Source organism: Nomascus leucogenys, chromosome 16 (assembly GCF_006542625.1).
Source record: "Nomascus leucogenys isolate Asia chromosome 16, Asia_NLE_v1, whole genome shotgun sequence".
NCBI lineage: Eukaryota > Metazoa > Chordata > Mammalia > Primates > Hylobatidae > Nomascus > Nomascus leucogenys.
The window spans coordinates 20376036-20520214 of NC_044396.1; positions in this window are offsets into that span (position 1 = coordinate 20376036).

Sequence of the window (144179 nt, forward strand, 5' to 3'; positions counted from 1 at the left end):
TTTTTTATATAAAATACAGCAACCATTTATAATTCTTAGCAAGTTAGAAAAGGAGGGAGATATTCTTAATAAAGAGTGTCTATTAAATTCCTGTAAAACATAATTTTTGGCAAACAATTTTATATGCATTCCCTTAATATTAGGAAATAACACAAAGTTCTCACTATCATCACTTCTACTGTACATTGAAATGAAACCCCAAGTCACTATGTAACACCAAATAATAACAAACAGTAAAATTAAAATTGAAATATTAACTTGTAAAGAAGAAAAATATAATTATTTACAGCTTGTACATAGAAAACCTGAAGAATCTTCTAATTAATAGTATCAATATAAATATATAGCAATGTAGCTAGACATCAAATTAATGTACAAAAATCAGTCTTATAGCTCTGCATCAGCTACATTTACAAAGTGTAATGGGAAATATATTTTGTGTCAATTAACAGTGTGTAGAGTTTAATTTGTTATGAAAACATATCAAACAAATATATGTAGTCAGAAGGAGGTAAGCTGACTTTGCACTGATGTGCAGGCTCAAAATTCTCATTATAGGAACATTTAGAAATCGACTTATTTATACAAAAGGCTATTATGGCTGGGCTGAGGCAGGGGGATTGCTTGAGCCCAGAAGTTGGGGGCTACAGTGAGTTCAGCCTAGGTGACAGAGAGAGACTCTGTTTCTATATATATATATATATTTTTTTTTTTTTTTTTTTAAAAAAAGCTCTTAAGCCTCCAAAGTTGTGCTTTATATATCATATGGAGAATTTTGCTGGAAATAAAATGTGAATCAACTCACATAGGTCAAAATAAAAATCAATTAAAAAATAAAGCATCAGTAGAGTGCCTATGTTTGTGCAATACTATTTGTATTAGTTTCCAAAGTAAACTAATTAGGGTAGGTGAATGGGGAGAGTGATTTTCTTAATTACCAGAAGCGACGCTCCATTGACAAGAGTCCTTGGGCGGATGGTCATAACCTAGCTGTCATGGCAGTATTGACACTCAGTCACAGGCCTCTGGCTTGATCAGTGATACCCTCTGCTGCTGTTCTCCATGTGTGATTTGGAACAAAATCATCTCAGGATATTACACTTTTGACAACATAGATGAAGAAGAGTCAGGAGACGATCAGTTGCTCATTTGGGTTGAGAGAGATGAGGAATCCACATTAAACTGACTGGTTACTCCATGATTCTTTATTATTTGGCCTATTTGTTTTTAATGGTTATCCAACACATACTGCCTTTTTAAAAATATGTGTTCACTGGAATTTTGGGATGTTACTTATTTCTTCTCATACACTGTCTTTACGAAGGACTTTTTACTATAATCTTATTTGCCCAGAACAAGACCAGACTTTAGGCATATTTACCTGTCAAGTAACATTCTGTTATTATTGTAATCTGGTTATTATTTGATTTAAATTTTCCATTGCAAATTCCTATTTCAATAATAATGTAACTGATATTGATGGTGGACAGTAATGCAGGGCATATATGGTATAAATAGTAAGGAGTATTTGGAGGATGAGAGCTTCCTAGAATCCTTTTTATAGCTGGTTACGGACAGAAGGACTACGTGTCCATTAGACCTGCTCCTAGGTTGAATAAATGTCTATACTTGCGTCCATTTTATTTTGTCTATTTTTTTAAAGAATTATCCTCAGGGAATGGCCGTGCCATAGACCTAAGAATTCCTTATGAGAAACACTGACTTAAAAAGTGAACATACTACATTGGCATTAATATTGAACTAGAAACTAGGTCTACAATTTTTAAAAAGTAAAGTTATATTGTTTAAAATGTAGCGGCCAGGTGTGACGGCTCACGCCTGTAATCCCAGCACTTTGGGAGGCTGAGACGGGCGGATCACCTGAGGTCAGGAGTTTGAGACTAGCCTGACCAACATGGTGAAACCCCATCTCTACTAAAGATACAAAAATTAGCCCGGTGTGGTGGCACATGCCTGTAATCCCAGCTACTCGGGAAGCTGGGGCAGGAGAATTGCTTGAGCCCGGGAGGCAGAGGTTGCCGTGAGCCAAGACCATGCCATTGCACTCCAGCCTGGGCAACAAGGGTGAAATTCTGTCTCAAAAAAAAAAAAAAATGTAGCTAATGAGACATGTCTATTTCCCGGAAGTTCATATAAATATACAGGTATGTAAAGATCAACACCCATTATTTATAGAGTGGTCTTTGTGGTAGGCAGAGTTTTAAAGTGATCCGTGTTTTCAGCTGCTATAACAAATGACCATAAAGCAGATGGCCTAAACAACAGATTTTTTTTTTTTTTTCTTGTTCTGAAGGCTGGGAAGTCTGAAATCAAGTTGCCAGCAGGGTCAGATTCTGGTGAGGCCTGTCTTCCTAGCTTATAGATTTTTGTCTTCTTGCTGTGTCCTCTGGTGGTGAAGGGTAAAGAGAGAGGAAACTCTTTTTTTGTCTCTTCTTATAAGAGCACAAATCCCATCATGAGGGCTCCGCCTTCATGACATAATTACTTCCCAAAGGGTCCATCTCCTAATATCATGTCACTGGGGGTTAGGGTTTCAACATATGAATTTTGGGGGCTACAAATATACACTCCACAACAATGTCCAAGATCACCAGCCCCTGGGGATATGCACACTCTGTGCAACCCTGAGGACTGTGAATATAATGGATTTTACTCCATGATTGGTTTATCTTATAAGGCACAGGTGATGATCCTCCTTCTTAAAGGACTTGACCTAATCAGGTGAGCTTTAGAAAAGAACTGGGCTCTTCCTGAAGTCAGATATATTTGAATCTTGAGAGCAATTCGATGTGAGAGATACTCTCCATTGCTAGCATTGAAGATGGAAGAAGCCTCGTGGCAAGGACTTGATAGTAGCCACTTAGAACTGAGATTAACTCTGACCAACAACCAGCAAAGAAACATGGACTTCACTATCTAACAAGCATTGATAACACTGATTGCTCCTTTTTACTCTCTCCCACATAGAATAATGATACCTAGAATGTTCTCTTTAATTATTAAAGCCAATATTCTTAATGTTGTTCATATATAAGTTCTACCTGACCATGTTTACTTGCTGTATATATCCCTGCATTTTTGCCCATTGGACTCTATCTCATTAACTCTTTATATATGTATTTTCACTACCTGATTGTGCATTTTTTGTAATATAAGCAATTTCTGTAAGCTCCTGTGCCTAAAACCGTGCTTTACATTTCATATATGTCTAATATTGAACTACAAATATAAAAATTCCACCTTAATATTCTTTGCATCTAAGACCATTTTTGTATATAAAACGTATTTAATGGTGACTATGGATAAATTTTTCAGCCTTTTTTAAACTTTTTTTTTGTGTGTGTTGTTTTTTGAGACAGGAAGGATCTTACAGAATGAGACCAGGTTAGAGTGCAGTGGCATGATCACCGCTCACTGAAGCTTTGACCTCTCTGGCTCCAGCAATCCTCCTGCCTCAGCCTCTTGAGTAGCTGGGATTACAGTCGTATGCCACCATGCCTGGCCAATTTTTTAAATTTTTTGTAGAGATGGGGGTCCCACTATGTTGGCCAAGCTGGTCTCAAACTGCTGAGCTCAAGTGATCCCCCTGCCTCAGCCTCCCAAAGTGTTGGGATTACAGGCATGAGCCACTGCACCTGGACTCATTTAGCCTTTCGATGCCCCAGTTTTCTGAAGGAAATTGTTCTCATAATTTGCTTGGGAAAATTAAATACAGCATTCATAAATTGCCTAGTATATAATACATTTTAATTAAATGTTAGCTACTGTCAGTATATCTATTGTTATCATTGCTTCTATTGGTAGATTTTTACCAAAAGCCCCACCTTTAGAGTTTTTACCTTCTCTTTTTCATATGAATAATTAATCAATGGTCTTCTGGTTTTGCTTGAGTTAAAATGTTTAAAAAACACAAGTTGACAAATTCTCAAATAAATGAAAATTGAGCACCAGGAATTAAGGCAGAAATTCCAAAAGGAATTCGTGACAAATGAAACAGCAAAGCAGTAGGTGAAACAAAACCTAACAAATCATGCAGAGTGCAGCAAACTGCACCTAACACTTGGTGGCCTTTAAGAAATAGTCACTACGAATCTCCAAACCCTTTTTCTACTTCCCCAAGGAAAGTGAAAAATGCTTCTTTACCCAATATAAAAGAGAAGTAAGCACCTATGCAGCTATGATAAACACTAAGTAAATAAGTGCCGGAAAACTCTGGTAGACTAAAATCCCTTCCACTCTGTTTTATATTTAATCCTCATTATAAGAAAGAATGATATGACAGATTATATTTTCCCCACTGGGAGATTTTATTGGTAATCTTTTTCTTAAAATTACTATTGTGACATTAATCTTAACGTAAGTATTTTAAAATGTGTGAAGCCCCAAATTTAATGCCATACATACTGAGTTGTAAAAAAGTGAGCTTCAAAAACATATTCAAACCTATAGTGACTGAATAATCCTCATTTTAAGCTAGAGTACTTATTGCTCTTTGCCTACTGAACCTGTGATTTTTTTTAAGTTTCCTACTGCTAAGTAATATAAATTAGAAACACAGAACAATTTTCCTGGATTAAAGATGAAAGCACATAAAAAACAAACATAATTTAAGACCTGTTTGAAAATATTATGCTTGTCTATTAGAATGCCACTTTTCAGTTTCTGATGACCTTTCAATCTGCGTATGAAGCAATCTTTTAAAAATAGTTGTAATATATTTGAGCTAGAAACTTTTCACTGCCATTTACTCATTTTTAGGAGTATAAGACAATATGTATATTATCCTATGACAAATATATTTTTTATTTGAGGGAAGCCTAGATTTTTCAAATTAATAACATGATTTGTTTTATTTTTTTAAGTTAAGTGAACTGAAATATATCGGATCTAGTCAATGAAGAGAATACTCAGAGTGAAGCACAACCCATAATGCAAGAAACCTAAAAAGATTATAAGCATCAAGAACAAAAGAAATAGTGGCAGTTTTATTTCCTTTTAACTAGTGTGTTATATACCACATCTAAAACAAACAAAAAATTAACCTTTTTTTCCTTCCTGATGTCATTGATTTGTCTTAACAAAGCAGTCATTACTGCATTATAGTGCTGACCTGTACCTGTTCTACTAATTTTTACAACATATAATTACCACAAAACACATACGGAGAAAGCATGTTGACCTCATAAGTTTCCCTAACTTGCTTATTTGATTGACTGTTTTGAATGGTAACTATTCAATTTTGTCCAAAGGCCAAATTAGGACTTTCACTGGGAGTTAAAAAAAAAAAGAGAGAGAGAGAGAGAAATAGAGTCATTAGACAGAATTTGGAATACTGACATGCCTAACAAAGGTATCCGTACCTTTTGTTACTAGACCAGTGAATTTTCTTGTTCATTCCAAGTGAATAAGGATGCTGTTATTCTTAATTCTTTTGGTGATTCTCTCTAAACTGAGAATTAAAAAAGAAAATAAGACCAGGGCAGAATGAGGAAGTTTTTTTCATGTTATTGTTTGTGTTTCAAGTAGTTCAAGTAGACTTACATCTCCAGGAGTGACTTTCTGGCAGTTTCACAGGAGCTAAATTTATTCATGAAAAACAAAAGGCGACCACTAAGGGCAATATACAACTATCTGGTAAAAGATAAATATAAGATACTTCTAATATGATATAAACGTTAAAAATGATTCTGAGTCTAGTTCAAAAGACTTTCATAAATTTCACTTAACTCAGTGCAAGTTATTTTTCCAAATGGTTCACACATCTGTAGTTCCCATTTGAATGTCTTTTTATTCCTTGTTGGATGCATTTTGGTTTTGCTGCCAAGGAAAACAGAAACCCTCTTTCAGTTCTATCCATTTGAAAGAGGAGTGACATCTAATGACCAGTTAAGTTGAGGGTATTTATTCCGTAGGAGTCATAGTTACAGCTCTTCCCTAGAGAAAGCTATATTTGAAAGTGATATTAATTTTTTGTGTACTATAAAGTGAATTTTTGAAAAACACATCTTGAAAAATCAGCAGGGACCCTGAATTTCATTTCAGGGTAATATTTGAGCGTTTGGACCAAATATAGCAAGTCTATTTGAATATGCAACAAAATGTGATAATTCTCTCCTCAGTACAATACAACTGCTCTTTTCACCCCTCCTGTGAATAGTGATATAGAGAAGGACTATGAGAGTTAATGCTGAGTTTTCTTCTTGGCATTGCTGGAAACATATTAGTTTTCAATGGAGTGAGAGACGATCTCTAAATGAAACACATTAGTATTTTCAGTGCAGATGAAAAGTCTGCAAATAGAAAGAAAAGACTCAAGGAAATTTCTTTGAACAATTTCTATTATTTTTCCCTTTTAAGTGATGAGGTTAAAGAGAAATTAGGAAATAGAATCAAAATGTGCTATCACTTGGGGAATTTGAGCCATGATTTCCTACCTTACAAAATGAACCTATGAGTGTTAGATATTACAAGTTCTGTTTTAGTGTTATTTTATCCCATGTATGCAATGCTGGTCATCTACAATTTCACTTTCCTCTACCTCCCTAACTAAAATTTTTATCTATTTTGTGCTCTGAGTCTAGTACTTACCTTGGTGCCACTCACTTGAAAGGCACTCAGTGAGAATTTGTTATATAGTGTTATTCGTATAGTTAATACAAAGGCAATATATATACTCTATAGAATATAATTTTGGAAAGAAATGCAATACAATGTGGTATAATCTTATAACTATATACAAATGTCTTAGGGGAACTACTTAATTTCTATTTCCATTACTCTGAAATTTAATTTGTAAAAAATATCATTTTTATGAAAACTGTATTGTTAACTGTTATTGTATTGCAAGAAAATATTGAGGAAAATGTGATACTTACTGTGCAATTTTTGGTAAGGTAAAATTATCTTGATGTTTTTCTAGAATTTTGAAAAGAGGCAATGAGGATTGGCAGTTAATTCATTTACTTTCATCATGCAGTTGGATGAAATTAGTAACATCTTTCAATGCAGAAAGTTCTTCAATTTTAGTCATTATATGCATGCCAATGTCATCAAGGTATAATTCCTAAGCTGTAAAATTTCAAAGGCTTCTGAAATTCATGAAATGTTGGAAATATTTTCTTGCCAAACAAAATTTTAGCTAGAACAAAAATCTACTAATTTCTACTCTGTACATAAAGGTAGAATTTGAGATGCTTAATATTGCATTTGGTAAAAACATTCATTCCAGTATGTCATAGTGACTCATTCATTTTTCTATATGCATTTATACAAAGACTTTACTTATTACTGAAAGAGACTTCATGATTATGAGGGCCTTGAATTACCATTTTTACCTCAGATGTACAGTTACAAAAAAGAAAACAGAACTTGATGTCCTCTCTTTACACAGAAATCACTGATTTCCCCAAGGGTAATTCTTTTAAGTATTTTGAGTGAACAATGAAAATCCCCTGCTTTCCCATAACCTTATCTTGTTTCTTGTTGTTTTTATTAAGAAAAAAAAAGAGTAATAGGGAAGTTGTCACTCATTATTTGATTTACTCATCATTTTCAGCTGAAAAAGTGAGGTATAGCTACAAACAAATGTCTATACTCACCATAGAGACAAACGAAATCTGTTATTTCTTTTGTCCATGCTGCAATCTTAAAGAATGAAGATGAGACATATTAGAATTTTCAGTGCTGAAGACAATATCTCTTCATGAAAATGGTGAGAATTGTAAAGTCTGGTTAATTTTCCTGCAGGGAGAACACTGAAAAATACCTTTAAGTTCGTTAAGGGTTATTGGTCAGGAAAATTTAAAATTGTTTTCTTGATGGCATCAATGATACACAACTTGCCAAAGGTAACTGCATTGATTTGACGGCAAAGGTAATAAATTATTCTCTCTTCAACCTAATCTTGGAATATCCTAATATTCCAAGAATGGAATAGACAAAGTAAACTATGAAATCCCCAATTTGTTTTGCATTTATTACAAACAAAATCAGAATTTAATATTGATTGAAATTTAGAGATGATTTGCTGATTGACACATACAAGATAATTCCTCAAAGTTATTTTCTTATTCATGCCAAATAGTACATCTTTCCATTGTAATTGATTTTAAAATATTTTACTTACTTTTTTATTTGCTCAGAAACTTCCTGGCTAGTTTTTTTATTCTGGTCTTCATTATAATATCATACTCTTGAGAAGAAACTGTTGAAAACTCTGTCTAAAGTAGACCCACTTTTTCTCTCTTGTTATCTATTATTATATCAGTGATATAATTTTGATGTCTGTTCCCTCCAAATCTCATGCTGAAATGTAAACCCCAGTGTTAAAGATGGCACTTGGTGGGAGGTGCTTGGGTCCTTGGGGTGGGTTCCTTATGAATGGCTTTGTGCTATCCTCCTGATAATCAGTGAATTCTTGCTCAGAGTTCACAGGAGATCTGGTTGTTTAAAAGAGTGTGACACCTCCCCCCTCTATCTCTCACTCCTGCTCTTGCCATGTGATGTACCTGCTCCACCTTCACCTTCTGCCATGAGTAAAAGCTCCCTGAGGCCTCGCTAGAAGCCAAGCAGATACTAGTGCCGTGCTTCTGTACAGGCTTCAGAACGGTAGGCCAATTAAACCTCTTTTCTTTATAAACTACCCAGCCCCAGGTATTCCTTTACAGTGGTGCAAAAATGGGTTTATAATCAGCTAGCCTCCTTTGTGACCCTAGAGGAGAGAGTCTGTTTCCCAACAGTTGTAGAAAAAGTTTAGGGATTATATGTTTTAAACTAATGTGTGCCATATATCCAGTTTTTAACCATCTATGTTGCAACAAGAATGGTTAAAGCTAATTGGCCAGGCTAGGGTTACACGTCTAACCCTGCAATACAGGGGCCTCACCTAAAGGAAAATTAAGGTACCAGTGGGTGAAATGGATAGTATGCAGGGTTTTAATAACAGTTCATTCCTATTTCTAACAATCTTTGTATGTATGTACACTTGCTATCCCTAAAGCCAAACTGCAGAAATATTAGATTTTTAAAATTTCTGAAAAAGAAATCTTTAAGAAGACTTTGTGATTATAAGCTTTTTATGCAAGTATATAGACTAATAAAAGGCATAAGGCCAGGGATGGTGGCTCTTGCCTATAATCCCAGAACTTTTGGAGGCTGAGTCAGGAGGATCACTTGAGGCCAGGAGTTCAAAACCAGCCTGGGCAACATAGTGAGACCCTATCTCTGCAAAAATAAACAAATAAAATGTATAAAAACATTATATTTATTTTCTGTGAAATCTGTAGAATATTTGTAGAAATAACATTTAAATGTACCAATAGTTTGAATATTCTATTTTATTTCAGAAATTCAGGGTCTAAATTTAAAATCTAATAGCAATAACTTAACTCTATTCTGAAAAAAAATTATAATTTCCTTATTACCTGACAAATTCAGGGTGAAATGATACATTGAAGTGCCACTGAACACAGGACCAGATGGTGTTTTCATACTCACTTTGTTGCTCACATGTTGAAAATATGTTTTAACACTTGTACATATGATAGCTTTTATTTCTTTTCAGAATTTTGGAAGCTAATAGTTTAACATCTTGACAACAAAAAAGAAACTTTTATGTAAATACGTGTCAGGTTTTGGCAACTTAGCAACTGAATAAGAATGACTGTAAATCTTTACTTACACCTTTTATAGACTATAGAAGATATACACACAATTTACCTCAGCTAAGTTTTATAAGTTTTATGTTACTCTCAAAGATAGTTGTTTGTTAGTTCAAGTTGTTTACTGAAAGAGAATTGTACTGAAAGAGAAATAAATCTACTCTGTGCCGTTGCGATTATTTGTAATAGCTTGCCGTTTTAGCGTGGTTGACTTTGGGGTTGGCAAATACTGTTGAAATGAGGACATTTTGTTAAAATCCAAATGCCCTTGCTTCTGAGAATAAATCAAGAAAATGTCATTTGTTTTCCCCAAAGTACAACATCCTAGGTGCATTGTTCAGAGCAATCAATATCATTTAGCAAAAATTAAGAGCAGTGAAACATAAACCAACTTCATTCAAGATTAGAGTAGGTTAAGGATTTTGGGTGACTCTTAAATGAGTCTACATCTACGTTTGGGAAACCTTTGATTTTGGGTTTTTTGTTTGTTTTTTTTTTTTGTAATTACCTGTTCTCTGACAGACACCTAGGATCTTTCCCCAGTGCAACCCAAATTTCAGTTGTATTCAAACAATATAAGCTTTGATGTACTATTTATACCTATTTGATGGGCAAGACATGTAATTAATTACTGTTCTACTTTGACTGCCTGCAATGTTTTTGATATTAAGTTTTTAGTAGTTCATTCTTTTATGAATCTTGATGTGTTGACTGCTGTGCTGGATGTAACCAGAGCAGAAATTTAGTAAAGTTCAATACAGATCAGGACATTTTTAAACCAGCTTGCACAGTAAGCTAAGGAAGTGTAAGTTCCCTTTGTTTGCAATTTAAGCTGCATGCTTTGAAGTGGAATCTTATCAAGGAAAGCCCCTGGGGCCTCCTGAACAGAAGAGATCAATTGTAAACTGGTAGCTTATTTAAAGGTCATTTTGTCAGAGGGATTTTTGAAGTGGATTCAACACTACATTTCTCCCCCTCTTTCTTTTAGGTGATACAGACATTTTCTTATGATTTTTGTTTTTTTATTATTATTTTCTACAAGAACTTGTTCCTTTATTCATCTTGAGCACTTAATTAGAATTCCAAACTGTTAACTAATCAAAAAGAAGAGACTTGCTTTCACAGTAAGTACAGTATGTGGCTGATTTTAACAAAGAAAAATGAAAAAAAAAAAAAAACCAACAACACTCGTTTCTAAAAAGGGATTTCTTGCCAGGAAATGATAGTTTAGAAATTATAGTTTTGAGGTGTGGGTAGTATAATTGTCATTATCTTTAGACCAATCTAAACAAAGGCATTTCCTACAATACCATGGCCCTGCAAAGGAACATGAATTAGATGTGGTAGAAAGAAGATAAAGTAGCATAGTAATTAGGCCTTCATTTTTTAGAAATTGTACGATTATATGTTTTGAGTATGTAAAACAATAACTTTGTGTCACAGTCATATGTCTCTGTCGTTTTACCGAAGTTAACTGTTCAATAAAACGGTTTGTTACATATATTATCTCGTCATATATATTTTTTAACTTATACCACCACTTTTATCCTATCAGAATAGAATAAAAGAAGAAAATAAAAATAAACTGTCATTCATGGACATTTGCAATGACACAGATTTGACTAGTATGAAAGGTAGATTAAGTAAAATTAGTGCAATTATTAAATACAACTATTTTCTGTTCTTGAGCTTTTATTATAGCTGATTGAATTCTAGCACTCTTACTACTTTGATATTTCTCTGCTGTCATGCAGAATAACTGTCCTAGATATGTATATTTAAAATTTTTATCATGTGTTCTTATTTACTAGGTATACACCATTAAACCCTGCATGGATATATGCACTTTAAATTGCCAAAAAATTAAAATAAAACATTTAAATGCACTGATATAGATTAACGTGTTTACTGCCTTTACTTGCAATTGAAGACTTTCGTAATTTCAAAGGAAAGGATAAATAGACGACTACATGACTTTGTGAATATTAGAAATACTGGAAGCCATTTTCCAACATTAAGAAATATAGGAAGCTTTTAAACATTTCCAAAATATCACAAAATAATCAAGGGAACATTCCACAATCATATTTATCATAAAAAATGTTCTTTATGACATATTTTTAAATATTTTGGCAGCTAAATCCAAGTAAAAACATAACTATTCATAATATGATTCTTCCAGGTATATTATTTGATTGATTCCCAGATGAGTTTTTTTTTTCCAAAGTAAAATTCCATGATACTATTGTCCCCTGAGATACTGTCCCTTACCTAATCACCCAGACTCTTGTCCAAACAAAAAAATGAGTTCTTGATCATATTCTTTTAGGAAATAGCGCATGCTCTATCAACCTCCTGGAGGCTTGCAAAGCATCTAAATGCTATAAAAAGTCTTTCAGTGAAGAAGCATCATTCATTTTGTATAGCTTAATGTTTTATAAACTTAACCATAGAAATGAAAGAAAAAAAAAACAGGAAACAACTATTTATTGGCATTTCAGGGAACTATTTTTCTCAGGAAACAAATTTGGAAAATGCCATACAATGTCAATGGAAGTCATGGGGGTTGGTTGCCAACTATAAAAGAGAGGAATAGCGAAGGTGGTTTATAGTTGGATTTTCCTTCAAAATTCTCTCCAATTGGCCATGAAAGACAAAGGAGGGATAAAGACACACACTCTATTGTTATCGGAGAGCTCTGCTCCAGTTAATTGGTTTAAATTTTTTCAGATTATTTTTTGAAATCAATAAAAATTTTAAATGTGGATAAAATGGGGTTAAAAATCTATGATGTGGCTTTTTAAATAACCACATTATTCCATAGCTACAAAGAGGAACTAAGACTATTCTTTGTGTTTCCATTCTCTTCTTCCTGTCTGCGACAGAGGTAAATAAAGGCATACCGTTTTTTACTGCTTTGGGATGGAAAATGTTATAGTAAAAGAAAAATAAGACTAAAGTCAAATACTACGGCCTATGATTCTTATAACAGCTATACTGAGAAACTCACAAATCAAATCCACAACAATTAAAAATGAGAAAATAATCATTCAATTAGGCAAGTTTTGTAGTATTGCTCTTATTTTTTATATGTTTCACTAAATAACATTATTGGGTTTTGTTGTTGTTTTAAGAATGTATGCCCCCCACCCCCTGCCACCCCATCCCCCCCCCCACCAACCCCCACCCCCGGGGATTTACTCCCCACTCCTGCTTTAGGCTGTTTATGCTCAGCAGGTGTCATCCCAGCAGCCCAGGGGATGTCAGTGGAAATACAATATTGTATACTTACAACTCACAAGACTGATGATGTGGGCAATTCTTTGTTAGCTGATAAAACCTCCTCTCACCTTACCAAAACTGTACATATTTTGCTGATATTCTTTAAAGTTGAAGTATCATACCACAATTCATTTTCATGTAGAGTGAAAAGGAAATTCATAAAAGTGAACTCATGCTGTCATCTTTCCTGAAGCCCCACAAATCACTGCTGAACTCCAGGCACATAGGATCATGCCAACTTTCACTGTGTCATTATTAGCTACTGTAAATGCTATTTATAAGGACTTAGTTCAACTTAATTTATTGACTGCTGTGTGCCAAAAGAGCCATTGAAAAGGCTTGAAACTTTTTCTGTTTATAAGGATGTGCTCTCAGGCCGGTGCGGTGGCTCAGGCCTGTAATCCCAGCACTTTGGGAAGCCGAGGCGGGTGGATCACAACGTCAGGAGATCGAGACCATCCTGGCCAACATGGTGAAACCCTGTCTCTACTAAAAATGCAAAAATTAGCTGGGCTTTGTGGCGTGTGCCTGTAGTCCCAGCTACTTGGGAGGCTGAGGCAGGAGAATCACTTGAACCCGGGAGGCAGAGGTTATAGTGAGCCAAGATCGCACCACTGCACCCCAGCCTGGTGACAGAACGGGACTCCATTTCAAAAAATAAATAAATAAATAAATAATAAAGATGTGCTCTCATCAGTATATAATGGGAATTTAACTACAGACATGGCTACATCATTGTCAGGGTACCACCCTATAGAAAGGTTGGTGTGGAGGCACTCAATATGAAAGCCTGCTTTTGCCAGTTTCACTAGTATGTTATGAGCTACACATAAGATTATTGCTGGTATCATTATTAATAATTGATGTGCAGGACACAGGTGAGGTTAATATTAATTCATTATAACTTTATAAACAGTATCACTGTGCTGATTTTCATGTATAATGAAAGAAAACTTTCTGTTGCAAGAGTATTAGCTTAATGATATCCACTTCAAGCTCATTCAAGAACATGTTCAATCATATGATGAACTCATTGCTAGCCTCTCTTAATAATCTCTCTTAAAATGTCCTACAGATAGAAAAAAAGGAGAAAATATACCAAAATGTCTACCATTATTATGTCTCTGAGACATATAAGAGATTCCTACAACCTATATATACTGCATTTCTAATTACAAGAGATCAATAAATTTTATTTTAAAAATGTTTTCTTTTTTATTTTTAAGATAGTTTAGAGATAGTTTTAAAATCAATGTTTCTCCTGTTTCTAATCTTGATTTTACTGAGTATATGTATGTACATGCCTGTGTATGCGTGTACGTGTGTGTGTGTGTGTGTGTATGTATGTGTGTGTGTGTTGAGAGGGATTTAGGGAACAGTTGAATAATTTAGGAATAAAAGAGAGAACCCCCAAAAATATATATCACCGTAATTACAAATTTAGTTTGCTTCATTTTTGTATTCTATAATATTTGGGAAACATTTATGGCTTCCTTTCTTTACTCATTTAGTTATCATTTATTCAAGAATATTGAATGTCAGCTGTGTTCCTGGGCCTGTTACAGCCACTATAAATACAAAGATTAATATGACAGTCTTTGTAGTGGGCAAAGAAGGCATATAAACAAGCATAATATAATGTGATAAATCCAGTGACAGAGATATACACAAAGTTGTAGTTGTATCAATAATATGTAAGTTTGAAAATTTAGTATGCAGGAAATGAGGGAAAATAATACTAATTGTTCCACAGTATTCGGAACATGAAAATATTTAATATTTAGAAGCGATGTTTCATTACTTATACTCGAGTCTAATCGCAGAAAACTGTGCTTTGTAGATATAACTAAAATACAATTTGGCATAAAATTATTTAGCTAAGCTAGTAAATTATTAACTTGCATGTCCTTATATAGTTACATAAGGCTATCCAATCTTTTGTTATTCTGTGCTCAAGAACTATACTTTACAAGATTGACTTGGTTTTTAATATTGATACTAATTATGGTAAGTATGGTTTCTGGACCGCAGTAAAGCTTATGGTAAGTAAGGCTTACTGTGAGTTTACTAACTGGAAGAGTACTTCACAGTCATCTGACTGCCATTGTAATCCACAATTTGTTTTCTCTGAGTTTGATTATAGTATAGGATTCCATCAGATAGCTCAAAAGAGAAGGAATTATTCACTAGCTATCTGGACTAGAGTTAAGAAATTAATTCTTGCTGATTTGACATGTATGTCTTTATTACATATATTTTGTATCATCCAGTACAGTGTCTTACACATAGTAGGGCCATAATATTTATTAAGTAAAGGTTCCTTTAATATTATCATTTGTGGCCAGGCACGGTGGCTCACGCCTGTAATCCCAGCACTTTGGGAGGCCGAGGCGGGTGGATCACGAGGTCAGGAGATCGAGACCATCCTGGCTAACACGGTGAAACCCCGTTTAGCTGGGCGTGGTGGTGGGTGCCTGTAGTCCCAGCTACTTGGGAGGCTGAGGCAGGAGAATGGCGTGAACCTGGGAGGCGGAGCTTGCAGTGAGCCGGGATCGTGTCACTGCACTCCAGCCTGGGCAACAGAGCGAGACTCCGTTTCAAAAAAAAAAAAAAGATTATTTTGTGTATGATCTATTTTATTTTAATCTCTCATTAATACTATCAAAGATTAAAATATTCATGAGTAGTCTTAGAATTGAAACTAGGTGATACCTGATGTATAAGGGATAGGTAAGTTTTCTAACATGAAATATCAAATTATCATACATGGAACTTGAGGTTAGAAAACGTTAATTTAAGTCCTAAGTCCTAAGTGTTTCTCAGAATGTGACCATGAATAAGTCATTTTACTTCTCTTAAACTGAGTTTTATCATTTTCAATACTGAATTAATAATTCCCATTTTACTAAGTTGTAATGAGATTTTTTTAAAGATAATGTATGTGAATGCATATTTAAAATTGCAAAGCACTGTACATTAGTTATGGGTGAAAATCATACTATAACATTGTTTGGGATAATAGTCTACTAAGAGCTACATTGTAGATATGGTAATGTTATGTAAGTGGTGAGGAAAAGGTGGATGAGGGGAGAAAGAAAGAGAAAATACCAAAGATAATCTATTTTTAAATGGTACCGTGTCTGCATTTGACCAAATTAACTCTCAAAAGAAGATTTTTAAAACTTTCTTCTACCTCTGAGAAATAATATTCCTTATCCTAATATTAAACAAGCAAATTAGTTATGTAATATTTAAACATGAGTTTTAATTAATAAGTTACTAAACCTATTTTGGAAATATCAGGTTGACTTAGAGTAATGTACTGAATGACTTTAGCTAAGTTCATCTTACCATTTTTGGTACTGAGTTCATTCATTAAAAAAAAGCATAGGAGAAACAAGCCAATGTGAGCACAATAGCAGAAACAAAAAGAGTAAAACTAATAAGTAGAGTTATTTAGTTATTTACATTGTATAAAATAATCATTTTTAAAAGGCATAAAACATAACAGGAAACAATAATAGGAAAGACACATTTTTAAAAGAAAGAAATAGAATTTAATGGTATGAAAAGTGTAATTGTTGAAACTAAAATTTCAATGCATAAGGCATGCACTTTCATTTCCATCTATATTGAAGCAACCAGTAATTGATGGAAACATCACAATAAAAGAGATGATGTAATGAGCAAAGATTTAAAATGCCTACTAGAAGTATATATAAAACTCTAGAAAAAAATTAATAAAATAGTTATTAAAAAGAAAGCTATAAACATAATCTATAGGATATTTCAGTGAGGAAAAATAAAATATCTGAAATGGAAAATTCACTGTAAGTTCCTTCTGTCCCTCGTGTGAGTGCGTGCACTCTAAGCAGGGCTTATAGAGATCCTCTGGGGTCCCAGCTCCCCAGGGACAGGGCAGGAGCTGAGGACCAAGTGTTTGAGTTGAGATTGAGGGCACCCAGCCATGCCTTGGAGCTGTCCCATCAATGACCAGCTGCTGCCTGCAATCTGTGAGAGCCGCCTCACCTTCCCTGTCACCCAGGATGGCAAGGGATGATGGTGAGGCTTCTGCTGAATTCAGTCACCAGGGCTAGGAACCAACTACTGAACCTGAATAGTGACAAATATGGGGACATGGAGCCTCAGACTAGCTTCTTCAAGAAGTTGCTGGGCCACCAGCAGCTCCACATGGAGATAAAGATCCAGTGGGGTTTATTGGCTGAAAATATAATTGAAGCAACCTCTAAAAATGTGGCTTTTCAGAACCTTAGTAATGACAAAGAGAAAGGAAAGACAGAGTTTAATCTTCATGATAGATATCCTTCTGCAAGCGATAGGCCTCCTGTTAGATAAGCCTAACATAATATTTTGAAAGACATAACCAACCAATACCAGATGATGAAAAGTTCTCAAATACATTTTGTGCCAGGCTGGGGTCATTATGGGGTTACTCATTGAAAAAAAAAAGTATTATCAGAACTTTATGAAAAAGCTCAGAATCTTTCAGCTGTGGAAGTTAGGGAGAAAAGTCAGTTCATTTGCTGAAGCAGCCATTGAGAAGCAGAAATCAACCTTTATTCATTGAAGAACAATGGAGGAATGGAATAATTGCTGCTATACTATGATGGAAAATGTGAAGCCAAATATTGATAATCTCCCATCAAATATTATAATGACTTGGCTTATTGATCATACAAACCTGTGTTTATTTATTTATTTATTTATTTATTTTATTATTATACTTCAGGTTATAGGGTACATGTGCACAATGTGCAGGTTTGTTACATATGTATCCATGTGCCATGTTGGTTTGCTGCACCCATTAACTCGTCATTTAGCATTAGGTATATCTCCTAATGCTGTCCCTCCCCCCACCAACCCCACAACAGTCCCCAGAGTGTGATGTTCCCCTTCCTGTGTCCATGAGTTCTCATTGTTCAGTTCCCACCTATGAGTGAGAACACGTGGTGTTTGGTTTTTTGTCCTTGCCATAGTTTACTGAGAATGATATTTTCCAGTTTCATCCATGTCCCTACAAAGGACATGAACTCATCATTTTTTATGGCTGCATAGTATTCCATGGTGTATATGTGCCACATTTTCTTAATCCAGTCTCTCGTTGTTGGAAATTTGGGTTGGTTCCAAGTCTTTGGAACGTATGCCGCAATAAACATACGTGTGCATGTGTCTTTATAGCAGCATGATTTATAGTCCTTTGGGTATATACCCACTAATGGGATGGCTGGGTCAAATGGTATTTCTAGTTCTAGATCCCTGAGGAATCGCCACACTGATACCACACCACACCTATTTCACAATTGACCACATAGTTGGAAGTAAAGCTCTCCTCAGCAAATGTAAAATAACAGAAATTATAACAAACTGTCTCTCAGACCACAGTGCAATCAAACTAGAACTCAGGATTAAGAAACTCACTCAAAACCACTCAACTACATGGAAACTGAACAACCTGCTCCTGAATGACTACTGGGTACATAATGAAATGAAGGCAGAAATAAAGATGTTCTTTGAAACCAATGAGAACAAAGACACAACATACCAGAATCTCTGGAACACATTCAAAACAGTGTGTAGAGGGAAATTTATACCACTAAATGCCCACAAGAGAAAGCAGGAAAGATCCAAAATTGACACCCTAACATCACAATTAAAAGAACTGGAAAAGCAAGAGCAAACACATTCAAAAGCTAGCAGAAGGCTAGAAATAACTAAAATCAGAGCAGAACTGAAGGAAATAGAGACACAAAATACCCTTCAAAAAATTAATGAATCCAGGAGCTCGTTTTTTGAAAAGATCAACAAAATTGATAGACCGCTAGCAAGACTAATAAAGAAGAAAAGAGAGAAGAATCAAATAGATGCAATAAAAAATGAAAAAGGCGATATCACCACTGATCCCACAGATATACAGTCTACCATCAGAGAATACTACAAACACCTCTACGCAAATAAACTAGAAAATCTAGAAGAAATGGATAAAAACCTGTGTTTTGATCTCCTCATCAAGGACTGCATTGGCTAAGGCAGGATTTGAATAAAAAATCAATCATTCTATATATGTAAATTTATCTCTCTTGAAGCTTTCTTCTGAGTTGATACCTCTTAAAGATGATTCTTCTTCTGTTAGTTTTTTAGTCTGGACCACACAGCCCTGGACAATTCCATTTATCATGCTGTTTACTGTATTCCAGAATCAAAGTATGCTGTTGTGAGGTATTTCAATTTTGGAGACATCTACATACAGTACTTGCTGCAGATAAAGTAAAATCTGTCACCTCTAATTTGGAAACATCCGAAGTTATTTCAACATTTTTAGGTGTATTTTTGAAAATGGTACTTGTACTCATCTATAATTCCCGATAAAATCTCTCCTCTTTTTACCTGCAAATTGTATAACCATGACAAAAGGGGAAGAATTGATTTACACAGTACCAGTTCATGTAGTGGAAGATAACAGTGTGACTTCTCAAACAACCTGTCAATTGATTGTTTAGTGGATGAAGATAGAATTTTCACGAATGTTTCAGGTTATGAACTTTAAGACCAAACTTGAAGCGGGAACTGTTGTGGTTATAAAGATGCTTTCAGTTGCAGAGAATTTGTTGAAGCAGAAAAAATCGGTACATAACTATCCCTATGATGGGAGGGCTAAGAAAACAGATTACTTGTGCCAGCCAGTAGTGGCTTATAAACACAATGGATACTAAAACCACAGCCAAAAAATTGACTAAAAAGGTAAAATTTACTCCCATATCAGCACTGAATGTCAAGGTCAAAATTATGGACAAATATATTGGTGTACAAAAATGCAAATAGTTTGGAGTGCTTCAATTCTTTTATTTCACTATAATACAAAAGAATCCTTGACCAAGAGCCAAACCATTGAGCATATTGTTAAATTAGTGGAACAACAAGGCAATGATACCTGGTATATTCTTCCCCCAGAGCAATATCTTCCAAAATAAGTCTTATCTCAGATTAATGGACCCTGACGCCTTGAAATATGAGATATTTTGGACTGGGCGCAGTGGCTCACACCTGTAATCCCAGCACTTTGGGAGGCCGAGACGGGCAGATCACTTGAGTCTAGGAGTTTGAGACCAGGCTGGGAAACATGGTGAAATCCCATCTTTACAAGAAATGCAAAAAATCAGTCGGGCATGGTGGCACACACCTGTGGTCCCAGCCACTTGGGAGGCTGAGGTGGGAGGATTGCTTGAGCCCCAGAGGCAGAAGTTGCAGTGAGCCGAGATCGCACCACTGCACTCCAACCTGGGTGACAGAGGCGAGACCCCATCTTAAAAAAACAAGCAAATAAACAAAACTGAAAAAATAATATTTTGGGCATCTGGTTTGATGGTAGATTTTTATGTCTTCATTTTCTTCTGAATACTGCCCAAACAGTAGATTTGTACTTGGAAGAAAAAGACCTGCTTAAGGGGTGGTTTTAGTCTTCTCTGGCTAGCAAATATAGCAACAAGAAAAACCTCACTTTATAAGACAGTGGGTTGTTCATGGACTTACCCTTGGAGCAAAGGGAGAACAGATATTCTAGACACGCAGGAATGTTGCTAAGCCTGATGTCTTCAGCGGAGGACAAGCTCAAAGCAAAGAGCATCTCCATAGTGTTGATGTCCTTTGCAGGTAGCTGAGTCCAATGTCTTCACTGACGTGAAAATTGGTTCAATTATATGCTGCCACAGATGAGATTGGCAAGACCAAATTTAGGAATGCACCCTGCTTTTTTTTGTTGTTTTTGGGGCAGGGTTCTAATCCAGAAAGAGATTTCCTCTCTGCTAAGGATAGAGGCTAGGTATATCATAGATCAGTATATACTAAATATAACTGTAGGATTTTGCAAACACTGAGTCAGGTAAACAATATGATCTTAGAAGAGTTGTTAGCTATTATGAACATTTTATAGCACAGAATACTCTTTTATTTCAGCATAATCAAAGATAGATTTCACTGTGAAATGAAAATGATCTCAAATGACTCTTGTCAGACTTCATTAGCCAAAATTTTGGAGGCAATACTTCATTCTTTTGCTTTTGTTCTTCCTCACATGGCTAAATATGTATTCCAGCACATACTTTGTTTTAAAAACAAAAGAATGGTTAAAGAACCAAAGAAATGCTACAAAGTGAAGAGACATCCAGTACCCCTCAGTTGAATGAATTAATGATGGCTTCCTGAACAACTTTACTCCTCCAAGAACCGTAAGAGGTACCTGCAGATGTAACTGAGCTTAAAGGGACATTCCTAATTAATTTAGTAGTATTTTTGAATAGTGCTAATATAAAGTAATTGTCATTCCAGCTACCAAAGAAAAATGCCCTTGTTGTTATAAATGTACAGCTTAGTCTTCCAAAACACCTTATCCAGACGTTGCTGGTCAAAAGTAGTACTTCACTCTGGTGTTAATGCCTCTCTGAGAAAGAATTCCCTTGACAATACTGACTGGCCTTTTAAATAGATTATTTATAATATTGGAAAGAAATCCAAGATTTAGGTGGAAGAGTAAATGGTGGAAGATAAAGATCAAATCTTATTTACAAAAGAAGTAAGAAAAGAAGAACAAAAGTATTCCCTGAACTGGAAAAACAATGTACACCTACATATACACACATGCATTTAGATGTATATACAACAAAAACCTGTAAGCAGTTGTGTAGCATGTGTGCAAGGATGAATAAGTAAGTAAATGGAACACAATAGAGATTCCTATATAACCAAGCATATAGGAGCACTTGATTTATGACAAAAGTAGCTCTCCAGAACAACAAGGAAAGAAAAATCTTTTTAGGGATGATGCAGTGGCTCACGCCTGTAATCCAGGACTTTGGGAGGCCAAGGTAGATGGATCACTTGAGCTCAGGAGTTTTAGACCAGCCTGGACAACATGGTGAAACCTTGTCTCTACAAAACAATACAAAAATTAGCCATGTGTGGTGGTGTGGGCCTGTAATCCCAGCTATTCTGGAGGCTGAGGTGGGCAGATTGCTTGAACCTGAGAGGTCAGGGCTGTGGTGAGCCAAAATTTTGCCACTGCACTCCAGCCTGGGTGACAGAGTGAGACCCTGTCTCAAAACAAAAATCCTTTTAATAAATGGTGTTACCATATTGAATATACAATTTGAATACCTATATGGTATAAAACATGAAAAAGAAGAAAATGATTTTGACTCTTATCTCACAACATGCACAAAAAATCATTACAAGTACATTTCAGAATCCAAGTGTGAAAAGTAAAATTATAACATAATTAAAAGAAAATATTAAATAATATCTTCCCGACCTTTGGGAATATTATTAAGCAATGCACGTATATAAATTATAGCTACATGCAGCATGGGGGTGAAACTCACAAATGTAATTTTGAGTGAAAAATCCAGATATAAACTATGAGCACATTTACAGCAAACCTAACCAAAATGTTTGCTATGCATGTTTAAGTGGTTATATGTTACAGAAAAGCAAGGAGGTGACTATCATAAAAGCTAGAATAGTGATTAATTTTGTATGTTAGTGTAATTGGAAGTATAATTGCTAAGAAACAGAGACGGTTTATAAGATGGAGACATTATTCTATTGATTGATCTGGGTGATGATTACATGGATTTTCACTGTAAATAATAAGCTATATATAGATATATATTTTTTTTCTACACAACTGAAAAATAAAAGGTTAAAAATGAAGTTAAATGGGAAGATAGTAGAGCCCACAAATAGTGTATCAGGAAAGATCATTTAGTCGAATGCTAGTCTAAGAAAAGTAGAGTATATGTTTCCACACTGCCCAGTCCCTCTCAACTAGGGCAGTGTTCAGTTAGTGGTACAGAGAAAATTTTACCCAGAAATATAGTATGTCTGCTATTTGTGATATCCTTTGTGTCATATTCCTGGGACAGTTACTATATATTATAAAATAATTTATAATATAATTTTTATATATTATATATCACATATTTCTATATTACACATATATACTTGTTTATATTATAATTACCCAATAGGATATTAAACTAGTGAAAATGATTAACTTCCCTTGTAAATAACATGGATGAATCTTAGAACAATAATAAGGAATGGAAAAAGCAAGTTGCATAAGATTACAAACAGCCTAACATTATTTCATACAACTAATAAGCAAAACTACACAATGTCCTGGACACAATAAGGCACATACTGATACGTATACACATTTATATGTCATGAAACTAAAGGACAAACCTAGCTGGGCACGGTGGCTGGTGCCTGTAATCCCAGCACTTTGGGAGGCCAAGGCATACAGATCACCTGAGATCAGGAGTTTGAGAGCGGCCTGGCCAACATGTGAAACCCTGTCTCTACTAAAAATACAAAAATTAGCTCGGCGTGGTGGCACAAGCCTGTAATCTCAGCTACTCGGGAGGCTGAGGCACCAGAAACGCTTGAACCCGGGAGGTGGAGTTTCCAGTGAGCGAAGATTGCACCACTGCATTCCAACTTGGGCAACAGAGTGAGAATGTCTCAAAAACAAACAAACAAACAAACAAACAAAAAACTAAAGAACAAACCTAATAAGTGCAAAATTTAGGCTAGTTGTTACCTTGATAAAGGAAAATTAGGAGGGTGGCATAAAAAGCATACAGGTAGAAAGGCAAGGGTTTTGAAGATATTCTAGTTCTGGTGTTAAGTGGTGGGTTCACTGGTGTTTTTCCACTGGAATGGAAAATGCATGTATAATGTGTAAAGAAATAAATATAGTTTTTCCTGGATCAAATATTTCATGTTGAAAGTTTAAAAACAGCAAGCAAAACTAACAATATATTGCTTTGTAATAGAAACACATATGCTAAAACTTTTAAGAAAAACACAAGTATGATAAATGTAAAATACAGAATTTTGATGTGGGATATAGCTCAGCGGTAGAGCATTTGACGCAGAATTTTGCTTACTTTGAAAAAGGCAGGGAGAGGAAGAGTGAGAATAGGAAAACGTCAAATGAGAACTTCAAAAATAATGGTATAAACAACAAATGAGATACCACTATACACCTATTAGAAGGGCCAAAATCCAGAACACTGACAACACCAAATGTTGGTGAGTCTGTGGAGCAACAGGAACTTTCATTTATCGGTGGTGAGAATGCAGAATGGTACAGACACTTTGGAAGACACTTTGGCCAATTCTTTCTTACAAAACTAAATATATTCTCATCAAGATCCAGCAATCATACTCCTTCAGCCCAAAGGAATTGAAAACTTACGTGTACACGTACACCTGCACATAGGTGCTTATAGCAGCTTTATTCTTAATTCCCAAAACTTAGAAGCAACCAAGATGCCCTGCCGTAAGTGAATTAATAAATAAATTCTGGCACATCTGGAGAATTCAAAAAGTTTATGGAAAATGCATGTTATGAAAAACTCTGAATGGATTTTTAATTTTTTACATATTAGTGATTTGTTATAATATGTCTGAATAGGATTTAGTTTGAGGCACTAAGAATGTTAATACATTAGTTTGAAAAGAGCTCATATAGCAACATGAATTCTGCTAAAATTGAAGCAAGAACGAACATCAAGTTTATGGTGAAGCTCGGGTGGAAGAATGTTGAAATCATTGATGGTTTACAAAAAGTTGAGAAAAGAACCCAGAGAAATCAATGGTTTACAAATGGATAACTTGCTTTAAGAAGGGACAAGACAATGTTGAGAATGGAGCCTGCAGCAGCAGACCATCCACATCCATTTGCAAGGAAAAAAATTCATCCTGTTTATGCCATAATTAAAAAGGACCAATGACTAATAGCAGAAACAATAGCCAGCAGCATAGATATCTCAATTGGTCCAGCTTACCCAATTGTGACTGACAAAGTTGAGCAAATTTTCACTTGATAGGTGCCAAAACCATTGCATGTAGATCGGCTGCAAACAAAAGCAGAGCTTTCAATGGAAATATTAAACCAGTGGGATCAAGATCCTGAAGTATTTCTTCAAAGAGTTGTAACAGGAGATGAAACACGGCTTGACTTGTGCAATCTTGAACACACGATGTAATCAGAGCAATGGCTACCAAGAGGTGGAAGTGGTCCAGTCAAAGCAAAAGCTGACCAGTAAAGAGCAAAGGTCATGGCAACAGTATTTGGGGATGTTCAAGGCATTTTGCTTGATGACTTTCTAGGATGCCAAAGAATGGTAACATCTTGTTATTATGAGAGCGTTTTGAGAAAGCCAAAGCTTTAGCAGAAAAAAACCTGAAAAGCTTCACCAGAAACAACTTCTTTACTGCAAACTTCTGCTCATTCTTCCCATTAAGCAAGGACAATTTTTCAAGAGTTTCTATGGGAAATCATTAGGCATTTACCTTACAGTCCTTATTTGGCTACTTCTGACTTCTTTTTGTTTCCTAATCTTAAAAAAATCTTTAAAGGGCCCTCATATTTCTTCATTTAATAATGTAAAAAGGACTCCATTAACATGGTTAACTGCTAGGACTCCAAGTTCTTTAGAGATGAACATGATGGAGCTTATGGTGAGAATTAAAGTTTATACTTTTTAAAGAACTTATAATTTAATTTTTCCACAAACTTTTAGAAGTTCCCTTATATTATTCAGTGCTAAAAAGAAATGAGCTATGAAGCCATGAAAAGAGGAGGAAACTTAAATGCTATTATAAAATGAAAGAAGTCAGTCTGAAAAGGCTGTATGATTACAACTATATGACATTCTGGAAAAGATAAAACTATAGTGGTAGAAAAAAGATCCTTGGTTGCTGGGGGTCAGCGGGGAAGGGAGGGATAAATAGGCAAAGCACAGAAGATTTTTAGAGCAGTGAAAACAGTCCATATGATACTTAAATGGTAGAGACATGTCGTTATACATTCATTCAAGCCTACAGAATACACAATACCAAGAATGAAAAGTAATATAAAATATGGGCTTTGTGTGATTTTTTGTGTAAATGTAGGCACATCAGTTGTAACAAATGTGTCACACTGGTGGGGGATGTTTATAATGGGAGAGGTACTCATATGTGGGGGCAGAGTATAAATGAGAAATTTGTGTACCTTCCTTTCAATTCTGATGTGAACCTAAAACCGCTATAAAAAATAGTTTTTAAAAAATAATAATGACATTATTCAGTGTTTCAAACAGGATGGTTGGCACACAGGTGATAAGTGATGCTGTTTTTTACAAATTAAATAAATAGATTTCTTAAATATTATTTTATATCTGTTCTAAAATAGAAACAAAGTAAGTAATTTAACCTTCTGTATGGCCATGAGGAAACTCTCGCACTCACCATCTGAGAACTATGTGACTTCACTTCCTGTCAGTCACCCTGAGCATTATATGGCAAGACAAACTCACCAGCACCACTGTAGAACTTAACAAAGTCATTTATCACTTTGGTAACAATGCTTACTCCACTACTAGACTGCTCGTTTAATGGGTGAGAAAACTGATAGCGTGTTACTTAAGGTAGCTGCTGTTAATTATCTGAATTTACATGATTGTAGGCCAGATAGGCAAAGACAGGTCAAAATGGCACACGTTAGCTTTATAATACAAAGTCATGGTTTTGTAATATTTAAAATCAAAACACTAGTGCAGCCTGTTATGCAGAAATTTCGTAGGCCTTTTTTATTTCTCTCCCACTAATGGTACTCATTTTCCTACCACAGGAGAGGTTTTAGCAGTGTGTCCCATAGACTTTTATTACCACTTTAACCAAATGAGAATTTTTCCAAGTTCTCTATTGGAAGAGGCCTCCTGGTCATCGACCTTTTCAGTAAGACCCACCTATATGAAATAACATCTTTTTAGTTAACTTCTTTAAAAGGCCCAATAAACAGTTAAATGCAAAATTAATTATTTAAAAATAAACTTTCTCACAAATCGTATTATCTTACTACTCAAAATTAATTATTTAAAAATCAACTTTCTCACAAATGGTATTATCTTACTACTGGGAAGTGGAAAAAAATCAACTTACTCTTACAAAAAAATCTTCAGGGAAATATTGAATGTTTTCACACTATTAGTGAAGAATATACGTATACTTTCACATTGTAATAAATTAATACTAATTTTAAAAATGTTTTATATTCCCTGATCAACCTTAGTGATATCTCCCTGTCCAATAAATGAAAAAGATAGTAGGGAAATTATACTTGACTTATTTTAAATCAAGAACATTTATTAAGGAATCTCAAAAGAGAAAATTCAAAGGACCAAAAGTATGGGGAAATATTTCATTTCAGAAAACACTAAAGGAAGATAAAGTAATATAGTGCCATTTTCCACAAGATATTAGAAAAATTATAAAATAATATGTCTATTATTTGAGTTATTGAAACTGGTGTTCTATGCATTGCTTACCACTATGAAACTTAGTGTCATCATTTTGGGAAAAAAGTTTAGAATTCAAAAGGTTAATAACAACTTATTCTATCATAAGGAACTCATCCAAAATGTTAATACAAAATAGTGACTGAGAAGTTCACCATATTGATGTTTATAACATGAAAGCAAGATAGAAATGATTTAGGTGACCTAAAAGAGAGAAATAACTATATAAAATATAAAATAAAGCATATCCACTTTCTGGAATATAATGAAAGCACTGTGGTAATAAAGTAGTATGTAGAAATATAAATGTCTGTTATGATATAAGGAAAGATTTTTTTAAAATTACAGAATAAATGCTTTATAAAATTATAACTGTAATTAGGTAAAATATATATGTAAAAACACGTTGAGTGGAAGTAAGGCAAAAAATTCTAATACTGTTTGGGCACATAATATAACTTTTTTCCTGCAACTGTAACACCACATTACTTTTATATAAATTCCTTAAAAATTATTGAAAATGAATTATAAGCATTCCACATAGGATGAGTTTTAGTAAGATGCCCATTTCTCGCATCAAGTTTAAATAAGAGAAAATACATCTTATTATACTTTCTAATTCCCTGTGCCTCAAGGAATATTCATATGTGATTTCATTTTACCTAATGCATCACAAAATATAATTGAATGTGTTTTCTTAATTTTAGTCTGTGTCTAAAATGAAATTTATTTTTAACACCTACTGTGTGAGAGTATTTGTAAAATAAACTGTAGACATAGGCTAATAATTTAGTAAGGCCAGAGAAGGAGGAAAGCAGCTAGACAGAGTGGAAATGTGATGGTGCTTCCTGAGGGAGTTGCATCAAGAAAGTGAGTGGGCCATTGCATTAACGCAGCAAGTTCACAAGTACTTGTCCTTGCCTCTCAAAGGCAGGGATTGAAAAGGATTCATCTTTGTCGTCTCACCTCCTAGCGGAATGGTTCAAAGAGAGTAAGTAGTCACAAATTCACGTTGAGCATATGTATATACAATTAGTTGAAAACTAAGTAAGAAGAAGCTTCTGCTTTTCATATATATTTTTTTTATTTAATGGACTAGTAAACTTTCAACAAACATTTCCAGTTTATGCCTGTTGTCCCAGTACGGGGTTAACTATTTCCTCTTTCTCTCTCAAAAGTGTCCTCATTGGGTAATATATTGTCCATGATTTCAAGCCTATCCAGTCACAGGAAGTGAGGCACAAAAAGCTTTTCCGATAAACCCTGAGGTTTGCCATAAAGTTGTCTTACCACAATGTAAAATCTGAGGATACACTGAGGCCATAAAACAGAGGGATGACATATTATATTCATCTTTTAAAAATTAGTTCTGCAGGCAGCGCGGAAAATCAATTGCAGTAAGGAGAAAGTCATGGTTGGATGCTCGCTTTTTAAAATTACTATCTCACAAAAGTTTTACATGTGTTGAAAACTTTTTTTGCATATAGCATTGTGATTTTGGATACTTTTATTAGACAAAAGAACATTGATTCTAATTATTTCTCATTTTTGGTTCATCACATAGAATTAATTTTATAGAAGCTAACTAAGGAGAGAAAAACACGAAAAAATTTTTTGCAAGAAAGCAGTCATCATTTCAGTTCTCTTAATAGAAGTAAATTTTTCAGTGATGATTTTACAAGCTGAGGAACTGACAAAGTCAGATTTTAATCATTTTTATAGAAAAGTTTAATTAGTTAAATTCTAAAATTATTTCAGATCATTTTTGTCTAGGACAATAGAACATTTATTTGCAAATAAGAAGCTACATGCGGCCGGGCGCGGTGGCTCACGCCTGTAATCCCAGCACTTTGGGATCACGAGGTCAGGAGATCGAGACCACGGTGAAACCCAGTCTCTACTAAAAATACAAAAAATTAGCCGGGCGTAGTGGCGGGCGCCTGTAGTTCCAGCTACTCGGGAGGCTGAGGCAGGAGAATGGCGTGAACCCGGGAGGCGGAGCTTGCAGTGAGTCGAGATTGCACCACTGCACTCCAGCCTGGGTGACAGAGCGAGACTCCGTCTCAAAAAAAAAAAAAAAAAAAAGTTACATGCAAATAGACTGTCTACTTCCTGTGAAATGAAGTCACATTAAATTGTGCAGCCAAAATTATTTATTCCATGTACATATGTAGACAAAAGACAAATGAAGAAGAAATGCTAGATAACTATAGGTAAGGACTGAATCTTCCAAAACATGTGGAATATTAATTATTCATACTATTTATGCAGGTAATATATATATATGGCAGGTCTATGTACATTGCAGCCACCATTTCAAATCTCATTATAAAATATGGCTCAAAAGAAACTAAGCATACAGTCTTCCAGTTTGAATCACACAGAAAGAAAATCTGGAACATATGTTTAGAAACTTTAAATAATCCACATACTTCCATAAAACTTTTTAAAGTTTACAGCAACGTAGCCATCTTTGTAATTAGGCATCATGGGAGAAAACATTTTTCAAATATCACATTATAATTTTTCCTTTATAGGAAGGACTGAACAGCAGATTATAAATACTTCTGTTGCCTCTTACAGCCTAAACAGTTGGGTCAGGAGACCCAGGGGGTACCTTCACAAAATGTTTCTATCTCAAGGCTATTAACCTGTACAAAATAGAGGAAAATGGGAATGTTGTGATTTGTTTTTTTCCCCTCAGAAGATTTCAGCATGAAACCAAGGGCATGTTTAACTCAATGAAGAAAGGAAGCCAGCCTATAGTAGCGTAATGTACATTAGTGCAAAATTTCACTCTGAGGTGTAATTTTAAGTTTAATGGCCCCACAATGTATTCTTCTGTCCCTGCTGTGCATAATGGTATTGGAAAAGAACATCTACATTGTACTGTCTGATTTGGAAATATCTTAGATTAGGAGAATTATGTGGCCGCCTGATCTGCAGCAAAATTAAATGCAAAACTTAGAGTGTTAGTATTCTTCCTGGATAGGGTCATATATAACAAGCTAGTATTTATTCTCCCCTTTCCTCTTAAGTGTCTGAATGTTGATAATTTTTCCTCTCAGGGATTCAATGGATCACAAAAAGGCTCTTTTTTTGTCTTTGTAATACAAACAGATAAACAATTTAAGCAAACAAGATGGAACAAAACAAAAAAAAAATACCAATTATTTCAAGAGATGTTTCAAAATGTTACTCATTAAACAAACATCCTTTGAACATAAACTGCATCCAGCTCCATACTAGCTGCAAAAATCATGTCTAGTAATTGCCCACAAATAATTTGTTTATATGAGTTCTCAGTTGGATGACTGGGTAGGCTTACATTTCAAAAGATTTCCCATTTCTTTGATACTGGTACCTTCTCAGTCTTTGCAACTAAGACTCTGCTCAACTTTCATCTAAATCTTTGCTACTTTAGTTGCAAATGCAATTTTAGTCTAATTCAAGTCAACCGAAATTTTGTCACTGTACGTATAATTTAGTTTCTGGTTTCTAGGAGGGTAATAAAATATGTTAGTTTTCTTATCTAATGATTTTGCCACTGTGGTCTATAAGAAGAAGGAAAAGAAATACCAGGAGTCTCAGAATGAAATCTAGGAGTCACTCAAAAGTTTCTCATATTCCCTGAGCTCATGGAACTTGAGTATGAGACTAGGTTCTAAAAGACAAGCCTTTGTGTTTCACAGCATATGTATGTGTATAGCAGGAATCACAACCTCAGATGCCCATGAAGACCAAGTGGGTAACCTGTAAATGAGTGGAAAGGAGTGGGAAGGGTTGTGGATCACATGTGATGTGCCTGGAAAGTGGCTACTACTCCTTGTCTCCGTGACATTGTGGCTTTGATAGATAGAATAATGGCCCCTAAAGATGACATATCCTAATTCCCAGAACCTGTGAATATATTATATGACACGGCAAAGGAGAATTATAGTAGTAGATGGAAATAAGGTTAGCAATCAACTAACTTTAAAATAAAGATGTTATCCTGTATTATCTAGGTGAGCCCAACATAAATATAAGGGCCCTTAAATGTGGAAAAGGAAGGCAGAAGTGTCAGTGTCGCAATGATGCAATGCGAGCGAGACTCCAGAGCCTATGGCTGGCTTTGAAGGTGGAAAGAGAAAGGAATGCAAGCAGTCTCTAGAAACTGGAAGAAAACAAGGAATGGGCTTCTTCCCTGGTGCCTACAGAACGGAATGCAGCCTGCAATACCTTGTGGGTCTCCACTGAGAACCATTCAGACTTCCAACCTGCAGAAATGTAGGATAATACATTGTATTCTGCTAAGGCACTGAATTTGTGGTAATGTTATGACAGTAACATAAATTTAATACAGTAGTCATGTGCACCCTGGTGTTGATCTTAATAGATCTTCCAGTTTTTCAAAAGAAGGCTGAGATACAGATCCTCTTATGAAAGCTTGCATTTTAAAAAACTTGACAGTTAATTCAAATGTTATCATTAGTTTTTAAGCTGCGTAGGGTAAATGAGAGAAGCTGTGTGTTGTTCCTTTGTAATTCCTGATGCATATAATTGTGTATCTCTTGGCGGTAGTAGTAGTAGTAGTAGCAGCAGCAGCAGCAGCAGTGTGTGTACCCCAAAATCACTAAGCCACAGGAAAAGTCGAGCTGGGAGCCTGCCTCCCATCTTAATTCCTAAATAAGACAGCTAAAAAGGTAAAAGAGTTACATACCTCCCTCACAATTTGACCGCAAGGAATTCCCATGTGGACCTCAAGATCTTTACCTTAAAACACGTCTGTTGAATTTCACCCTGGCAATGTAAACTAATAGCTTGTCATCACAGGTGTGGGACAGAAAGTCATCCCTCTGCTCACTTGAGACAAATGCATATCTGATAGCTTCCTCTGCCCTATTGTTTATGTAAAAATACTGGTTCATTGAGCCAGACTCAATTGTGTATTCAGGGAAAAGCTGATCAAGGACTCAAAATAATGCAACCTTTTGTCTCTTATCTACCTATGACTTGGAAGCCCTGCTTCAAGTTGTCCCACCTTATTGGACTGAACCAATGTACATTTTACACATATTGATTGATGTCTCACATCTCCCCAAAATGTATAGAAGCAAGTTGTGCCCCAACTACCTTGGACACATGTCATCAGGACCTCCTGAGGCATGTCACGAGTGCATCCTTAACCTCGGCAAAAATAAACTTTCTAAATTGGTTGAGACCTGTCTCAGATATTTTGGGTTCACACAAACAATCTTTCATATTGAGAATTTACTACACATCCTATAGGAACTGTAGTTAGGGTATGCATGGTCAATTGATGAAAATAATTCATTAATTTTCAGTTTAATTCTAGATACTATATTATTGAGCAACTACTATTCATTGAGTACCATGTTAGATGCCTAATATACAAGCTGTAATGATGTATGGAGCAATGAGATTCAGGCAAAGGAGATACAAAAGTCTATAAAAATTACGATCTTCAGGTAAGAAGCTATGAGAACAAGTTAGGGCCTCTTGCCTTTGTCAGCACTGATTTAATACTTGTGATGATTCATGTGTCAACTTGGCTGAAACATGGTACCAGATATTGGATCAAAACTTATTCAGGATGAAGGTGTTTTTTGGAAGAGATTAACACTTAAATAGGTGGACTTTGAGTATGGGAGATTGCCCTCCAAAATATGGGTGGACCACACCAAATCAGTCGAAATCCTTAATAGAATGAGGTCTGACTTCTCTTCACCCCCAGGCAAGAAAAAACTGCCAGCAGATGGCCTTCAGACTTGAACCCCAACTTTGGTTCTTCCCTGAGTCTTCAGCCTGTTGGCCTATTCTAAGGATTTTGGACTTGCCAGTCATCATAATCTCATGGGCCGATCCTTAAAATCTCTTTCTCTCTCTCTCCCCACGTGTGTGTGTGTGTGTGTGCGTGTGTGTGTGTATAAATATAAATGTAAGTACACACACATACACACACACCTCCTATTGGTTTTGTCTCTGGGGAACCCTGAGTAGCACTCTGCTCAATAAAACTATCTCTTTACTTTAAGTGTGCATAAAAAGTTGCTTGTCCATCTGCAGATTTTTCCCATGGTCAAATTTTATCAGTGCCCTCCCTTTGGTACTTTTTGCACATACTTCCCCACCTGTAAACTTGCACCCTGGTCATCACTATCTCGCTTGTAAAAGCAACCATTCAAGGTGAGCCCCCTCCTTCTGTAATAAACAGTAAGTGTAGAAATCTGGGGTCCACCTTCATTTGCTCCCTACTAACGATTTGTACTCACTACAGCCTTGCTATGAAGCTACTGTTTTTTTTGCTTAAAGTCCTCTCTCATTTGTGAAGTTTCAATTATAAAATATACACTCTAAAATTTAGTTTTTCATGTGCATATGACAATTCTTCTACTAAAATACTATAATGTGTGTGTCTATTTTGTCCTTTGTGGTGGGAACTCAGATTTTTTTTCTTCTGGAAATTCAAGCCCTCTCTATCTAGGAAATTATTTGGTATGTTTTGTCAACCTAAATAACAGGAAGAGGTTGTCTGAAAGAAAAAGATACTTATTTGGGATACAGCATTGCAATTGGAGTATGTATGCCGTCGTAAACTATGCAAGTACTCAGCCAGAGAAAGGAAGACAAAAATGTTTAAAGAAAAAAATGAAGATGATTACATAATTGCTTTGAAGTAATTATCCTTGGTTACAAAAATCAATAACAAATGTGCTTGTTTGTACCTATCCTTCGTGGGAAGGCTTTCCAGTATTCTAAAGGACATGGGTGTTGTGGGATAAGCTGTATCTGCCTTAGGGGGAACTGCAAGCCTAGTATCACTGTGGTTCTTGCAGACTCATAGAGGTACTGCCTTGATGGTCATGAACAAGCCCTGGAAAAATTATCTGGATTACCAGGCAGAGACTGTTGTTGTTCTCTTTCCTTACTTTCTCCCAAAGTCTCTCTCTCTCTCTTTGCTCTGAGCCACCTGGAGCTTCATTGGAAGATCCTTTTTAGTGTGTAGATAGTTGTTAAATCGATGGTGTCCCTGTCGGGTGATAATTGGTGGAGTCTTCTATTCCTCCATCTTGCTCCAGGTCTCAGTAATTTAATTTTCAAAAATCAATAATAAAGGTGATGGCAGTCTGAGGTTGGACAGGCAGTTGCTGGGTAGATAAACGTCCTTGCAGAAGTATATTTGTGTAAGATTGTGATGGCCTTTGTGCAAGGCTGTAGTATTTGCCTTGCATTTTGTGATAGTTTTTGTTATCAGGCAAGCAAGCATAACAATCTTCTCTTCATAGCTTTCCCTGGCTCTGTCAAGATTTTGTTGTTGTTTTAACACTAGTGACTCCATTTTGATTCTGATGACTCTCATAGTTTTCACTGATGACTTCCTTCCCTCCTTGCTTTCGAAATTTTCTACTTCAGCATGTCTTTTATTTTTTCTCTAAATTTCTTCCATTTCTTTCTGTTTCCTTCCTATCTTACTAATAAAACAGTAACAATATTAATTGTTGATGTTGACCTAAGGCTTACCAAGAACTTCTTTTCTATTTGCTCAATAACTTCACACAACTTTATGAGTTAGGAAGATTTATTGTCTTTATTTTAGAGATGAGAACAATTAGGTGTACATAGATTAACTAACTTGCCTAAGGTACCCATATAGTAAGTTGTAAAGCTGTAATTTCTTTTTTTTTTTTTTTTTTTTTTTGAGACAGAGTCTCGCTCCGTTGCTCAGGCTCGTGTGCAGTGGCGCTATCTCAGCTCACTGCAAGCTCCTCCTCCCAGGTTCATGCCATTCTCCCACCTCAGCCTCCCGAGCAGCTGGGACTACAGGCCCCCACCACCATGACTGGTTAATTTTTCATTTTTATTTTTATTTTATTATTTTATTTTTTTTAGTAGAGACGGGGTTTCACCATGTTAACCAGGATGGTCTCGATCTCCTGACCTCGTGATCCGCCCGCCTCGGCCTCCCAAAGTGCTGGGATTACAGGCATGAGCCACGGCGCCCAGCCTAAAGCTGTGATTTCAATCCAAGCAGTCTAGATCTAAAATCTACCGTCTTAACCATTATAGTATTGTTTCTTAGATGACAGATAGTACTTGGCTGTGTACTCATAAAGGTGGAGAACTAAATCCTGTTTGGAAGCTGTGGATGTGTAGTATGACTTGTCAATTTACCCTTCACTGGAAGATCATCTGAGAGGGCCATTTGCTGGAAACCCCAAATGCCAATATCTTTATTGGGCTAGAAGACTCTTATATCCTACCTCAACTATGCAGCTCTGGCTCTCAGTGTTCTGGGAGCTGAGAGAGCAAAGAGGGCTGGGTGTGGGTTTAGCATTCAGCATTCTTTTGACAAAACCAAGAGTCTCTGAAATGGAAGTCACCAGGCAAAATTTGAGGCCTAGACAGTAAAGCAAAACTAGGTGATCTTATACACCATTTGTTTGTTCTCCTCTTACCAAAATTCTGTCTCAAATTATTCACCACCACTCCTGAGCCCATTGTGTCATCAACTCATTTTGATATGCTTCAGTCTCGCAACTCCTTTAAAATTTGTCTCAAAGGTCATTGGGACATTTGTGTTGTCAATGTCAATGGCCCCTCTCCTCCTCTCAACTTTCTCTACTCAAAGCCATTTTTGACATGGGGAACAATTTCTTCTTTTTTATAACTTTCTTATCTTGTTTGCTATAAAATCACAGTTATTTTCTTCTAACTTTACAGCCGATATGTATTAATCATGTTTTCTATTTTCCGTTTTTTTTTTTCTGATACTTTGACATTGTTGACCTATTGTGATCTGGGAGATACTGCCCCTACCAGGAATTCTAAGCAAATTCTTAGAATCCAAAGCCCATAAACCAAAACCACCTCCTTTATTAGGTCCCCACGGGGCTCTAACATTTCAGATTTATATTCCCCTGCCGTAATCACTTAGGGTCAAATACTAGACAACTAGGGACAACCCCTGTGCTCACAAAAAATTTTCAAACTCACCAATTTTATGAATATTTACCCTGCCTTGACCATTTCTTCCTGTTAAAACCATACAAAGATGTTTGCCTGTGTTTTCCTCTACTCCTTTTGCCTTCTGACCAACCCTAGTGCGTGGCCCAGCATGGCAGGCTATACCTCCTGTTTCTAGGGATCTGTGAGTACAAAAACTTCCTTCTCTATGACAGTCATTTCTGTGTCTATGTGTCTTATCTGATTAAAACAAATCCCATGTACATTTCAATTCAATATATATTCACAAATTCCTTTTACGGAGTTCTTATCATCTGTCTAAGCAGCAAATGTTGGCATGATCACAAGATTGCTCCTAAAGTTTTATCATTTTTTCTTTCAACAGGTAATTTCCCTTCACAAATCTCCATTTTAAACTTTTCCAAATCTCTACTCTCAATTTTTCCCTACAGCTTCACACCCAACTATTTAATTGACAACTCCATTTGGAGGTCTAATAGGGATTTGAAATGTAACATGATCAAAATTGGAGTCTTGATTTTCCCCCAAGTGTACTTTTCTTCCAGAATTTCCTTAATAAATTTTACCCTGGTACACTTCACCAAGGCCTTTGCACTGGATGGTTTTTTTCTGCTGGGTGACTATTCCCTGCAAAACTTCATATGATCTTTTCCTCTTGGACTTGCATACCTTAACCTAAAATAAGCCCTTCAAAGTCTCTCCTGTGACCATTTTTTGTTTGTTTGTTTTTCTTATATCACTTATTATTTTCAAAAATTATTTGAAGTCTTTACTTGACAAATGTCCATAGAACCCAATATAAGCTAAGTTACCTGTATTCTGTGACCTTATTTTAACCTTTGTATCTCCAGTGTACAGAACAGGGATTACCACAGAGTAAGTTCTTAATGAAGTTTGAGGACAATAAATAAACTACAAATACAGGTATCTCATTTCAAATGCACCTTGATTTCAATAAGTTTAAACCTCGAATCTTGTATGCATTATGGTTTGGTATAGAGGATTTATTGAGATTGAAGCATCCATTTTAATGCTTATGCCTTGGTTAAAATTTTTAATATACTGGCATTTTCTGACATTTGAAAATTCCTTTTCAATTTCTTCAAATTCATTCAATCTTTAAACAGAAAGTCCAATGTATTTGCTTTATGATTCCACAATCTCTTTCTTATTCACAGATCCATATTTCTTTTATATCAGGCTTGGTTTTTGAATAAGACAGTTTTAGAGAGGTAACATATATTTTAGAAAATTATAGTAAGCATTATTAGATGTTTAAAACACTTCCATTAATGTTACAAATCCATGTATGCGGAAAACAGGACACGAATGCAGAAAGTTTTAAAAATGCCTTTTCAATGCATAATCTTTCTAATTGACATTTTCCTACAGTTTCAGTACTGAAGTACTGATATTAAGGCTTATATCTTTGAAATATCTTGAAGGGGCTTTCTTAACTTAAAGCATTTTGGTTACAGAATAAAAATGAAATAATTCTGTAGTATTTGTGTTGCAATAGAATCCATATGTACATATTATTGAACCTGTAATTAAAATGGAGAGCATTAATTCGATTGTACAGTGAAGATTCAACTTTATCTTGTGGAACCTCCACACATTTAGACAGCTAAAGGGGAAGAAAGAGCTATTCTGCAGTATAGCAAAGTTTTGGGGACAATAAACTTTTGTGGAAATGAGATACCTTATCTAATTTGCATTGCAATTTGAAATCTGAGTGCCACCTAGTGGCCATCCTGACCCCCTGAGGGGTGATGAGGCAGATATGGCCTCCTAAGAGGACCCAATCTTCATATATATATATATAAAATATAATTTTATATCTAATATATAATATATATAAGTATGTATGTTTAAAAAAGTAATGGCATCCGTATTCTTGCTCACTGTTTTCTCATCATCTGTAAATTACAAATATAGACATAGAGAACTTGGAATGTAGAAATAGATGGTGTGCCAAGAAATATTTTAATTATAAGAACTGTCTTAGTTTTGCTGTTCATCCTAAAAATTTGTAATGTTTACCACAAAAAATTCAGATGCTTAAAACTCAACAGGATCTATGTGAAAAAAAAAACCTGCTTTTTGAAGTATTTCCTAAATGTTGAACCACAACTTTCAATTCTTTCTAAGATTGTCAAGTTCTAAAGGGTTTTTGTTCTGAAAAGAGCAACAACAGCATGACTGTGGGCCTGAAGTATACCAAGTTTACAAAGAGGGTGGAAAATTAAGGGTTAACTCTTGCATAGTGCATACACAATGTGACTGACACTCTTCTAAGCCTTCTAAGCATACTCTAAATTGCCTAATGTGCAAGCACATTAACATGCCCACTTTAGAGATGGGGAAAGTGAAGCCCCAATGAGATTAAATAAGTGGCATAAGACATACAGCTGTTCATTGCAGAGAGGTTTATGAATCCAGACAATCTGATGCTAGAACTCAAGCTCTATCTCCCACTGTTATAGCTCTAAATTCTCTTCCTTCCTCTGTCTCTACCTCCGTGCCTCATTTACTCACTGTTTTTATTTACTAGGCCCTAAGGACTAATCTGATAAAGAGGATTTAGGAAACTTTTCCCACTCATTGACAGATCCAGAAATGGACCGAATCTAGCAAACTCAGTTGCAGGATTAATTACTTAATGTAGTATCTTTGCTTGTGGAGTATTGCATTTTACCAGAAAATTCCTAAGCAAAGATTTAGTTTCTAATATTTTGAATTAGCTGAATTTAGGCAAGCTGATTGTGGATATATTTTTATTAACATGATTATTTTGACTCTGCTCCCTAAATTAAAACAAATTAAACCTATATGTTTTGCCCTCTATAAATCTATCCAGCTATTATATTATTATTTCCCATTTATTGACTCATTCATTCAATAAAAATAGTTTTCTATATCCATCACGTACTACTGTAGACAATGCTTTTGAACACAAAGGTGGACAAAACTAGACATTATGCCCATGCTTATATCACTGATGTTATTTTGTGGAACACTGATATTCACCAAATAACCATTCAAATACTAGTAAGATCCTGACATAATAAATACTACAGAATGGAGAAAGACCTTAAACTATGATAAGTTTTAAGTGGGAGATTCACATTTGTTTGAAAGGTGAGAAAAGGCTCCTCTACTTAAGTGACCACTGAGCTGACATCCGTCTCTCAGCAAACAACCATCTCTCTGAGTGCTTATTGCTGTTGTGTGGTCCGTGCATAGAAATTACTTAATTTGAAATAGTCACCTCAGTGTCTTGGCTTCTACAAATGAACAGTTCTTCAATGTACGTTTCTTATTTATGATATCAAAACTACATTAATTATCTGCATTAACTCATCAATGATTTTCCCCTATGAGTGACGCACTAATATTCTATTTAGAAAATAATTGCCCTGATATATTAGGGTCCAGTCTACAGGATCTGAAAGGTGGAAATTCCTCCAGGAGACTGTCTTCCAAGAGGACAGATATCAAATCTGGTATCTCAGGACCACTGGTCCTCTGTGACCCTCACAGCCATAAAGATGTGGGATTAAAGAGATGACAATTGTTATGAATATATCTGCTCTTTTATGTTACACCGTTTGCTGAAGTTGCAGGCATAGCTCTTGAATGAAAATATCAGATGGGATCATAAAGCAAGTCTCAGGGTAGTATCAATTCTCTTGACCCAAGTCTTGTAAACCTGTGGTGTATCACCCACAGTGTACAGAGTATTAAATATTGTAACATCACGAAACAAGTACAATTTTTATCAGGGACTCTCTGGTTTTGCGACCAAAGCTTTACCCATTGCACTATGAATAAGTCTTATAAAAATTGACTGTATATTTTACTGCGGTCAAGCTGTTACAGTTCAGAGAGTCTATTAGTCTTTTTTTTTTCTTACAGATATGACATTTACTCACAAAATAATTCTCCAAATGCCTTTTGGGTGGCATTTTCAGTTTAAACCTCTTTAGAAATAAACTTGAAGATATTTTTCTGCTGGTAGTCACTTGTCAGGATCTCTCTACACCAAGACCAGTTCTTTTCTTATTTCTTCCTTGCTTTCTTCCTCCCACCCTCCCTCCTTTCTGTCTCTCTCTCTGTCTCTTGTCAAGTGGGTGTTCATCCTTAAACATAAAATTTATCCTGGCTAAAGTTTTTTCATGGTCTTTGACTTAATATCAGTGAAATAATTATATTTGATAAATAGATGAAGGTCAAACATGAAGCTAGGTTAAATTTTGGCCAAGAGCGCAGGATAACTCATCCAAGGGGGTTGGATAAATCCTTATTTCTGTGCTAAGGCATCTGAGATGCTCACCCAGCAGCCATAGTAGGAAAATACTTATTCTGTTTTACTAAGTGAAATAAGGTTGTCCTCAGTATCATAATTAAATACAAATGTGAAAGGTATGACCTTAGAGTATGGACAGCAAATCCAAGACAGAAGCCCTGAAAACTCTTACCCCTCTCAACCTCAGTCCTCCACTTCTGGCCAACTCTGACTTAATATTATGGTTTAAGCATTACTCACTCAGAGATATTTTCTCAGCACCTCCACCCCACCCTATATTCCTGCCTTCTACATAAGATTTTCTATCAACTGCTTTCACAGTATTTCTACTTATCTTCGGCAACATTAATTACCCTTTTAATTAGTTACCTGGTGCCTGTATTTCCTACTAGATTGAAAACTCCATTAAGGCCTGGATCTTGGCTGACATGTATTTAATACCCTATCCTTAGCACCTAGTATAAAGCGTCCCTTGACATAATAAGTGGCCAATAATGTTTTGTTGAATAGTAAGTGACTTAATGAATGAGTTGACATGGATGCCAGAAAAATTCTTACTTCAGTGAGGTTTGCCTTCTGTTCCTGGTCAATATTTTAAAAAAATACATTTTCCTAATAATTGATGCTAAATATTGGCATTGGCTTCATTTAGCCTAGGTCTCTCAGTGCTTTTTACTTTTGTTCTTTTTGAAATCCGTTTTGTATTTGAAAGATAATTTCTACAAAATTATACATGGTAGTTGGTAGTATATAGGGTGACCCTTATAAGAAGGATCACTCTCTTAAAATAAGGGAAGGATAGAATTTCAGGATTGACCTAGCAAAGGCATTGGGCAACTATGGACCACTGCCCCAAATTAGCCAGACACCTGTCTTTGTGAATAAAGAAACATGGTAATGCCCATTTGTTTGCTTATGACTACTATGGCTGCTTTTACATGAATACAGCATGGTTGAATGGCTGCTACAAAGATTATACGTCCTGCAAAGCCTAAAATATTTACTATCTGGCTGTTTACAGAAAACAGTTTGCTGACACCTGATAGAAGTTTAAAGATTTGTTTTAGGTAGCCTTCTAATAATCCCTACATTCATATCATTTAAATGGTTTTCCACCTGCCTTCAGAAAAGACTGGCTCTAAGTGATGTAAAAAAAATACTAGCACTTGCTACTCAGCTTTAAAATAGTTGAATAAAGGTGTTATTAACAGGGAGGGAGAAACTGGGATTTTGCACAATCTTCCACACAGCTCAGAATTAGTAGGCAGTGCAAATGGTGTGATAAAACTAAATGGGGATGCTGAAAATCAAATTTAAGATTTTCAGGTAGGCTGTAAACAGTTCCATTAAATACCCCAAATGGGCTCTGTTGTGTGGAGTGAAATGAAATATGTATTCTTTCAAGTGATTTGCCAAAATTATTCCCAGTTTCTTCGCTAGGAATATATAGCCTATAATAAAGAACACCCAAGATAGTATAACTCAGGCATATCATTGAACAAATTTTTTATCACTGATAATAGTGATTAGGAGCCCTTTTCATCCTTCCTGAACTTATACGCTTTGAGGATAATGGAAGGGAAGGGGATATGAGGGGTCCATTCTTCTTCATTCACATTTAAAAGTTATTCTAAACGCTATCAGTTTTCAGGCAGATCAGACTCAAAGTTGTTTGAAAAATAATCTAGTGTCTTTTTTGTCTGAAAATGATGCCTACTATTGCTTTAGAGAAACTCATAGCTCCTTCTCAGTGTTTCCTTTTTTAACAACTCTTTGTTTATCCCAAGGTTATAAATACATTCTGATCTCATTAATTCAGGTATTTATTATATAAATTTGACCTTTTACATTTGTATCTGAGCTAATCTTGGAACTAGTTTTTGAATGTGATGTGAAGAGTGAGTCAAGAGTTACATTTTCTCTAAGCATTTCTGTACGACCTGGTACAATTTATTGAAAAGATCTTGCTTTCCTCACTGGCAGTGTTTGTCATAGGCCAAGTGGTAGCATGCACTCAAGTATGTTTTTAAATTCTCTAGCCCATGGCAGGCAAACTTTCTGAAAGAACAGATATTAAATATTTCAAGCATTGTGCATCATATGGTCTCTGCATAACTACTCGACTTATCCATTGTAATGCAAAAGCAACCATAGACATTATGTCAGTGAATGGTTATAGTTCCATTCCAATAAAACTTTATTTACAAAAGCAGAATCCAGCTCACAGGTTATGGTTTGCCAACTATTGCTCTAGTCATCTCCATTACTGTATTTGTCTATCTTTGCATAATATCAGCTTGTATCAGTCACTGGCACTTCTTGATGTTTAGATGTACAATGTTTCTAATCTGATTCTTTGTCTTCAAATCATCTTGGCTACTCTTAGAGCATTCAATTCCATATACATTGTAGGATCAACCTATCAAAGTGCCCCTATGATTTCCATCGATCAATAGAACAATTTCAGGAAAAGTAATGTCTTTAATATATTATTTCCCATCCATGTTGATAATATAGTTTAAGGTTTTACATTTGTTTCTAATGTTTCCAAAACGTTTTGCAATTTTTTGACTACATATCTTAAATTTCATGTATCGTGCCATAGTAAAGGTATCTTTTCTTAAATTAGATTTTCTAACTGTCAGTATATACAAGTAAAATGGATCTTTATATTGACTGAATTCAGAATCTTTGCTATATCACTTATTGATCCCAATAACTTATTTTTATTTTTATTCATAAAAATGTGATCTGCAGAGGAAATGGTGATTTCTGGAATAGAGATGTTCATAATTGCTCTACTGTCTCCACTTCCTCCCCAGTTTAAGAGCATACAGCATCATATGAGAACAGCTCAGGAGCATGACAAGCAGGACCCCGCGGTGCTCTATTACTGTTGTTTCTATGCAATGCAAACCATAATGAAAACTGATAGTAAAACTCCTGAGAGTTGTACATTTTTATCAAAGCTAATGGGTCAGTTAGAAATGCTTATGAAACAGTTTGGTGATAATGAAGCTATTAGGCAAGAAAATACTTAGTCCTGCTCATTTGGAGAATTATGCTTAGAAAATGTTTGTATATTCAGACAATGGTCATGCTGGGTGATTTCACAAGATGATCAAGCTCTTTTTAAACTCCACAGTTTTAAATAGATGTCATAATAATATTAGGACAACTCATTGATGAAAATGTGAAACACAGAAAGTATGTAAGATGAAAGGCAAAATATATTCATATTTGTTTAAAGAATGGGGAGCTGCCTCAACTAGTATCTGCTGGAATTGAAGAAGATAACAATATTGCAGAAAATGAAAATGCTGAAGCAACCTATCTGTCCACTATGCCATGTCAGCCACCATTTTCAATTTACGACCCAAGCCACATGCATAAAGGAAATATACTAGAATACAGATTCCTCCCAATGCACACACTCCAGCTAATACATCAGTAGAAATGCATCACAATGCAGATGTAACAAATCTAATCTACTCCAAAGACAATTCAGCAACTGAGCCCACATTTTTAGTAGTTTCTCAAAGTGATATCCATCTAACACTAGAGGACTTTGTTAGTGATCAGAAATACAGCAAATAGGCTGGCAGTGCCTTGTCATATGAAGATGTCATTTATTCTGTGAATTAAAACTTCTGAAGATAGATAATTAAATGTAAAAATAGAGATTTTAAAAATTGTTCTTACTTTCTAACATATGCATTTAAGGTATAAAATTTCCTCCAGACATTATTTTACCCCAATCTCACAAGTTTCACATGGCATATTGTAGATAATAAATTAGCTCAGTTTTTATTGGCTTGAAAATGTATTTAGCTCTTCTTATGACAAGTATTTTTTCTGGGTTATTTTATTTGTCTTTACCTCTTTAGAAATGTCATTCCATTTTCTTCTGGCCACAATCATTTTTGTTTAAAAGTCAACTGTCAGTGTTGTTTCTCCTTTGAAGGTAAAATCACCTTAATCCCGTCAGAGATTGAGTTGATTAAAGACTGTGCATCAGTTCTGTTGTTGTTTATTATTTAAGGCTTCTATATTTTTGTTTGTTCTTACTTATAGAATGTGGCCCTTTCCTTTCTTATCTTTATTTTCTTTCTTCCTTCCAATTGTTTATCTTTTAGAAGCTTTTTATTCTTATGTGTGATTTTAATTTTATTTATCTTTTTACACAGGACATAGAGCTTCTTTTATCTGTGGCTGAATGTTTTTTAGCTTGGAAAAGTTGTGGTCACTATATTTTCAAATACTGTTTCCATTTTTCTGAATATGAATTACACATATGGTAAAAATAATTGTTTTACTTGGTTCTGATGCACAGTTCTGTATTTGTACCCTTTTAACTCCCCTGATTTAGTTTGTATTTTTCCAACTGCTCTATCTTATTAGGATGCTGTTAAACATTTTATTGATTTCTTAACTTCATCCATGATGTTTTTCAGTTCTAGTATTCCTATTTAATTCTTCTTTGTGGATTATAGTTTTCGGGTATAACTGTCCACCTTGTCTTCTATTTTTAAAATACTTGAATCACAGTTTTCACTGTACCTTTATCATTTTAGCCATTAATACATTGATATCAGATTTGCACAGTGTCTAATATCCCAGTATCTGAATAGCCTGTGGATCAATTTTGATTTTATCATGTTTTTTTTTTTTTTTTTTACATCTTGATTTTCAGCTATTTGGTTTTATCTCTTAGCACAGCTTGTGTGTTTTAAAATAAAATTTTGGACATCGTGCATAAAAAAAGCAATTTAGCCTTTGAACGATGTCAATCTTATTTAGAGGAGATTTAGGTTTCTTTGGAAAACAGTTACATTGATTAAAAAAATCACCTTAATTCAGTCAGAGATTGAGTTGATTAAAGACTGTGTTTCAGTTTGGTTGTTGTTTATTTTTTAAGGCTTCTCCATTTTTGTTTTTTCTTACTTATAGAGTGTGGTCCTTAGCATACCAGTCAATTGAAAGTCTAGGTTTGATTACCAGTGCCTATTTTCTTTGAAAGGCAATAAGCTCCAATTTTGTCTCTTCATCCATTTGGGACTACTGAAGTCCCTGATTTATTTTTTAGACATTTATACGTCAATTTCTGCTTAAATTCTCAGCATCTTATGCACACTTTAGTGATCAGTAGAATGCCTTGAGGGAAAACAAAATGCACAAAATATCAGACTTGTACTTCTACACATTACTTTGTTTTGGATCTTGACTTTTAATGTGATGGCTGCCGTGGTAACCCTAAACTCCAATTTTTGCCTACTCAGCCTTATGAGACTACAGAAGTCACTGAGCTGCAGTTTTCTGCTTGGTTGAAAATGCTTGGATGGGAATGTCAGACAATTTGGGACTTGTCATGATGTATTTCCCTTCTTCCTGGGGTCCTGGCCACTTAAATATCATTATTTCTTTTCACTGCCTTAAAACAGCTTATTTATTGTTTGTTGTTGTTGGTTGTGGTGTTGTGAGTGTTGTATGCATGTTTTCTAGCTTTCAATTTTTTTCTTGGTGGAAACATTGACCTAATATAAGCTAGTTTTTTTATAGCTGTACCTATGCAAACAAAATAGATATAAACCCCCATCCTACCTATCACAAAATGTATGCCTAATTTTTAGGGCTTTTTTCCATAATTTTTGGGGGTCTTATGAGTTAGCCAAATTGTCAGTCTTAGTTACTCTCATTTCAGATAAAGAAATGAGATAACGTTACTATCATTTCAAATAAAGTTACTATCATTTCAGATAAAGAAATCCTTCAGAGAGCTGTGAAGATAATTCTTGTTATCACGCTTACGGAACTGTATTTGAAGTCCTGAGTTCAATGCTATATGTTCTTTACCATATGCCCTACCACCAGTAATAAACAAAATATACTTGTTTTTATTGGCTAAAATACAGTGTGCAGAATTCTATTTCTAGCATACTAGTTAAAAGAATGTAACAAAGCCTAAGAAATAGAATTTAAAAAAAGAAAGAATAAGGATGCCATATGTAAGTGTGGCATACATGCTTTACTCAGTACTAACATAGGAGGGATTGGTCAAGGAAGCTTAGAGGACATCTGAGGATTAGCCCTAAGTCTTCTCTGAAAGTGTTTCTGGAAATAAATTCTTAGTTTGTGCAGGTACAATCTTGTGATGGATCATCCACTTCCCATTGATGTAGTCTATTCTACTTCCCAAAATCTCTAGTTATTAGAAAAATATTGACTTTAAATTGAAATAAAAATTTTCTCTTTGGTCTAAGAACTGTCCCTTGAGACTACATGGATCAGGTCTAGATGTTCTTTATCTGATATTCTGTAGATATTTTAAGACGGCTATCACATTCCCTATATGTTTATCTCCACAAGACACACAGTTCTGATTTCAGAACTGGCACAGTGTCAGACTTTTCATTCTCAGGTTTATTCTCTTCTGGAAATGTTTCAGCTTAAATGTGCCCTTCTTGTTACTGTGTCCAGAATTGTACTTTATATTCAGGTATGGAAGGAACAGCCCAGAGCGCCACACTCCACACACTCCACATATTTTTAAGGAATATTCTCTATATGATGCTATTCATTCAAATTAGGTTGTAATTAGCATCTGGCAATTACACTACTACCAAATCCTCCTACCAACTTAAGAAAATTAAATAGATGTTTCTATTAAAATACTATGTCCTTATACTGTCTCTTCATATTTTTAAAATCACATTATCCCTATTAAATGTCATCTTCCAATAATTAGCTTATTATTCCTGTCCACTAAGGTATTTTCAGGGCTTCGGTTTCTCATAAGCATTTTAAATAGCCAAGAAATCTCATTACCTTTTTAAAACTTCCTAATAAACACGTTTTTGTCATTGGTATCATTACAAGTTGCTATGTGATGTTAATGCAAATGATTGAAAAGTGATCTTTGCTTTTGCTCTTCCTGTCTCCATTTTAGAACTCAGTTTTTTGTTGTTACTGGATTTTTTTTTTACAAACTTAATAAAAATGACTGGTTGTAATAACTTCATATACACATAGAATAAACCTACTTTAGAAATTTGCACTGGTGTTAAAATGAAAACAAAGTCATCTTTTAATAATATCCATAGTTCATATGATTCATTGAAGTTATTAGTATTAGTTTCAACATCATCTATAATATAAAAATGCTAATCATTGTATTAGGACATTTATGTGATAGAAAAATAAACTTGTTTTATTTAAATCATTATTACTTTTAGTCTCTATTATTCACAGCTAAACCTAATCAGCAGGCAGATATAGGAGTTGGTAGGCAGAATAATGACCCTCCAAAGGTTTCCACACTCTAATCCCCAGAACCTGTTATGTTACCTTACATGGCAAAAGAAAGAAAATTAGGACTGCACATGCAATAAATGCTTCTAATGGGCTAAACTTGAGATTGGCAGATTATGCTGAATTACCAAGTGGTTCCAATCTGATCACATAAATTTAAAAGTGGAAAAAGAGGAGGGCAGAAGAGTAGTTCAGAGAGATATGACATAAGGACTTAGCCAAATGTTGCTGGCTTTGCAGATGAAAGAAAGGCCATGAGCCAAGAAATAAGGGCAGCCTGTAGAAGCTGGAAAAGGCAAGAAAAAACTCTCCCGTAGAGCCTCCTGAAAGGAACCCTGCCCTGCAAATAACTTGATATTAGCCTGGCAAGATCTCTGCTGAACTTCTGACCTCCACTACTGTAAGACAATAAATTCATTTGTGGGTTGTGGGGGATGGTAAGGTTAAGCCACTAAATGTATGGTACTCTGTATTGCCAAATAGGAAATATGTATATATTCTTTTCTTTTTTTAAAATATTTATTTATTTATTTATTTTTTATTTTTATTTTTATTATACTTTAGGTTTTAGGGTACATGTGCACAATGTGCAGGTTTGTTACATATGTATCCATGTGCCATGTTGTTTTGCTGCACCCATTAACTCGTCATTTAGCATTAGGTATATCTCCTAATGCTGTCCCTCCCCCCTCCCCCCACCCCACAACAGTCCCCGGAGTGTGATGTTCCCCTTCCTGTGTCCATGAGTTCTCATTGTTCAATTCCCACCTATGAGTGAGAACATGCGGTGTTTGGTTTTTTGTCCCTGTGATAGTTTACTGAGAATGATGTTTTCCAATTTCATCCACGTCCCTACAAAGGACACGAACTCATCATTTTTTATGGCTGCATAGTATTCCATGGTGTATATGTGCCACATTTTCTTAATCCAGTCTATTGTTGTTGGACATTTGGGTTGGTTCCAAGTCTTTGCTATTGTGAATAGTGCCGCAATAAACATACGTGTGCATTTCTGCAGCCAAAAAACACATGAAGAAATGCTCATCATCACTGGCCATCAGAGAAATGCAAATCAAAACCACAGTGAGATACCATCTCACACCAGTTAGAATGGCCATCATTAAAAAATCAGGAAACAACAGGTTCTGGAGAGGATGTGGAGAAATAGGAACACTTTTACACTGTTGGTGGGAATGTAAACTAGTTCAACCATTGTGGAAGTCAGTGTGGCGATTCCTCAGGGATCTAGAACTAGAAATACCATTTGACCCAGCCATCCCATTACTGGGTATATACCCAAAGGACTATAAATCATGCTTCTATAAAGAAATACGTATATATTCTTAAGCAAAATAGCACAAAATCCAGTGTGAGTGTGTGATGAGAAATAACTGTAAACATGAACCCCAGATATGAAGAAGCCAAGCAGGCAAGCAAGTTTCTTTGAATGGCACCTTTACAAATGTCAACAAAGTGTTAATTATATGTAAGACAAAAATGGGCTTGGCTCTTTCTGATAGTTCTCTAAGCTGTATACTAGAAAATAAGAGCAGAAACTTTAATTCTGTTAGAATTTAATATGTATCCTGCACATGGTTTGACTGTCACTAATGCCTGACACATCCAAATAAAATGTCAATTATATTACAAAAATCTTCACCAGGCATGGTAGGTCATGCCTGTAATCACAGCACTTTGGGAGGCTGAGACAGAAGGATTGCTTGAGTCCAGGAGTTTGAGACCAGTCTAGGCAACATAGTGAGACCCTGCCTCATAAAATTTTTTTAAAAAACTACAAGAACCTTAAGAAATTAATATAAGCCTTACTGAAGGTTTTTTTTTTTTTTTACTTTATTTTTTAAAAGGACAGTGAAGTAGATGCCTAACATCATATGCTACGCTTCATACTCCTCCTCCTTCTCTTGCCATGCTGCTCAGGCCCAGGCTACCAAAGGCTAAATTGATCCTCTTTTTACAGTCCCTGAAGAGAAATCTTGTTGATTTTCCATTTTAACTTACTGATTGTATTAGTCTGTTCTCATGCTGCTAATAAAGACATATCCGAAACTGAGTAACATATAAAGAAAAGAGGTTTCATTGACTCACAGTTCAGCATGGGTAGGGAGGCCTCAGGAAGCTTACAATCATGGCAGAAGGCAAAGGGGACGCAAGGCACCTTCTTCACAAGGAGGCAAGAAGGAGAAATGCTGAGCGAAGGGGGAAAGGCCCCTTATAAAACCATCAGATCTTGTGAGAATTCACTATCACAAGAACAGCACGAGGATAACTGCTCCATGATTCAATTACCTCTCACCACCCCCCACCCCGACACATAAGGATTATGTGAACTACGATTCAAGATGAGATTTGGGTGGGGACACAGCAAACCATATCATTCTTCCCCTAGCCCCTCCCAGATCTCATGTCCTCACATTTCAAAACACAATCATGCCCTTCTAACAGTCCCCCAAAGCCTTAACTCATTCCAGCATTAACCCAAAGTCCAAGTCCAAAGATACATCTGAGACAAGGCAAGTCCCTTCCACCTATGAGCCTGTAAAATCAAAAGCAAGTTAGTTACTTCCTACATACAATGGGGGTACAGGCACTGGGTAAAGATACCATTCCAAATGGGAGTAACTGGCCAAAACAAAGTGGCTACAGGCCCCATACAAGTCTAAAATCCAATAGTGTAGTCATTAAACCTTAAAGTTCCAGAATGATCCCCTTTGACTCCATGTCTCACATCTAGGTGAGGCTGATGCAAGAGGTAGATTCCTATGGTTTTGGGCAGCTCCACCCCTGTGCTTTTATAGGGTACACACCATATCCTGGCTGGTGTCATAGGCTGGCATTGAGTCTGTGGCTTTTACAGGTGCAGGGTGCAAACTGTTGGTGGATCTACCATTCTGAGGCCTGGAGCATGGTGGCCCTCTTCTCATAGCTTCATTACACAGTGCCTCAGTGGGGACCCAGTGTGGGGGCTCTGACCCCACATTTCCTGTCTGTATTGATCTAGCAGAGATTCTCCATGAGGGCTCTACCTCAGCGCATACTTCTGCCTGGACATCCAGGCATTTTCATACATCCTCTGAAATCTAGGCAGAAGTTCCCAAATCTCAATTCTTGACCTCTGTGCCTCCTCAGGCCCAACACCACATGTAAGCCACCAAGGTTTGGGACTTGCACCCTCCGAAGCAACAGTCTGAGCTGTATGTTGGCCTCTTTTAGCCACAGCTGAGATACAGGGCACAAAACAGCAAGGCCTTGTGCTTGGCTCACAAAACAATTTTTTCCTCCTAGGTCTCTAGGCCTATAAGGGGAGGGGCTTCCGCGAAGATCTCAGACATGTCCAGAGACATTTTCTTCATTGTCTTGGTGATTAACATTTGGCTCCTCATTACTTATGCAAGTTTCTGCAGTGGGCTTGAATTTCTCCCTAGAAAATGGGTTTTTCTTTTCTATTGCATCATCAGGCTGCAAGTTTTCCAAACTTTTATGCTCTGCTTCCTCTTGAATGATTTGCCACTTAGAAATTTCTTCTGCCAGATACCCTAAATTATCTCTCTCAAGTTCAAAATTCCATAGATTTCTAGGGCAGGGCAAAATGCCACCAGTCTCTTTGCTAAAGCATAACAAAAGCCATCTTTGCTCCAGTTTCCAAGAAGTTCCTCATGTCCATCTTAGACCACCTCAGCCTGGACTTCATTGTCCACAACGCTATCAGAATTTTGGTCAAAGCCATTCAACAAGTCTAGGAAGTTCCAAATGTCTCCACATCTTCCTGTCTTCCTCTAAGCCCTCCAAACTGTTCCAATGTCTCTGCCTGTTACCCAGTTCTAAAGTTGCTTCCACGTTTTTAGGTATCTTTAAAGCAGCACTGTACTATCCAGTGTCAATTTACTGTATTAGTCTGTTCTCACCCTCCTAATAAGTACCTGAGAATGAGTAAATTATAAAGGAAAGATATTTAATTGACTCACAGTTCCCCAGGCCTGGGGTGGCCTCAGGAAACTTACAATCATGGCAGAAGGCAAAGGGGAAGCAAGACACCTTCTTCACATGTGACAAGAAGGAGAAGTGCTGAGCAAAGTGGCAAAACCCCCTTATAAAACCATCAGATGTTGTGAGAACTCCCTAACTATCATGAGAACATCATGGGGGTAACTGCCCCCATGATTCAATTACTTCCCACTGGGTCCCTCCCACAACATGTGGGGACTATGGGAACTACAATTCAAGATGAAATTTGGATGGGTATACAGCCAAACCATACCACTGATTTTTCATTTTCTCTTCTTGCTCATTATGTCTTGGCCTGAGAATGCTAGAACACCTTAAATGTGAGACAATAATGATGTAAGCTGTTTCACTTATTTTTGTAAGGATTTTGCTAGAAACAAAATAATGTTGCTGATATCATGCAAAGTTGATAATGTAGTTAAGAGCAATCAGAAGTGTTTGTGTGCCTCATGTGCTACCCAGATGGCCAGATAATTTCTAATTGCAGATCCTTACTGCTGATGATAGAAGTGAGAAAGAACACAGTGTGCCTCTTAGAATTCAGGTTCAGTATACCACCTGACTTTGAGAAAAGGCAACTTTCTATTTGTAAACACAGAAAAGCCACTGACAGAGAATACATATAATTTTATTTTCAAGCAAATTCATTTAACCATTTTTATTGACTAAAATAATATATAAATATGAATTTTTAAAGGACTATTTAAGATCTACAATTGAAAGGCCAATTTTAGCCTTTGCTATAGAAAAATGCCATAAATTCCCATATTACTGCAAACGACTCTTTAAAATTAATTGATGATTTTTTAACATCTCAAGGAATTATAAATTTAAAGAGAAATGGGAAAAATTACACTACCAAGTGACATATCTAATTCTATAAATCTCTGAAGCCCGTGTTTATTTGTCGGAAAGCAATATCCCACATGGGCAAATAATCATTTTGACTTTCAGTAAGATGAATGTCCTAAATAGCCTTCTGATTCAAGAAGGGCTCTGTTTCACAACTTAAGATGAGAGAAAAAGAGACAATGCATGTGTCCTTATTTATGAGTTTCTATAAAAATCATTATTTTTAATATCAGCACATAAACACCATACCTCTGGATTCACTGTCTTTACAACCACAACTTGGATCAATCTTTCAGCTTTAAACAAAATGCGAACATTTTTGAAGATATATTATTGATATGAGAAACCACAAAGTGAACTAGCAGTGAGCTAGCCCACAGTTTTTACCCAGTTATTAGAGCAATTATTAAAGAGCTGCCAAATCAATTAACAGGTGTTACTAATCTGCCTAATGCAAAATTAGCTCTGAGAATATTAGCCCGTTGAAGATTTCTTAAAACACAGCTGCCATATTCTGATCTAGCTAATTTTATATCTAAAAATAAATTGCGTATGCCTTTAATATTTATTCATAATTAAAAAATGGAAAATATATAAAAGTAGTGGAAGACTTAAAATAATATTTAGTGATGAATTTATAAATCTAATGTGAGTAATGTGAGTTTCAGAATATGACATGAATATCTCTTTTGGTCATTTTAGGGCTCACAATATATTTTATAATAAGACATTTCTAACCGTTCTTTAAAATATCAGCAAATGGCCAGGCATTTCCTTAGACATACTTTACCAGTATATTCTTATAGGTTGGTCGCAATGCTTAAAAAATAATAATTTCATGGAAAATACATGTAAACTGAGTTCCTAACTTGTGTCACTGATAAAAAGCTATCAGATGATGTATTTAAAAAGACAATTCTAACAATAATGTATGGTCAGTCAAGATATAGCCCAAAGTTTGGAATACAGTAAAACCTAATAAATAAAAGTTTTTTTTTTTTTTTTTTAATTTAGAATGTGAATTCGAATTGTTGCAGAATGTCAAAGGAGAGCTCTTCCTGCTGTCTCAGAATTTCAGCTGGAGCTACAGAGGTCAAAGAGAGGATGTTAAATACCCACTAATTTGAAAGCGAGTTGCCAGGCCAGCTGTGCAGAAGATGCTAAGGGGCAACCCCGAAAGACAGATAAGCATTTGTTTATGACGTGCCTCAAGCCAATACAAGGAGAAAAAAGAAGAGCAATAAAGGAAAGACCATGAGGATGGGTTTCTGTGAGAAGAGGTGTAGTTTTCTTTTCTTCTCCATACCTTGACCCAAGTTGAGAGGCTGTAAAAATGCCCTGACAGAGTTTGGGTGTGCTTCCTGCCAGGAGGAAGACTAACCTGGAGCAAGCAGGTGCGGAGAGAACTTCAGAGAATTTGGACTCCCTACAGTCGGGGGCACAGGGTTTTGTGTTGACTTGCACTTGTAGAAGTCCGATGCCAGCCAGGCGCGGTGGCTCACGCCTGTAATCCTAGCACTTTGGGAGGCCGAGGCGGGTGGATCACGAGGTCAGGAGATCGAGACCATCCTGGCTAACACTGTGAAACCCCGTCTCTACTAAAAAGAATACAATTAGCCAGGAGTGGTGGCGGCGCCTGTACTCCCAGCTACTGGGGAGGCTGAGGCAGGAGAATGGCGTGAACCCGGGAGGTGGAGCTTGCAGTGAGCCGAGATTGTGCCATTGCACTCCAGCCTGGGTGACAGAGTGAGACTCTGTCAAAAAAAAAAAAGAAAAAATAAAAAAAAATAAAAAAAAAGGTCCGATGCCAATAGGCTGGGCTGCCTTTAGTGGGCCTTATAGAAGGAAGAGCCAAGAGGCTTTTGATGGAAGTGAATTCTATTTTTGCTTATCCCAAACCAAGGGTACTATTTCCAGAGGTCTCTTGGAACTCTAGAAGCTATCTGGCCTTCGATTGTTTGGAAAATGATCCCACCCCAAAGGGCTTCCTGCTGAGGAAAGATGAACCTGGTTGAAAGAGGCTGGTCTGTACTGTCGGATGCAGAAGGAAAGGCAAAGGATGGAAGAAGCAAAGCTTTTAAGCTGCCACTGAGAGACTGTATTATCACCATAGGCAAGAGTGCTGAGTAAGGTCTGCAGCAAGAGGTGCGGTTGGATTTCTGAGGAGCCCACCGTACTCCAAGGAGCGGGAAGAACTGGCCCTGTGGCATCAGCTGCACCATTTCAGATTATAACATTCCAGTCTAACATTCCATTTGATTCTTTCTTCTCTCTCCCAGCTTCAACCTTGGAGAGCTGGAGACAGCAGAGAGAGTGGAAGAGTGGGAGGAATAGGAGATCAGTAAAGTAGATAAATAGGAAAGAAAGAAACCCTACCTCTTTCTCCAGTGCAGATTTCTGAGTCTGATCAGCCTCTGTGTGGGGCTACAAAAATTGTAGGCTTTAATAGTTGAATATGAAACTATTTATTAAACTTCAAGGTGAAGATAAAAGATATAGGAACCTCATAAGCTTTCATGCAGAGAGAGTGATGAATTGACGAAGTGGTTTTAATAGGATAGCAGGGAGGGGGGATGGAAACAACTGCTTTCTATTTGTACTGGCTCCCTCATTAAAGTCACTGCATTACATTCCTCAGAATTAGGGATATTTGGAGTGAAAGTAATAACTCCAATTCAATTTTATTTCTTCAAATGTGAATTTGTATGTTAGCTTGGGTTCCTCCAAAACAGGCTGAGATAAAGATTAAGATGCAATTTATTTTGGGTGTGATTCTCAAAAACAGCAGCAGAGGAATGTGGAATGAAGGCAGCTAACAAAGCATTCATTTTAAAGCAAGTTATATGGTTGGTTAGTAGACCTCAACACCACTGGAAGAACTCTGGAAGTCAGGATAGGGCACATGCTTCAGAGTTATCCCAATGAAGACATAAGGGAACTGTGATGTTCCTAAATCAACTGCTGTTAGTCTTTGTTAGAGATCTACACTTGGAGAGGCATTCATTCTCTGGCACTTCTAGACTGCAATATAGATGGCAAGAAGACACTGCCAGCAAGAATAGCTCTCAGGCAAAATATATGCATGCTGGCAAGAGCTGCACTGCAATAGGGCAAGAAAATGTAAACAGGGAACTGACAAAATCAAGTATGTACCATGGATCATATATTAAGATGGGAGAGTAAAACATAGATAGCTCCATCTTTTCTATTGGGGAATTTTAAGACTAGATTTAAGTTCTCTCTTGGGAAGCTTTATGTGTAATGTGTCTGAAGCAAAGAATATTGAACAAGTCCTGTGCGTTTCTATTAGAGCTATTACATATAGTTATAAAAAGGAGACATTTTTATTTGTACTAGAGGTCAGACTTTCCAAGTTTTAAAATTTAGAAATGTTTTAAAGGAAAAAAAAGCCCCATTTTGAATAAGAATAGAATTTTATCCGATACTTAAAAACCAGCAGGAGTTAACTCAAGTCTTTCTAATTGTTGTATATCTGATAAAAATGAATTAAGCTAATACACTATTCAAAGTTTAAACATTATATAATGCTCACTGACACCGTTTTTAAGCAATTATTTACATAACGACTACTTAAGATAATCTATGGAATAATTTTATATTCAAGAAATGAACATATTTAGGAAACATGTTAACATTCAGTAATTGTTTATTAATTTCTATCAGGTGTTCTTATATACTAGACACAAGCCATGCAGCAGGGCACAAGGCAGGAGGCAGGATTCTTGCTCTCTAGTTGGGAAGTTCAATATAAACGGGAAGAAAATAAATGACCTAATTTCACACAGTCACATAATAAATATATAATTACAAACTGAAAATGCTACAGAGGAAAAATGGAGTACACTTGGGAAGTTTAAGTTTTAAGATGGATTTTAATTTTTCATATAACTTTCTCTTTTTTTTGAATTCTTCCACATATCATGTTAATATGACAAAACTGACACATACTCAAGCTCATGGCTGAAAGTATATTTAAAAAGTTAAAAATACATAAAAACAGAGAGTAGAATTTTGGTTACTAGGCACAGGGAGATGGAGGAAATGGGAAGATAAATGTCAAAGGGTACAAACATGCAATTTGTGGACTATGAGGACTGTAATTAATAACACTGTTTACTGAAAATTTGCTAAGAGAGTAGATTTTAGGGGCTTTTACCATAAAATAGGTAACTATGGTAATATATATGTTAATTTGCTTGACCGTAGCAATTATTTCACTATGTATATCAAAACATCATGTTATCTACCCCAAGTATAGACAATAAAATTAAAAACAGCACATGTCAACAGAATTGGGCAGTGTGAAAAATCAGATTACCTTTTAGAAAGAACACTTGTACAGCATTCAGAATGACTAAAATTTAAAAAAAAAATAGTAGCAACACAAATGCTGGTGAGGATGTAGAGAAACTGGATCACTCATGCATTGCTGGTGGGAATGCGAAATGGTCCAGCCATTCTGGAAAAGTAGTTTGCTTGTTTGTTAAAGAAAACTCAACATGCAACTACTATATGGTTCAACAATTATACTCTAGGGTATGTAACCCAGGGAAATAAAACTTATGTTCTCACAAAACTTGCATATAAATGTTTGTAGTAGATTTAGTAGATTTGCTAGTCATGTCTAAAACTGGAAACAACCCAGATGTTTTTCAGAGCGAATGGTTAAACACATATGGTCCTACCATATCACGGAATACTACTCAGCAATAAGAAAGAACAAACAATACAACCAGGAATCTTCAGAGAATTATGTTAATTGAAAAAGCCAATCCTAAAAGGTGGCTTATTATATGATTTCATTTATATGACACTCTTTAAAATGCAAAGTTATAAAAATGGAAAATAGATTACTGGTTGTTTGGGGTTTAGGAGGGAGTGGCAGTGGGAGAGAGGTGAGGGCAATTATAAAAGAACAACATAAGGAAGCCTTGTGATGATGGAAACGTTCTGTATCTTGACTGTGCCATTATCAGTGTCCCAATTGTGATATTTTACTATAGTATTGCAAAATGTTATCATTGAGGAAAATGGGGTAAAGGGTACAGGGGGTCACACTGTGTTATTTCTTACAAGAGCATGTGAATTGTCAATTATCTCAAAGTAAAAGTTTCAATTAAATAGATAGCATCTTTTAAATGCAAGAATAGGAGGTTATTTTGTGTACTGGTGGCAGGCAAAAGTTTCTTTTTTCTTAATATAGTTTATAAAGAAAAAAGATACATTAAATATCAAAATTAATACCTTTCGTTGATCAAAATATACCATTAAGAAAATGAATAGGCAAGGCACAATTTGTAGAAAACAAATCAAACAAAACATATATCCATGATCCATGTGTATACCTATACTTCATTTTTCATTTTTCATAAATAAAAATAAAACAATAAAAGGTGGGCAGAATAACTGGGCAGAAACTTTATTAACATTTATGAATGCCCCCCAAAAGACATAAAAGTCTTTATCCTCATTTATTGAATAAATACAAATGGAAATCAAAGTCAAATACCACTAGATACTTATTAGAATAGATAAAATCTAAAAACTGAAAACATTGAATGTTGACCAGCTTTGGCACAACTGGAGCTCTCATGTGTTGGTGGGAATGTCAAAGTCTACCGCTTGTCAAAATCTTTGAAAGGTCGGAGAGCTTACCTTACTTACAAATAACAAATTAGTCTGCCAAGGTTTCATGGATGCTGGTAGGAGACAGTAGACATTAAAAAAAAGTAGTACGTACTGATATGAGCAATGACATTAATGAATCTTGACAATATTACCTTTAGCCATGCATCCAAAAATTTATATCTGTGATTCAGTTTTAATGATAAGCTAAAACAGGCAATATTAATATATACTGGAAAAAAATCAGAACCGTGCATTTTCTCTGGGTATTAGTGCAGGAATTTATTGGGAAGGGAAGAGAAAATTTTTGGAGGTGACGTTGATGTTCTCTATCTTCAGAAAGTTTGGTTAAACTCAGAAAATATGTACCCGTTCATTTCAATCTATTTTGCTTTGCATAAAAATACTATGAACAAATGAAGTGTCTATTTAATGACATAAATGTTAAGTATTTATGGGAAACTGCAGTGTTGTTTTCAATTTACTTTGAAATGCATTTTTAAAAGCTGATGAGTAAATGTATAGAAAAATGAATACTTTGATAGGTATAAGGTAAAGTAAGTCAAATAGAATCTAGGTGGTGGGTATAAGGCATTTATAAAGTTCTTTCAATTTTTCTTTTTGCTTTAAATATTTTACAATGTTGGAAAAATTCTAACACAATAAACAAAAAATGGAGCTAAAAGCCTTCATATCGATTAGTGAAAGTGTACATAATTATAAAGTAAATCATTTTTTAAAAATTATTAATTTTTATACCAGTATCGGGGGAGGCGAGCAACCTTATCTCTTTCTCACATCCTGTAACCTCAAAACCATAATTCTTGGAGAGCTTAAGTATCCTCTTTCCAGAGCGACTTAGTTTGCTCATTGTTTTACTGCCATTGATTTTTATTTCATGACAGCTTGGATCCTCAGTGTCTAATATGATTCTCAGTTTATAGTATTTTCTTAATAAATTTTGTATTTAAAATGGAATTTAAACAGCCATTCACTTTCATTAATTGATCACATACTATCTACCTTCACTTTCTGTATACACTCATAGAGTATGCAGCATGTTCTCCACATAGAAGTATTGGTCAGAAAAGTTTTGTACATTTCAGCAAAATGTGCTTAGAAGGGTTACAAAATAACCTCGATGAAAAAAACGAAACTGGTTAAAAGGTGGTGTCATCTTTCTCTTAATAAGATAATTAACTTTTGTTTTACGACCACTAGGGGGCAGTCAATAAGACATTTATAAAGTTATGTAAATTGGATCATTTTTAATTTTAAAATTTTGTGCGGTAGATTAACTTTCTAAGTAGAATGCTAAGCAAAAATAAGTAATCAAAATTGTATTAATTTAAACACGTATTCAATCCGTGTTTACTGAATACTTACTACTACTCATCTGAGGCAGTTTGTCAATTCTTAACTAAGGTAAGTCTTATTTCATAATGATCTAATATGTGCTGTTGTTAAGATTAACATAACATTCATAGTAGATTTTTTTTAATTTAAAACAAAGAACTCAATAGGAATAATGTGAGCCATTTTCCACTTGGACAATGAATGTGCTAAGCTACGAACATTTAGGTCCTTTCTCTAACAGTGTGCACTGCTCTTATTTTGTAACTCCTCTAAGCAAAAGGTTCATCTAATTCTGCCAGTTGGCAGTGTGAAACATATTTTCTGTGCCCAATAAATCTTAAATTACAAGTTATTATAATGTTCTTCACAGCATTCTGTCTATAATCTCATGGAATCCGTAAGGCATTAACTAGCATTGTTTTCTATAAAAATGAAAATATGATTACATTTTTTGAAACAAAAATTCTACAGAGGATTTACTCATAATGTGAGTTAATTTATCTTGCTTTACTAAAAGCTGAATGTTATCAGAACCATGGCATGTGTGGGGGCAAAATAACTCTCACTCCTCAACCTAATTCTCAGCAGGCCCCTCACTATTCAAAAAGCAATTTATGTTCACACATGGTTACGATAATAGAGTCATGAAACCTTTAGTATCTTTATCTCTTTCTTTCTTTCTCTCTGTGTCTCTGTGACTGTCTCTGTCTCCCTCTCTATCTTCAGAAATAGTTATTCTAGTTTGACTGGACACATCATACTCAAACCTAGCCCAGTAATCTTTAGTTACTACTTCAGGCTTCAGAATATCAGTATATAGCACTCAAAATCCATGAATTTGGAAGATAAAATGAAATGATTTTTTTTTTTTTTTGCCAATCTAGTCTTCAGGCCTTCCAGTCTTGCATAAAAATAGGGTCTTCTACCCAGGCAGTACCATTCTGGACATAGGAATTGGCAAAAATTTTATGACAAAGACACCAAAAGCAATTGCAATGAAGCAAAAATTGATAAATGGGATCTAATTAAGCTAAAGAACTTTTGCACGGTATAGGAAATATCAAATGAGTGAACAGAAAACCTACAGAATGGGAGAAAATTTTTTCAAATTATGCATTTGACAAAGGTCTAATATTCAGCATCTATAAGGAATTTAAACAAATTTACAAGAAAAAAACACCATTAAACAGTGGGCAAAGGACATGAACAGACACTTCTCAAAAGAAGACATGCAGGCAACCAACAATCATACGAAAAAAAGCTCAACATCACTGATCATTAGAGAAATGCAAATCAAACCACAATGAGATACCATCTCACACCAGACTGCCTATTATAAAAAGTTACAAAATAACAGATGCTGGCCAGATGGAGGAGAAAAAGCAACACTTATACACTGTTCCTGGGAGTGTAAATTAGTTCGGCCATTGTGAAAGACTGTATGGTGATTCCTCAGAGACCTAAAGATAGAAATACGATTTGACCCAGCAATCCCATTACTGGGTATATACCCAAAGGAATATAAATCATTCTATTGTAAAGACACATGCTTGTGTACATTCATTACAGCACTATTCAAAATAGCAAAGACATGGAATCAACCTAAATGCTCATCAATGACAGACTGTATAAAGGAAATGTAGTATATTTATACCATAGAATACTATGCAGCCATAAAAAGGAACAAGATCATGTCCTTTGCAGGGACATGGATGAAGCTGGAGGCCATTATCCTTAGCAAATTCATACAGGCACAGAAAATCAAATACTTCATATTCTCACTTAAAAGTGGGAGCCAAATGATGAGAACACATGGATACACACACTGAGGCCTACTTGAGGGTAGAATGTCAGAGGAGAAGGAGAATCAGGAAAAATAACTAATGGGTATTAGACTTAATACCTGGGTGATGAAATAATCAGTACAACAAACCCCCATGACACAAGTTTACCTATGTAACAAAACTGCACATGTATCCCTGAAATTAAAAGTTAAAAAACAAAGGGAAGATTTCTTTCCCCTTCCTCCCCATGTAATGAAAATTCATATTTTTAATTTTTTTCATAACATAAAAAAAATCAGAGTATTAACAAGCTTACAGAGTCATCAAAATTATGAAATCTCCTGATTTTAGCTTTCAATTTCTCAGGAAAACTTCTTCCTGATTTTGGAATCAGTATTTGCCATTAAGTAAATACAACGTTTTGGTTCTGGTATACCAGTTGTCCTGTGCCTAATTCTGTGTCAGGATCTTTTATAGTCAAAGGCTCAGGAAATTGGGTTACGGATGAATAATTTTTGAGAATATTAAGGACCATGGCAATTATCAAACAAATGATTGCAAGAGATAAAAACATGCAGTTTAACTCAATGACCTGGATATTTTGGGAGATAAATGGAGCGTTTGGAGTTCTTGAAGTACTATTTTCCTTCATAATCTTCTTCAATTTGCAATTGTTAAGAAGGTATTGTCAGCATTCTGTGTTGCCATGCTTACAGGTAGGTGTTCACAGAAAACCGAGCTGCATCATGATCAAATTGTTGAATACACTTAATCAGAGGTAATCTGTATTATCATTGTAAATCCTTGCAGTTCCACCATGCTTTAGTCCTGCGTACCCTTGAATTTAAAATAAAAGTTCAATAAAAATTAAGATAAATGGGATCTCCTTAGCACTTGTGTTGGTTAAACTAGTTAAGCTCCTCCTTGTTAACATTTTACCTTTATTCTCCTTGCAAACTCCTTCTGTGACCCCTTAAAAAGATACTCAAGCAGTTTCATATGTTCAAAGATCTTGTAGTGATTGTCCTTTTAAAACATTAGAAATATTTTATGTTGAAATTTTATTTAGAATAACATATAAAAAATTTCAAAAAATTATGAATTCCTTGGAAAGTTTAAATCTTCATTCAGAATAACTGTATATGAAACCCCTTAAAAACTTTCCCAGGAGCCCCAGGCTTCTTCAAAGCAACCTAAAAACCACTCCACGTCTCATAATAGAAAGTTCATAGTTCAAGAATTAGTGTTGATGGAGCTACACATGGCACAGTTGCTAAAAGTTCACAGAGAATTTCAAGGCAGGACTCATACTCTTTCTCTATTTGTAGGATTTATTCAATTCACGCATTCACTTACTTGTTTGGTTAACAGTTTTTGAGCTTGCATTACACTCCATCCTCAGTACTAGCATTTCTGTTTTTATTATGACCAGTGACAACTTAATGTCTCTTTCTCTAATGTTAGCCCAGAGCAAACTGAAGAACAAACAAAAATTGTCTTATTCTTTACTCACAAAATATAACTTCCAGATTTGTTTGAAAGAATGAAATAATGACATTCATTTGAATTATTGCAGTTGATCCAAAACACTGAGTGTTGGAACATGTCTTTCAAACTTGATATTAGAAAAATAATAACAATTTCTAAAATTTTTCCAATCATCTAAATTCTAAACTCAAAACATGTGTCTCATCATAGAATTTCTGACTCACGAACTATATCATTTATTCTGATTGATTTGAAGATAGATTTTCTTAGAGCACCATGAGTCCATTACATATGTACCCAGGCAGGGGATTTATTTTTGTAAGAAAAACCTTTGTTGATTTGATTTTAGTTAGTTCCACATGTATCAATAAATCCCTAGCACCAGAATGTTATTATTTTTCCTTACTTGTACCTGTAGGACACAATTCCTGGGGCTGCTGTATAAACATAATCTGGTTTTACTTCTATATTTCCTTTTAAAATTTTCTGTCTAGAATATATGATATAGGTGGAGATGTGTCTAAGGTGGAGAGGCAGTGTCCAGGAATGTCTTGAAATTCCTAAACCTCCAATGAAAACATTTAAAAAACCCCTTTCTAAGGATAACATATTGCATTATTTTACCTCCCACTACTTCAAAGAGTAAAGGGGTACTTATTTTCCTTGTTCTGGACTCATCTCTTCAAGGCATCAAGACTTTCCCCTTTGTTCTACTTATCTACAGTTGTGTGAATAGTTACCTATTTACCAAATCTTTTCATTTAAAAGCTCAAGCTATTTATGAGTTCTTCTTATTTTTTCACATTGAATGATGAATATAATTGTAAATACTGAGATTTTAGTTTCTCCTCAACAATAAAGTTTCCTCAGTCATCATATTATCCTATTATCATCTGGACCATTTTTGGTCCATCATTTTTTTTTTAAGATTTGCTAGAAGTTCCAGTGTTAACCAGGTGTAATTTTTCTTTCCTTGCTGAGTGTATAACATTCCTTTGTAAACAGTAATGAAATCTTCAGACAGAACCTAGAGGAGCTGAACACCTTGGTGCTAGAGTCTAAAGGATACAAGTTGGCATCTTAGCTCCATCCCTTCATAACTGTATAAATTTGGGCAAATTATACGACTTTTCCAGGCCTCAATTTCCTCTCTCCTTTGCTTGAAGAAGAGATTAAATAAACTCAAGGCAGGATTTAACCCTCAGTCAGAGACAGACTCAGCTGAAGCTTTAGGAACTTAAGTGTCAGGGTGCTTTACTCAGAAGTGCCCAACTCCTAGTGACAGGCCATTTTGTGTTAGTAATTTCTCATGCCAAGTTGTGCTAAAGCGCAGTGGGAATGTTATTCTTTAATCTGTACATGCTCTCTTTTAGATGGCCCACATTTTATGGCTTTCAGACCCCACAAAATCTGAGTCTGTTCATTCAAAAGGCAAGCCTTATTTACTATTAGAAAACTCATTCAAAATAATACTGTGTGAAGTCTCCTCTCCCTTCCTTCTTCTTTCCTCTTTTCTTTCCTTTTTCTTGTTCTTCCTCATTTCGTTCCTTCCTTTCTGTATGTATGTATCTTAAAGACCTCATTTTGTGGCCATTATACTAACTTTCATCAGTCTTTGAGACATGAATCTTCTGTTTCCTCTCAAAAAAGATGGGATATGAGGGTGAAAAAGAGGCAGTTTGGGTAGTGAATATGACATCAAGAATGTCAATTTCAAACTTGACCTATTCCAGCATGATTTCAACTACATAAAGACAGTTGAACTTAGCAAGTGTTTGCTTTCCCTGACCAAGGTTGCTTGACTTTTTACTTGAACGACAAGTGAGGAGAATACTATGTTAATGAGGACTGGTTACATAGAGGAACTTAAAATAAGTAAGCATGGATCTTCTAGGTCCTGATATAAGATAGTAGAACTAAGACAGACCACCTTAGTTTTGAAATTGTGGCAGCATAATTTAAAAAATTAAAATGCTGAAAAAAGTAAGTAAACAATAATTATAATCACAAATACTTTGTTATCAAATGTCTACAGCTTTATTAATAATTATCAAATGATCACGTTTGCGTTTTATCGTCGACCTCACATATACTCAGAAAACAAAATTCTCACGTATTCCAGCAAACACACAACATTCTGCAATGGTAGGCCTGGAGTTATAATCCCGAAACTTACTAGCTGTGTAATGTAAAAACTACTTAAGGCCGGGCGCGATGGCTCATGCCTGTAATCCCAACACTTTGGGAGGCTGAGGTGGGTGGTTCACGAGGTCAGGAATTCGAGACAAGTCTGGCCAATATGGTGAAACCCTGTCTCTACTAAAAATACAAAAATTGGCCTGGCATGGTGGTGTGTGCCTGTAGTCCCAGCTACTCAGGAGGCTGAGGCAGGAAAATTGTTTGAACCCAGGAGGTGGAGGTTGCAGTGAGCTGAGACTGCACCATTGCACTCCAGCCTAGGCGACACAGCAAGACTCCATCTCAAAAAACAAAACAAAACAAAACAAAAAACTACTTAAAACTATCTAGACTCCAGATTTCTCATCTGAAAAAATAATAATATTCAGGAAATCCTAGCCAGAGCAATCAGGTAAGAGAAAGAATCCAAAACATCAAAAACATAAATTGGGAAAGGGACACCCTATTCAATAAATGGTGCTGGGAAAATTGGATAGCCACATGCAGAAAAATAAAACTGGATATATATCTGTCACCATACACAAAAATTAACTGAAAATGCAATAAAGACTTAAGTCTAAAACCTTAAACCATAAGAATTCTAGGAGATAATTAGGAAAAAATTCTTCTGGGCATTGGCCTAAGCAAAGTATTTATGATAAAGATCCCCAAAGCAAATGCAACAAAAACAAATATAAATAAATAAGACCTAATTAAACCAAATGCTTCTGAACAGCAAAAGAAATATCATGAGAGCACACAGACAAGCTACAGAATGACAGAATGTTTACAAACGATGCATCTGACAAAGGACTAATATCCAAAATCTACAAGGATCTCAAACAAATCAGCAAGAAAGAAACAAATAGTTTCACTAAAAGGCGGGCAAATGACATGACTAGACATACAGGTCAGCAAATACATGAAAAAAACGCTCGACATCACTCATCATTAGAGAAATGCAAATTAAAACCATAATGAGATAACACCTTACCGAAGTCAGAATGGCTTTTTTCTTTTTCTTTTTGGAGATGGATTCTCACACTGTTGCCCAGACTAGAGTGAAGCGGCACAATCTTTGCTCAGTGCAACCTCTGCCTCCTGGGTTCAAGCAATCCTCCAGCCTCAGCCTCCCTAGTAGCTGGGATTATAGGTGAGTGTCACCACACCCAGCTAATTTCTGTATTTTTAGTAGAGACGGGGGTTTCACCATGTTGGCCAGGCTGGTCTCAAACTCCTGACCTCAGGTGATCTGCCTGCCTCGGCCACCCAAAGTGCTGGGATTACAGCTGTGACCCACTGTGCCCAGCCCAGAATGGCCATTTTTAAAAAGTCAAAACCCAATAGATGTTGGCACGGATGTGGTGAAAAGGGAATGTTTATACACTGCTGGTGGGAATGTAAATTAGTACAACCTCTGTGGAAAACAGTATAGAGATTTCTCAAAGAACTAAAAGTAGATCTACCATTTAGTCCAGCAGTCCTACTAGTATCAACCCAAAGGAAAAAAAATCATATCAAAAACACACATTTATGCCTATGTTTATTGCAGCACATTTCATAATTGCAAAGATATGGAATCACAGTAAGTGCCTGTTTGTGCAAATGTCTGAGTTACATAAGAATTTTTTACATGTATGTAATGTGTAATGATCAAGTCAGGATATTCAGGTTGTCCATCACTCAAGTACACATCTGTTAAAGTATGGTCATCCCACTCTGCTATCAAATTGAATTTATTTCTTCTATTTTACTGTATGTGTGTACCCTTTAACCCACTTCTGTTCGTTCCCCCATCTCTCCTCCACTTACTCTTCCCAATCTCTGTTTTCTATTTTTCCACTCTCTACCTCCATATGTTCAAAGGAAAATAATTGTTTTGAGACATGGTGTCACGCCTTCACCCCAGTTTAAGTGCAGTGACACAATCATAGCTCACTGTATCCTCAAACTCCTGGGTGCAAGCAATGCTCCCACCTCAGCCTCCTGAGTATCTGGAACTACAGGTATGCACCACTGCACTAGGCCTGTTCAAATATTTTAGCTACTACGTATAAGTAAAAACATGGAATATTTATATGATTATTTTTAAAATCAGCATTGATTAAACAAATCTTTCTCTCCTCCGGAGATACAGAGATTTTCCCAGAAAACTCAGAGCAAATAAATACATAAAATAAACTTTACTTCAGAATAATCCTCAAGTATGAGACTGCTTGCATTAAAAAAATCATTTCTACTCATCCTATTTTAATGAAATTCACAGGCTGTTAAGCCATTTTTCAAGAAGTATAGATAAATGATAGATAGATGATAGATAGCTGTATGTATATATATATATATATATATATATATATATATATATTTCCTTCTGCAAAATTGTATTCAATTTTCAGTCCAGCATTTCATATCAAGACAAGTAAACACTTTGAAGTTAGATGAAAATGGAGCTTTATAAAAGCTTCAGCTTTATAAAAATACAGAAAGGCGTCCAAGAATTGATGTAGAGTGTACTAGAATAAATCCCTTTTAGCTATTCAGAAAGCCCCAAGGTAATGGCTTCCTCCCCAACCCGATCTTAATGTCTCAGTTCAACAACTGTTTAAGCTGAAACATAGGGCCTTATCTCAGCTTTACAGATGGACTCTTTAGGTGCTTCTTTGACCCTATAAAGGGTAATTGCTTAACATTTGAGGGGGGTGGCATATGTGGCAACAAGAAGTTTAAAAGAACAATTTAAGAAGGAATAATAGGATCTGGATTTTAATAATTCATAAGATTACTTAACAGGCAAGATTTAATTACATCTCTATAAGCTGTCCCTTTCAAATTCCAGCACAGCACAACAATAAATAGCCTCACACTTCTAACTCCAACACACTATGGACACATCATTTGAAAACGCATTTCACGCTTTTTTTTTTTTTTTAACTAAAAGCACGTGAGCCAGAATGGATCCTCGTATGTTATAGGATACTGTTAAAATATAAGCTTTTTTGACAGTGGGCTTTTTAATACAAGCAAATTATTGAATTAGATTTTCATGGCTATTATATTAGATTTAAAAGATCTATGAAGCAAAATTATACAATTTGCTATGAACCAGATCATTCACAGTAGAACACTGTTGGCCGATTTCTACTACATCCTCAAATAACTCGCATTCTAAATGTACTTCATAGCCAATTATATAACTTTGTTTCATAGATCTTTTTAATCTAATATAATAGCCATGAAAATCTAATTCAATAATTTGCTTGTATTAAACAATCTTCTTCCACTTTGATTGTTGTTCTATAAACACAGGTTATATTTGAAGTAGATGCATGATATTTACTTCATTTCCTTTTTTTCATACCTTGGAGAGAGACTTGAGAATTTCCTGGTGTTGACACTTTTAATTGTGCATTGGGATGTTAGGGTTGGGGCTGTGTTTTAATCACTTCTCTGATTTTAGCACTTAACAGAGTACATGAGATATACAGTACATAAGCCCAATCAATGTCTTCTATTGGGTAACGAGACTGAAATTCTGGTCCCAACACCAACTTCATAATTATCATAGATCATTCCTCATTATGCCAAAACACTTGGTGAAAAAGTGAAATCAATCAGCTGATTGTTTTGTCTATATAATACCAAAGCATTAATTCAAATGCTGCTATGTCAAAGCCATCCAAGTAACTGATTATTTGGCATTACTAAATGGCTTTGGGGAAGATTCTAAACTTAGACCTATTTCCTTTCAGGGTTGTTTGTATGAAATGGGAGTGTGTTTGAATGCTGGGTTATTTGTAGTGTTACCAAACAATCATGAGTGAATGTTTGAGTATCTTTTATTTTCCTTTTACTTTGTGAGCTCTTAGCATGTTTAATTTGGTTTCATGTTAATGAAAAAAGTTTGCTGGTGCATATAGAAGATTGTCTTTTAGGAATATTTTGGCACTGAAAAACAGAAAGCCTAATTAAAACTGTCTTGGAAAAATGAGAACATCATCACTATCGTTATCATTATTTTTATCACTGAAGAAAAAGGTCAGAAGTAAAGGAGGCTCTAGTCCTGGTGTTATCTGAAATTTATTGATCCCATCAAAAACCCCAATTTTTTCCCCTCTGTCTACCCTTCCATTCTTAGAGTCAAATATCTGCCCTGGATATTTATTCTTCTAAGAGTTACAAAATAGCTGCAATAGTTCAAGGTATCATTTCCCAGGACAGCAACCTCCAAAGGAGAAAGAGAGTTTGACTTCTTTCAGTCTCTTGAAAAAGAAAAGAAAAAAGAAACATGTCTTCAGAGACTCCAAGGAAAATTCTCATCTCATCTCGCTGACCACAGATGGAGCTCATGTTCAACCCTAAACTAGACACATGTGAGGAAACGGAATTTCCATGAATGGCCTAGATGGATTAGATCTGTCCTCTGGATTTGGAATCTGCCAATTCCCATGAAACTTGGCCTGAGTGATGAGAGGGAGTTGAAATTGGAAATCATTGATAGGCAAATTGTGATGTTGATAAAATAATACTTCTTAAATGTATTTAAAAAGGTTTTCTAATTCATCTATTTACTTGGATTTATTTTATTTATTCCTGCATCTACATCCTACAAGAAATAGGCTTTGGAAAACTTAATTGTAAATAATAGTAACTTCTATCTGAAAGTTATAGATCTTCTATTGCAGTTACAGATTCTGTGATATTTTCTCATCTTGCAGGCTGTTCAAAATATGGTTAAACATTAGCATTTGTCTTGATTCACTTTGGCCCAATCTAAATCTTGAAATTCCATCTCTTCTCAATTACTTTTATTACTCCTTTTAATGCTACCTAAAACATCAATAGTGGCCTCACCCTATAATCTTGTAGAAGATTGATATTATATTAGCTGAATAAAGGCGTTTCATTATTAAAATTAAATGCAAGTTTGTTTTCTAAAATTTTTATGAAGCAAGTAGAAAGTTATCAATTTTAAGAAATTTTCCATTAATAAAAATCTTGATGTCCGATATAATGCAAAATGATTGAATGACCTCAGAAATAATAGATTATGCTTCATGTGATAGCTTACATTTTTCATAATCAGTGTGTTTATGTTTGTAATTTTATGAGATACTTAGATATTTCAAGTTTATGTTATTGCAATTTATCCACCTTTTATGGTTTCTCACTAAAAGCAATAAATGGATAACAGCCCATTAGAGAACCATACAACTAAAGCAGATATCATCAGTGCTTTATTGATAGAAATCTGCTCCCTAAAAGAACACTGAAACACAGTCAAAACAAAAAACAAAAGAGATAAAGAAAAATATAAAACTGTAAATGTAGGGATCATTAATAGTAGTAGTAATGTTTTCTTATTTAGTTTAGGTTCGGGAATTTTTATCGTGGCAAATTGAAGTATTTATATAAGGCATAACCCAATTTACTGGGGTAACAATATTTGGAATCCTATTACAGTTACGTTGTCATTCTTGGTATGTTAATGCAGGAAAAAAGACAATTAGTTTCTTATAAATCTCAATAGTGAACCAACATTTTCCAGTCTGGCCAGATTAAAAAGAAAGCAGAAGAAAAAAACCCATATTATTAAAAGTAGGACACCATTTGATTTCTATTAAGAAAAAATAAATGAAAACTATACTGCTGCTAAGGAGAGATTTTGTTCATTACCCAAACAACGGTCTTGACTGTTTTTACTAAGTAAAGAGCTAGAGGAAAAAATGATGCCTTACACCTAATCATGTGAGTTTGTCTCATTAACTACCCTCGGAATTTTGCATGCTTAGTCAATATGAAGACATATTTCCTGAGAGCTTTGATGCATTAGCAGTAGTCCTGCCACTGTAACAAAATGGTCCTCTGAGAGGTGCAAAGGTGATTCAAACACTCAACAGATTCCATTGCCTCTTTGTGCCATTTATTTGAAGAAAAGAGCATTTTGAAGCAGATATATTTTCAGTATTTCCTGCTGTTATCGCTATCACTATTTAGTGGCAGTGGAGGGAAGTTGGTGTCAGACCCAGAAGCTGAAATGAAAGTTAATTACATGCCTGCAAAATGGAATCCTCTCGTCCTCAAAGAAACCTATCTTCCCCACCTTTCTTTTTGTTGAAAGGAACATATTTCAAAGTCATTTCCCTTTCCTCATTTGGTACTAATGAGTACTTGAAATGAGATTTTAAAATATGCCAAAAAAACAAATATTCATATCCTTTTGGATTTCTCATCTTTGCTGACCGATTCATAGACATTGAGTCTTGACGTAAGCCTTATTTTCTCCTTTTGTTTTGGTTTCTTTCTCTTTTCGTTAAAGCTCCTTTATGGGTAATTTTCTTTGACTACTATTCTGCCTCATCAGGGTAAGTATGAGATACTTGAAAAAGAGAAACGTCAAAAAAATGTCAGAGTAGGGACTAAAAATGATTGCAGAAAGTCTAAGAAAAGAAAAAGTAAATGCATTTAAAAATCTGAAGTTCCTTACAACAAATAGACTGTAAATGTAAATCCTCATAAACAAGCTACTGAATAATGTATATTAAACTACATTTAGAGTACTAATATTATCCGTGTTTAATACAGAAATGGAAAAAGTACAGATTTGGAAAACAATGATTTTCTTGTTTTGTCTTGAATTTGAAAAATGGCTTAAATATAATTAGCATATTACCAAATTGTTTAAAACAACACTCCAAAACCTGAAAGTACACTGAAGAGCTGAAAAAGCTTCATTAAAATAAAACAATTTGTGAAAAATTTACTGCAAAGATAGCTTATAATGACCAATGCAGTTTGACAATGATTTGATTTTTATTAAAATCAAATATAGAAACAAAATTTCTCATTTAAAATAAATATACATTTTTAAAATATGGCACTTAAATAAAGAGGCTATTTTCTTTGAAATAAACAGAATTAAAATAATTCTCCATCTCTTCACCATTGTGCATATCTACCTTAGATCTTCTGCCAGTGTAAGCTCTAGAGAATTTTGTTAATTAAAATAACATTGGCATTTATAAATATTACATTATTGTTTTTGTAATATTAATATGTAAACTAAACCTAAATTAAATTAAAAACAATTATTTCAAAGTACAATAATTATAGATGCAACAAAAAATGATAAAGGGGATATCACCACCGATCCCACAGAAATACAATCTACCATCAGAGAACACTACAAACACCTCTACGCAAATAAACTAGAAAATCTAGAAGAAATGGATAAATTCCTTGACAAATACACCCTCCCAAGACTAAACTAGGAAGAAGTTAAATCTCTGAATAGACCAATAACAGGCTCTGAAATTGTGGCAATAATCAATAGCTTACCAACCAAAAAGAGTCCAGGACCTGATGGATTCACAGCCGAATTCTATCAGAGGTACAAGGAGGAACTGGTACCATTCCTTCTGAAACTATTCCAATCAATAGAAAAAGAGGGAATCCTCCCTAACACATTTTATGAGGCCAGCATCATCCTGATACCAAAGCCTGGCAGAGACACAACCAAAAAAGAGAAATTCAGACCAATATCCTTGATGAACATTGATGCAAAAATCCTCAATAAAATACTGGCAAACCGAATCCAGCAGCACATCAAAAAGCTTATCCACCATGATCAAGTGGGCTTCATCCCTGGGATGCAAGGCTGGTTCAACATACGCAAATCAATAAATGTTATCCAGCATATAAACAGAACGAAAGAAAAAACCACGTGATTATCTCAATAGATGCAGAAAAGGCCTTTGACAAAATTCAACAATCCTTCATGCTAAAAATTCTCAATAAATTAGGTATTGATGGGATGTATCTCAAAATAATAAGAGCTATCTATTACAAACCCACAGCCAATATCATACTGAATGGGCAAAAACTGGAAGCATTCCCTTTGAAAACTGGCACAATACAGGGATGCCCTCTCTCACCACTCCTATTCAACATACTGCTGGAAGTTCTGGCCAGGGCAATCAGGCAGGAGAAGGAAATAAAGGGTATTCAATTAGGAAAACAGGAAGACAAATTGTCCCTGTTTGCAGATGACATGATTGTATATCTAGAAAACCCCATCGTCTCAGCCCAAAATCTCCTTAAGCTGATTAGCAACTTCAGCAAAGTCTCAGGATACAAAATCAATGTACAAAAATCACAAGCATTCTTGTATACCAATCACAGACAAACAGAGAGCCAAATCATGAGTGAACTCCCATTCACAATTGCTTCAAAGAGAATAAAATACCTAGGAATCCAACTTACAAGGGATGTGAAGGACCTCTTCAAGGAGAACTACAAACCACTGCTCAATGAAATAAAAGAGGATACAAACAAATGGAAGAACATTCCATGCTCATGGGTTGGAAGAATCAATATTGTGAAAATGGCCATACTGCCCAAGGTAATTTATAGATTCAATGCCATCCCCATCAAGCTACCAATGACTTTCTTCACAGAATTGGAAAAAACTACTTTAAAGTTCATATGGAACCAAAAAAGAGCCTGCATCACCAAGTCAATCCTAAGCCAAAAGAACCAAGCTGGAGGCATCACGCTACCTGACTTCAAACTATACTACAAGGCTACAGTAACCAAAACAGCATGGTACTTGTACCACAACAGAGACATAGATCAATGGATCAGAACAGAGCCCTCAGAAATAATGCCGCATATCTACAACTATCTGATCTTTGACAAACCTGACAAAAACAAGCAATGGGAAAAGGATTCCCTATTTAACAAATGGTGCTGGGAAAACTGGCTAGCCATATGTAGAAAGATGAAACTGGATCCCTTCCTTACACCTTATACAAAAATTAATTCAATATGGATTAAAGACTTACATGTTAGACCTAAAACCATAAAAACCCTAGAAGAAAACCTAGGCAATACCATTCAGGACATAGGCATGGGCAAGGACTTCATGTCTAAAACACCAAAAGCAATGGCAACAAAAGCCAAAATTGACAAATGGGATCTAATTAAGCTAAAGAGCTTCTGCACAGCAAAAGAAACTACCATCAGAATGAACAGGCAACCTACAAAATGGGAGAAAATTTTTGCAACCTACTCATTTGACAAAGGGCTAATATCCAGAATCTACAATGAACTCAAACAAATTTACAAGAAAAAAACAAACAACCCCATCAAAAAGTGGGTGAAGGACATGAACAGACACTTCTCAAAAGAAGACATTTATGCAGCCAAAAAACACATGAAAAAATGCTCATCATCACTGGCCATCAGAGAAATGCAAATCCAAACCACAATGAGATACCATCTCACACCAGTTAGAATGGCCATCATTAAAGAGTCAGGAAACAACAGGTGCTGGAGAGGATGTGGAGAAATAGGAACACTTTTACACTGTTGGTGGGACTGTAAACTAGTTCAACCATTGTGGAAGTCAGTGTGGCGATTCCTCAGGGATCTAGAACTAGAAATATCATTTGACCCAGCCATCCCATTATTGGGTATATACCCAAAGGACTATAAATCATGGTGCTATAAAGACACATGCACACGTATGTTTATTGCGGCACTATTCACAATAGCAAAGACTTGGAACCAACCCAAATGTCCAACAATGATAGACTAGATTAAGAAATTGTGGCACATATACACCATGGAATACTCTGCAGCCATAAAAAATGATGAGTTCATGTCCTTTGTAGGGACATGGATGAAACTGGAAACCATCATTCTCAGCAAAGTATCGCAAGGACAAAAAACCAAACACCACACGTTCTCACTCATAGGTGGGAACTGAACAATGAGAACACTTGGACACAGGAAGGGGAACATCACACTCCAGAGACTGTTGTGGGCTGGGGGGAGGGGGGAGGGACAGCTTTAGGAGATATACCTAATGCTAAATGACTAGTTAATGGGTACAGCACACCAACATGGCACATGGATACATATGTAACTAACCTGCACATTGTGGACATGTACCCTAAAACTTAAAGTATAATAATAATAATAATAAAAAAGTTTAAAAAAAAGTACAATAATTAGGAGAAACACTCTAATACAATTAATAATTACAATCAGCCCATATTGAGTTTTACCATGTACTACACTTTTTAATTCTTTACACATCTTATCTTAAATAATCTTAAGGTCAAATCTACAAAGTTAGAATTGTTTTTGTCCCTATTTTAGAAATGAAGAAACTGAGTTTCCTCAGATAAAGAACTTGTTAACTTAGCAGATGAAATGTTAATGCTAAACCAGGCCATCCATTCCATTCAATGAACTCCAGCATTAGAAATGACATTGTTTGCAGAAGGCAATTATCTGATCTAGGTTTAGGGAAAATTACCTACTATTTGCAGATAATACTTTATGAAGTAAAGATGCTGAACTAGATAATGTCTAAAGCCTTTTTCAGCTCCTATATTCCATGTTAAATGTCTGGTCCTTCCATTGACCAGCTATTTTAACATTGAAGAGAAATCTCCAACTGTTGTTCCTACTGGTGCCTGCTACACTAAATCCCCATCTTTCAATTAACTTTTTTCCTGTTGTGTTGCAGGGGAGGGTATCAACAAGATCTGCAAAGCAACAGCTATAATGCAACTCATTTTGGATTACTAAATACAAATTATGATAAATTAATTGAAATATGGAATAAACCCCATTCCAAATAGGATTTTGTAAAAATCTAATTCAGATAACATAGAAAAATATCAAAGCCCATTTTTCTTTGAAGAGATATTGTTGTATATATATATATGTCATGCCGTGTTGTGTCCACAGTAGCATATGACCCAAAGGAGAGAAAAAACAAATCAGTTTGAAAGAGGATGCAAAGAGATCCAACAAAGGATCCATATGGAAAATGACTTTTAACCTCTCTCTCTTCCCACTAGTTCTGCACCTTTGTTTGGGCCATGATCTCATTCCAGTTTCCAGTATTTCATCTTGTCCTTAACCTGTGTTAGAATTCCTGCTCTTAGAATGTGGAGAAAGGAATGCGGTAGAAAGCAGGTAAAAGTAAAAGGTTGAGCTCCTTGTTAAATTAGAAAATATACCAGACTGGGCAACACAGTGAGACCCCATCTCTACAGAAATACAAAAATTAGCTGGGTGTAGTGGTGCACACCTGTAGTTCCAGCTATTCCAGAGGCTGAAGTGAGAGAATTACTGGAGCCCTGGAGGTCAAGTTTGCAGTGAGCCGTGATAGTGCCATTGCACTCCAGCCTTGGTGATAGCAAGATCCTGTCTCAAAATATAGATATAGATATAGATATAGGTAACGAATTCTGTCTACTTTTATGTTTGAAATTTTGTATAATAAAAATTTTTAAAAATCATAAAATTTCACATAATAAAAAAGTCACAAGATAAGCAGAAATACAAATAATTATATATTAAAGACAGAGAGAGCACTTTCATATAATTCTATTGGCCTTCCAAACTAAAAAAGTTAAACATTAAATCCAATCCTGTCATATGTCAGGATCAAGAATAATCAGAAAACGTAAACTTTACTCAAAAATTGACAACCAACAGAACTCGAGGGCCTAGAATTTCAATGGAGTATTATAATGGTGAAGAAATATTCACTCAGTTACTGCAAAGTAACTTCAACGTAAAATTAATGCCAATTATTTATCTTTATGACTCTAGTGTTTGTTCTCTCAAGACCTAATTAGAGTAGATTAAAGTAATAGAACCTTCACTAGGAAATATATTAGGAATGTAAGTTGTAAGTCATATTTATTTAAAAATTAGGATCTCAGACCTTGCACTTAAATAGGTCTAAACCTTAATTTATGTTACTCAGTTGATAAATCTTAAGTATTAAGGATCCACATTACTAGAGTGTACCCCTTATATTAGCTAAACTACATAAAACTTTAATAAATTATAGTGGTAGAAAATAAGGTCTACAATTTTATGCCTGTTGTGGGAGGCTGGAAGTTTATTTTCATTGACAGAGAGTCTGATTTTCCTTTATGAATTGCCATGTTAGCTGGCAGCATGGAAGTTGTTAGCAGTGCATTCACCACATGATATAGCTCTTGCTGAATACTCAAGTAATGTCTCAGATTATTACTACAATTAGGGAAGGGAAGGCTGGGGTGAGTTCACCACCTTCTTTGGACTATTTTCTTATTTAAAGAGGAGGAAAGGCAAAGGTAGCTGACAATGGTAGGGAAGCCAGAAGCTTTCATCATGGGACTCACTGGATACCTTTTGGCAATTTGAGCATTCCTATCCTGGACCCAAAAAAGGGTAGGCCAGTTAGACCACTGGCTGCTCACTGCATGAGCAGTGCCTAAGAACCATTTGGAAAGCTTGTTTAAATTTGAAGTTCCTTATTTTATTCTGAATGGGAGTCCTAGGGTTGGTGCAGGTACCTTTTTAAAAAAACAAACAACAACAACAAAAACAGTGGTCCCAATAATTTTGATATAAAACATTTCTCTAATGTCTGGCCAACTAGTTCAACTCCCATCTTAAATGTCTTTAAATAATAATTGTAGTTTTTATTTGAATAGCACATTTATCTTAAACGTCATAACCTGACAGTTTAATTCTATTCCTAGGTTACCTATGGGCAGACATACTATTCATAAGACCAATGCTAGTATCAAAATAAGTGGTAGAAAAAGAACATTTAGAAAGTAAAACCTCCTATTGATGATTTGCTTAGAATGCAAATTTTAAAAAATCTTAATGATAAAATAGTGGCTGAGAGGTCATTCTAGAGCTATTCTGAATTGAAAAATCTGGATTAGTAGTGTACAAATGAGCACACCAGGGAAGAATGTGAACTGTATCTCCAAATTCAAAATAAAATAGTTTTCATTAAGTAAATGATGCTACCCATTCACTAATTTGCATGTTAATATTAAACAAAATAAACATAAATTAGTAGAATCTATTGTTATTGATCTTACTTTTAGTCTATTAAAGGCTTTTTTTCCTACAGCCATTTTAATTAGATTTGGTTGCCAAAATCAATTTGCTTATTTCCATATAGTTGCTTTCCTGCCCTTAAGAAATTAAGACAATATTGCAGCTCCCCACATCAAAAAAAAAAATCAAAAGGTATACTCCTTGTTCTTCATTATTTTCACTTGGAAAGGAGAATAATGAGTCAAAATTTATCTTTTTACCATGTTTTTTCTCTTTCATCTTCTGGTATGGTTGAAGGCAAGGAAGTTTGATAAATTAAGAATGACTTCTAAAAATCAATGAAATGTGACATCAAGTGTCAAGGTAGGCATGCTCATGAGAGCTGTAGAAATCCAGAGAGCTCAAAAAAATTGGATCATATATTAGTAAATATTAGGACTGGAAGAAAGCACAAGTAGAACATTTAAGAATCTCCTTTCTTTCATAAAAGAGGGAGACCTCCACTTCCCACACCCTCAAAAAAGTTTGTAACCAGCCCAATATCACAATTTATGATGTTTTCTGCAGCATGTTTTACTAATTATCTTTCCTTGGCTCTTTTTGAATTCAACAGTTCAGTTAAAGTGGTCTTTTCTTCATTCCTCTCTCATAACTTTTGAGGAAAGAATGACCAAAGGAACATTTCTGCACACAAAGCTTACAGTCAAAACCAAATAGGTCCAATGGAAAACTACTCTTTAAACAGTAAATTGCTTCAGTATTTCAACAAGACATCTTTCCATATGGCCTAATATATTTTTTTTAAACATGCCCATGTTGGATTGCATCAGTCCAGAGCATTTTTGGCATATAGACAGGGACACAGGATGGAAACTCTTTTATTTTCTGAGATAAGCAGGAATGAGTTAAGTGCACCTGGAGGGAAAAGAAATGCTCAGTAAATTTTGTGGAGAGACAGAGAGAGAGAGAGAAAGGAGAGAGAGAGAGAGAGGAGAGAGAATTTGAGTAAGACTTGAGACAGAGATACAGAGACAGAATTAATGGGAATAGAAAAATTTAAATAGAGTCTGATACTTAAACCCAGAGGTGAAAAATACCCATTTGGTGGCAGCCAGATTCCCCACCTAGAACCATAAACATCAACAACACACTAGAGATTAAGAAATTCCTATAGATATTCAGTCAGCCTTTCTCTCTCCATGGATATTATTAGGAATGGACCTACCACTGTGTTAAGACATCTGGAATACTCCCAGCATCTGCTGTTGTAGGCAATTAACAGCTGTCAAAGGAAAAAGCACATTGCAACGATCCTTGTTGGAAACTTGGAAGTAGCCTTGGCCTCTATGGTGAAGGAATTAGAAGCCCATTGTGGGCTGATTGCCATGCAGACCATTTTGTGAGTTTCTAGACCTCTTTAGTGCAACATTGTAAAAATCTTTTTGTGAAAAAAATCTCCTTTCAACTAATCCTTGTAATGGAAAATCTGGGGTGCTTTTGTCCTGTGGTAATACAGTGGAAACCCACAGTTCACATTTGTTGATTCCAAGCAGAAGTCGGGGGAGTAGCCATACATTTCTGAACCAGAGTTAATATTTAATATTACTGAAACCTGATTAAAATTTAGATGTGTGGATTATTTTAAACACAAACAAAAGTAGACTCTTCAGGAAAACTGCATGTTTTAAAGGAGAGCAAACAGACAAACAGAAACTCAAAAATGTGGGTATTTCATGATACATTTGAAAATAAATCTAATTCAGTGATTAATGCTAAAGTGGCTAGAAAATATAAACAAGTAGCTGATGAAACTGAAGAAATGGGACTGAGAAATGTAGCATAAGAACCTAGCTTATCATTACATTTCCTTGGCTTGCTATTCTATCCAGGCTGAGGTTGTTTGTGTGGTGTATGATTTCAGAGTGTTTTCATTACAATGCACATCTTGATAAATATTAGATGGGTTTTACAGCTCTCCACAGTGCACAGTGATCCCTGGGGTCACACAGCCTCATTCTCTTTAGGAGTGAGAAGTCTCTTATTGTCACTACATATCACCCATATTCCCAGTACTGAGTGAAATGGTACAATCTGCTTTTTCCCTCAGGGCTTTCTAACACTGTAAAGTGCTGTAAATCTTACTAATTTGCTCTGATTTGGGTAAATGTTATAGATATTCAGACTCTGAGCTTTGTAAAATATTTTCTTTGTCTCCTAAGTGTTTCTTGCTTCATAAAAAATGGTAGAGCTACTTTAAAGTAAAATTGCATATTTCTAATGTTAGGTTTATGAATGTATAATGTAAAAATATAATTTCAAAATCTCTAATTTTTTAATTTTCCAGTATTCTATCCCCTCCTTTACCAAAAACATTAACTAAAATTACAAACACCACAAATATACTCACTCACAGCATATATTAGATGCATATCTTGTCCTATACATTTATGCTAATGACAGAAAGAAGCCAGTTGAAGGCTCTTCTATGGTTATATATAATGTTGAAAAGAGTTTCATTCTTCTCTGAGACATATGAAACTTAAGTGAAGAAATAAGATCCAAGAATTTGATGGCTTGGTATATTTAATGTGTACAACTGAAATAATTTTCTTGTAATTTGAATGGACCTGCAAAACTCTTAGGACAAGAAAAAAAATGAAAGTGACTGAAACCAATATATTATTGATTTTAATTCAACCTGTTACTTACACTTGAGTAGGTGATTACTTTAAAAAAAAACACTGAAAATCATATAGCCATTTCTAAAACACACACAAAATAACTGTGGACACAAAATATATTTCCAGCGAGCACATGTGAAAATATTTTTTAGAAAGGAGAAGCAAGTAGAAATATATCATTTGAAGCAATGCCTTCTTCCATGCATGGATCCTTGCTTAACAATTAGATGTCAAAAAATGCACAATCCTAACCTGAGTATGGTCATGGCAGAATAGTGTTGACCTGCCAGATGTTTCCACATCTGTGGTACATCTGTTTAAACAGAACTATTGGAGGGTCTGCAAAGAAAGAAAGTAAAATGTAAAATCTTTTGTGTAATGTTTGCTCTCTCATCAAAGGGATTTAATATCCCCATTTATTGAAAATCTCTAATTCAGTGTTTCTACAAAGACGAAATTGAAGACAACAATGCTCTGTCTTTTTAATCAAAATCAGGCAATATTTTACAAACTTGATAACAAAAGATTATTTAAACATACATAATTTTTAAATATATATAATATATATTAATATGTGCAGGCACAGGCTACTAAAATTCTGAATGTTAATTTTAGTCCTGGTTTGTAAATGGGATAAAGCCTTAGGTAATTATATACAATGCAACATCATAGGGTGGGGTGGTTGTTATATTAAGGTATGTAGTAATGAAGGTTTACAGTGGAAATCTCTGTGACTATCTACTTCTGCAAAACTCCCTGTTTTCTCCTTTGCAAATCATTGTAAATCCCCTTTCTAGTTAATTGCAAAAAAAAAATTGCACATAAACAACAACAGTTATTACCAGCCATTAACTAATTTATTCCATAAAGATAACACTCAATGAACAAACTCCAACAAATAGCTTATACATCTTGAGTATGAATCTGAGTTCTATATACTCAGCCATCATTCATCCGGGTGTTACTGATTACTTATTAATTGACAGAATCTGTGTTTAGGCTCTAGCGTCTAGCTACACAATTAATGAGATGTGATCCTATTTTAATCTGACTGCTTTTTGAAACATTCTCTAAATTTGTAACACATCCATCTTTCAATCAATTATTTTCCTTTCCAAATATTTAATGAACATTATCATTAAAATTAACATTTTGGCCAATCCTTAGTGAACCCATTGCTTCATGCACTAAATACCTTTTATATCCTTGCCATCACACCTTATTTATCTTTTAAAAAATAGCTATAATTTTAATTACTAAAATTAATTAAATTAAACACAACACATTTGGGATATTATCCAAGGTGAATGAACTGAAAACAATTTAAGGTTCATTGTCCCTACTTTAATTCTTTAATGTTATAATTATTCAATAAATATACTGTGGCTGAAAACATTTCAAATTGAGTATACTTGGATCACATTATAATCATATTCTTTTGATTTCAATTAGCATTTGCTGATTTAAATTGCTTGGAGTTAATATCTATATGTAGACAACCACAAATGGGCACCCACTTTTTTCTCCTTTTAAGGCAAAAATATTACTTTAGCATTTTCCATAAATTTTAACTTATACACTAGCAATCCTGTAAAATTGATAGTGATTTCTTCTAATGTCCTAAGGGACTCTTGCTTGTAGACTCATGGCTTTGTGCCCAATTTCAAATTACTGTTTTCATAATTGTTATTGGGAATAACATCTTTTAAAACTCTAATAATTGTTACTTAGATGGTTTTAGCCTTTCTTTCTTGTTATTGCTTTAGTTCTTTTGTTTTGGAACAGTCCTGGAAACTCAGTATTTTGGGGAATCTCCTTTTCCTGTGAATTCAATTCTCCATTTTATTTATTTTATCCCAACTTATTTACAAAGACTATAGATGTATATTCCTTTAATTCTTCTTTATACTCAATCTATCTGTTCTCTTCAATTTGTAATTATACTATTTTTGTTCATTTCCATTCCCCATCAGTCATTTATTTTAAGTATTAAAACTTTGATTAAGGCCAATATACAGGGCTAGCTAAAGATATGGAAGCATTAAATAAGGTTAAAAAAGTAAAGGTGACCTTTATTGGCTACGGTATAGGTCACATGTTTAATGGTTGTGGTAGTTTGTCTCAAGTCCAGGAAATTTTATGAGGTTTAATACGAAAACCTTTGAACTCCATGCTTGTAATTTAATAGATTATAGTGAAAAGGGAGTCAAGGTTTTTAAAATAGGCAAGTGATATAACTTTTTAGAAAAACATAATTCTGGTTAACATGTAGTAAATGCTAAATAGAGATTTCTTAGAAATAATCCAAGTGTGTTGAGATTAAGAAAAAGAAAAGACACTTAACTTAGTCTTGGAAAACTACTGAATGTTGGTCAGCTGTATATTTATATTCGTAATAATTTGTTTTGACATCTGATTCAGCCTCAGAGAAATCCGATAGAAGTCCTTCAAGACTTCCTTTTTGGAAAAATGGAAAAATCTTTCCAAATAAATGAGATGTGACATTAAATAAAAGTACAAAACTAAGGCAACAAGGCCATCTCATTTTAAATATTTAAAATATGTAAGATAATTAAATATTTTCAAACAGTGAGAAAGATATCTACTTTGTGATGAGTTACAAGGATATCTCAGTTTATTGAGCTTCACTTTATTGCACTTTGTAGGTATTGCATTTTTTACAAATTGAAGGTTTGTGAGTAACACTGTACCTAGCATCTATCAGTACAATTTTTTCAATAACGTGTTCACTTTGTGTCTCTGTCAGCATTTTTTAGCAATAAAGTACTTTTAATTAAGCCATGAGCATTTTTTAGACATAATGCTATTACACACTTCATAGACTACAGTACAGTGTAAACATAATTGTTATATGCTTGGGGTAACCAAAAACATTGTGTGACTCACTTTATTGCAGTAGTTTAGAACCAAACCTGCAATATCTCCAAAGTATGCTTGTATAGGGTAGGAGAATAACAGTGTGGAAACACGTGAGTAGACAAATATTAATGGACAGTATAGTTAAAGCTATCATGGAGCTTACAGTCCAGTGAGGAAGAAAGATACTAAAAAAAAGTAATAAATAATGTTCTCAAAGAATATTGCAAAATTACAATTGTAGAAAATGTTATGGAGGCTATGTACCATTGTACAAGCTTTTCAAGGGCAAATAGCCTGTTTTTCCGGTTTATCATTCTATCCCCACTGCTTAGCTCAGTGCTTGGAGTATTTCTGTTGTACTACACTATCTGGCTATAGTGCACAAGATATCAGTGTCTATTAATTTATTTATATTCGACCATGTTGGGGAGAAAGGAAAAGGACATCAAAGTTAAGGCTGAAGTCAAGTTGTATATACATCAAAAAAGGCGCTATTCAAAGGCTTCCACTTCATTCTCAGTAGGTCACACATTTTTCTATCAGTTAATAATGTAGGAAAACTCAATCATCGTTAATTGTCATTATTTGTAAATGTCTTGAGATAAAAACAAAATATTTTGGAGGTAAAACTATATATTTTTAAAAACGAAGAACTATTTCATGCACAGAGAATACACATGGATATGACAGTAGCATGAAGAACATTTACATCCAGGATTATGCTCTTTGTGCAAACAAGCAAAATTAAATTGAATGTAATCACAAAAATAGAAAGGAATAAGGAAAACATTCTAAATGTAAAAATGGGTAAAACACAAATAAAGGGTAGATTACATACTGCAGAAACAATTTTCAAATATATTAGGGTAAAAAAGTGATCCCTCAATTGTTGAGAGACAATTTGCCCCAGGTGTTTCTGCCCATCCTCTGAGCATCTTTTGAGCTGCTCTGAGTCACAGAACTGACAGCTTTTCTAGGACGTTTTAAATAGCGAACAATATGGAAGATAAAGACAATGTCTCCCTCTGAGGCAGAAGGTAGATTTGTTTGCTGTCCAGAAAAGTAAAGATAATGTAACCCTCTGAGGCAAAGATGGAGCAGGTTTGCAAGAAGCTGTTTAATAACCTGGTGTTTTCTAAGCTCTGGGTTTAATCAGCTGTGACATTAACCCACTGAGTGTGTACACCTACCTGGGCTACTCCATGTTATTCCTATGGGATTTTAAGAGCAAGGGGAAAAGAATGAAAACATGAGCTCACGCTGCCTGCTATGTCATGAGTAGCATAATCCTGTGTCTCTGAACCAAGTGTCTCATGTCTTCTTCCAGCTTCCATGAAACTTACCTTTTAAGCTTACTAACTCTTTCAGACATTAACTTTTCAGCTTATGAATAGAGCAAAACCTCAGACCTTTCATAGTTCTTAACAATATCTATTTTACTTAAAATACTAATATAAAATAAGCACACATAGAAACTGATTAGTCATAATTTCCACAGTGAATACACAATAGTTGTTTTCAGATTTTCTCACTTGTTACAGAAAAAATAAAAATTATTCTGCCTCCATTCATATACAGCAGATCTGATAGCTTGAAAATCACTTTTCTAAGAAACTACTAAAAACCTTGGATACAATTCAGAATGCAGATACAATTTTTAAATGTCCATATACATTTTCTAATAAGTCTCTTGATACCAAAATATTAAAATCATCCCTCAATTAAAATATATTGAACATTATTCCTTATGAACGTATATTAAATTAATCAGAATATTAAGATAATGTACCATGACAAAAGACAATTCGACCCAAAACCAACCTAATGAAGATTTGAAAGAAGTAATCTATTGGCCAAATGTATAACAGCAGCAGGTCAAATAAGGCAATCCATATAATAATCATACCATGTGACCAAACCTTTAGAAAACCTCAGAAAAAATGGGAATGAGAATGTAACTTTACCATAAAAGTGAATGTCTGTTTTAAACAAATAATAGTGAACCTCTATATGGGGGTTTCCTAATAAGTATTTAAGCAAGTATTGGGACAAAGAAGTTCCATATTAAAATATTTTTGAGAAATGTAATGTATACATTCCTGTCTTAGGAATGTAATATTAAGTGGAATTAAAAACTGCAACCAACATTATATTTCAGTACAGTTAAAATGTGTTATCAGTTTAGAATATTGTTATATAAAAGAAAGAAAATGGGCCAAAATATCTTTCTTTGCCTCCTTATGGTGTCTCTCTCTGCCAAAATGTAAACAATGATGAGATTTCTATCTGGGACCTTGTTCATGAATGATGGCTATTTTCTTTTATGTACTTTTATTTAAACTTTCATATTTGAAAAAATATATATTGCTTGAGAAAACAACAGCTTGGGCTTGGAACGGGACAGATGACTATGGGTGAGTACTGACAAACTGTGCTGATAAAGGCCCTCTCTTTGTGTTCTCTGAGACATATCTGTACTAGGTTAAGGGAATTACAAAATGACCACTTCAATGTTTTTGGATGACGTTGCCTGAAATTAATTTTACTTATCAGATGTGGACTTCAGTTGCGTGAAGTCATACTTTCTGCACAATCCTAAATATAACAGATTTTCTGGCACTGTGTGAATTATTTTTCATAATACACAAAAGGCGGGTGAGAGACATTTTAATGAGCTTTTTAAATACAGTCCAAAAGCATGACATCTATTATATGCATAAGTAATTTAAAGAAAACTTATAGCTGTGTCACTGGCTTTACTACGTTCTTAAACCATGACTCAAATTCTAACTTGTTTACTAGTTTGTTAACTTTAAAAATGAAATTCATGTCTTTTAATACTAGCCTTTGGGGACGGTTATAATTTGAAGGGATGAATTTGTGTTACTCAGAAAGTATGTATGGGGTACCATTGTGCAATTATTTGTCAGTCTTAGGATAACTATGGCTGTTATATCACCAATCAAGTACTTACTGATGACTCTGCCAAAAGTACAGTACTTGTTACTGGGGCAGGTATTTAAAATAATGATTAATATTTATTATGTGACAGGCAACTTTTCATTGCTTCATTTACATTAGTTCTATTAGTCTTCAAACTGTAAGACAAATAGTATCCTATTTTACAATTGAGAAAACAGTGTCCCAGAGAGTTGCAGTGGTCACAGTGCAGCTAGTGGAAGAGTCGAAATTCAAGGGTTCTAGCTCCAGAGTTGTGCACTTAGCCATTATGCTATATTATGTATAAGAGTAAGACTTAGGTCCTGCCAACAGGGCTATCGTGCTTTGTAGGTCATGCGAGTAAATACTTAAATTACTGAATGAAAAGTATCATTAAAAAGATAAGTATAAAATACACAAGACAAAGAATTTTCTCCACTGTAAAATCAGTCATCAGATGGAAAGTCTAATTATAGCTATCTATTACAAAGCACATGCATACATTCATAATTCCTACACAGAGTGTTATTTTGATTGTAAAAATTTCCATAGATCCTACCTCAGAATTAAACTGCCAATTAAAAATAATTAACTGGGGGATTTCTGTATCTTATAATTGGAGATTAGTCAACAATCATGAGAAAAACAAAAGTATGGATGATTTCTCTTTCTGAGTCCTTAAAAGCCTCTAAATGCTGACAAGACTGTTAAGAAAGTACCAAACCAATCCTGAGGTAGAAATGGGAATCTAAAGATATAAATGAGGTAAAAATCCACTCTTCCTATAATCTATTTACTAATCTGGAAAACTCGAATTTTTATTTTTATAACTTCATGAAATGAGAGGGATCAAGAAATCAAAACCAAATGTCCACAAAAGCAAATTTCCACAAAAGCTGTAAGCAGAATCCTACACCCTAAGGATAAGGATGAATGGGAAATTGACCAGTTCTTACACGGTCTGAAACCCCTAGGTCTTCCATGTTTTAAAGTTGTTCTGGACGAAGGTAACGCAAATCTCCTCCTGAGAAAGGATTTCATCCCAGGTGTCAAATTAATTTTAAAGCTAATCTAGCATGACAATGGCTGGTGAAGGTAATCAGAACAACAAAGAAACAGAATAGGTTATAACAAGTGGAAAGCACAGACAGCATAAACAAAGCAGCAAAGGCTTTATGTATGAGAATCATCAGTCACAGTAAAATAATTTTATTTAATATGGTTGAAGAAATAGTGGATACATTCTAAAATATCAACAGGAAATAGGAACTTAAAAAGGGGCACAGTAAACTTTAAAAAGAATGAGATGTAACTTTAATATACAAAATTAAATTAATAAATTATAGAAAAAGAAAATGAAATAATCCAGGATTTAGAATAAGAAAAAGTGAAAAACAGTAAGCATTTCAGACAAAATAGAATAAAATGATTTAATATATGCTTAATTGATGTTCTGGATGAAGAAAAGAGATTAATGGTGCAGAGGAAATATTTGACAAGATAATGGCTGCAAATTTTCCCGAATCGATGAAAGACACCATTCCATACATTCAAGGCCAGATATAGAAGAAGAAATCAAAACCAAGCATTTTATGTAAGAACCCCAGAAAGAAAAATACAAAAAGAAAATCCCTAAAGCACTCTGAGGAAAAAGATACCTTCCTTTCAAATAAATGGTAGTAAAAGTGGTAGCTGATTTTCTCACGGTGAGGGAGGACTGAGGAGGAATAGAGTAAATCGGAGTTCAATAGTTTACAGTTTAGAGTTCAATATGCTAAAAAAAAAAAAACCCCTACCAATTTAGAGTTTTATACTCAACAAAATTGTCCCTCAAAAGGTGAGGCCAAAAAAAAATGTTTTCAGACAAACAAAAATGTACATTTTGTTACCAGGAGAACCTCATTAAAAGTAATTCTAAGAAATGTCTTTAGGAACAAGGAAAGCGATTCAGAACAGAATGCCTGGGCTGCAGGTAGGAATTACTAGGAATAAAGTGTAAATATGTAGGCACATTTTAAAGAACACTTACCATGTAAAAGTAATAATGTGGAGGAAAAACAGAATTAATATAGAACAATAACACAAGTTAGAATGGGAATAAATGGAGCTAAACTGTCCAACATTTCTTGTTTTAACCTGGAGTATAAAATCATATTTCAATGATATTTATCAATAATCTGTTAATAAAAAGAAAAAGCTGCATAGCTATCTTAATATTAGAGAAAATAGCCTTTATGGCAAATGCTTCATGGGAATTAAGTTGGATAACACAAAATAGTAAAAAATCAATGTGCTCAATACATTAGTGAATTCACTATTACTGAATATAGAACAATTGTTTGCTTTCAGTCACCAAATTAAGAACAAAACAGATAAAATTAAGAAAGCATAAGATGCTTTAATAATAACATATATTTTAGTTTTAATTTATTAAAAAATAAAACTAATTTATAATAAGCAACTTAAGATGTGTCCCCCAATTAAGCACATATTATCTACAGTAACAGTGCTTTTTCCATATGAAAATAGATACATTTAAAAATATATTACAATTTCAATTCACAATTTGTCAAAATTATTTGAACAATTTTTAATATGTTTGAAATTACTTGTGGGTTTTCAATTTTCAACTGAACCTTACTTCATAAATTTATCTCATATTCCAGATCAAAGGACTTGTTACTTTCGACACTACAATGACTTCTTATAAATTTTAGGTAAAATTTCGGCTCCACACAGTATCATATTATGACTCAGGTTTTGATATGTATTATAGAAATTATCTCTGATTTTTCCACAGGAAGAGAATACAATGCATGGAATTAGATATTTACAAAATGCATGTAAAGGCTGGAGAAATCCACATTATAAAAGTTAGGTCTGCCACTGGCTTCAGGTTGACTGCAAAAGAATCAGAGATTTGATGCTTCACAGATTTTCCACAGTCAGCCTATTGCCTTAGAAAGGCTATTTTTTTCAGCCTTCCACAACTCCTGTGAATGTATCTCATCGGTGTGGCCTAAATTGCATGGGCAACCCTGGTGTTACAGACATTCGGCCCCTAATACTGAGGAAATCATTGATGGGTTGTAAAAGTTGTAAGTGCCAACAAAGAATGTCCAGGAAACCCTTGCACAACATTTGAATGTTGGAAGATAAAAAGTGGGTGTGAGTCATCAATTCTGCATTAAGATTTGACTTCTTAGAGTGTAACTTTTATGAAATCAAATTTATTGATTAAAATAAAGACTAGCATTGCATAATCGACCTCTTCTTGTCTCTCCTGCTTATGTACCCCAAGATGACTATTCATCACATGCATCCACCTTGAAACACATTCGTTTTATTGGAAATAACTCAAAAATTATTCTAAGCCACTTTTTGAGCATTGAATGCAATCAAACTGCCAGTGAAAAAAATGTATGCTCCATGGTTATAATGGGAAATGCATGTGTAGAGAGAAAACCAATTTGTTTTTCTCTGTGACTTAATATTAGTGATTAAAAATAATGGATGGTTTATTCTTAAGTACAACCTGCCTTTAATAGCAATAATTTCTTGTGTCAGCAAGACATGCTAATAGTTATTTCATTTTATTTCACACTATTTATTTTAAATGATATCATAGTTTTATAATGTATGATGTGAAAAAAATCTGTATCTTTTGGCACAAATATAGCATTTGTTGGCTATAGAATTGAACATTTTTTGGCTTTTCCATTATATTATGTTTTAATATTATTAGCTAACTACATAACTGAAAATTCAGGCAAAGTCACCACACAAGAGGAACTCTAGGCTTGATAAATATAACCAGCTGTTTTCAAATCACTAGGTGTTTTCGCTTCTTGGCACTGAGCGTTGTCTGGAAATGCACTGTTTCTGAGAAAACATTTCTATATACATGAATGTATATAACGGAAGTGTTCTCTTGTTTTTAAAAATGTATTAGAATTTCAACTCACAATTTGACACAGAACAAAGAAAATCTGAACTCTGTCTTCAAGAGGATTATATGTTAAATAAAATAAAATGCAATAAAAATGTGGGGTCATATTTCTCACGGTTTCCATTTTGTTTTCTCATTGTGGTTTTCATTGTGTTTTTCCTTGAATTCACATTATTATTTATTTATCTTCTCTCTATAATTAGTCTTGATGATTTCTAATAACTTCTTACATCAAAGTGTTATTTTCATTCTATCCTTTCTTTTTTGTTTTCATAAATACTGATTCTAGATCAACATCTCACCAGTATAATTACAATGAATATTTATTCTGGCATTCACCTAGAGTTTTAGATCACACAACCCCTTTTGTGCTATACTCTATTTAATTCTGAGAATCATTAGAGGATCCCCTAATGTCCTCATAAATACCACTTAAAATATTCTTATGCCTATGCAGTTATAAAAGTCCAGGAACCGTTTAAAGTTTTCCAGAGATGATTTTCACTACTTAGCCCATTGTAACCACTCAGTAGGTGCACATTGATTGAATGAACCTGATCTCTAGAGTAGACCATTATTAGTGGCTCTTTTGGAGGAACAGTATTAAAGCCATTCCCTATAGCTCAGGTCCATGGCGCCTAAGTAGGTAAAAAAGTTGAAAGAAATTATTAAGAAAAACATAGTAAGTCTTGAAGTCAAGTAGTATCAGTCCTCTAACTTTGTTCCTTCCACTCAATGTTGAGTTTATTATTCTGGATTTTTTGCTTTCCCAAACTTTGGACTCAGTTTGTTGATATGTACAAAGTAAATTGCTGGGATTTTGACTATGATTGCAAGCATCAATGGAAAGAACTAATACTTTGACAATATTGAGCTTTCCTATACACGAACAAGAAATATCTGTCATTTATTTAGTTTTTACTATGAATATAGTAACCAAGACAGTGTGGTATTAATGAAAGAGTAGACAAATAGATAAATGGAAAAACTACAGAGCACACAAATGGACCCATGTAAGTGTAGTCAACTGATCTTCAACAAAAGAGCAAAGGAAATACAATGGTGAAAAGATAGTCTTTTCAACAAATGATACTGGAACCACTGGACTTCATATACAAAAAAAAAAACACGAAGGTAGACACAGACCATATACCCTTCACAAAGATTAACTCAAAATGGATCACACGCCTAGATGTAAAATGTAAAACTATAAAACTCTTAGAAGACAACATAGGAGAAAATTTAGATGACTTGGGTTGGTAATGACATTTTAGATATGACAACAAAATTATGACCCATAAAAGAAATAATTGATAAGCTAGACTTTGTTAAAGTTAAAAATTTCTACTCTGTGAAAGACATTGTCAAGAGAATAGGAAAATGAGCTACAGACTAGGAGAACATATTTGCAGAAGACATAATCTAATAAAGTACTTGTACCCAAAGTCTGCAAAGAACTCTCAAAGCTCAACAATAACGGGAAACCCACAGCGAATATCATACTGAATGGGCAAAAACTGGAAGCATTCCCTTTGAAAACTGGCACAAGACAGGGATCCCCTCTCTCACCACTCCTATTCAACACAGTGTTGGAATTTCTGGACAGGGCGATTAGGCAGAAGAAGGAAATAAAGGGTATTCAATTAGGAAAACAGGAAATCAAACTGTCCCTGTTTGCAGATGACATGATTGTATATCTAGAACACCCCATTGTTTCAGCCCAAAATCTCCTTAAGCTGATAAGCAACTTCAGCAAAGTCTCAGGATACAAAATCAATGTACAAAAATGACAAGCATTCTTATACACCAATAACAGACAAACAGAGAGCCAAATCATGAGTGAACTACCATTCACAATTGCTTCAGAGAATAAAATACCTAGGAATCCAACTTACAAGGGATGTGAAGGACGTCATCAAGGAGAACTACAAACCACTGCTCAATGAAATAAAAGAGGATACAAACAAATGGAAAAACATTCCATGCTCATGGGTAGGAAGAATCAATATCATGCAAATGGCCATACTGCCCAAGGTAATTTATAGATTCAATGCCATCCCCATCAAGCTACCAATGACTTTCTTCACAGAATTGGAAAAAACTACTTTAAAGTTCATATGGAACCAAAAAAGAGCCCGCATCGCCAAGTCAATCCTAAGCCAAAAGAACGAAGCTGGAGGCATCACGCTACCTGACTTCAAACTATACTACAAGGCTACAGTAATCAAAACAGCATGGTACTGGTACCAAAACAGAGATATAGAACAATGGAACAGAACAGAGCCCTCAGAAATAATGCCACATATCTACAACTATCTGATCTTTGACAAACTTGACAAAAACAAGAAATGGGGAAAGGATTCCCTATTTAATAAATGGTGCTGGGAAAACCGGCTACCCATACATAGAAAGCTGAAACTGGATCCCTTCCTTACACCTTATACAAAAATTAATTCACGATGGATTAAAGACTTAAATGTTAGACTTAAAACCATAAAAACCCTAGAATAAAACCTAGGCAATACCATTCAGGACATAGGCATGGGCAAGGACTTCACATCTAAAACACCAAAAGCAATGGCAACAAAAGACAAAATTGACAAATGGGATCTAAGTAAACTAAAGAGCTTCTGCGCAGCAAAAGAAACTACCATCAGAGTGAACAGGCAACCTACAAAATGGGAGAAAATTTTCACAACCTACTCATCTGACAAAGGGCTAATATCCAGAATCTACAATGAACTCAAACAAATTTACAAGAAAAAAACAAAGAAACCCATCAAAAAGTGGGTGAAGTATATGAACAGACACTTCTCAAAAGAAGACATTTATGCAGCCAAAAAACACATGAAAAAATGCTCATCATCACTGGCCATCAGAGAAATGCAAATCAAAACCACAATGAGATACCATCTCACACCAGTTAGAATGGCCATCATTAAAAAGTCAGGAAACAGGTGCTGGAGAGGATGTGGAGAAATAGGAACACTTTTACACTGTTGGTGGGACTGTAAACTAGTTCAACCCAATGTGGAAGTCAGTGTGGCAATTCCTCAAGGATCTAGAACTAGAAGTACCATTTGACCCAGCCATCCCATTACTGGGTATATACCCAAAGGATTATAAATCATGCTGCTATAAAGACATATGCACACGTATGTTTATTGCAGCACTATTCACAATAGCAAAGACTTGGAACCAACCCAAATGTCCAACGATGATAGACTGGATTAAAAAAATGTGGCACATATACACCATGGAATACTATGCAGCCATAAAAAAGGATGAGTTCATGTCCTTTGTAGGGACATGGATGAAACCGGAAACCATCATTCTCAGCAAGCTATCGCAAGAACAAAAAACCAAACACTGCATGTTCTCACTCATAGATGGGAATTGAATAATGAGAACACTTGGACACAGGAAGGGGAACATCACACTCCAGGGACTGCTGTGGGGTGGGGGGCTGGGGGAGGGACAGCATTAGGAGATACATCTAATGCTAAATGACGAGTTAATGGGTGCAGCACACCAACATGGCACATGGATACATATGTAACAAACCTGCACATTGTGCACATGTACCCTAAAACTTAAAGTATAATAATAATAAAAATTAAAAAAAAAACACAATAATGAGAAAAAAAACAACCTGATAAAAAATGGGTTGAATACCTTAACAGGCACTTCAGATATACAGAAGAGATACTAATGGCAAATAAACATATGAAAAGATGCTCTACATTGTATGTCATAAGGGAAATACAAAATGTTTTTAGGCCTATGCCTAAGTTACAACAGTGACATACCACTACACTTCAATTCAAATGGCTAAATTCAGAATACTGACAATACCAAATGTTTTCAACAGTTTGGAGCAATCAAAACTCTATTTTATGGCTGTTGAGAATGCAATTGGTATAGCTACTTTGGAAGATCATTTGATTTTTACAGAGCTAAACATACTCTTACTGTACAATCCACCAATTGAGTTCCTTGGTATCTACCCAAAGGAGTTGAAAAGTTATGTTCACACAAAAATCTGCACATGGATGTTTATAACAGCTTTATTCGCAATTGACAAAACTTGCAAGAAACCAAGATGTCCTTCATTAGGTAAACTGATGAATAAACTGGTATACAATAGAATATTATCCAGTGCTTTAAAAAAAAGCAGCTATCAAGCCATGTGAAAGATATGGAGGAAATTTCAATGCATTTTCAATGCATTTTACTAAGTTAAATAAGACAATCTGAAAAGACTACATCATACATCATATATCATACTGTATAATTATACACCATACTATATAATTTTGTCTTTTCCAGAATTTTATATAATTGGAATCATACATTATGATGCTACTGTTACATTGGCCATACTGTGTGATTCCAGTTACATGAAATTCTGGAAAAGACCAAACTATAGGAATCAGTGGTTGCCAGAGGTTAAGGAGAGAGAGTGACTTTTAGTGCAGTCAGATACTCTGTATGATACTACAGTGGTGAATACATGTTATTATATATTTGTCCAAACCCATGGAATGTGCAACACTAAGAGTGAAGTCTAATATAAACTGTGGACTTTGGGTGATAATGATGTGCCAATGTATGTTCATCCATTGTAACAAATACTCCACTCTAGTGGGGAATATTGATAATGGGGGGAGGCTATGCATGTGTGGTCACAGGGGCATATCGGAAATCTCTGTATCTTCCAATTTTGCTATGAACCTAAAACTCTGAAAAATAATAAAGTCCTTAAAATTAAATAATGATATCTAGAAAGTTTCTTGAATTATAAAAATATCTTGGTTTTATCTTACATAATAATCAGTTTGATATTATGCAGGACACATGGAAATCTTACCTATGTTCATAATCTGATGTAATTTCAAAACAAAATCCTCACATGGTAGGATGTCTTCAAAATTTACTACTGTTGTAAAATTAATTTTGAATGTGGAAAACATCTCTAGTGTTTTCCAAGGTATTCCACGTTGGTTGTTGATGCCAAATTAAAATTTATAATTATTTATTTTCTCATGTAATGTCTACAACTACCTTTTAGACTGCGTCAGGTACCACATATGCTTTGTTGGCCTCTGCATACTAACTACCTAACACATAGTTGCTACTAAATCTATATTGAGAGAATAAATAAAAGAAAAAGGTCCATTAGGTAACTAAATGCATGTTCGGCCTTGAAAGTCTTTCAGCAAGTCTTAAAAGTCTAAAAGCACCGGGAATTTTTTAAACCTTCTGTTACAAAAGCCATGACTCTTTTTCAAACTAAAAATAGGTGTCACAATAACTGGAAGTTACGATTAAATTGGTTTGATTCATAACCTGAATTTACATGGTTTGTTCAGATACCATCAAAATGTAATCAAACATGATGTGCTTGGATTAGAAGTGTAATTTTAATAACAAAGAAGGATGGCAAGAAATAAATATATTTATTGAAAGAAAGCTTAATTAGAAATATCTTCCACTCAAAGCCATTTGGTGAGTCTAAAATCAGTGATGGTTTGTGCTAATTTTTATATAGTTAAGAGGTGTTATGACATAATTTTTGATGTAAACATTCTATGAAGAATTAGATATCTGAAGTCTGGAATTTTAAACTTTCACTCTTAATGAAAGGAGTTTAAAATCATAATATTTATGAAAACTTTCTTAGCAAAAATATAAGGCAGGTAATCATTTAAAGTGTTATGATTTGCAGTGATAATGAGTGAGAAGACAGAGGTAAGAACTGAGTGTTTATTGTTGTAGGAATATGTATCACAGCGCTGTGAAAAAATATACAAAAAACTGCTATTCCTATTCAAAATATTTAAGCTGAATGAAAGACAATTTCATCAGTAAGAAAAGTAAAGCAAAGCTCATTTTTAGAGTAATTGACCTCATAGTATTTAACAGGATGAATAAGTTTACTCAGAAATCAGAGTCAGATCTTAATTTAGGAGCAATTTTAGGATATGTATTGTTTGTCACCTAGTAGCAATACAGTATGGCTAGTATCAGAAGTCTGTATTGTGTAAGTTCTGGGTAGCGAAATGTTCTTTCAGCTGAAAACAAAGAAAACAACAACAACAACAAAATATACTTGAAATCCTGAATTTTACATTGCTGAACTGATTACTGGAAACTGGCATGAATGATACAACAGTTACAAAATCCCTTGATTTAGGGTTTATCGTGAGCTGGTCACTGCACATGTAGAGAAAAAACATTTCTGGTTACAGTCCTTGAAAGGTCATATGCTAGGAGATAAAAAAAGATGCAGAAATAGTGAAAACATGTTGATGTAATATAATAGACATGATCAAGATACAATAGGAATAAAGCAAGAGAAACTATTCATTTTTGCTTGGTTTAGCCAGAGAGGAATTAAATAAAGAGACAACACTTGAGATAAGTTTTATAGTACCTTACCTCAGGAAAAAAAACTGAATTCAAGGTGAAATACAGAGTTCTTTTATGTATGTATGTAGGTGTAAATGAGCATAAGGTATTCAAAAACCATAAGTTTTTCTTGATTGTAGTCTAAAGTGTAGTTAGTGCAGGGAGAGAAAGGGAGTTATGGGAAAGATAAAAATTGAGATTACATTGCAAAGAACATGTAAACCCAAAAGTGAATTATGACTTTATCTTATATGGTAAATAACTGGAAGATTATTTACATCATAAAATCAGACTTGGGTCCAAAAAACAGACAACTGAAAGACCTAAAACAAAACTCAAGGCTGGATTGCAAGAGACAGAAAGTGAAGGTAAGAATCTTATGAACAATTACTAGAGACACTGAAGAGAAATGAACTAATGCTATAGCAATGGGGATAAAGGAGAAAGAAGAATTCTGCAGAAACTACTGAATCCTACAAAATTCAGAGGCACAAACAGAAGCATTCAAATTTCTAAACTGATATAACTTGACTTCTTAAATGAATTTTCTTTTTTTTAAAAAAGGGCTAAAATTCACTGGAAAATATCAAGTAACAGGCAATATCTAAGTTTTAAACAATACAATTTTTACCTGATTAGAATGCTTTGGTGAAATTTGTTTTTGTGAAACAATATTGTTTAATGGTAATATTTTAGACAATAAAATACTGGTGCTAATCCAACACATCTGTATTTGGAACACAAGCTGTATTAGTCCATTCTCACTCTGCAATAAAGATAATGCTCAAGACTGAGTAATTTATAAACAAAGAAGGTTTAATTGACTCACAGTCCCACATGCTGGGGAGGCCTCAGGAAACTTACAATCAGGGCAGAAGGGGGAAGCAGGCACACCCTACATGGCAGTGTTACAGGTAGTTAGGTATGAAAGGGACAGGAGAGGGCTCTCCTAACCACTCACTAGAAATGTCAGGTGATGGTTTGGCAATTATAGCATTGCCTCTCTAAAAGTGAAAAATTGGCAGGCAGTGCCAGGGAGAGGCCATTTCCTGATGACCCACACATGTTAACATTAAGGTGCTAATTGAAGGCAGGCCCCAGGGAGAAGCAACTTCCTGTGCATGAACATTAAGAGACAAAAATGGTGAAGTATGATCTTCTGGGTACACTCCACCAGAAAAGGAAGAAAGCCTCAGATAGGCATGCATATAAGTCCCTAAACACACTGCCTGTGCTCAATTCCCAAGGGTAAAGAGGGCACCAGGCATGCAGAAGGCACACCCTAAAGGAAGAATCATGGGAATGAGGCAAGCCTATAAAGTCCCAGGTTCAAAGTTAAAGGCCCTGCTTTTTCTCTCTTTGACCTTCAGGTGCCCACTTGGATCTCTTCCAAAGGTTCATTCCTTTCTTTCCTGTTATAAAGGCTTTTAAATAAACTTCCACTCCTGTTCTGAAATTTGCCTCAGTCTCTTTTTCTGCTTTATGCCCCTTGGTTGAATTCTTTCTTCTGAGAAGGCAAGAACTAAAGTTGCTGCAGACATGTATGAATTTTCCACCTGTAACTTGAGGTAACTTGAATCTCTTCCACGAATAACAGCAGCAGGCCAGACAGAGAATGTGTGAGAGTGCAGTAAAAACTACCATTTATAAAACCATAAGATCTCCTGGGAATTCATTCACTGTCATGAGAACAGCATGGTGGGACCATCCCCATAATCCAGTCACTTCCCTCCCTAGACGTGGGGATTACAGGTCCCTCTCTTGACACGTGGATTACATGTGGAGATTGAGATGAGATTTGGGTGGGGACACAGAGCCAAACCATATCATCTGCCCCAACCCCTCCCAAATCTCATGTCCTTTATACATTTTATAACCAATTTATAACCATTTTATAACCAATTATGGCTTCCCAACAATCCCCCAAAGTCTTAACTCATTCCAGAATTAACTTAAAAGTCCAAGTCCAAAGTCTCACCTGAGATAAGTCAAGCTCCTTCTGCCTATGAGCCTATAAAACCAAAAGCAAGTTAGTTACTTCCAAGATACAATGGGATATAGGCATTGGGTCAATGTTCCCATTTCATGTGGGAGAAATTGGCCAAAACAGAGAGGCTACAGGCCCCATGTAAGTCCAAAATACAGCAGGGTAGTCATTAAATCTTAAAGGTAAAAAATGATCTCTTTTAACTCCAGGTCTTATATCCAGGGCACGCTGACACAGGAGTGGGCTCCAAGGCCTTGGACAGCTCCTTTTCTGGCTGTCATCGAGTGCCTGTGGCTTTTCCAGGTACATGGTGCAAGCTGTTGGTGGACCTACCATTCTGGGGTCTCCAGGACTGCAATTCTCTTCTCACAGCTGCATTAGGCTGTGCCCCATTGGGGACTCTGTGTGGGGGCTCCAACCCCACATTTCCCATCCACACTGCCCTGGCATAGATTCTCCATGAGGGCTCCATCCCTGCAGAAGACTTCTGCCTGGACATCCAGGCATTTCCATACATCCTCTGAAATCTAGGCAGAGGTTCCCAAACTTCAATTCTTGACTTCTGTGCACCTGCAGGCCCACACCATGTGGAAGCCACCAAGGCTTGGGGCTTGCACCCTCTGAAGCAACAGCCAGAGCTGTACCTTGGCCCCTTTTAATCAAGGCTGGAGCTGAAGCAGCTGGAACACAGAGAACCAAGTCTCAAGGTTGCACAGAGCAGGGATGCCCTGGGCCTGGCACATTAAATCATTTTTCCCTCCTAGGCTCTGGGGCCTGTGATGAGAGGGGTTGCCATGAAAACCTCTGAAATGCCCTGGAGACATTTTTCCATTGTCATGGTGATTAACATTTGGCTCCTCATTACTTATGCAAATTTCTGCAACTGGCTTGAATTTCTCCCCAGAAAATTGGTGTTTCTTTTCTATTGCATCATCAGGCTGCAAATTTTCCAAACTTTTATGTTCTGCCCCCCTTTTAAACATAAGTTGCCATTTCAGACCATCTCTCTCAAGTTCAAAGTTCCACAGATCTCTATGGTAGGGACAAAATGCTGCTAGTCGCTTTGTTAAAGCATCCCAAGAGTCACCATTGCTCCAGTTCCCAAGAAGTTCCTCATCACCATCTGAGACCACCTCAGCCTGGATTTCACTGTCCACATCATTATCAGCATTTTGGTCAAAACCATTCAACAAGTCTCTAGTAAGTTCCAAACTTTCCCACATCTTCCTGTCTTCTTCTAAGCCTGACAAGCTCTTCTAACCTCTGCTTGTTACCCAATTCCAAAGTTGCTTCCACATTTTTTTATATCTTTATAGCAGTACCACACTCTCTGCAGTACCAGTTTACTGTATTAATATGTTCTTACACTGTTATAAAGATACTATCATCGACTGGGTAATTTATAAATAAAGGTGGTTTAATTGACTCACAGTTCCATATAGCTGGGAGGCCTTAGCAAATGTATAATCATGATGGAAGGGGAAGCAGGCATGTATTACATGGTGGCAGGCCAGAGAGAGTGTGTGTGAGAGCGCCAGAAAAACTAATTATAAAACCATCAGATCTTGTGAGAATTCGCTCACTATCATGAGAACGGCATGGGGGAAACAACTTCCATAATCCAATCATTTCCCTCCCTTGACATGTGGGGATGACAATTCCAGATGAGATTTGCTTTGGGGCACAGAGCCAAACCATATCACAAGCCCTCTCTTCCATCAGCTATTTTGTGGCTAGAACTCAAATTTTCCAAAGCAGAGTTATATTTTCAAGTCAGAATTAAATATTTTTTCTAGAATTACCCTGACTCTATTTGAGTTAAATAAAATTTTTATCAAAGTGTAACACATAAACAAAAAAGTATAAAATAATATAAGAACTTTTTTTTTCAAAATAACAGTTTTTAAATGAATTTTGACTTACTGAAGTTAAGAAGTAATTTATTTAAAAATGTCTTCCCCATGTACAACATACAACTAGTGGGTGGTTTATTCAGGAAAAGTAAGTAAGAAAACTTCCATTGGATTTCTGTGTATTGTAAAGCAAAGTTACTGGTAGAATTTCTCAATTTATCCATTTTTTACATGTACATATTGGCCAGAATGCCTTGCAAAGGCTTAATAAAGGCTATTAAAGAGATAAAGTTATGTTATGTCCTATTCATATCTTTGAAAGCTCAGTGACAAACAACAATAATAGTGTATGGGGAGTTATAAAAACAAACCTGGAGCTAAAAGTATCCCTTAAACATCTATGTGTTCAGTTACTAAAGTATGATAGAATGAATAAGAGAAGTATTTTAAAGCACTGAAAACATAGAAAGACGATAGATATAAAATTTGTAGTATGAGTGGTAAATGAATTACTTACAACTCAAGACAAATTACAATTAATGTGACTAGCAAAGAGAAGCATGTTGCCTATTAACAATAGTTAACTATTTGAAATTAATTTACATGAATAATAAATAAATTGGTAATTAAATGGGAGAGATGGGCACCATAATTTTAATTAGGCAAATTAAAAATAGCTTGTATTTATATTATAGTGCTTTACAAGCAAAGAGTTCAATGGTTGATTTTGAATCACTTCAGAAACAAACATTGACCATGATATTGAAAATTAGTTTCAAGGACTGCAACAAATGTGAAATAGAAATTGGGAATTTTAACCGCTTACATGGTGATACCTAACTTTAATTCTTTTAGAATTAAATTCTAAAGATTTCTTTAGAATTCTTTGAGAATTAAAGTTAGGTATCACCATTTAAACGATTAAAATAGAAAAGAAAATTGCAGGCCAATTTTCACAAATCCAAATGCAAAATTCAGTGATACAGAATAAGGACAACCAATCTGAGTTTAAATCAAGAAGGCAATGTGAAACTGGTTCTAGAATGCTACTGGCTCTCATAGAAAGGGATCTTGTAACCTCAGGCCATCACGTGTCAATCATGTGCTAGGTTCTGTCACAACCATTAAGTCATGAGGTTAGGCAAGCCCTGCAGCAACATATTTAAAATGGAATTGGTACATATATTACTTGACATTAGAAGGGTCATAGCACAAGTAAATTACATGAAGAGGTGGCCTGGATTTCCATGTCATCTACTACTATCATACCAGCATCTTTCACTCAGCTTATACCTATGGTTACATGGGGGATTTTTTATGATCGGCCAACAGAAAATACAAATACAAAACTTGGTTCACAAAGATTCAATATGGTATATACGTTCAGGCCAAATACCAACTGCTCTTCCACTAGAGGAGCTTAAAGATAGTGGGTAAGGGAAATCTTCTCAATGGGCAGAGCTTCAGAAAGCACATGTCATCAGTTACTTGGTATGAAAGAGAATTGGCTTGAAATAAGAATATATAATTTCATGAGCAAGGACAAATGGCTTGACTGGTTGTTCACTGGCCTGGAAAGAAACGTTGTGAGATTAGAGTCAAAGACCAGGGTAGGAATGTCTGGATAAATATATGGGTTTGGTTATGAAGTGTGAGATTACTCCATGGAGAGGCACTGAACAACCAAGTAGATAGGATGACTTTGCTAGTTGACATGAGCTAGCTTCAGTGTGGCAAACAGTCTGATTAAGACAGTGGCTAAAGTGGCAAGGATGGAAGTTATTTTGGGGGACATCTTTAAAAGTTCCTGTGTCCCAAGGATCCCAAGGCTTGAAGTCCAACTGCCAGTAAAAAAAAATATATATATATATTTATATATATATATTTTTTAATTTATATATAAATTTAATGTTATATATTATATATATTTTAATTTATATATAAATTTAATATTTAATATTATATAAAAATATATATTTTACTACCAGTAAAACATATATATATTATTTTTATATATAATTATATATATTATATATTTATATATATAATTATATATATTATATATATTTTTTACTGGTAGTTGGACTTTAAGCCTTGGGAGACTTGGGATGCAGGAACTTATAAAGTTGTCCCCCAAAATAACTTCCATCCTTGCCACTTTAGCTACTGTCTTTATATGTAGATATATATATATGTGTGTATATTTATATATAGGTGTGGGTGTGTATATATATATATGTATGTGTGTGTATATATATATATATATATGTATAGATATACATACATACTGAGTCCCTAATTTGGCCCTATCCCTGTAAGACAGTATTTCATTCATTACACTGGGTTCCTTTCTCCCTGAAAGAGGCAGAAATTCATCTTGACTGAAATGACACATATTTTTCAAATAACTTTCTGCCTTTTCTGACTGCAATATCTCAGCTTACTTGATCTGCTGACAAAGTGTGTCATCCAATATCAGAAGAGACCAAGAGCTTCACTTTAAAACAACAGAGATGCTACTGTGGACATATGGCCAAAGAACCTCTAGTTCCATTACAACCCTTCAGTTCCATTACAACCCTTCAGTTCAGAAACTGCCTGCCTGACAGATAAATGGAACAGCCATTTGCAGGCTCAGCTTGTACTTCAGCTTGGAGATGACATCCTATATGTATGGGACACCATTCTCTAGGAAACAATGTGAATTGTAAATTGATAGATATTATTTTCTGTGGTGTTCCTGTGGGTGGAATACATAGTGCTGGCAACTCAGGGTTAGAATTAGGAATGGCACCATTTAATGACGCACAGTGACCCAACTGGGGAACTTGGGCTTCCTTTCCTACATCTTCCTTTCCTGCACCTCAGAGCTGTTTTAGTGTAGAGTTCCTGATCCTCAGAAGCAGAACACTTCCATTAGGGAGCACAGCAAGAATCCTTCCAAACTTTAAGCTATGGCTGCTACTGCTCACTTCAGTGTCCTTGTGTTAAGAGACCAGAAGGAAAGAAATGGAGACACCATCTTGATGAGGAAATTAACTATGATTATCAAATCAATTACATGATCCTGTTATATGCATGTAATATTTAGACAGGCAATATATTTGGCTCCCACTGTCCAATTCTACTTCTTTACTCCCATGTAGTTTAATACCTAAGCATACTTCCCATTAAACTTCCTGTATGCAAATTTTTACCTAAGTCTGTTTTCTGGAAAATCTGTCCTAGGCCTAACAGGACTTGATATATCGGTAGAGCATGCCATTGTATGTGTTGAATAAAAAGTGAGTATGTGAGTAAATTAATTAGCTAACATTAGAATGTATTTAAGTTCTTTATATATTAATTATTTGATACCACAACAATCCTAACAAGCCAATTATATTGTTTTCTCTATTTTATAATAGAAGAAATGAAGGATTAGAGAAATTAAATAACTTGCTCAGTACTGTACATAAGTTACAGAAGGCATTTTTCCTCAGCTATGCATTGTTTTCCCACCCATTTTAATGGCTATGAGGGATTTAAAGCCTTTTTTTCAATTGTTTCTATTCATCTCCTTCATAAAATTAAAATGGAGAAAATTAAACAAAATATTAATTAATCCAAGGTCTTCTTTAATGATAAAAAAGTATTACATCAAAGCTTACTTCTGCTCATTTTCCCTCTTCCTCACTTCAGCTTCTTCATACCACCCCTGCCTCTCCTTTGGACTTTGTCTTTGAGATCTTATCAGCAATGGCCTTTCCCTTACTTAATATGTAGGCCATTCTAATAAGAAAATACTTAAGATGCCTCAGAGCAAACATTGCTCTTATGCTATCTATAAAAGGCAAAGGAGCAGACCTAAGATTCAATACAAGCACCATTTTCCTGTAGTTTCTCTGTTCACTGGATATTCCCAGGACTACGTGTTATAGATTAAAATCAGGCAGCTAATAATATTAGGTGATGCCTGTTATGTAGTCAGGAAAGATGACTTTACTTTCTACTCCTTGTGTATTAGTCGGGATTCTTGAGAGAAACAGAACCAACGGTGTGTGTGTGTGTGTGTGTGTGTGTGTGTGTGTGTGTGTGTAGAGTTTTTATAAGGCATTTGCTCAAGCACTTTTATTGGTTGAGAAGTCCCACAGTTTGCTATCTGCAAACTGGAGACTTCGGAAAGCTTATGGTGTGGTTTGAAGGCCTAAGAGCTGGAAAACTGATGATGTAGATTCCAGTCTGAGTCTGAATGCTTGAGAACCAAGAACACCAAGGGCAGAAGAAGATTGATGTCTTGCATCAGGCAAATCCTTCCTTCTTCCACCTTTCTGTTCTATTCAGGTTCTCAACGAATTTGAATAATGCCTACCCACAATGACAAGGGCAATCCTCTTTACTCAGTCCTTCAGTTCAAGTGTGAATCCCTTCTGGAAACACTCTCACAGACAGATCTAGAAATAATGTTTAAGTAGATAACTGGGTACCCTATGATCCAGTCAAGTTGACACATAAAATTAACCATCATAACTTATTTGTTAGTCATCAGAAGAGCATCTGCATGACATGCTCAAATCACCTAGTGCATGAATGGTAGGCCGAATTCTGCTCAAAGTAATGCTGCTGAAATGTAGAATTCATAAAAATACTTTCTGAATCAACTATGAAGAGAACTGAAATCCAGTTGTTCTTCAACCAAAAGACACATGATGTCTCACTTTCAATTGATTGACCACAACAGGGATAATGAGACAAATACAGACCTTAGTATTCAAAAGTAACAAAAAAATAGATATTCAGAAAAATAGACAGGAATAACTAGTATACTATGATTTTAGCTAGTACTCTGTATATCTGATATAGTGATATTCTATTTTGATCACCCTAATAAGTCTCTTGTTTTCAAAGTTGGCTCTGTGGGATTGTTTCATTTATTTTAAAAAATCCAAAAGAAGGAAATACATCAACCTGAAGATTTTAAGAACATAGGGGAGAGACTTAAAAATAGAGACCTACAAATACCAGAGGGCTGGGAAAGCCTTCCATCCTCAAACAGTAAATACTTCGAGTTGCCTTTGGTGGTTTCCTTTTTCCATTGAGACATAATATTAATAGAATCTCATATCTTGTTAACCATGCATCATTCATCAAATGCTTTTAAAGCACCTACCAATATAAATTCATATTGACTAATCTATAGTTATTCAAATCTATATTTTATCCTTTCAATTTATATTTTTCATATTTATGTTTGGGTTTTCCCCTCCAAACTTTATTGGCTTCCTTCTCTAATTCTACACATTCAGCCTTGTATCTTTTGCCATTCTCAAATATATTATTTATTGATGGATATGTTTTTGACACATTTACCAGATAATCCTATTATTTTTTTATTTGCATACTTCCACTTATCAATATTTTGTTATATCCAAAATTATGTGATCTGATCAAGCTACTTTTAATATACTTATATAAGCCATATTGAATGAATGCTGTGTTCTCAATCAATCTTCACAACAATCCTGGCAGTGTATGTTATATCAGCTTTAGGTTCAAGATTTTAGCTCTTTTTATTAAACATGAAATAATTATTTGAACATTTGTTTAATGTTTGGTGCAAGAATATGCATTAAGCTAATTTACATTAATCACAGATCACTAAAAACTTGTAGTGGTATATCAGCAAAAACAGTACTACTCTGTGATGTCAATTTTTAGCATATAGATTTACATAAATGATTTCCTATATCTGTTCCTGGAGAAATAAATGAGATAGCTAGAGAAAGGTACAGCTCAATATGGCAGTTCATTTCCTAATAAGATTAAAAATCCACATGGAATAATCTTAATATATTGAAAATCCATTTTTTCAACAGCTGATTTCCCCAAAAAGGACACAAACGATTTAAGAGAAAAAGACTCTTTGCTTATGTAGATTGTGGTGTATACACGACATATATATATATATATATATATATATATATATAGAAGGAAAGAAACAAGCTTTTGAAAAATGTGAGTAGAGAATTTAGCTCCCATGTTCTCTTTGATATGAAATATATTTTAGAACCAAAACATTTTGTAGCTAATAAATTCCAGTGTGAAAATGTATGAGGATGCCTGAAACTGGTAATGCTTTTTTAACCTCTCTATGGCTTTGGGGAAAATTGATGAACAGAATGCACGAAAAGTACAATCTGCATTTTGAAATATCTAAAAATTACAAGTTAATCATTTATCACCGTTATTCTTTCACTTATAATGGCCCCAAAGCCTCAAAATGTCTCTTTCAGTGAAGCAGTTCAGAACTGTAAATAAAATATCTGAAATAATAGATATTCCTCCTGTCTTCTGGGGAGTTTCAGTGGTGGTAACAGAATACTTTCTATAACAAAGCCACCTATCAATTTAGTTTTGTTACACTATATCCCCTTGGTGCATCTTTTGTAGTAAGCTTTACAGTAAATATTTTCAAAACCGGAATTTAAAAAATTCTATTACAATTGTGTTTCTCAATCTTGATTGTGCATCAGGATCACCTAAAGGGCTCTCTAAAATATATATATTTTGGGGCCTCACTCCCAGTTCACTGATTTAGTAGGTCTGAGGTGCTACCTCAGAATTTGTATTTTAGCAAGTTCCATATTATATTGGTGTTTATAGTGCTACACTTTGAGAACCACTGTCTAACAGAAATAGCATTCACATATGAAAAAAAAAAATCAGCAATCAGGCTTTATGTGTGTGTGTGTGTGTGTGTTAGCACTTCCAGCACCTGGATGAGCCAAAGTCTAAACGAAAAAATAATGAAAATCCTTACCACCAATAAGCTTATCTTCACCACATCCTAACATCTGGTCAGCAGAAATACATGCCTTTGGTATTTGCTTTCCTTCTAGTCATAAGAATAGATGCAGCATATAAAAGGACTATTAAATATCTAGGAACAAATTAAAGCCTTTATCTTTTAGCAGGTAAAATTATGTAAAACAATATATATATTTTCACTGATATAATTATTAAGATGACCGTGGGAAATACACATAGTATATAACATAAATTTTAAAAATAATGACACGGAGTGGGAGGAGGCACTGAAGTGTTTTGCAGCAGAACAAGCTGTTTAGAAATGAAATAACTTGGCAGATTATTCAGTTATCCACTTTGTAGGGTAACAAAACCAGTAAATTCCTCAGGAACAAAACTTAGTTTCACGTAGCTCTAGAAATAGTAAATAAACTGTAGGAAAAAACCCATATTTAAATTATACTAAGCCTGTATAAATTAGAGTGTTGGCAAGTATATAGTAAAATTAGCCATCCACTCTCTAATATTTAAAAGCATGATACAGTTTGAGGTCTCTGAGTTATTAGGGTTGTATATGGAAACTGCTCAAATTTCCTCAATTTCTTAAAGTATGTATGGTGTATGCCTTCCCCAATGGCTCTACAACTATGTTAATTCTTAGTGGATTTTTCCTCAAAAAAAGAAAATTATTGACATCAGAATTCCATAAAAATTAATTTAAAAAGCTACATTGTGCACAAGAGTACACTAATTAGTTGTTTTCTAAAACTAACATATACTTTGCACAAACACTATATCTAATTATTTAGGAGCGTTTTAGCTCCTTTAAAATTAACAAGAAATAATTATGTTCAATTGCGAAGGAACCCTACCTGATAGTATGCAGAAATATGAAAGGTCTAAATCAGAGAAATTAAAAATGCACATTGCTTTGTAAAAATTGGGAAGTTAGTAGGCACAACTCTACAGTATATTGCTGGTTGTCTGAAGAATAGAGATGACCTGGATGAGAATGGAAGATAGATGCCAATGGATTGACCAACCAGTCATTGCATCAGACTGATTTTCTATCAGTTTTTCCTACCCTTTTCTATTTTAATTACGGAGAAAGACCAAGGAATAGGACCTAGATTGGAGGCTATGTGTAAAGACACACACACACACACACTCTCTCTCTCTCTCTCTGTCCTGGGTCATTCCACGAGTAACACTCATAAGGAAGTTTGTTTAGCTGTTTCATTTTGTGCATAATTATTACAGACAGGAAGCAGAGAAATAACCTGGAATTCACAACTTTTATACAATGCAACATTACGTTCAGTCTTCAAAAGTCAAAGAAGTCTAAATTCATCTGCCATCAAAGCCCTTGGAGCTGTTGGAGGTTGTTTTAAGGCTTGTTCCCTGGGTAAGAACTCTAGGATCTTGACTTTGAATAAAAGAGGGCAGTTGTGTTGTAACATGGCTCAGTGTATAACAGAGGATAAAATTGAAATATTACATAAGGCTTTCGACCAAGAAAAGCATTTCATTCTGTTGGCTTATATAGCCAAGAGAAAGCAGATTTGTTTTGAGAGAGCACTAGAAAGCAAATCCCGGCTGTTTTCAGCATATGTTTTAAGTTTAACAACAAAAAAAAAGATTGCTCCACATTGTTATTTCTTTGTCTGGTAACCATTACAAACTAGTTATGTAAGTTTAAAAACCTATAATTTTCCAATCAATTATTTTAGTTTGCCTAAAAATGCCCTTTATTTCTGAAGTTAGAAGTAATTAATTAATACTTTTGGTGCAAAACTGAGATCACTTGACCAATTTTTCTAAGTGAATACTGTTTCAATTAGAAAGACATAATGAAAGAAATTAAACAAATATATAAAAGTTCAGTGAATGAATATTAGGAATGAGCTAAACTAGCCACGGTGTGTTCCAAGGAATCTGCTTTTGTTAATATTAGTTAATAGGGAAGTTTTGCAACAGATGATGTTAACCACAGCTCCACAGAGTCCTCAATTTCGCTAAGAAATTAAAAACATCTAAAAATGAGGTGCCCTGTGCAATATTTGTTTTCCAAATTTATTTGAGAATAAAATGTATGTTTTTGGCTGAGAATATTTAGGAAAAAATGGATCAACTAAATTAGTGTGATTCCATTATATCATAAGAACCTGAGAAAAAAAGGAGATTCTATAAATATAATTATATAAAATAATCGATTTTACTATAATTATAATTTAATTGCAAATTTTATAATTACATATATATTTTATTTATTCAATCCAAACTGTAAGATGAGGGAAGGACAGGAACACAAAGTGAATACCTTTTTCCATATGGACTTATGTTTTATCAGGGGCTGGTCACATCTCCTTATCCAGGGGACAATACCTGGTAGGCCTAACAGGAGGAAAAATCTGTTAAAGGAATTTAGCTTTTGAAGACAGAGTTGATCTGCTGAGAATGGCAGAAAGGGCACATAGTATGTTTTTGGCCACTGAATTTATGAACTCTGGGAGTTTTTCTACCCAAGGATTTACTGCTATGTGAGAAAATAAAAATCATTATTATTAAACATTTTAGTAGGAATTTTTTCTCACTTGCAGGTCAAAACATCCTAGTAAAATACTTAATTGTATTTGCCTATTCAGATTATTATATTAAAATCCACAATCTCAAGGGAGAATATTTTTAGTCAGTTCAGTGATTATTAAAAGTAAAAAAAAAAAAAAAATTGATTTAAAACTGGCATTCATTCCTGAAAATAAACTTTATAAACTGCTGAAATGTATGGCCTACATACTCTATATTGAGAGGGTAGATGTGAATTTAGATGGGGTTCTTACTCCAGAGTCATATCAAACCCACGGTCATTATTTTCTGTGACAGTGAATTTTACCTTTTGCAATTGTTATTTGATTTTTTTTTAGTTTGCAAAACTGTACCATCTGTGGAAAACATTTGATTCATGTAGGATTAATACAAATTTGGAGTTTCTTGATATTAAAAAGTCCCCAAAACAGTATTCCAAAATTTTATTCTATGATCAAAAATGAATTCTTGTTATACTTTTAGAATCTAATAAATTGAATTACTTTCATTCAATAAACATGTATTGATCACATCACTCTTCTAGTAGTTAGATATAGACATGTGAATAAAATATAATATATAAATAAAATTTAACTTTGATTCTTAGGGGTCCTAACTTCTGAATATTAAACTTGGATATTCCATTATCTGTTCATTGTCTATTCTTCTTCAAGCTCTTTTGATTTTTCTTATTCTCATTAGATATACTCTTTGACTGCATGGAAATTCCATTTCTCATTGTTCTTCATTTTCTTTCAGCTTAGGAGTTCCTTAGGTGGCCCTGCATTCTTTTTTATTCTACTTGTACCTTTTAGGTGAGCCCATAATTATTTCTTCCGTTCCAAATCCCCTTAATTCCTATATAATTGTGCTGAATGTGCTCTATAAATTCTGTAGCCTAAATAATCAAATTTCCTTTCCTCTGCTCCTATCCTGGAACTGTTACATTTAAGAGAAAACTAGTGACTTCTAAATAGAAAGTGAGTCCTGTCTCTCAAAAAGCCCTTCTTTCGTTCTTTCACTCTCTAATACTACTGTCTTCCTTTAACCTAAGTAATATTTTCAAGTTTCTCATATCCTCAAAGCAAAGCAGCAGCAGCAGCAGCAACAACAACAACAACAACAAAACAACAACAACAACAAAATAGCCTTGAATAAAAACCTTTCCCCAAGAGCTGATGCTAAATGTACATATTTTCTAAGTCAAGCTTCCTGAAAGCGTAATGCAATTCGTTTTTTTTTACTTTCTCCAGATGCTTTCACTGAAATCATAGCAATTTATCTTCTTCCTGTTATGAAAATTAAACATATATATATAATATATAGAAATATATATGTATACTATAGATGTAAATATTAAAGTATAATTAATTTCTATTTAATATATGAAATATAAATGCTTATGTATATATGTACATACAACATGTAAATTTTATATATATATGTATATATATATATACACACATATATATATATATATATATAAGATATACCATTACAATAAGTATTCATTTTATATTCTACATATATATATGCTCCTCGTAGCAGTTTTTTCTAATGGTGAGAAGCAGAGTATAACTTTGCGTGATGACTGATCTTAATTTGAAAAATACATCATTGAACTTTTTTGTATATGTGAAGGTCAAGCTGATAATTCTAGTCTGACATGGTAAGGCATCAAGTAACCATAACAATAAAGGGGTATTTCTCCTGGGTGTGTCACTGTTAAGGTGATAACTGATTCCTAGCTTTACCTGGTATTTGGCAACCTGGTCTCAGGGAAGGGGGAAGGTGAGGGAGAGGTTCTGAATTGAGAGGGAGCAGGGCTCAGTATCTTGTCACCATTGAAGGCAAAGATTGATAGATAGCTGGGAACCCTGTTGAACTAGACTTGCCCTATAGATTTTAAGAGAAGTGATGTCTGAGATATAATTGTCTTGTGTTATAATTCCCCTTTCCAACTTCTCTCCAAGCTTCAGTTATCAATCTGTTAAGGCTTGAATTGGGGTATCTAGCAGTGCCTGGCCCAACCCCCATCTGTTCTCTACACATAGAGGCAGCTGCGGCGTTTCATGGCAAAGTAGAAAATCTCAGAGTAGGATTCTGAGCTTGGATGAAAAATAACTGGAAGATTTAAAGTACTTATTAGAGATATTTAAAAATATTAAGCAAGGGAGTTGCAGATTTAGTCATTACTAATGTGGAGATTTGAACTTTCTACTTTAGAAAAAGTATTCAATCAAGAAGTTTATAAAACTGCTTTTTAAAACTAATTTAAAAATTAATCTTAGATAGTATCTTTTTTTTTAGCCTTTAGTGCTGTTTATTGCTTTCTTAAAACTTTCTCTTTGAATTACACTAGCTAATGTTGAGTTTTGATTACCAGCAAAAGCAAATCCTGACTGAAAAAGAAATTGATTTCTAGAATTAAACATTTCAAGTGAGAGGCTCAAGATTATGGAAATGATTAAGTCAGAATGAGTGGAAAGGAGTGAATACCCTCTATCCCTTGTAACATGGGTAGTAGTCTTATTCTTGGCCTTGGGATTCAGAAAATCTGGGCTTAACTCTGTTTTAACTGAAAATAATGTAACAAATCATCCCAGGTTGCCCAGGAAGGTCTCAGTTTTAGCACTGAGAGTCTCCTGTACCGGGAAACTCCTCAGTCCCGCACAAACCAAGATGGTTGGTCATGCTAGTCTTGGATAAGCCTAAGTTCTCTTCCTTGTAAATTGGCATAGTAATAGTTCCTATGTCCCATAGATACAAGAGAAACTAAATTACTTGAAACAATATTATGTATACTTGATATATACAGCTGAGTGCTTTAAATATATGTACATATGTGTATGAATATATACTTCAGTATCAAGTCTGGCAGTCTAAATGTTAGCTAAGTTATTGTTATAAACATTTATTCTTATTTTCTTGGGTGGAACATAGTATTTCATGTTGTGCACGTAAAACAGTTGGTAAACTGGGCATTTTTGATATATATCATGCACACTGAGATTGAAGCTATATGCCAAATGGCTCCTTTGTGTGACTTTTAATGGAGTTCTAAAAAATAATGATAAATGACATAAGCTAACCCATCTGAAAGAAGACAGAAAAGAGCAGTTTCAGTGGGCATAGACCTTTGCTGAGAGACCTGTCTATGGCTGGGAATCCGTGACTGTTGAAGGTCGAAAGAAATAATGTTTGCTGAGTTGTGAAAGGTAAGCTTGTTGAACTATGTCACATTAGAAAATGCAATGTGGCTGTCTTGGAAAAGTCAGAGGAATTGAGGATGTCTTCTGTTTTTCATAATCCAACTAAGCACCCCAACTTAGCACCCCTTCCTGGTTACAGTCATGGGCAGACTTCCATGAAAAATCAGCTCTATTTTATATTGAAGTATCTAATTTTCCAATACTCCAAGATAAAATAAACTACTTTTAAACTAGAGCATTAAAAATAAATAGGACTTCCATCCTCGTTGCTCAATGCCAGAAGAGGAACAGAATCCAAATTTATGTATCAATGTAATTTCTGATTTTAATTATCCAATAAAATTATCCAAATAAAATTAATTCAACAACTTAGTAAGCTTTTAATAGAGTTGCATTTCCAGATAATCGCCATGCTTGTTAAAGAAGAATTTTGTATTGTTCAGCTTCTAAGGCATTCTCACTACCCTGTATACCTGCCTTATTAGGAGAAGAATGAATACCATTTGGCACCTCAATAGATGACATATAACAGGGAGGCAATAAGTGCTTCACAAGAAGCAGCAACTGGCAATGACTGGAACCTGCTTCACTTCCAAGGAAGTGAAAAAACAAAGTGATGCCTCAAGATCTTTCATGAGGTGGAGTACAATTTTCACCACGGCTAGGTTTGTTTTTAAGGTTTATCATGTACGTATCTGGGGCCTGGTCTGTGAAGATTTGAACAGCTGGATATCCTTGGATATCTCTCTGGCATGCCAAATATTTCAAGCATTGCAGTTTCAGGGTAGCAAGACTTTACATGTTGGCTCAGATTCCTAAGGTACATGTTGAGAAAGAAAGAGAAAGAGCAAAAGAAAGAGAGAACAGCACATGAAAGTCTTATGATCACTTACGACCTACCCTCTGTAATAATGGAGTGTCACGTTTGCTGCATTCTATTAGTCAAAGCAGCTGCAAAGGACCACCTATGCTCAAACGGGAACATAGACTTGACCTTTTGATGGAAGAGTCTCAACTTCACATTATAAGACCACGTGGGCTGAAAGTTATATCGATATGGTTACCTTTGAAAAATACAATCTGCCACAGAAAGCTTCCACAGAATGATTTCAATACAAAGAGAAAAAGAGATGATATAGGGATATGGAGAACCCTATTGCATTTGTGTTTTGGATGCTGGTTGCTCGTGAAGCATAGTTGTATTACGGCCATTCTCTCATTGGGTCTTAAACTCACTTCTCTTCCTTTCTTCCTCATCTTTGTGGAATTACCTTTATCAGGACTCTAGTAGTAGACAGCACTAATTGACTTATCATCCTGATACTATTCTCAATTTCCAGGAAGACCATTTGTTACTATTCTTCCTATTCCAAATTTGTAGGAGGTGTCATGTTTTCATAGTCCATGTTTTGGACACATTTGGTTGGGCCCAGGTAAATCTGATTTAAATTTGACATAGCGATTTTTTTCTGGAATTTTTAACATGGGAACCACAACAACAAAATGAGGCAGTTCTTCTAAGATAGTCTATTTGAATGGCTGATGAAGAAAAATTTTTCAGAAGAAAACTTTGAAATTAGCTTTGAATTCATTGTGTTTAGGCATTTGTGTAATAACTATGAGGAAATACTTATCAGGGAGGGGGCAAACAACAAAAAATATTTATCAGGGAGGAGGGGCAAACAAGAAAAAATGTAAAACAGAAGAGTGGTATTTAATTCATTGGCAGGAGTTAGAGTGATGTCTAATTGAGCAATATCACTTTCAGTAACACAGCTTCTTTTTAATTAGTTTTCCAAGTGCAGATTCTAATCTTTTCAATGTGATGCTCCAGTAAATTCATAGATGGGCATCTTAAGAACAGTTAAAATTCAAAGTACATACAGATAAATAGACAAATAACTTTGTGTTTTGATGAAAATAACTTTTATTGTAACTTAGGTCTACTTTTCCTGAGAGAGCATTTCAGCTCGACCTAACGGGTGGCTCGAATTTGTTGAACACGATGCTGCTTCTTACTGTTTGGAAACATAGACTGCATATGCTGTTTCCCATGTAACACATCTTATGCAGTACATTTATCTATAGCCCTTCATTGGCAGGAACTTTTAGAAGCTCCTGAATGTCACTTAATTCCTGAGAACAATGACCCCTTGTAGCTGTCTGAGGAGAGGGCAAGGAAATAGAAGTTCATGCTTTCACTCTGCCAAGCCAGGAATGTTGAAGCTAAAAGACCATATTAGGGTAAATACAGATATGGAAAAATGGCAAAATGTAAAGGAACATATAGCTGAAAAATAGAGGGGATATTTAAGAAACTGAACTAGAACTTAAGAGGCAGGTATTCAGAGTAGCACTTCTGAAGTTGAGCCTATTTGTAGGTTGCTTTAAGATGGACAGAGATCTTCTGATCTTTATTTGCTTCCTGTAATCTACTTAGACTTCAAAGAACAACTTTAAGTTCCTCAAATTTTGATTACCTACTTCAATATGTTGCTGAAAATTGACTATCAATTTACTTCCTTTCTAGGTTAAAGATTTGATAATGTACTTCAAAGGTTTCCTATGAAGTTACTTTTCTCTTTTAAGTTCAAAAGAATACTACTATACTTCATCTGTGTAAATATTTCATAATTAGAAAACCCACTCACCACAAATAGTTAATAGGCACAAAACTACAGAATAGCTAAAAATCCAAAATAAGCATAAATTAAGCTCTTCATTTGTTTCTACAATCATATATTTGAGGAAATAAAAGAATTTTACCCATTTCACCTCTAAGTTTAGTTTGTTTTCTTTTCTCAATGAATGGACTGTATTCTGTCACTTGAGTATGCAAAATTATTCTATTTGTGAAATTTTCAGGAAGAGTAAGATTCTTAAATAAATAAATTTAATGGATATAGGAAAAGTATCAAGAAAGAATTTTATGGGATTAAGAAACAGAGAGAACAAGTTTTGAATCATGAGAAACTGAAAAATAAGAATGTTAAAAGGATGTCAAAGAGGGAGAAGAATTACACAGGCTTTTCAAACTCTGGTGTTTGATGTTATAAAAATAGAAATACGAAGGTGAATGAAATGAAAATAACTCTTCCTGAAAATCTTCATAAATAGAATATTTTTGTATACTCAAGTGACAGAATAGAGTCCATTCATTGTGGTAAGAAAACAAACTAGATTTAGAGATGAAAGAAGTGGGACAAGAAGAGAGGAGAGAAGTGTCAGTATTGAATGTAAAACTCCTTAAAAAACATAAGTTTATGTACAATGTGTTGAGTCTTCCAGTACAAGGCTGCATTTTTTTCAAGCAGAAAAGAAAAAAAGGAAAAAAGACAAGTGCATTTTTTTTTGTTAGTTTGTTAATAGTAGCGTTTGACATAAGTGAAAGAAAATCCCTCCTCGCCCAACTTATTTTCATTTGGCTACCACAGTAGACAGTTCACTGTTCTCTTTTCTTCCTTCTTCAATGAATCTTCCTTTCCAGTCCACTCTGATGGCTCCTCCTCTGATTGCCTATTTCTATTTAGATTCCCCAGAGCTCCATCCACAGTCCTAGTCTTCTATCTCCATTCTTCTTAAGTGATCACAAGTTGCATGTATTTAAAAACCATTTGCAAACTAATGACCTTCAAATTTCTCTCCCCAGGTTATATCTATTTTCAACAGCAAAACTGATACCTCTTTTTGGATGATTATGGGCATCTTGAATTTAATATATCCTAATCAGAACTGTTGATTTCCCACCCACATCTCTTTATTTCCTCAGTTTTTCATACATCAGAAAAGTATATACCCATTCACTCTTATTCATGCAAAACCCTAAAAGAAACAGTTTTACTGTGAAACCAATGAAATCTAAGTTTCAAGGTCTTATGTTTGCAAAACCTCATTCCAATAATAAGGGTCTAGTTTTATATTTGTAATGTTGTGTTATTTAGTTAAGAGGGCCATTGAAACTATTTAAGCTTTGAATCTCACCAAATCCTGAGCAATCTTTGCTAGGGAGTCCTTCTTGTCTTCTTTAATTCCCTCAAACTTCACAATCTATCCACCCTCAAATTCTATCAGCCCCATCATCAAAATGCATCCTTAATCTAATGAATCCTCACCAGCTCCACCCAAAAACCCTAGTTAGGTTAATATCATCTCATCTTAATCATTGAAGCTGCTTCCTTTCTGATTGTCTTGCTTTAATTATTTCTATAGTTTTTCTCCAAAAATACTTTTAAAATATGAATTGATTACATGCAATAATTCTGAACAAAATGCTAATAAATCAAATCCAACAATGTATAAAAAGAATTATACACCATGACCAAGTGGTATTTATTACAGGCATACAATGAAGATTCAGGATTCAGAAATCAATTGATGCAACCCATCTCATCAATGGAAAAAAGAAGAAAAATCATATGATCATATCAATAGATGCAGAAAAAGTGTCTGACAAAATGCAATGTCAATTTATCATAAAAATGCTCAGGAAACTAGGAATAGAGAGAAACTTCCTCAACTTGATAAAGAATACATACAAAAAACTTATAGCTGACATAATAGAGAGAAGCTAGAACCTTTTGCACTAAGATTGTGAACAAGGTAAGAGTGCCCCCTCTCACCACTTTTTTCCACATTTTACTGAGCAAGAAAAAAGTATACTTATTTGAAGGAAGAAATAAAACTGCCTTTCTTCACAGTGATGTGATTGTCTACGAAGAAAATCTGAAAGAATCAACAAGAACATCCTAAAACTAATAAGCTATTATAACAAGGTTGCAGGATACAAGGTTAATAATACACAATCAATTTTGTATATGCCAGCAATGAACATGAGGAATTTGAAATTAAAAACACAATACCATCTATATTAGCATCTCCCCCAAAAGAAATTCCTAAGTATAAATCGAACTCTCTCTCTCTCTCTCTCTCTCTATATATATATATATATACACACACACACGCACACACATATATAATCTATTTGAGGAAAACTACACAACTCTGATTAAAAAAATCAAAGTTGAACTAAACAAACGAAGAAATATTCTATGTTCATGGATAGAAAGACTCAATGGTATCAATCTGTTCATTCTTTGCAAGTTGAATTATGGATTCAATGCAATCACAATGAACATTCTAGCAAGTTGTTTTATGGATATTGACAAACTGATTCTGAAGTTTATATAGAGTCAAAAGGTACAACAGCAAACACAAAGTTGGAGAAGAAAAAGTTGGAGGACTGAATCTACTGACTTCAGGACTTACTATAAAGCTACGGTACTCAAGACAGTGTGGTGCTGGCAAAAGAATAGACGACATGGCAGGATGTGGTAGCTCACGTCTGTAATCCCAGCATTTTGGGAGGCCGAGGAAGGTGGTTCACCTGAGGTCAGGAGTTTGAGACCAGCCTGGTCAACATGGCAAAATCCCGTCTCTACTAAAAATACAAAAATTAGCTGGGTGTGGTGGTGTGCACCTGTAATCCCAACTACTTGGGACACTGAGGCAGGAGAATTGTTTGAACCTGGGAGTGTGGAGGTTGCAGTGAGCCAAGATAGTGCCATTGCACTCCAGCCTGGGCAACAAGAGTGAAACTGCATCTCAAAAAAAAAAAAAAAAAAAAAAAAAAAAAAAAAAAAAAAAAAAAAAAAAGACGATATATCAGTGGGACAGAAGAAAGAGCCCCGAAATAGACCCACATAAATACAGTCAACTGATCTTTGACAAAAGAGCAAAGAAAATACAATGGAGAAAAGGTAATCTTTTCAACAAATTGTGCTGGGACAGCTGGACACCCACATACCAAAAAAATTTGACATAACTTTCAAATTTATTAACAAATATTAATCAAAATGCACTACAAACAAAAATATAAAGTAAAAACTATAATACTCAGAATATAACATAGGAGGAAATCTAGATGACCTTGAGTTTGGTGATGACTTTCTAATTATAACTTAAAAGGCATGATCCATGAAAGAAAGAATAAGTCGTACTTCTTTAAAATGAAAAAGTTCTGCTCTATGAAAGACATTGTCAAGGAAATGAAAACATAACAGACTGGAGAAAATTTGAAAAAGATATATCTGATAAAGGACTAGAATGCAATATCTACAAATAAGCCTTAAAGCTCAAAGCTCAACAGTAAGAAAATAAGCAACCCAATTTTAAAAATGGGCTAAAGCCCTTCACTAATGCCTTGCCACAAAAGATACACAGACAGAAAGGAAGCATATAAAAACTGCTCCACATTATAGTTCATCAGATACATGCAAACTAAAACAACACTGATATATTACTACATAACGCTTATAATGCTGAAAATTCAGAATACTGAAAAGACCAAATGCTGGCAAGGATGTGGAGCAACAGAAACCCTCATTCATTGCTGGTAGAAATATTAAATGGTATAATCACTTCTTTGGAAGATTGTTTGGCAGTTTCTTATACGACTAAACATTCTTGCCATATGATCCAGTAGTTGTGATTTGGTATTTACCCAAAAGACTTGTAAACCTATATCTATATAAAAACTTGCACACAGATATTTATAACAGCTTTATTTCTAATTACTAACTCTTGGAAGCCATCAAAATGTCCTTCTCAAGGAAAATGGATATGTAAACTGTTATATCAAAACAATGGAATACTAAAAAAAAAAAAAGAAGAATTTATCAAGTCGGGAAAAGGAATAAAGGAAACTTAAATGCGTTTTACTAAATGAAGGAAGGCTAAATATGGTATGATTTTAACTATGTGACATTCTGGCAAAGGCAAAGCTATAGAGACAGTAAAAGATCAGTGATTGCCAGAGGTTATGGGAAAAGTGGGTATGAAAAAGCAAATCACAGTAGGTTTTCAGGGTAGAGGAAATAGTCTGTATGACATTATAATGGTGGATTCATGCCATTATACATTTGTCCAGACCCACAGAAGCTACACCACCAGAATAAACCTTAATGTTAAACTACAGACTTTGAGTGAAAATGATTTGTCAATGTAGTTGTTCAATTGTATCAAATGCACCACTCTGATGGAGGATATTGATAAAGTGGGAGGCTATTCACGTGTAGGAGAAAGGGATAGATGGAAACATCTCTGCACCTTCCTGTCAATTTTGCAGTGAACCTAAAACTTCTCTAAAAAAGCAAAGCATTTAAAAAGTAAGTAAAAATATTGAGCTTTTAGAAATTATATAAAACAATGTATCAATAAATATAAATACATACATATAAATCATGTTGATGAAAACCTCTTGTTCAAAGCCCTCTAGTGATTTCCTACCATACTAACAGTAAATCCGAAATTCATGTACTCCAAGCCTACAGTCCATCATTTTTACCATCATATATATTTCCTTTCAGAGGTGCTATAATACAAATTCCAGATAACTATCCTAGATAACTATCCTAGATAACTATCCTAGATAACTATCTGGCATCTTGATAGGCATTAAGCAAATATTTGTTGAATAAAGAATGTTTAAAAAAAGAATTCTGCTTTATAGCTGTTCTATTGGAATCTTATTTTGTCAGCATTTCTAGAACTGACTACCTGTATCCCAGTTAACCTACTGATTAAATATTTTCCATAATTATTTTTCTGTAAATTATTTTCCTTGCTTCTATGCAACTCTTTGACACTGCCCTAATTCATCTGGGCTGCATGTAGTTTTTGTATTTATACATATGGTGTGTTCCTGGAAACAAGAATGGGAATTGAATGTATAAAAATACTGTTTTTTTTTTTTTTAAGTCATAAATGCTCTAGAGAAAAATGGGGTTTCATTTTCAGGTAATAGAAGTATATTATAAAATGCTTATACTATTAACAATGGATACTTTCACATGTTCTTTATACAATATTTTTAAAAAGAAACAAAAAACAAAAGGCTTATATAAAAACAAATAGAATTAACCACCTCTATATTAGGTATCATTGCCTTGTAACAAATTACCCCCCACAATTAGTGGCTCAAAACAGCAAACCATATACTGTTTCAACTCTTCCTAGGGTAAGAAATTGGGAGTGGCTTGGGTGGTTCTAGTTCAAGGTCTCTCATGAGGTTGCTGTCAAGTTGTCTACCAGGGCTGCCGCTGTCTCAAGGCTCAATGGGGGCTGGAAGGTACACTTGGCAGATCACTCACTTGGTTGTTGGTAGGGTTTTAGTTCCTTGGTGGCTCTTGCCCAGAGGCCCCAGGACTCTCCATAGGGCTGCTTACAACATAACGTCTAGCTTACGAGAGTGAATAATACAAGAGAGAAAGAAAAAATAAGAGCAAGGACTTACCATGGCAAACCTCTTGTATACACTCCTCTAAGGACTGAGGCTCTCAAATGCTAAGATTTTGAAACAAAGGTTTATACTTAGGAGAAGACTATATGTGAAGCCCTGTTATTGTAATCAGTGTTACCATGAGTACAAACTAAAACTGAATTGTTGAAAAAAATAACAAAATTATTTATATTATTATTGACCTTTTATGAAAGGAAAACATTAATTAAGGCCAGGTCAAAGAAAAAAAGTGCCTCCCTGATCTCTGAATAAGAGACCCCAAAATTATAGGTAATATAGTGGAAAAACTAAGTTCAGAAGAAAATGGGAGGGAATGTATGAAAGAAAGTGAAATTCAATTAGATTTTGTTAAAAATCACCAGAATCCACAATGATTGAACTCAATATTACTGTGTGACATTATTCTACAATAACTGATTGGTAAAATTTTCCATTTTGTTTATTCTATTTTTGAAACTAAAAACTTACAAAGACAATTAAGAAATAATTTTTTTAAAAAAATGATATCCTAACAAGCACATGTACCCTAAAACTTAAAGTATAATAATAATAATAATAAAAGAAATATGAAGAGAAAAAACAATGAATTCCTAAAAAGAAAGATGAAAAGAGGACAGGAAAAAAAGAAGGAATAATGGTTTAATAGAAACGAAGAGCAATCTCACTCATAAGTCGGAGTTGAAAATGAGAACACGTGGACACAGGGAGGGGAACATCACACAGTGGGGCCTGTTGAGGAGTGGGAGGCTAGTAGAGGGATAGCATTAGGAGAAATACCTAATGTAGATGACAGATTGATGGGTGCAGCAAACCACCATGGCACATGTATACCTATGTAACAAACCTGCATATTCTGCACATGTATCCCAGAACTTACAGTATAATAATAAAAAATAAGAAATGAAGAGCAATTGAGGTTGTACATAAGTAAAGCATTTTTTCCTCATTTTTAAGACAAAAATCATTCAAATGGGGCACTCTGGTAGGTTCTGGAGTTTTTCTGCTTGAAGATATTCATAAAGAGACTAAGAAAATATTTTTACAAAGTATTTCAGATGTTTACCTGCCTAAAGGCAGGCAGCTTGAACAGAACATTTCTCAAGGCCCTTATATATCTATTATCTTATAATTCTATAATTTCATGGTAATTCAAACCAGTTTATACTGTCAATATTCTCTATTTATGTGAACAGGCATCAACTCCTGTATCTTATTTCATTTATAATACAAGAGCTTGAAAAGCATCTTCAGACAGCAATTTGTACATGATCTGATATATTTTTATGGTTTTGTAAGCATGAAAGATTTAAAAGAACTGTACCAAGGACTGCATTATTTATAAAGCGAAGGTATGAAACAGCATGCCGTAAAAGAAATTAAAACAGAAAAGCAGTAGAATGCTAGTGAAAGTCTCCATTTTTACGGTATTTTCAGATAAAACACAAATCTAAACTTGGAGATGGTGCTGAAGGATCATACAAACTTCCAGCAACCACAAAATTCCTTTGTTACCATAATGAATAAGATCACATGATATAGCCAAAAACTTTGCTTTATTTTCACATAGGGACATATTGAGGCCTTGGCAAAGTAAACATCAATTAGTTTGTTTATTATGGCCTAGCCTTTTCCTTATGCTTCCTGTTAATAACAAACTGAGACACAAATTGAGCAGCAAAAAAGTTGACATTTACTAAAATACTAACCTACGTGTGTCTCCATTTCCTTATCTGTAAAGTAGGGAATAATAATGGAACTTACTGTAGGAGGTTGTTGAGAGAATTAAATGAGTCGATTCATTTGAAGGCTCATAAGTGCTCATTTATGTTAATTATTACTATAGCAAAGACTTTCTTAACTGATCACTGTTAATATATTCATCAAATTAACCAATGTTCTCCACATCCTATGTAAAACATAGTGATTAATACTATGACTAGATTAAACCAATTTAATAAACCAAAGCAAACTAAAGTGTATGTAGATAGAAGGCTCCCATTACACTCACTGGAAAAATCAAGTAGACTTCTTTTTATATTTGATTTTGAAAAAAGCTTGGACGTTGTACACAGCGCTTTTGATTGTAGTTCATGCCAGAAAGATGACACAGAATATCAATTTCCCAATCATGGGACTCATCTGATACATTAACATCTGACAAATTAATATGCATTATATGTTTTAAGATTATAATGTTTCAGATATATGTATATATAATTTTCCATAATTTTTTAATTTAACTAACTTTTCGCATTAGCTACCTGATTGTATGCTGATGTAGTTTATCTAGTATAGAGGAAGATATTAATAACAAAGAAAGCAGAGAACAACCAAGGAAAGAAAATATTTGGCTAAGTTAGCATGATTAGGTTGCAGAACAAAAGTGCAAACTTTGTAAAGCTTGTAATACACTCGCAAATGTATAATTTGAATACTTAATACATAAATTAATATTATCAGTAAAGATAATGTTACTTACTTGGAAATTTTGCTGAATACCTTTGAAATCTTTACAAAAAGGAATGACGAATTCTAAAATATTGCCACTGTGTCAATTGTTGGTAAAACCAGATAATACATTTAGATGTTTTAGATGAAAAAAATCTTTAAAAATAAAGATGCTCCCTGCTTTTAGATCACATTGAAAATTTCTTTAAGTTCTTATTCTACTTGAGTTTTTAAAAAAGCCTTGGAAGTTGTACACAGTACATCTGATTGCAGTTCATGCTAGAAAGAAGACGCAGAATGTCAATTTCCCAATTGTGGGACTCATCTGATACATTAATATCTGGCAAATTAGTATGCATAATATGTTTTAAGATTATAATGTTTAAGATATATGTACATATAATTTTCCATAATTTTTAATTTAACTTTTTCATTAGCTAACTAATTACTGATTTCAATTCTGTTTGAAAGAGGGCCTACAAAGTTTTCTTTCTTAAATTGGAGTACAAAGCATATGAATATCATTTATATCATTATTTTCTCCTGTATTCATGTATTTGAATATTTCATAATATGCATGTGTGAACGGGAGACAGGGGAATGGAGACAGTGCTAAAGAAGAGGATTCTATGAACAGTGAAGTTAGCTGAGGGTTCATGATTGGCAAAGAGGGATTTGGGGGTTTTTATGGCTGTAGATCAGAAGACTCAGCGTGCTGAAAGGTTGTATGCTGATGTAGATTATCTAGTATGGAGGAAGACCTTAATAGCAAAGAAGAGAGAATAACTAAGGAAAGAAAATATTTGGCTAAGTTAGTGTGATTGGGTTGCAGAACAAAAGTGGACTGTGCATTTGACTTTGATAGAAGGTTACTCTTTGCTTTAAGAAGAAATGCAAAAACAAAATTCCCAGAAACCTATCTATCTGACTGTCTACACACACACACACACACACACGTGTTATTTATAAATAACACAATTTTTGGTTTCTATCTCCGGCTCGATCTCTGGCTCTATCTTCTTTGAAAACAATTAAATCTGCAACTGGATTAAATTTGAATTCCTACAAGATTCCAAATAGATCTGGTTTTCATAGTTCTCCACATTTTTGAGTGCCCTTTGTCAGAATTACATATGGATGAACAGAGGTAGAGATAAGTTTGACACTTAAATTATCAGAAGATCTAAGGATATTTGAACTAATCAGACTTTCTCACCATAAGTGGTTAAATGGTCAATATATGTAAAAGCAACTCAGTGGAAACAATAGAATCCTCTTGCTTCCTCTCTACCTATGATTGACCTAAGCCCTTTCAATTTTTTCTTCTAAATATCTCCAAACCTGCATTTACTTATCTAACTGCACTAGCATGGCTTAGTTCAAGTTCTCATTGTATCTCACTTGAGTGATTGGTATGGTTTTCTTACTGTGTTCTTGCTTCTAGTGTCTCCACTTGTGTGATCTTCTGAAAACATAAACATGATGGCATCATTTGCCTACATAAAACCATTCTGTGACTCTGTGACATGTAGGCCTGACAGGACAAAACCCAAGACCCCAATATGGCATATATGGCTAACCATGATGTAGGTCTCATTCAGGACAAGCTATATAATTTTCCCAGAGCAATGAAAATTATACATGAAAATGTGGGGGGCATTACTAATAAATTCAGAATTTCAAGGTGGTGACAGAAAAACATTCAACCAAGCATGAGGTTTTCCAAGCACAAAGCCCTGTGCTATTGCACAGGTATCATAACCATCAAGCTGGTCTTGATCTCACCACTTACCACATAATCTTTTAAAATTTCCTGACAAGTAGCCTCTGGTGTAGGAATTGCTAACAATTATGTGGCACTTTCATAAGTGTTTATACTGCTTATGAAAGTTCTATGTGTCATAACTTCGTATCATTTTAGATCAAATTTGTTTGGGTTACAAATGTTGAAAGAATTTGAAACCATTTTGTATTTGAAGATATTTGGAATGGTCAAATGGTGTTATTAAAATGTTTTATTATATAGATAACATGTAGTGTGAAACTCAGTTTGAAACTCACCCTAATTAAATTGAGAAATTTGAAAAATTTCCTGCCTCTTGCAAGGGATGATGAACCAAATTAGATTTTTATGTTTCTATTGATATTTTTATCTCTACCGTCTCTATCATTATTTATGCTTATATTAGAAGTTTTCCAGAGAGTGTATGGATAAGCTATTACTGTGAAGCATTAAATCAAGTCTAACCAGAAATAATAATTTTGAATATCAAATGGTTAAACAATAAGAGACATTGTAGGCCCTTTAATAGAAGGATACATTATAGGAATTGGAAGGACTCGTGACATCAAAGAAAATGTATCAAAATGGTGATGATAATGATTGAAGAGTTATAGTAGCATTAATTTTAAAATAGGCTAATTTAGAATCATGAGTAATTTTGAATTCATGAAATAATAAATACTTTTTTGGGGTAGTATATTAGGTAGACATTCTCCTTGCTCACATATAGTATGAACTGCATGGCAAATACGTTTTGCTTTGTGAACAAGTCTAAACATAAGAAAAACTGTTTTGTTTCATAGTTTTGAAAAGCAAAAGCAAACTAAAAATAGTTTGAAACAAAAATCTTTCAATTTTATACTTTCTCTAATACGCCAAAGAATGTTATTTTATTTTAATATCTCTAGTTAGGATTTATGCATCAGAAATCATTTTACTTAAAAATCTTTGGTCCTTCTGGCCAGAGCAATCAGGCAGGAGAAGGAAATAAAGGGTATTCAATTAGGAAAAGAGGAAGTCAAATTGTCCCTGTTTGCAGATGACATGATTGTATATCTAGAAAACCCCATCGTCTCAGCCCAAAATCTCCTTAAGCTGATTAGCAACTTCAGCAAAGTCTCAGGATACAAAATCAATGTACAAAAATCACAAGCATTCTTGTACACCAATCACAGACAAACAGAGAGCCAAATCATGAGTGAACTCCCATTCACAATTGCTTCAAAGAGAATAAAATACCTAGGAACCCAACTTACAAGGGATGTGAAGGACCTCTTCAAGGAGAACTACAAACCACTGCTCAATGAAATAAAAGAGGATACAAACAAATGGAAAAACAATCCATGCTCATGGGTTGGAAGAATCAATATCGTGAAAATGGCCATACTGCCCAAGGTAATTTATAGATTCAATGCCATCCCCATCAAGCTACCAATGACTTTCTTCACAGAATTGGAAAAAACTACTTTAAAGTTCACATGGAACCACAAAAGAGCCCGCATCGCCAAGTCAATCCTAAGCCAAAAGAACAAAGCTGGAGGCATCACGCTACCTGACTTCAAACTATACTACAAGGCTACAGTAACCAAAACAGCATGGTACTGGTAACACAACAGAGACACAGATCAATGGAACAGAACAGAGCCCTCAGAAATAATGCCGCATATCTACAACTATCTGATCTTTGACAAACCTGACAAAAACAAGAAATGGGGAAGGGATCCCTATTTAATAAATGGTGCTGGGAAAACTGGCTAGCCATATGTAGAAAGCTGAAACTGGATCCCTTCCTTACACCTTCTACAAAAATTAATTCAAGATGGATTAAAGACTTACATGTTAGACCTAAAACCATTAAAATCCTACAAGAAAACCTAGGCAATACCATTCAGGACATAGGCGTGGGCAAAGACTTCATGTCTAAAACACCAAAAGCAATGGCAACAAAAGCCAAAATTGACAAATGGGATCTAATTAAACTAAAGAGCTTCTGCACAGCAAAAGAAACTACTATCAGAGTGAACAGGCAACCTACAGAATGGGAGAACATTTTTGCAACCTACTTATCTGACAAAGGGCTAATATCCAGAATCTACAATGAACTCAAACAAATTTACAAGAAAAAAACAAACAACCCCATCAAAAAGTGGGCAAAGGACATGAACAGACACTTCTCAAAAGACATTTATGCAGCGAAAAAACACATGAAAAAATGCTCATCATCAGTGGCCATCAGAGAAATGCAAATCAAAACCACAATGAGATACCATCTCACACCAGTTAGAATGGTGATCATTAAAAAGTCAGGAAACAACAGGTGCTGGAGAGGATGTGGAGAAATAGGAACACTTTTACACTGTTGGTGGGACTGTAAACTAGTTCAACCATTGTGGAAGTCAGTGTGGCGATTCCTCAGGGATCTAGAACTAGAAATACCATTTGACCCAGCCATCCCATTACTGGGTATATACCCAAAGGACTATAAATCATGCTGCTATAAAGACACATGCACACGTATGTTTGTTGCGGCACTATTCACAATAGCAAAGACTTGGAGCCAACCCAAATGTCCAACAACAATAGACTGGATTAAGAAAATGTGGCACATATACACCATGGAATACTATGCAGCCATAAAAATGATGAGCTCATGTCCTTTGTAGGGACATGGATGAAACTGGAAAACATCATTCTCAGTAAACTATCGCAAGGACAAAAAACCAAACACCGCATGTTCTCACTCATAGGTGGGAATTGAACAATGAGAACTCATGGACACAGGAAGGGGAACATCACACTCCAGGGACTGTCGTGAGGTGGGAGGAGGGGGGAGGGACAGCATTAGGAGATATACCTAATGCTAAATGACGAGTTAATGGGTGCAGCAAAACAACATGGCAGATGGATACATTTGTAACAAACCTGCACATTGTGCACATGTACCCTAAAACCTAAAGTATAATAATAAAAAAACAAACAAACAAAAAAATCTTTGGCCCTTTAAAACTTGTTGTTATGGAAGAAAGTTTTATCTCCTTTTATGATACAAGGCCTTAATAAAGGAACTTGAAAAATGAATAGAAGAAAAATTTAGTTGTCTAAAATATATGTGAAAATTAATTTATATAAATAAGTAGGAAGCTGATATGCAGGAAAAAACAAAGGTAAAGGCAATTTGTTAGACCGTTACTGTAATTTCAAATAAAAAACTAAAAAAAATTCAATAATCCATGCTGAAATCCCCAGCTTCTTACGAGCTGGTATTTTTAATAATTTACTAGAGTGTCCTTGAGGTTCCTAGGAATGCTGGTCCAGTTATGGTCCCATTTTCCAAAGCCTGGAATAATTCCTTTATAATATAAAGAGTTTTTCACAGTCTTATCCTAGAAAAAAAGATTGTTAAAAATAATTAACCCTATCATCCTAAAACTTTAAGGCTTATAATAGTATTATTAGCTTGAATTCTATATAAAAAGAAATAGAAAAAAAACAGAAACAAAAATTCATAGAACTTCTAAGGATAGAATTCTCACCTTAGCAAAATATATAGAAAATACAATTTCTATAGAATTTTTTTATTTAAGAAACTATTTCAATGTTTATATCTATAAATTATTTCTGTATGAGGCTAATTTTTAAGTTTTAAAAACAAATATATGGGGAAAAATGAATATAATTTTGTATTAATAAAGCATGCTTTTTCTGAGATTCTTAAACTCTTTACATGTGGTAGTTGGTTTATCTTCCTGTTATTAATATTGAACAGATAACAAGAAATTATTTGCCTTATTTTTATATTTTGCTAAGATAATGAATTCTTTCAATTATTAGACTAGCTTGCATAATCAATTTAATGTTTGATGCCTTCTCTTTGGGACTGCCATATGGGTACATCTCTATGGTGCCCTACACAGAAGAGGCTTAGACTTCTCTGCAACGTTGATGCCAAGGGTATCTGTGTAACTTGCTTTGGTCAATGCAATGAGAGGAGACATGCAGTGTGCCATTTATATGAAGCAGCCATCAAGTCATTCCCGCACTGTCTGTCTTTTCTCCCCATTAATGTAATACTCTGCATCCAAGCACAATGCAGTCAACCAATATTGGACAAGGGAATGAGAAGTGAGTCTTTGTTGTTGAAAGTTACTGAGGTTTTGGCAATCATTTGTACTATTGCAAAATTTAGCTTAATCTGAAGAATTACATTAATATTTTTAAAACATATCTTGTCTATACTTGATTTTGTTCATATTTACTTTACTTATATAAACAGATAATAAAAGCCATAGGGAGTAAACTCATTTATAAACAAGCAAAAGAAATGAATTTGTGTTGATTGCCCACTGTCTCATTTAATGCTCATAACCATCCTGAAGCATGGGGAGTGTCTGACTGATTCTTAGAGGCAGTTCTTAATAAAAAAAAAAAAAAACTCTAGCTCACTCCTAGGATGATAAGAATAATTACAATGTCATTTAAATATATGTATATATAATTAATACGTATGTAATATATAATATATATAAAATTAGATTTTACTTTTTGGAACAGAAATATTTTGCAATGAATGCCCCATCAACAACTATGAAATCAATTATATTCATGTTAATATTAATTTAATTGAGGGATAATATAGTTAAGCTGAAACTGTATCCAGCCTCAGATAATGACTATGGTACTTATTATTAGAGCATAATTTTGTGTTTGTTATTGTTTCTAGTTCAGTAAGCTTACACTGTTGTATGCAATATGTTAATTTACTTCTTATACCACATTTCTCCTTTTGAAGGATTGATACACTATTTTTTGGACTTAACATCCTACCATTAGAGTGTTTTTCCATCAAATTGGTACAAAGCAGAAAGTTACATACGAAATTTCTTAACTTTTTCCCCATAAAACTTAAGTACTTAAAACAGTACTATTTAAAAACAGATACAATGACTCTCTGCAGTAAGTGAATACTTAAAGTGGTAATCCAAATAGTTTAGGATACATTTACATTACTTTTCTGTAAACACTGAAAGTGACAAGCAGTCTTAATATATAGATTTACAATACAGAGATGTATGATATCATACAGATATGAATGGTTTCTTGAAATCTGAATATATGGAACCTATGAAAACAGTGTTAAGTAGCCTGTTGAGTCATACAGCTCAACAGTGTTGTAAAGCTCAGATTTGAATCCAATTGAGTCTTCTTTTCGTGTTACCATAAAATTAAAAGCTCTAAATATAGCATGATCCTGTTTAAGTAAATAGCTCAAAAAGCCCACAAAACATTATTATTATTATTATTATTATTATTATTATTATTATATTTTTTGAGATGGAGTCTCGCTCTGTCACCCAGGCTGGAGTGCAGTGGCGCTGATCTCGGCTCACTGCAAGCTCCACCTCCTGGGTTCATGCCATTCTCCTGCCTCAGCCTCCTGAGTAGCTGGGACTACAGGCACCTGCCACCACGCCTGGCTAATTTTCTGTATTTTTAGTAGAGACGGGGTTTCACCTTGTTAGCCAGGATGGTCTCGATCTCCTGACCTCATGATCTGCCCGCCTCAGCCTCCCAAAGTGCTGGGATTACAGGCATGAGCCACTGCGCCCGGCCAAAATTTATTATCTGATAATAATAACTGAAAACTAAACAGGAAGAACTGTGTTGACCAAAAGGATAGCAGAATGTCAGAGAAATATATCAATATGGAGAATATAAATCATGGATTCAGAAGCAGACACCAATAGAAGTAACAGGTTTTTGGGAGAATTAATGTCAAACTCATTTATACTTCCATATCTTTTATTTATATTGCTATACTTGCAAAAATGTTTGGCAATAACATACAGTAAAAGAAGCAATAAAAATAAGGAAGACCAGTAAAGCCAGGTAAAAGGACAGAAGAAAAATAACAATAAAATAAGAACACTAGTTTGACAGAAGTTACTATACTTTAGCACAAAACATAATTCTGACTTCATAGTCAAATTAAAATGATATTTTGTAAATTTTATACCTCCCATTTCTTAATAAAATTAATCTATTTATTAAAGTAAAGTTAGACACCATTGATATCTAGATAGCATAATAATAGTGTTTCAGGGAAAGTAAACTTATTCAGTGATTCCAGAATTTACGCTACTATTGAATACAAAAAGGTAACATTACTTTTATTTTTTTTCAATTAAATTTAATCTACTCCAAAAATTCACTCTCTGGACTTATAGGAAATTGAATTTAATCACTCTTGGATATCGCTAATATTCTATTCACAATAGTGTCAATGTTATGAGCATGATGCAATTTAAGCCTTTGAAAAGGAATACCTGGTCTCTCTGTATGGTCACTGAAATGCTTTGCTTTGAGCCCACTCATCTCTTAACTGTGGGTGGCCATCCCTCGTGGGGTGGGGGGAGGGGGGAGAGATAGCATTAGGAGATATACCTAACGCTAAATGATGAGTTAATGGGTGCAGCACACCAACATGGCACATGTATACATATGTAACAAACCTGCACGTTATGCACATGTACCCTAAAACTTAAAGTATAATAATAATAAAATTTTAAAAAAAGATGCCATTGTCTGCAGTCCACCCTCTCCAGGTGCACCACGCAGTAATTTTCCCAGAAGTGTGCTACCTCAGTGGGTACTATGAGGGAGTTGGCCCCGGGCCTCTCTCTTGTGGAACATATAAGATCTCAATTCCTCTTGAAATTTTGTGAGAAGCTCTTGAGATAACCTTCTTTTTCTTCATCTTCCACCAACCACATACACACTTCCCTATATCCTCTCCTTCCTTGGATTGATTGTAAATATTCTCCCACTGAAGTCCCATTATAAAGACAATGCTGTTGGGAGCTGGAAAATTGGATGCGGCATTCAGTTTATTCTTTTTATGCTTACTAATTTATTTTGTCAGATACACTTTTTTTAAAAAGGTTAAGTCTTAAGGATAGTCAGAGTTAAGTTTTATTGATTTGTTGCTGGTGTTATGTCAGACTTGGAATTATAGCGTTTTATTACTTATTCTGTTTTAATTATTGCAGACAGAGAAAACAGAAAAATTAAAAGAAAATTATACTTCTCCCAAAAATAGGGTGCTAGAAAATGTTCTGAAACATATTAACTTGTCTTATACCACCATCTATTCTTTTTCTTTCTCTCAGTGTGGTAAAATATACATAACATAAAACTTACTATTTTCATTCTTTTTAAGTGTGCAGTTCAGTGGCATCAACATTGTCGGGTAACCGTCACCACAGTCTACCTCCAAACTTGTCATAGTTCCAATCTGAAGCTCTGTATCCATTAAATAATACCTCCTTATTCTGCTCTCTCCCCAATCATAGGTAACCACCATTTTTCCTCCTGTCTCTGCGAATTTGAGAAAGATTTGACTCTTCCAAACACTTCATAGAAGTGGAATCTTATGTATTTGTCCTTTTGTTTCTGACTTATCTCACTTAGCATAATGTCTTGATGGTTGATTCATGTTAGAGTATGTACCAGGACCTCATTCGCTCTCAGTTGTATTCAGTATCTTTCTTTAGCTAGACAATATGACTAGGTTTGTTTGGCAAAAAAGTTGAGAAAGGAATTGGAATTAATGAGCTTAGTGAACAGCAAATTAAGGCATATCTTTTGAGAGACAGAGAGAGAGGGAGAGAAAGAGGAATGGCCTGGGGAGCAGACAGGGCAACTGCAGAAGCTGATATTATAGCACTTGTATATTTTTCCATTGCACTGGAAAATTAATTTGAACACTTTTCAGCACTTCTTCATTTGTGGTTTACATTGGACACAGAGCTTTTTAGATTTATTGCTTGGTTTGAAAATGGACAAAAACTTTGTAACAGCTTCCCTATCCATCCCATCCTTTCCAAGTCTTATGAAAACCAGCAGATTTTTCTATTAAAACCCTAGTCACGTGAATCCTGTAAGAAGATGTCATTGTTATAAAACAATACAGTGAGCGGTGAGGACAAAGAATGTCAAGTTAAACACAAAAGGGTAAAAAAAAAACCTGTCCACATGTTCCCACACCCTTAGGCACTTATTCCAGTGTGAATTGCCTGTGAGTTTCTTATGACAAAACTTGGCCCACCAGGCAATTCATCCTCAGAAGGGCTCAGCTCTCTCCAGAAACTGCATTCATATTTCCCAGATGATAATGGCTTTTATCAAAAGCAGAAGTTGAAGAACAGGAAAGCTCAGCATCAGAAAAGTAGTCCAGACCTGAGGACGAGTTTCACCTGCAGGCCAGTAATGGTAAGGGCTAGAGAGCAAGGCAGTTTTTGGGTTTGGATGCTCAAAGATTGGAAAAGCCAGTGCTCATCAGATGGCAAATGATTTTCTTATTCTGGAAATAAACAGTATATTTGTAATCTTAGTTTATGTTTTTTGTCTTTAAAATATATAAGGCAAATGTGTCAATAAATGCATAGAACTCAGGACAAAAATAAAGTACTCTAAATATGTGCATAATATTGTTATAGCTATAGATGTGCCTCTACATATATGCCCATAACAATATATATTTTAATAGGTATTTGTGAATCCTTCTTATAGCTTCCTTACATATACAGATAAACTTATTTTAAAACTTATTGGAAATTTAAAGATTACCCAGCAGACTTAGCCTCCTGCTGCAATGACCAGTCCATGCAACCCTAACTCTGCAAAGCAGCACTTGTCAACTTCGTGACTTTTATTGGCTACAGAGGTATGTCGTCCCACCATGAGGATGAGATCAGAAAGCCTTTCTCTTGTTGATGAGCCTACCATGTGGTTGCTGTTTTGTAAACCCACCTTCCTGTTCTGATACTTAAGAAATTACATTGAGTCTCAGGGGCCAAACACCGTTGCCACCCTTTGCTTGGGGTGTACGTGTTGACTTCCAAATTGCCATTGTGCCTGTCGAAATATTTCATTTGTGGCCTGGCTTAGCCTTTTCCATGCTGAATCATGCTATATAAAACCATTTGTCATTCTTTCCTTCATATGTATGTCAGACGTGGTTTTCTAAATTCAAAATATTCAACCAGGCAAACAACAAACCCTAGAGCATTGTCTCCTTACAAGGACTTTAAGCCTTTTCTTCCACTGGGGCTTAATATCCTGGCTTCTCACCTCAATATTTGTGATAATAATGTACTCTCCATTTCATATGAAGTGACTTTCTAGCTGTCACTGATTAAGCTGTTCTTCCTCAGTGCCCTGATTTATATCCCTAAATATTTCATTCTCCTACCAGCGATAAACGGAAACTAGCCCTTTGCATATAGTGAATACACTTGGCCTATGTACGATGTAGACAGAGGTACTATATCATTAAATACTGTGTTAAATAACTCTTGAATTACAGTTGAACTGAGGAAATACTTACATCCTTATATTAGGAATCATGGAATTTGTTTGGGGTTTTACACTGAAGGAAGAATCACAGAACTATATACATTCAAGATAAGACACTACTATTTATAATGCACAATATCAACATTAAAGTTTCTTTCCCAAACAGAAAAATAGGGGAATTACAAATGCTCCCTGTAGAATGCAGTTCCTTCATTATATAATGTTACTACTCTGCAAGTTCTACATCATATATTAAAATCTAAAAAAATCTAAGCTCTGAAAGAAAAAGCTGCACAATAGAAACATCCATGTTTAAGAAGTGTTGCAGTATAAAACAAGAAGCAATAAAGCTAGAAAAATAAAACACCTCATATATAGTTTGCTCTTAGTAGGCATATCTTAAGTTTAGTATTGAATTGAAAGACATTTTAATCTGATAGAAAAGTGGTGAATGTGAGTGTTCAGAATTATCTTTCTATGGGTAGAGCTTATATGCCCAACTATCTCTACAAATAATTTAGTAGGCCTGATGTATATGTCCACTCACACGCATGAAAGAAAAGAGGGGAAAAAAGGATAATCAAAAGTGTTAAGGAAATGGAATCAAAATGTAAGTTATCTTAACATAGCCATTGACCATAGGTTTATTCTTAAGATACTCAAGGAGATTCAGATAATTCAAAGGAAAAACTGTCAGATGAACCCATTTTTTTGTCTCATATTCCTAGTTATTTTCCTTTACAGCACCCTTTAGAGCACATCTCACAATGCTATATATACACTAATTTGGGGATACATAATTTTTGTAATTTTTATATGCCCCATTAGACAGACCCTGAAAATCTATATGAACAGGAACTGTTTCATTTTTATTTACTGCTGATTACTTAGCCAGACACAGAGTAGTGCTCAATAAATACCGGTAAATTGTATGAAAGTTTTTCTTCTTTTTTACATTTCGCGAAATAATGACTCACCTGTTTTTTAGTAAATTTTATTGTGTATATTTGAGGTTTAACAACATGATGTTATAAAATACATATAGATAATAAAATGGTTACTATACGGAAGCAAATTAAAATATCTATCACCTCACATAGTTACTTTTATTTTTGTGACAAGAGCAGCTAAAGTCTACTTATTTAACAAAAATCTCAAGGGTCTCCCAATTTTATTGCCTGTAGTCCTCCTGTTATACATTAGCTCTCTAGACTTGTTCATTCTACATATCTGGTACTCTGTGTCCCTGGCCAAATCTGTGTTTGCTACACCCCTAGCCCCACCCATGGACTCTTCTATTTTCTATGTATTTTGAATTATCCAAGGATTTATTCATTTTCATCATTTAACTCATGCTTATTGAAGGCCTGCCTATATATCATTTCTGTTTTTTATACTGTACATGCCTCTATAAACAAGATACCTTCTCTTCAAGAAGCCTAAATTCCTAATGTTCAGAGGAAGAGACAAACAGAAGGACAAGTTCGACCCTGAGACAATGTTCACAAAAAAATGAGAGGAATGAAAAAAAAAAAAGAAAAGCATCAATTCTCCATTTAAGAGCTATAGATATAGCTTAAGGAATTAATGATGAATATTTCTTTTCATAATAATTTCAATGGGAAGAATAAGCAAATGTAAATTTTATGATAAAAAGATCAACCAATAGTTGGTATAATAAGCAAAACAAAATTTTCACTTTACAGTAATATATTCCATTTCAATCACGAAGACTAGCCTGAGGCATCAGGTCAATTAATGTAATAACTTGGTACATAGAGACTTAGGCATAACAAGTGAAATTTAATTTAGTGGTCTCATGCTAATCATTGAGGGTCCAGAAGACAGCAACAACATAATTAAAGAAAAGGAAAATAGAATTTATGAGGTTAACTGAAGGAACTAGCGCAATATAGCCCAGAAAAGGAAGGCTTAAAGATGTTTAATTTCATTTTTTTCTAACACTTGAAAGGATATAGAAGAGGTATGATATTAAGGCCAAAGAACTGGTATGAATATTAATACAAATGTGCCAATAAGAAAAAAAAGTGCAACTAGGGAATTTGGGTATTTTATACTGATTAACATTTTTTTTTCCATAATATTATGTGATTTTTGCTCTGGAGTTATGGACAAGAAATAACTTACTATAGGCTATATCGTAAGTGAATGGAGAGTATTTTGTTTCCCTTTGTGGTTATTATTTATTTATTTATTTTACAGAGATGGAGTGTACTCTGCCACCTAGGCTGGAGCGCAGTGGCATGATCATAGCTCACTACAGCCTTGAATCCTGGTCATGCAATCCTCCTGTCTCAGTCTTCCAAGGAGCTAGGACTCTGGGGTGCTCCCCAACCTGGTTCTGAGGGTATTTTTGTGGGGTTATTTGAGTTGTGCTTTTGTAGCACAGATTGGATATGTGCAATAAATTGTGACCATGCTGTCTCTTCTTGAAAAGAAGTATCAACATTGGTTAAAATAAGCCTAATAAACTGCAACAGATACTATTAATCATTTAGTATGCCCACTAAAAATTAGACTACCAATTTTTCCACTGGACTCCTTTTCCTAAATTCATAAAACCATTTAATGCATGAAAAACTCATAGCTAAGTACCAGAGCTGAGTCCATGATTTCTACTTTTATTTCTGCAACCTATTGAATATTTACATTAAAAATTTCTGAATATAGTTTGTAAGCTAACACAGAGTGATTACTTCAGATATTTTGAAAAGTAATTTCATGCTCATTTTTTTCTAGTGGTTTTATATGCTTTAGCTTTTTAATGCTAAAATAGGTTTCTTCTCTGACTCATAATTCTACTCGATTCATACTACTTTAATATTTCATTCAAAGATGATTAGATTAACAAAAAATACCAAAAAAAACCCATTCTGAATACAAATGAGCAAAATAGATGTTACTGTTATCTTCCTATCAATTTTTAGTTCAAATTGCTAAAATGACTCAAATATTTTAAGGTTATGAAATCGAAACCTGATAAAAGCATTTAAAAAACATTTATTTTTCAAACTAATTTTTTCTAGTTCTGTAGTCAAGTTAACAATGAGTCGTTATTAGGTTTCCCTGTATGTTCAGGGCTATTTGATTTTCTATGGTCTCTGTTCACAAGAACCTTAAAATATGTTTTAAAAAATAATGGGTTTGTCATAGACAGCTCCTATTATTTTGAGATACATCCCATCAATACCTAATTTATTGAGAGTTTTTAGCATGAAGGGTTGTTGAATTTTGTCAAAGGCCTTTTCTGCATCTATTGAGATAATCATATGGTTTTTGTCATTGGTTCTGTTTATATGCTGGACTCACAGCCAATATCACACTGAATGGGCGAAAACTGGAAGCACTGCCTTTGAAAATTGGCACAAGACAGGGATGCCCTCTCTCACCACTCCTATTCAACATAGTGTTGGAAGTTCTGGCCAGGGCAATCCGGCAGGAGAAGGAAATAAAGGGTATTCAATTAGGAAAAGAGGAAGTCAAATTGTCCCTGTTTGCAGATGACATGATTGCATATCTAGAAAACCCCATTGTCTCAGCCCAAAATCTCCTTAAGCTGATAGGCAACTTCAGCAAAGTCTCAGGATACAAAATCAATGTACAAAAATGACAAGCATTCTTATACACCAATAACAGACAAACAGAGAGCCAAATCATGAGTGAAATCCCATTCACAATTGCTTCAAAGAGAATAAAATACCTAGGAATCCAACTTGCAAGGGGCGTGAAGGACCTCTTCAAGGAGAACTACAAACCACTGCTCAATGAAATAAAAGAGGATACGAACAAATGGAAGAACATTCCATGCTCATGGGTAGGAAGAATCAATATCATGAAAATGGCCATACTGCCCAAGGTAATTTATAGATTCAATGCCATCCCCATCAAGCTACCAATGACTTTCTTCACAGAATTGGAAAAAAATACTTTAAAGTTCATATGGAACCAAAAAGGAGCCCGCATTGCCAAGTGAATCCTAAGCCAAAAGAACAAAACTGGAGGCATCACGCTACCTGACTTCAAACTATACTACAAGTCTACAGTAACCAAAACAGCATGGTGCTGGTACCAAAACAGAGATATAGACGAATGGAACAGAACAGAACCCTCAGAAATAATGCTCCGTATCTACAACCATCTGATCTTTGATAAACCTGACAAAAACAAGAAATGGGGAAAGGATTCCCTATTTAATAAATGGTGCTGGGGAAACTGGCTAGCCATATGTAAAAAGCTGAAACTGGATCCCTTCATTACACCTTATACAAAAATTAATTCAAGATGAATTCAAGACTTAAATGTTAGACTTAAAACCATAAAAACCCTAGAAGAAAACCTAGGCAATACCATTCAGGACATAGGCATGGGCGAGGACTTCATGTCTAAAACACCAAAAGCAATGGCAACAAAAGCCAAATTACAAATGGGATCTAATTAAACTAAAGAACTTCTGCACAGCAAAGGAAACTACCATCAGAGTGAACAGGCAACCTACAGAATGGGAGAAAATTTTTGCAACCTACTCATCTGACAAAGGGCTAATATCCAGAAACTACAATGAACTCAAACAAATTTACAAGAAAAAAACAAACAACCCCATCAACAAGTGGGCGAAAGATATGAACAGACATTTCTCGAAAGAAGACATTTATGCAGCCAAAAAACACATGAAAAAATGCTCATCATCACTGGCCTTCAGAGAAATGCAAATCAAAACCACAATGAGATACCATCTCACACCAGTTAGAATGGCCATCATTAAAAAGGTCAGCAAACAACAGGTGCTGGAGAGGACGTGGAGAAATAGGAACACTTTTACACTGTTGGTGGGACTGTAATCTAATTCAACCATTGTGGAAGTCAGTGTGGCAATTCCTCAAGGATCTAGAACTAGAAATACCATTTGACCCAGCCATCCCATTACTGGGTATATACTCAAAGGATTATAAATCATGCTGCTATAAAGACATATGCACACGTATGTTTATTGTGACACTATTCACAATAGCAAAGACTTGGAACCAACCCAAATGTCCAACAACGATAGACTAGATTAAAAAAATGTGGCACATATACACCAAGGAATACTATGCAGCCATAAAAAGGATGAGTTCATGTCCTTTGTAGGGAGATGGATGAAACTGGAAACCATCATTCTCAGCAAACTATCGCAAGGACAAAAAACCAAACACTGCATGTTCTCACTCATAGATGGGAATTGAACAATGAGAACACTTGGACACAGGAAGGGGAACATCACACACTGGGGCCTGTTGTGGGGTGGGGGTATGGGAGAGGGATAGCATTAAGAGATATACGTAATGTTAAATGACGAATTAATGGGTGCAGCACACCAACATGGCACATGTATACATATATAACTAACCTGCACGTTGTGCACATGTACCCTAAAACTTAAAGTATAATAAAAGAAATAATAATGGGAAGCACCTATATAAAACATTAGGCAATATTAGTCCAATACATAACCAAGTGCCTAATTGTAAATTATAGACTATATGTGTTCACTAAGAGAGGACTATTAGTGCGAGTGAGGGGCAATCAGGGAATGTTTTATAAAATATGGTGGATGTTGTAGCTTGAAGGAAGACTAGAATTGGTTGAAGAAAGACTGAAATTGGTTAAGAGGAGTCAAGGAAAATACAAGTAACAGACTCCAAATAGAATTTGTGCTGGAAGAGTAAGAAAACTAAACCCAAGGCCGGGCGCAGGTGGCTCATGCCTGTAATCCCAGCACTTTGGGAGGGCCGAGGCAGGCGGATTACGAGGTCAGGAGTTTGAGACCATCCTGGCCAACATGGTGAAACTCCGTCTCTACTAAAAGTACAAAAATTAGCTGGGTGTGGTGTCACATGCCTGTAGTCCCAGCTACTAGGGAGGCTGAGGCAAGAGAATCGCTTGAAGCTGGGAGGCAGAGCTTGCAGTGAGCCGAGATTGTGCCACTGCACTCCAGCCTGGTGACACAGCGAGACTCTGTCTCAAAATTTAAAAAAAAAAAAAGAAAACTAAACTCAATAGGATGGTCATAAAGGCAAAACCTTGGGAAAATTATGCACAAAAAGCTGAATGGTTCATTGAAGAGTTCAAACTCGCTTAGAAGAGCAAAAGAGTTGATTAGAGACAAGAATGCAGGGACCCTCGGGTGGCGAGACTGAATGGTATATACTGTCTAAATGAAAAAAATAAACAAGAAGCATAGGCATCAAATACTGTTCACTGGAAAAGTTAATTTAGGAGAACCAGCAAGAAAATATAGAAAGATTATATGGCAAATCCAGGAAATGTTTTTGTTGTTGTTAGCAATACAGATATTGTTGTTAGCAACACTGATATCATTATTGTTAGCAACAATGATACTTTTCTCCAAATTTCTACCTTTTACTTAATCTTCCACAGTAGGTCTAAGTGGTTGCCCCACCTCTCCTAACTCCACCCCCACCACAGGTGCACAATCTCACAGGAAGCAGTGGCGTGTTGGAGTGGGCTCACAGTACCGTTAGGGTTGACTCTGTGCATCTCTTCCCAGCTGCATGTAAGTAGCTATAACAGGATTATTTACAACATGAAAACTGGAAAATGCTACAAATCAAGAGTTTTGGGGGTGTAGAGGGAAACGGTTTTGTAAACATCGATTAACACATCACTGTGCACAACTATGTATTTTACCATATTCTTTCCAATTTTTTCTTAGTTACAGTTTTGGTTCTCAGCTTCTTAGTTCTTATGAACCAATCAGAAAAACGACTATAGAATACTTATACTGCTTAAGGCTAGTAGGCTAGAAAACATGAACATGAAAGCTCATAATCTATTCTTGTTAGTGCAATCTAATGTCCACAAACTATGAAATCTGATGGAGTGACTCTCATAAAAATGTCTTCTAAATGCCTAGTTTTTCCAATATTCCCTGATGGATACACTATAGGAAAAAAAGAAATCAAGGCTGACTTCCATGATAAATCCCTGGTGCTAGAACAGATATCCTCCAAGAAGCAATCATCAAATACCAGGTAAAAAGACGTCTTTAACAAGAATTCCTGTTTCAGGTGAATTTACACAGTGGGCAAATCATCCAGATTTTAGGACTTGGGATAAGAGCAACAATCTTCAGACAAATCTCTGCAAATTGCTCTTCATAAATTGCTTTCACAATAACTTTAATAAATCTGAGATTCTCATATATCCAGCTAGGAGATCACTGAATCATCTTCTAAACATATGGTGACACTGTGACTGACAGCAGGGTATCATTAAAGAAACAACAGCTTGAATAAAGGAAGAAACTTGAGCTCCCAGACTTGCCAGGGAACTTACTTCCATATAGATTGGGGGTGACAGCTACAAAGTTATTGCCCATTTTTTTCTGTGCCACTTCAGAAGTAATAGCATCTACAGATGATAGGCATGTCATTCGTTCATTCACTCAACATAAGAAATTCAGTAGGGCAGGAAATGTTGTTAGGGGCAAAATTAATTACCAAACTGCATGTAATTTAAAAAAGGAAATTGGTATGTTTTCTTAAGAAAAATAGGAAAGTAGTAAAATGTTTTCTTTATTTATTTAATATGACATACAGGAGTAAAGAAATGACATTTTATTTTAGAAGGAACTAGAATGTAAAAGGAACAGTATGTGTATATTTCAACAATAGGATTAGGCTTCATATTTTAGTAAATTAATATATTTGGAAAAATTCAGATCCCTGATGGGAACTAAATAGGTCCCCTAGACTTACAATAATACATGCAAACTCGTAAGAATTAGCTTACCAGGAACAGAAAATTAGAAATTTATCAAGGCAAGAGCAAACTGCCCGTCTGCCAAAGATTGCATCATTGCAGATGATTATGTGAGGTGGTGTTTCAACATGGGAATTCATCCCACTTTTTGTTTCATTGTTTGCCTCTTAACAGAAACGAATATTTGGAAAGTTTTCCTGCCCTACTTTTTCTTACTAAGTGGGTGAGCGTCCCTACCCTTTTCTGCACACCCATGACACAGAGAGAGGAAGAGGCTTAAAGCCACATTGAAGATGTGCAGCACTTACCTATGGTGTTCCAGGCTCAGAGCCCGAAGTGGAGCTGTTTGAAAAACGATTACCCTTCTATTTATCTAAGGAGTCCACCGGAGTATAATTGTTTGAAAGAATGCCCTATTTAAAATCTCTGCCTGCCATTTTTAATTTCTATTTATGGTGTGGTATCTCATAGCATATTAAGCTACTGTGTTAGCCAAACAAATAAAAGAGAAGCTGCTTCTTTAGAAGACAATACATTATCTTAGCTCCTTATGTTGTATTCCTTTTGTATATTCTACTACAGGAGAGACTGTATTTCTCAGCTGCTTCAAAGTCTCCAAGTTATCTTTATTTTGTTTCTCAATACATTTAAAGGTGTAGTTAATTGAGATCTTTAAAGAGTTTCACACACTGTGCATATCTTACTGAAGGTGTTGGATAAGCAATGGTGAAGACATGAGACATAATGTCAATGGTGATGATGATTCCGGTAGTCAAATTTTCAAAGTGCCAAAAATTTGGATTAATCCCATAGCAGTATTAAAATCACCATAGTCAATATTTTTTTCCTTTGACATACGTATTACAAAATAGTTTATTATTCTCGCTTGCCAACTGCATTCTATAGCAGAAAGCACAACAAATTGTGAAGAACTTATTATAGTTTGAATTGGGCAAAACTGAATCAGATTACTGGCAGTTTTATTAACTACTCGTGTTACTCAGACAAGTTCATTAATTTCTCCAGTCCTTAGTGGCCTCTTCCATAAAATAAGAAAAGCAACAATTATAGTTAAAGGTGTTAAATGAGACAACATACATAAACTGC